This window comes from Lissotriton vulgaris, unplaced genomic scaffold, assembly GCF_964263255.1.
Source record: "Lissotriton vulgaris unplaced genomic scaffold, aLisVul1.2 SCAFFOLD_247, whole genome shotgun sequence".
NCBI lineage: Eukaryota > Metazoa > Chordata > Amphibia > Caudata > Salamandridae > Lissotriton > Lissotriton vulgaris.
Window position 1 is genome coordinate 1,926,243 of NW_028255597.1, and position 144,179 is coordinate 2,070,421.

At 45.4% G+C, this 144,179-nt stretch overlaps 1 protein-coding gene across 1 annotated transcript; it reads left to right on the plus strand.

Annotated features, from left to right (window-relative positions):
• Window positions 1-5,427: 5,427 nt before the first annotated feature.
• ACER2 (alkaline ceramidase 2) lies at window positions 5,428-107,882 on the plus strand. Its single transcript, XM_086951995.1, has 6 exons — window positions 5,428-6,084; window positions 39,554-39,668; window positions 44,237-44,378; window positions 78,131-78,268; window positions 87,984-88,121; window positions 102,979-107,882. The coding sequence occupies exons 1-6, from the start codon at window positions 5,977-5,979 to the stop codon at window positions 103,163-103,165; spliced, it is 828 nt and encodes a 275-aa protein (XP_086808121.1). The 5' UTR covers window positions 5,428-5,976; the 3' UTR covers window positions 103,166-107,882.
• Window positions 107,883-144,179: the final 36,297 nt, after the last annotated feature.

Genomic DNA, 144,179 nt, shown 5'->3' on the forward strand with positions numbered 1-144,179 from the left:
GCACCAGGGAGAATGGGGCCACGATTATAACGACCGGGGGGACTGGAATAACTATGGCAGGAGGGCACGTCAACCACCTTATAGGGATACATGGGCTGGAATACCAACTTCTAACAGTTATAGCTGCTTGGATATGGTCGACTGACCATTATCAGAGACTTGCATCACGACCTTTCCGCATAATAACAGTGCTTATACTAACAGCCCAGTCAAACATCCCAAGAGCAAGATATCTAACAAAACTCATTGCACATCAAAAATCAGACAACATGAACTAATAGTAACGACAAAACCTCAAATCATGATAAAACAGACTAAAGAACGTCAACGCGTTACTAAGGCCAGTATTGGACCAATAATTATGTCACAAATTGCCCCAAAAGTGCAGACATACGCACTAAACTTGAACCTGGATTCCCCCGTCATTCAAACAAACGAAGAAATCACTGCTCAGTCGAGGCCACCTGTCAATACCAGTAAAAATCATGACAGGAATATCTTATTCTGGAACGTGGCGGGACTAGCAACCAAATATTTAGAACAAAGTTTCCTAGATTTGGTTCACCTGAACGATATAATCTGTCTACAGGAGACATGGCTTAACGATCCAATCCACCTTGTGGGATACAGAACATACTTCTCCCAGGCAATAAAATCAAATTCAGGGAAAAGTAAAGGAGGCTTAACTACATATATCTCCAACCTTTGGCCGTGTCGCGAAATAACTCCTGTATTACTCCATCAGAACTATCAGATTATTAACATCAAAGGAATTAACCAAGAGGCTTATACCGTCATAAACTTCTATAACAACATGACCCCAATGGAGATGTCCAAGGCCTTAAATGAAATTTCTGATGAGACCAATGATCTAAAAATAAAACATGCCAGAGTCTCACATACAATAATCTGGGGAGGCGACTTTAATCTTCATATATGTAAAAAAAGTGACGCCTCTGTGGGATTACAGACGAATATGGAAATTCCCTACCTCATTTTTCCCACACCTCCGAAGGCACCAACATGCAGGCCATCATGTCTGAACTAGATATAGGGTTCGCAAACATGCTAAAAACGCCTATAACTCAATTTACCTCAACTTTTCACGGCAGAGGTTCTGAAACGTTAATAGACTTTATCCTGATATCCAGTAACAAAGCCACGCGCATAAAATCCTTTGAAGTGGATAACAATGCACTCAGCGACCACTCCCCACTTAGACTAACGTTTCTAGAACCAAATCTCCAAAAGAAAACAGAAAAAACAGAAAAGGCCTATCCCGGCTTGCTACATCAAGAAGCATTAGCACTGGACAGATTAAACGGATACACCCTTAAATGAGGTAAAGTAGATCAAGAACTTACCAGTGCGAAAATAATCAAAACATGTAGTAACGAAATTGACAAATGTTTAGACCCCTCCACAACACCAACAGAGATCATGAACAGCTATTACGTAATAGTGAATACTATAAGCAATGAATTAATCAGGCCCATCAAACAAAATAATACCTCAAGAAACGGCTGGTTTAACACAAAATGCACTAAAGCCCACTCCAACTTAAAGAAAGCTCTAACAAAAAAACTAAGAAACAGAGAAGAGGTAATCGAACTAAGGAAGTCTTACACACAGGCAATTAAACAAAGGAAAAAAGAGATACAAGCAAATCTCTGGATCCAACTCCTAAAAAGCAGTACCCTAAAAGACAGTGCAGCCTTCTGGGAAACAGTCAAAACCCCTTTTCTAACAGACAATAATGATGGCCCCTCCTTGGATGTAGCCATAAGCGCAGAAGACTGGGTACAACATTTCTCAAGGGTTTTCGGAGAGGTCGAATCTACAGACCCAACTTCCCTAGATCCTCTTCCGCCGGTGAAATACCCAATAGAGACACATTTTACAATCAACGAAACAATGAATGCCATAAAATCTGCCAAAATTGGCAAAGCACCAGGACCAGACTCCATTCCCATGGACCTTTATAAATTTCTACCAGATCTATGGTCTCCTCTTCTAACCAAAGTGTTAAATGCAGCAAAAGACACTGGCCTTCCTGACTCCTGGTCAACATCGATCCTGGTCCCTATTTTTAAAAAGGGCAATAGAGACAGTCCCACCTTCTACCGCCCCATCTCCCTCCTGGACTCGATTGGAAAGATGGTAGGGCGTATACTTCTTAACCGACTCCAGGAGTGGTCAAAAGAGCAAGGGGTACTCTCAGACCTTCAATACGGGTTCAGGGCAGGGCTGAGTACCGTGGATCAAGTCTTGAATTTAACACTACTCGCTGGAAAATATGTAACAGCAAAAAAGTCCTGCCTACATATGGTCTACGTCGATCTCACAGCAGCCTTCGACTGCGTGGAACATTCAAAGCTTTGGACAATAATGCTGCAAATGGGGATCGAACCATCCATAGTAGACATCTTCCGTGAGTTATACACCGGCGCCACGGGAAAGGTTAGATTTGGGGCAGCAGGACAATTAACCAACAGCTTTCCAATTCAGAAGGGGGTCAGACAAGGGTGTGTGCTAGCCCCCTTCCTATTCATGCTCTACACGAACGGTCTTGAGGCTGCAATGCTAAAGGGCGTTAAAGATCTTCCAGGAGCCGGTCGTCGGCAGATTCCAGCATTACTATATGCCGACGACGCGGTAATTCTGGCTCGAACACCAGTCCAGCTTCAGAGGGCTTTAAACAACTATTGCACCTTCATGACCAGCTTAAACCTAAAAGTAAACATAAGGAAAACTTATGTAATGCATGCCGGTAATAAAGGGAAAAAAGTGAAGAAAATCTACGTGGACATTTGCCCCTTGAAAGAGCCAACACATATCCTTATCTTGGCATCAGTATCGATGAGGCGTTCAACTGGAGAGATGCAATCAATTCCAGAAAGTTAGCCCTCATAAGAACAGTTGGTGCCTTAAAAGCATTTTCACTTCGTCTGGGAAAAAGACCCCCAAACGAGATGCTTAAGATATATAACGCAAAATGCATTAGTACAGCCACTTTTGGAGCAGGAGTCTGGGGTACAACGAATGTTGAACAACTACAAAAAGTTGAAAACGCCTTCCTAAAGTTTCTATTGGCCGTTCCAAAAAGCACAACTACATTCGGCTGTCACCTCGAACTTGGGGTACATTACATATCTGACATCATTAAGATCCAGCCTATTATGTTGTGGCGCAGAATATGGGCCACGGACGAGTGCCATCTCACAAGAACAATAATAGAGGACTGTATGAAACAAGAGCACATGAATAAAATAAAATGGTTGGTTTATGTAAAATCATTTTTTACAGACATCGGCTTCCCGAGATTCTTTGACGACCCACTGTCTGTAACAGACATAACAAAAAAAGAACTAAAAACACTCTGTCTGTCGCATCTATCTGAACTACGGATGCTGTGTGAAATAGGTAAGCCATCGGGTGATGAAATTTGGCAATGATTCTCTTGGTTCCTGCCGTGCTGTGTTGAAGGCGATGCGTTCATGATCCACATCTTCCTTTGCGTTAAAATGGGCGCATAGCGTCTCTTGGAGTCTTTCATAGGTCTCTGTGTCCTTTTCAGAAAATGTTCTGATTAAGCATCGGCCCTCATGACCCACCAGCTGGAGCAGTAATGTCAGACATTTTCCATCTCTTCGCTCACCGGTGCAGCATACAGAGAGAACACTCAGAACAGGGAGAGTGGGCGGTGTTACTCGAGGGCAGGGGGGAGTGGCTTGCGCACTGTTGCCTAATACTGTCTGTTTGGGCGGCCCAGACAGACAGTATTAACAACAGTGGGCAAGCCACTCCCCCCTGCCCTCGAGTAACATCGTCCACTCCCTACCAGGCACTTCTGCTTTCTCGCCGTGCGAGAAGACAGAAACAAATGGTAGTTATTACCGCAATAACTACCATTTGTTTCTGTCTTCTCGCACGGCGAGAAAGCAGGGGGGCGGCGCCCAATTGCCCCCATAGAGGAGCCACCGCTGGCATTCCCACAGTTGTGAGTTGCATGATTGTGGAGTTGAGGTGTGTGGTGTGTTCATTTGGTATTTGCCAACGAGCAGTGCATTTCCTTGGGTGCCATCCTGGTAGCACTGGTTGGTGATGGACTGTCGGAAGATGTAGGGATCATGCACACTGCCTGGGTGGTTGACGTCGATGTTGGTGGAGATTCCTCAGTGGTCCGCTATTGCCTGGACATTGATAGAATATGTGTGCTTTCTGTTGCGGTTATTGTGTGCAGTGGTGCCAGGGGGCACAAGTAGGACATGTGTGCAGTCAATTGGCCCATAACACTTGCCGGTAGCCAGCTGTGGCGTAGACGCCTTGCTTGGTCTCCGGTTGTTCCTGCGCAGTTTGGGGGAAGTATAGATAGTGTGGTACCAAGCTGATGGTGTCATCCATGACCGTTGTGAGGGACTTGTAATTTGGCTGGCTGTGTGACTCCTCCGACTCGGGCGGTTGTTGGTTAGAGGGTACCAGAGGCCAACACGTGCAGCACGGCCAGCAGCTTTGTCTGAGGTGGGATGTTGGTTGTCCACTGTGTTGGTACTGTCAACCTGTGGACATTGGTGGTCAGGATGCGGAGGATGGTTGGCCCTTTGAGCCTGTGGTGGGCAATGATATTCTCTGGTGTTGGGTCTATGAGGTTGGTGCGTTTTCTGAGGGTCGCTGTCTTTGTCTGCGCTGCCTCTGAGTTGGTTCGGGGGATGGGGTACTGGGGCAGTGACGGTGGGTGTTGTGGCCCTGTTGGGGCTCTCAGCTGCATGGTTAGTGGCTCCATGGCATCTGTTGTCCTTCATGGTTGGCTCTGGCCTCGGCTCCCTTTTCTGGTGCAGGCTGTCGTACGAATTTACACCAGGTAAGAGCAGGTTTTTAATTTCATGCTGCTAACGCGCCTTATTGCCTGGTTTGGGTTCTCATCGCCGATCTGGCTGGTCAATGAGAATGTTGCGGAGTGGGGTTGTTGTGACTTTTTGCACGGGAACGCCTACTCTGCATCTCATTAGCGATAGTTGCCAGGGTAATCTGTGGCGATGTTTTTTGCGGCTGCTATCACCGGTAAACTGGTGATATGGGCTGTTAGCACCAGCTTGTGAATGGGGAGATAACATTTTCGCGACTTTGGCTGCGGTAAAGTGCTGATAACTCGAGAATATGCCCCACAGTTGTTGAATGTCTCTCATAATTACACTGAAATTATGATAATGTCACACATAAGCAATCTGAAATCATGCCAGCTGTGCTATATATTCACATTCGCATGCTGGGGCGAAGGAGGAGGTGTATGGAAGCGGTGCGCAGGGAGAGCGGGAGCTTTGGGAGACCAGAGTCTCTAGCAGATGGAGGGAGCTATGTGTTTGGAGGAGGCGGCGATCATTCGCTGAAGGCGGAGCTGCTCTGAGGCTTAATACGGAGGGGAGGAGCTGGGGGAGTGGCCCGGGTTCTTAAGCAGGGTAAGGCGGGCACTATCGAGGACAGGATGTCCTGGCCCCCCAGACCCGGATTCGTGGACAAACGCCCCCCAGCTGTAAACCGTTCCCAGTGGTCATGTGAGGCGCTGTCCAGGAATGAGCGCGAGAGGTTACGGGTGGCATCCGGCCTCTTGTTGTGCTCCCACAATAGGCAGTGACGAAGAGGAGCCCGGGGCTCCATTTGGGAGCCACCCCTTTCTCCTCCACTGGACAGCCGCGGTTATAAACCGGGACACTGAACGCTGCCGGGGACAAAGCCTTCCACCCGAGGCCGTAGCATCACTCACTGACTGACTGCCTGCGAGCGATCAGTGGCAGCAGACACAACACTCACTGAAAGCAGCGTTCACAGACAGCAGCAAGAAAACCTAGCAGTCAGAACAACAGGTGGAGAATTGTACGTTCTATACGGGGTGCCTCTTTCATTGAAACAACATATCAGGAGAAGATTCCCGCACCTGTGCTCCTGATTCCTGGCACCACCATTGTCTGGCCAGGCAGCATGGGTGCCCATCACCTGTGGGACCACTTGCAGGCCGGCAGCTCGGATGTGGACTGGTGCGAGGGCAATTATAATATAGTACCTGCGATCGCCGAGTTCTACAACACGGTGAGTGAGTGTCCCTGGTCCACTAATGGGGCTATTTATGTGTCTGTGTGGACAAATCACGGGGGCGGAGGGGGGGGGGGGGGTTAATAGAGACTGCGCCGAGAAATGGAGACATGTCACACGCGGCAATATCAGTGCTATTGTATTTTCCCTCTGTGGCACTACGCAGCAATAATAAGTCATGTGCTCGTGTTGACATTTCCCTCTGCTGGAAGTGGCACGTCACTAGACCTTTTTACCAGACTCGCTCGTGCTTCTTCATGCTAACATTTTAATGGCTTACTGCTGTTTTGTAACCGTTTTATATTGGTCATCAGTTTTCTTTCTTTCCTTCTTTTTTTCTTTCTTTCTTTCGCTCCCATTTTCTACACTCTTCCACTTTCTCTCCTCTGTTTCTCCCTCTCTACTCTTTCTTCCTCTGTCCTCTGTCTTCTCTTTACTCTTTTCACTTTCTAACTCTTTCTTTCCCACCTTCCGTATGATGCTGATGCGCTGCAATACATCCACACCAGAGTGCACAGGGTCACGACCGGTGACCTCAGAGGGTTGTGCGCTGGGAAACAACCCAAGACGTTTACATTGTAGACTATTAGAGTGAGGGCTCGCGCAGGTTGAAGGTATCTTAACAACTATTTCTCTGTATTTTACTGCACATCTGATTATATGAAAGGAACATGTTAGGCAGGCCTCAACAGCTGATACATACACCTTCTTAGCACCCATAAAATGCCCACGTGCCAACAACCTACACGATTTCAGTCACATGTTGTTTAGAGCAAACCTACCTTTGTGGTGCAAATGTTCACTTGTGGCAAAAATATAACACATGTTTTATACAAACGTTTCCCCACAGTTGTGCGTGTTTTTGGAGCTACTTTCAGCCTTTCTAGTCGTAACACGGGGAGGGACAGGTGTTGCACTCGCACTGGCGATGCACTGACCTCAGCCCACAGGTCAGTGTTTGGAAATACCCTGCTGTGAGTGCTCGATGCCCACCCAGACCGAGTGCTGGCGGAAGTACAAACAATCTGCTAACTAAGCTTAAATGCAGCTGGACACACGCTGCAGGAAAGCCCTTTCCGAGAAAAATAGCCAGGCTGTGGAATTCTGTTCCTTAGCGTGTTCACAGCCTTAGTTCCATTATAGGCGCAAGACCCCACCCACACCACAGCATAATAGGCATGCATGAATAAATACACAACACAATTTTTTGTTTGGAGAAAATTTTGCTGCAGGTTTATTCCATACAAAAGTATGCAAATACGATGGGTTATTTTACGGGCGATCCAAGGCAGAGGCGCAACTAGAGCCAAATTTCGGGGGTGGCTAAGAAAAAATTTCAGGGGGGGGGCTGAACCTTTAATCAGTAGGCAGAGTGGAGCTGCAGGGGCTCTTAGAAGGGGTGAAACAACTGCAAGGCCTAATTAACATTCAAATGGTCCTTTAAAGACCTGTGAAACGTTCGGGTGCGGCTCTGTGTGTGCCCGGGATCTGTCTCATCCCGGGCTGCCACACACGACGGGGGGGGGGGGGGGGGGGGGGGGGGGGGGGGGCTGAAGCCGGGTGAGTCCAATGGGTGTTGCGCGTCTGATCCAAGGACAGGCAGCTGTACCAACCTATGCTGCCCTGCCTGATGAGCCAAGCACTGTGGAAAACCCAATCAGCGCTACCCTTATAGGAGTGATCCCCTTACTGGATCACGTGGCACAGTGATCTCCTATTACAACAAAGAGGATCTCAAAATGGAGGGGGGAGGCCTAAATACCCTCCCCATCCCCCGGCGCACCGGACATGACTTGTCTGGCGCGCCTTGTAAGGGGACTCCTCCTGGAGTCCCACAGTAGTGTGGGGGTGGAGAAAACACCCAAATGGAACTAAGGATGGCCGCCCGCTGAGGTGGCCCCTGTGGGGGCCGTGGGCAGCCCCAATCCATCACATTTCATTGAAAAAAAAATCTTAACGAAGACTCGAGGGGGACAAAACTTCATATTAGTGATTTTTCAAAATTAGGTAAATACATTTTTTAAAATTTTTTATTATTTCAAAATATTTTATTGAGAATAAATTTTTACATATACAAAAACAAAACAGTTGTCTTACTTTGTGCTGTTCTTACAATGTTGCGGCCTGGTAGGGGCCTGGAGAGAGAGAAGAAAAGAAAAGAGAAGAGAAAAAGGGGGGGGGTCACTGCTCCAGATAGGCGTCGAGGGCTTCCCACATGTGTTCTTTGGCAGTGTGGTTCGCCGTCTTTTGCTTGGCGGTGATGTTGTCTGCCCCCCGAGGAAGGTTACCCAGTTGAACCAGCGTTTGAAGGTGGCTTTGCTGGTGTCCTTCCAGTTACCCAAGATCGTTTTCACCGCAACCGTCAGGAGGAAAAATCGACCAGGTCTCGTACTTCTTTGGACTGAAGTTCTGTTGCTAGGAAAGGCAGTGGCTATCCCCGCTAGGCCTCTCTGTGTCTTGCTTCCCGTGACTGTGTCTATGACGTTATAGACCTTGTTCCAGGAAGGTTTTGACTCTGGGGCATTCGTATATCATGTGGGATAGATCTCCTGTTGCCTCCTGGCAATTCCAGCATGTGTTGCTCTCGCTAGCTCCCACTTTCCCTAGTTTCACTGGTGTCCAGTGCAGCCTGTGGAGTAACCAGTATTTGGTTTGTGCTAGCTTTGGCGTGATTTTGTTTTTGGACGCTGACGTCCATAGTCTGGCCCTCTCTTCCTCATTTAGCGATCTTTGTATGGTCTCCTCCCAAAAGGCCAGTGTCTTATTGTTGAGAGTTGTGGTGCGTGGTGTGATTAACTTGTAGATTTGCGCTGTTTGGTGGCCTATCTTGTTTAAGTTTTGTGCGTACTGTATGATGGGGGTTTAAGTTTCGAGAGGCTCGCTTTGGTGATTGCTGCTTTGATTTTTAGGAATTCATAGAACTCCTTGTCTGGTAGGGAGGTTGTCTGCTGTAGTGCCTTGTAGGTGAGTGGGTTGTTCCCCTGCTTCTAGTTGTGACGGCATTATGATGCCTCTGCTATACCATTCCTTGCTGTCTAGCGTTTTGCCCTTGTATGTGACTTTGGTATTGTGCCACAGTGACTCCCATTTGGTGCCTTTGATACTTACTGCCATTTCCTTGTCTACTCTCAGCAGCGCTGTCTTTGTGTTGCGGAGAATTGCGTTTTGGCCTCTGGGTGTTTGTGGGCCGTGAGTGCCATAATTGGGTCTGCTCCTCCTAGGATACCCCTTTCCAGGTCCAGCCATACCGGCATGTATTCTGGTGTGGGGGCTATCCAGTGTATTCCCTGTTTGGCAAGGCATGCCGTTTGGAAGGCCTTGTAGTTTGTGAGGTTCAGTCCGCCCTGTTCTTTTTTGAGTCTGAGTTTCGCTAAACTGATTCTTGGTTTTTTACCTCCCAAGAGGAACATGTTGATGGTTTTGTCTATGTGTTTGTGGAAGTCGGTTGTGAGGGTGAGAGGCAGCATGGAGAGCAGGTAGTTTAGCATGGGGGTGACCATCATCTTGATTGTCTCAATTCTTCCCCACCAGCTTATGAATTTGGGGCCCCACGTGTCTAGCTTGGACTTAATTTTTTTTAACATCACCTCCTTATTGTGGTCTAGCGTTGATCTTAGGTCCCTTCCGAAGAGGAGGCCTAGGTATTTCAGGGTTTTCGTTTGCCATGCCAAGCCGGACGTGCCCAGGACAGCTTTGGTGGTGTGGCAGTTCATAGGTAAAATGAGGTAAATACATTTAAAAAAGTGTGAAAATTAGAAAGAAAAAAATTGTATACACTAGGGTACAGATAGACGTATAGTGTATAGGGCATAGTTAGACAAAGGAAAGGTAGTAGAGGATAGATACTTGGACTGAGGTACACAGGATTTGCCGGAGCACAATAGTCTGTGTGTCATGGGTCCTAGTGTAAAGATGGAAATAGCCCCTGGCTGCTGTTTGAATTATAAAATGCAGTAGTAATCAGAGTTCTGTTGGCCCCTCTGGGCCGCGGTGCCACTGTACCTGCTGCACAAATGCACCCTCCGCCCCTGGGCAGAAGACGGGATAAAGAGAATAAAACATGAGAGAGGAGAGAGTAGACGACAGCTGAGGAGAGGGGTAGGGAGGGGGAGGTCCAATCCAAAAACAAAATAGAGCTGTGGAAACGGAGAGGAAGTAAGGAGTGTGGGGGCCTCTGTCAAAGGGAAATGACGGATCCATTTAGCCCTGGAAGGAAAGGCCAAATGCATCTTTTCAACTTGGAGGAGGTTCGCTGGGCTAGAATGGATTTAGCATCCTGGTAATGCGACTGATTGGGGGTTAATAAAAAAAAAAGTGGGTTAATGGAGACAGCTGAGCTTTCCCAGCTCAGCTCACGTGCCTTTACATGTGTTTTACTCCGGAATCATATCCAATCATTGACTGTCTTCTGTCCTCCTAAAAACGGAGACTTCTGTGTTGCGTCTTATTATACGATGCACGCGCCATAATGACTCTCACAAAAATGCAAACTACCTGGAGGGGCCTGCCTTTGCTCTGTCAGAAACAAAAAATAAGTTTAACGCTGTTAGTCTCGAAGATGCTGAATCATGAGTCGCTGAAATACATTTTGTCAAATACATTTCTGCCTGATATTCCATCTTTGGTGCTTTTAACGAATGCATTGCTCTGTAGTGGATGTATGTTACATCTGGCCTTTGTGTACCTGTCTGCTGGTTTATTATCTGTTCTTAGACCTCAGATACCTCTTTGTGATGCAGCGCTTCGAAGCCCTTAAGGCCTGGGCCTACAGTGGTCAAACTGGGGTTACAGGGCATTTTATTAATGCTTCAACATGAGAAATCTGCCCACTTCTGTGGTGCGAGTATATCTTCAGCAGGTGCATTAAGCCACTGAGGTATCTTTCCAGCTTGACGAGTCTTCCTTGAGATGGCTAAGGCATGACGCGACTTGCAACAGAAAGGGAGAGTAGAGAGGAAAGTATAACCTCGCCGCCATCACTCAAGACACAGTGCCCAATTTGATGCATCGCATAGCATATGGCGCCCCCATCTGGCGGCGCCGAAGAGGTTTAGTCAGGGCGCCCATTCTTGCTAGCAACTGATATTGTTTCACGTTTGCTGTTCTGGATCGAAAACTTTGGCACAGAGTCGGGCCCTTTGACGCTACAAACTCATTAGCGGCTTCTTTGTCTGCCAGATGCAAAGTGATCTCACGTTTAGACGTGTGCTCGTGGCAGCTGGTTACAAAGGAGCACCTTGAAGGCAGGCTGCCTGACAGGGCCTGAATTATTTAGCCGCCATAGACGTAAAACCTCTGAAAGGGCTCCATTCACCAGGCCCGGCCCGGTTTGTTTTTGGGAGCCGGCAGCTGGGTATACACAAAGGCCCTGCTCCTGGCAAATCAGCTCCACATTCTTCTGCAGGCCTTGTTGTTGTCTTTGGGAGCAGTCACGTGACGTTCGAGGACGAGCACTGCGCTCGTGGAAGTAACCTGCACGCGCCTTTCTGTCAACAGAGGGGGCTTTTATGCCGCAATGATCTAACAGCGTTGTCGTTGACCGTTTCTGTGGCACGCGCGAACGCGCACGCTCACCTGGAGCATGCTGATGAGTGTATAGTAATTTAGCCCCAGCTGTAATGGTCCCTGCTGGTATGAACTGTTTCTTCCATGTTTCCCTGGTGCTAATAGAATGTTTTATGATGTTTGTTAACCAGAACTTACTTCCTGTTCCCTTGTAAAGCGCTATGATGCCTTCAGTCTACTGTACAAATCAAAGCAAAAAAAATAAAAAATTCTGTAAGGATAAGTCACGGCATCGTTCTGTGCTTTACAGAAGACCTGCCTGCTTTGTGTCTGCGTTGTAAATACACAGAGTTCCAAGGAGTCATATATCCTATTTGGGAGAGAGGGTCGCAGCACAGACATACCACTGACCTCTTGATTTAGTGTGAATATGGAAGCTTTTTTACAACAAATGCAAATCTCAATATTTTATCTGGGCATTCCGCCTTACAAACTTAAACCTCAATATACAAAAACACACATGCCAATTCATTTGAAATGAAATTGTTTGCCAGCTCCCCTTTAGGCCAAGATAAATGTTGTTTCAGCCAAAATTGCCCTTTCTCTTTCTAAGGTATGACGCCGGTTGGTGACACAATCAAATTGGCCAGTTATCAAATGGGCCTGCCTTTCTGCCCTCTTGTATTTCCTTTCTCATCCTGTCCCTCACCACCTGCTTGTCTTCCTTGGCTGACATCAGGTTATATGCCTATCTCCTGTCCCGTGGACCCTCATACCGCAGTCTGAAACCCCAGTGGAAACCATCTGTCAATATCCCTGCATCCTCCTCCCGGTCGTAAAATCGCAAGCAAGAATCCAATCCGTCCAACTTAACCGGTGTACAAGTCTTGTGCTTCAGATCCCTGTCTGTTCCCCCTGGCCCCCTCTGTGGCCAAACAATTGCTGTGGCAGGTGTTGACCAGAGTCTCCTGGATATTGCTGCCAATGCACTGATGCTTGCACTTGCTGTCCTCCTACGGGCCCGAAGCAGTGTATGAGCGTATACTTCCCAGAGCTGAAACTTGCAATACTCCTGTTTGTGCAACCCTTTATTGTAGTCCCAACATGCTCCCCGTGTTCCACCCTGTCCCTGCATAGCTTTCCCCACCCCTCCCCAGGTGTGGCGTCCCTGAAAGGGGTGATATAAGATGGGTAGCCCACTGGCTGTGAAAATAGTTTTCCCGAATTTGGAGGGGCCCATGGTGTGTTGCCACAAGTCAGAGTCCATCTCCCCCACTTTGCCTCATAGTTCAGCGCCACACAGGCTCTGAACTCATCGTCTTGTGCCCAGGCATATCCCCCATATGTGATCTGTGCTTTACAAATGACATCCATGTATTTAAACATTGCTATGCAACTTTCGGGAAATTTCTTGCTATAAACACTGGTGTATATAAGAAATGACACCGTCCAGTTCTCGATTGTCAGAGGCATCTGTGGCCTATTGCAGAGCTCATACTCTTCCTCCTTCGACCCCCTCCCTGTGCAATAACTTGACCCTTTCCATATACTCCCCTTTCAAAATTTCCTCTTTCGTGGCCAGCATCAAGTATGCACCCATGGGTTTTGTCATTCCCATGTGTTGTAACTTCTTAATTTTGTATTATTTTCTCTCCAGCCCTTTAACTTTCTCACCTTTACTGCGACTTTGTTTTAGCGCTGTCCTCCTCTTCCCCCTTCCGGTACCAGTACTTTCACCCCTGTGCCTGCCCTGCGCCTCCTTGACCCTACTTTATACTTCCTCTATTCCCACCCCTATGTCTGTGACATACCTGCCCTTGTGTTTTCGTGCACCCTTTCCTCCTTTGTCCCCCTGTGCCCCCGCATCCACGCTTGTGGATACCATCACTGGGCTTGATATTGCTTCACTGTTCTTATTACCTGGTGTCAAGGTCCGTGCTTGTTCAAAAACGTGCCCCCTAGCCAGTTGACTCAGTTTCTCTGGTACCCTGCCTTGCTGTTCATCACCTGCTGCCTGTAACATACCAGACACAGAAACATTAACCAGCCCCATTCCTGTTTTCACCTTTATTCTACCAAAGCTCCTCTACCTCCTCAGGCGCGTTCTCATCCAGTGCATCGCCTTCCTCCAGGCTGTCCTCATTATAGTCCACCTGAGTATTTCCAGCAGCATCATCCACCCCAGCCCAACTAAGGCCTCGGTTTTCCCTCGTTGTGTTACCACTGACTTCTGCTGTGTCAGGACTTGAGGGTCGATGTCCTGGGGGGGCTGTAAAAAACCCTCCATACCACTCGGCCGATGTCGCCTGACCGAACCATTCTCCGCTGTAACCTGAGGCAGCTGAAACCTTCCTGCTGGTGGCCCCGATGAGGCCTGGTCCAGGCTGTTGCTTGGTCCCCCTAGGTCCGCCAGTGGACTGCACCGGGTCCTGCCGTCCCATCCCATTGGGGTGTACAAGTCGCACCAGACTCTCCCAAGTCTCCCATCCAGTTGCTTCTTGAAACCTGTAAAGAAGAGAAAAGGACTGATGTACTGACTCCCTGTGCCCACAGGACTCAGCACCATCTTTCATCTGGAGCTCACAACCATCTACTCTGCTCTGGTTCTTCACTTCCCATTGCGCACCCCTCATCGGACCACCTGCTGTCCCTGCTGACTCTCCCTTGGACACCTGTCTCCGCTGACCGCCCTCCTCCCTCCCTGCTGCCCACCCCCCCCCCCACATCCCTGACGGCCCACTCCAGCTCCCTCTCACAATGTTTAGACTCCCTCCACTGTCCCATGTGCTCCTGGACCCCCACCTCCGCCCACACTTGTCTGTAGTCCTTATCGCGACATTCCAAGAGCACTGCTACCAGTCCCTATGCTGTCCCCCGGGCCGCTTCGACCCCCCTGCCCTGTCTACCAGAGAATTGCTGTCCACTGCCTCTGACCCCTGATATGATATGCTGTTCTGGCAAGTCTCTCCAACCTGCCCCTCCCCCACAGTGCCCCTGCTGCCCACTGCCTACGCAGGCCCTGAGGGGCCCTATCCAGTCAACCCTGCTCCTCCAGCGAGGGGGCCTGCCCTGGTGCCCTCCCTCCCTCTCCTCAAAGGGGTTACTGCACCCCCTTTCATACTGGCATCATACTCAAGGTGCCCTCCATCAAACATGTCCCACCCCGCGTCGCCTTCTGGCTGCTTACTCTGTGCGGGTGGCTCCAAAATGGCTTCACGCTGACACATGCTTTGCCCCCGTGGTGCCATACATGCGCTGCACGCTCTGTTGGACTGCTGATAAGGCCACCTCATTGCCCTCTGTGGCCACAACCTTTTTTCTGGGCCCTCCTTCTTCCATCTCGGCTACACTCACCTGCAGCGTTTGCAGCTTGCTACCGGCGCTTTGGCCAACTGCTTTGCGTGCAGTCTTCTCGACCAAGCAGTTAGGTAAGAAGACTCTAGCTTGCGCAGAACTTACTTTTAGGGGTATAGGCCTTGCAACATCTTCTAAGTGAGCCTTGCACTGGTTCTCACAAAAAGAACAAATTTAATTCAGATTTAGTTGAAGGAGCTGTGATTTTTTCAAGGAGCATTCTGTCCCACTGCAACCTGAGTGATTGCCATTGGTTAGACAAAGTTTAAGCATTCCTTCCATCACATGACACCCTAAGTCAGAGGTCTTCAAACTTTTGTAGGTTGAGCCCCCCCCACCTCAATTTTTTTAGCTGTTGGGACCTCCCAACACCTGAAAGGAATTTCTGGAAACTGGTACACCACATAATTGACCGCCGCACGCATATCCTGGGCCATATCCAGCATATAATGTTCAACATAATAAGAGTGTTTAGTTAGGTGCAGGTTTGTGAGTGGGTGTGCTGAAATGACAGATTATTACATAGCTCAAACCACCATTTTCCTTGATAAATTGTGCGCAAACTGTTTTTACTAGGATGGTTTGTTTTACACATGACATTGATTGATAACACCACCAACATGAAGGTGACGGAAGTGCCTGTTTTTCGCCACAGACGGTCAACCTGTGGATGGATTTTTGCTACTGCCACCCTCAGGTTGTGCTCCACATCCAGGGGCAGATTTACAAGGAAGTGCCGCGGTGTGGCACTGCAAGCCCTTTGGCTGCGCCACGCTGCAGCACTTCCGAAGCACAGGGATGCAACGTATTTACAAGAATATGACGCATCTCTGTGCTTCCCCCTGCGCTGGCGCACAAACTGCAGCCACGCGCTGGCATAGGCATCCTTGCACCATGGTGCAAGGATGCCTGCGTCGTGGGGAGATTGTTTTTGTGCAGGAAGGGGCCGAACTTCGGGTGGGGGCTAACACTCCCAGCCAGGGCTGGCCCAAGCACTTGTTGCACACAGTGCAACAGTCTTTTTTTGGTACCCCATCCCACATTTCCTCCTTCTTCATGAATTCCCTCACTACCACTCACCAACGATGCACCTCAACTCTCTATTTTGTGATAGCGCTACTCATTGTTTACTCACACTCAGTTCTGTGATCTGCATGGTACACATTCTGTGGAGCAGGCACTTTAACCCTCTGTGCTGTTTGGGTGGCAGGAGTGCTCATGTGAGTGCACAGTGAGCCATGCAACAGTTTGCGAGTAGGGTAAGAGGAGTGACTGCAGGGTGAGCGAGGTGACCATATGAATTTGGGTGCAGATATAAGTGCAGAGTGGGACGAATGAACGTATGGTTAGAGGTGGGCTTATTTTAGTGAGATTGCAGATTAAGCAGTGAGGGGGACAGTTGAGTGAAATGTCACATGAGTGCAGGGCGAGTAGTGTGCTCCTGTGACTGCAGGGTGAGGTACAGGGTGAACAGTGCAAGTGCATTGTGAGTGCAGAGTTATCAGTGTGAGTGCAGGGTAAGTGCTTGAATGGTGTGAATGCATGGGGATCAGTGTGAGTGCAGGGTGAGTGTGAAAGTGAAAGTGAAGGGCGAGAATGAGAAGTGAGTTGTCTGAATGCAAGGTGCACTCCCAGACACTTGAAGTAACTCAGAATGTTAGTGAGGGCAGCGTAGGGTTTAAAATGTGTTAAACTATTTCTAATATGGCAGTAACCAGGGATCAGGGTGTAGGAAATAAATAATGTGGTGATCCTGCAACAAACTCCCAGTCTTGTGATTAGGGTTGCCAGCTCATTATTTTGATGTCCCAGGCGGTTTTACTGGATATCCATGTATCTGATGTTGAGAACACCAATGCTAACTAGCACTTTCAAAGCCCATAGGTCAGCTTTAAGTGCATGTGCTCACTGTTTAATATGGTTGGATGAAAACACATATGAAAACATCCAAATGCTTGTTACACACCATGCTGTGCCTAGCTCAGTATGCTGCTAATATGTTTTAAGCCACACCCTTAATTACACGTCAAGTCACTTGGCAAGACTTCTTACTCCTATCAGCCACACCCCTGTTAGAGACCATTCACCTTTTTCATCCCATTTGAGGGGAACTAAGATGCGCAGGGCGGAAGCAAAACAAAAACAGTAAATTATCAATTGCACTTAGAAGACCAAGCAAACAAACACATTCCCAATATTAATAAACACCAACGTGTTTCAACATAGCGCTCCATACCGCATGAGTGCCGTTTTCTAAGCGCTGTAACATCTGGTAATATTACCCAATGTATAACACTTAAGCCTGCATAAACATAAATTCTTATTGAGGAGAAATGGCCGTCTTCTTGCTTCTTTCTTGTGAAGAATGTGCACATCTGCGACGATGGAGTAAAAAATACAACAAATAATAATGCGCTTTTTCAGAACTTCCACTTGACAAACCTCCGGTCTCTTTCAAGGAAGATTATTAATCAGCTGAGTTATCTTGACATTTTAATTGATCCCAGGAACGCGCAGCAGGTGTTTTAAAAATGATGATATACTGGCAAAAAATGACGCCCCCACCTGTATTCAGTGCCCGGTACGGTGGCACCGATTGCACCGCCATAGAGCCGGCCCTGGTCTCCTCTACTAGAATATCGAAGGCAAAGGAACAGGCCTGTCTGTTCGTTTACCTTCGAATTTAGCAGAGGAGACTTCCTACCTCCTCACTGCAGCTGAAGCTGAATTAATTAACCCCCTCCTGGGACCGTGAACATAATAATAGCAGGGCACTTCGTGCCCTGTCGATTTTCCCTCCCTCGACTTGCCACAGGGAACAAAGGTCAAATTAGAGTGGAGTGGAGTGCGCGCCCCCCCTAGGATGGTGTCGCGCCCCCCCAGGGGGGAGCGACACACAGGTTGAAGAACTCTGCGGCCTAAGTAGACATCGGTATGCCCAGACATGCGTCTCCTACACACTGTGCCACTAGAACCAAGCTGCACCTATCTGATGAGCCCCAATCAGGGTGAACTGGTCTTGGATTGTTTGGGTTCCAGTTCAGAGAGGACCTGCTTGGTTCTGGTGCTCTTTCTATGTTGCTAATCGCAATGAATTGTAGACGGGAGATATGCTGTTTAGGTGGACCATTGTACATGGACATACCAAGTCCTGGTTTGATGGTAGTAATGACTATATCTCATTTCCCTTCTGGGAGGACAACAGCCATCAGATGGAGGTGCAGGAAGGTGTGAGGCATGCTGACGTCTAATCTGTTCTTGACATTCACTGTCACAGCTGAGTTCAGTGATCCTCACTTTCTGGAGCTTAAGACACATGTCCTTTGCCATACTGAAGACAATGGGTTGTAATGGGCTTGGCATTGGTTGGAGAATGAGTTGTAATGGGCTTGGCATTTATTGTATTGGTTGGAGAATGAGTTGTAATGGGCTTGGCATTGGTTGGAGAATGAGTTGTAATGGGCTTGGCATTTGTTGTATTGGTTGGAGAATGAGTTGTAATGGGCTTGGCATTGGTTGTATTGGTTGGAGAATGAGTTGTAATGGGCTTGGCATTTGTTGTATTGGTTGGAGAATGAGTTGTAATGGGCTTGGCATTGGTTGTATTGGTTGGAGAATGAGTTTTAATGGGCTTGGCATTGGTTGTATTGGTTGGAGAATGAGTTGTAATGGGCTTGGCATTGGTTGTATTGGTTGGAGAATGAGTTGTAATGGGCTTGGCATTAGTTGTATTGGTTGGAGAATGAGTTGTAATGGGCTTGGCATTGGTTGTATTGGTTGGAGAATGAGTTGTAATGGCCTTGGCATTTGTTGTATTGGTTGGAGAATGAGTTTTAATGGGCTTGGCATTGGTTGTATTGGTTAGAGAATGAGTTGTAATGGGCTTGGCATTGGTTGTATTGGTTGGAGAATGAGTTGTAATGGGCTTGGCATTGGTTGTATTGGTTGGAGAATGAGTTGTAATGGGCTTGGTATTGGTTGCATTGGTTGGAGAATAAGTTGTAATGGTCTAGGTATTGGTTGGACAGGCTGAGGTAGACTTCAGTATCATCAACAGAGAGTGGTTGATTGAGGAAGGAATGGCGTGTAGCTGTATATTAAAGAGGACAGATGGCCTAATTTAACCTTGAGGGGCTTAACATATCACCCGACATGTGTTAGGTAGAAATGGCCTGGCTTCATTAGATGTGTGATGTTTTCTTGGAAGGATGCAAACAATTGAATAGAGGAATATTGTAATTTGGCTCCCTCTGAGTGGCACGTATGTACTGTCATATGATCTAGCGTTTTAAAAAATTGCTCAGTTCAGATGCTAGCATTTGGCAAGCAACCTGTCATTTCATTTTGAAGATAGCCATACATCTCCGATTTTGAGTAGGGCTGCTTTTTTTGGGCTACAGTGATGTAAGTAGATGATGGGTCTCAAAATGAGTGTGTTTGAGCTACCTCGGTTTCTCTTAGATGTTTTTTAACTCTCGAGTTCTTTGATAGTTGATATTACAATAAAGTTCTTGTTTATGGGGTATGTTAGAGATTAAGGCTGAGTTCTGAAGAGCATGCTTATGAGTAAAAAGGGTGGGGATCACTGGCTGATCTGACTGGTTTGCTTTGATTAGTGGGTTTGGGTTATGCGGATTTTGAGGTTCCTGTAAATCGTGAAACAAATGTTTAGGATCATTTTGATGAAGAACTCACAAAGTTCCTTGCAGATTGCTAGGGATTATTTGACTGGACTGAGAGGTCATGGGCCTTTGGCAGTCAGTACAGTGACATTTCTAGGTAGAACATTTTGTTGTGGTGGTAAATGATCAAAAACAAAGTCAATTCTTTCAGTAATCCCTCCAGGATTTAATTTGCTCTAGTCAGCGCATACATCTGTGCATTATGCAACTTTTGTAGTTTCCCCAAAAATCAAAGAGGATCCTTCACACAGACCTGGTTCATTGAGTAAATTCTTCGAAATTCAGGTAGGAAAAGATTGACTTACCATGGAGGAAGTAGCTCTTCTGGGCAAACGTATTGACCTTCCTTGTGTCGAATGAAAATACAATGCTGGATTTTGGGTTAAGCGAGACTATCATAAGAGTTTTCAAACAAAATGATGTCGCCACGCTCTTTTTTAACATTTTCAAAAGTCTAAATATGTTGGATCATGCCCGGCAGCAGCTACTTACTCTACAGTCGGGTGCCATACAATACTCCCCACTGACGCCAACAGAATGGTACCTCTGGCTACCGCTATGCTGCGATAAAGGAGTGATACGCGCACTTGAGTAGGTAAACATCATTACAATAGGTGACATGTTTCACGACGGTGCAGTCAGAACGTGGTCAGACGTGGTGATGGGTGAGCAGCAGAGCACTCTACTCCCTAGATTCCAGTATCACAGGATGAGACAGGCACTGAAAGACATACTAGGGAATGACTTACCAGAACCGCCTGACGTCACAGCACTTACATACACCACATAAAGTCAGATACACCCGTTAAAATAGTCTCCCATATTACAAGTTCACACAAGATTTTAGGAAAAAGCAGTATACCAAAGCCAGACTAGATTGGCTAGTAGACTTGGGGGTGAGCTTGGATGAAGATAAATCGAAATACTGCTGTGAAAGCACAAAGCGAATCGCCTTAAAAGTAAGGCACAGACTAATTAATTTTAAGTTTCTTAACAGGGTTTATTACACTCCTGAGCGACTGCATAGATATGGGCTCTGGGAATCAGCTGAAAGTGATCGCTGTAGTGCGAGTTCAGTCGGGTTTTTACATTTAGCCTGGCTGTGTCCAGGAACTGCAGCCTGGCTGTGTCCAGGAACTGCACACATTTCTGGGAACTGATTTTTAAAGCGCTTCGTGACATCACCTCCACGACGCTGACCCCAGACCCTCAGTTAGCATTGTTAGGCTATTCCAAAAACTTTCCAAAAGCAGTGAGGCGCCTGGTGGATATGGGACTACTACTAGCCAGGCGTAGAGTAGCGATTGCCAGGGCCCGAGGTCCAGTTCCCACGATGACTTGCTGGTCCAAGGGTATGGTGTACTGTAGTACACAGACAGAAGTTTACAGTGGATTGCTTCCACCCCGGAGTCGGCCCAAACATTTCTGGGGGCTCTATCAAAGCTATATTGCCGCACAGACAGCAGATATCACTAATGCAGATCGCCTGGATACGAGTGCGACCCAGACACCAGATGAGGCACACAGTAATGGATCTATGGCAGAAAACCCCTGATAAGAATCCCATATCCTGTGCTGTCCACAGCAGTCACTGCATAACTTACATTACCAAATGGGCTTGAAATCTTTGTCAATCGGTTGTATGGTTTGAATATGGGCGCAGTGTCATCGCGGGACTGACTCATAGACCCAGTGTTAATGATGTGAAGGTTCTCTTTGTGATGCAAACTAGGATGATGTAATTCATGATGTCTTTAATTCCTATGCTAAAAGGAACGCATGTAACCTTTGTGATTTTGTTTATAAAAGATAATAAAATAAATAAATAAATATAAAGTCTAAATATGTTGAATAGCCCTTGCTGCATCGTGGCTCAGAACACCCACATATGTGCAAAAGTGCTTCTTCAAAGTGATTTGTCAGTGTTTCGTGGATGTTCTTTGATCTCTAGACTGCCTGACCCGTTCATATTCTGTTGAACCGGCCTGCCACCAGTAATATTCTTGCTTAGAATCTTATCTTTAGAATCCACTCCCTGCCTGTTAGATACGAACCCAAAAACTCAGTTAAAATATCAGAAAGTCGCTTCAGATTAAAAATGATGCATTGTAAGTGCCCAACAGCCTTCAAGACTGATCATTTTAAAGTTATCACAGCGCAGTATTAAAACAATCTTAGATTCTCTTTACAATTAATAAATGTAAAGAACACTCAAACATCAAACATGTTCAATACTTTCATAGAACGCAGTCTTTGTATTTTTGTTGTCTTCCCTACCACCTCATACCCCTGGTATGTTGCTGTCTTCCACTATTAAATTTAGGTATTTCTAGGTTTAAATCTCGTGCTACCAAAATATTACAGAAAGAATATCAACTATTAACATATTGTGAAGCAAAATATATATAGAAGTATATATTTACACTGCTTAGCTCCACATATGTACCTTACCTGTAAATATATCTTCAAGTTATGTAGATGTGGAATTTAGAATAGCAATTAGATACTTTCCAATGTATCACTTACCTTCACCATATTTTGGTTGCTGATATTTAGGCAATGATATTTTGGTAGCACAATATTGTTCTTGATATTCTGACGCATAACATTGCTCTACATAAGGTGTCAATCAATCAATCAATCAATGAGGGGTTTGTAATGTGTGGCTACTCACCGTGAGGGTCTCAAGGCACTGGGGAGGGGGGGCTGCTGATCTGTCTGGGTGCGGAGGTTCAGTCAAAGAGACTGATCTTGAGGTCCTTCCCAAACTAGGTCAATGACGGGATTGCCTGAGGCGGAGGGGTAGGGTGTTCCAGGTCTTGACCGCAAGGTAGGCAACGGATCTTCCTCCAGTTCTGGTCTTGTAGATCCGTGGGACGGAGGCTAGGGCGACATGGAAGGACCGGAGTTGTCTGGAGGGTGTGTGGAAAGCAAAGCGGTCATTCAGATATTCTGGTCCCACGTAGGGCAGGGCCTTGTAGGCATTGTGAGGAGCTTGAAGGTGATTCTCTTGTTGATAGGGAGCCGGCGGACTTGTCAGAGGTGTTGTCATGTTGCTACGTCGGGGGATGTTGAGGACCAGTCCGACTGTGGTGTTCTAGACTTTGTGTAGATTCCTGCTCTGTTTCTGGGTGACGCTGGCGTAGAGTGCGTTGCCGTAGTCCAGCCTACTGGTGAAGACTAGGTGGGTGACCGCCTTTCTGGATGCTGTGGGGAGCCATCTGAATGTCTTTTGAAGCAGTCAAAGCGTGTGGAAACAGGATGAGGATACTGCGTTGATTCGGCGGCTCATTGAGAGTGAGGAGTCAGAGTCAACTCAAAATCGAATGCAACCCATTGAAGATTGATTGCTAGGTTTCCAAGAAAAAGATCTTCTCTGTGGGATAGAACTGAGAAGTACAACTCTGTTACAATTCCAGTGGTTCTATTTGCAGACCTGCCAACATAAACAGTGCCATTGCGCGTCAACAGATATTAGCTCTCTTCAAATAGTCACCCATTTAGTAACCAGTATCACAGGGTGGAACACAAGGTGAGGTCGAAACCTCTGCACAGAAAGGGTTTCCAGCTCATGTTTGGAGGATCTGCGCAATCAATGTCCATTATGGGCTTTGAAATAAATCTAGATCATTGAAGGCAGACTGAGACGTTTTTGAGTTTGTTTTTTCCTTTTTACAGGGGGAGGTGTGAAAGTAGAGGGAGAGAGTAGAAGTGCCTCACAGGTCGTGCTCTGCACAAAGTTCAGCACTTTCCAAGACTAGCCCCTCCTAACATAGTTTATTTAAAAAAAAATGAAGTTGGCAGTTCAGTATTTTTGTGTTATTTGGCCCAATGCGGTCTGTCATGGAGTGAGGATGGTCATTTTAAGGTCTCCCATGCACATATGCTCCCGCAAGAGATATTTTTTATTAGTAGGGGATTGCTTAGTTAATTAGTTACATTAGTAATGGAGCATCAGCGAGGGCTGCCTACTAAGAGTCTTGTAGCGTATCTATTATACTGGCCCATAAGCACTGCCGCCCACGCAGTAGTCACCCCAGGGGCATAAGAAGCTGACATCTGATCAGAACCCACTGTCACTAAAACTGAGTGTCTTGGACACGACAGCAGGCCAGAAATCACTTGTGGTTAAGCTGCGGGGTCTTTTGTGCTCGTCAAGCTTGTGGTCGAGCAGTTATGTAGTCCATGGCAGGAATCTCAGGTGCTCGTCTCGTCTCATATAATGCATGGGGCGCAGCCATTTTGTGTTACACCCTTGACTCAGGTTGCAAGGGGATGTTGGCGGTCTTCAGTGGGCATGAAGAGACTGTGGCCTAGCAAAGGTAATAGAGGCGCTTATGAAAGCTACCAAATCCCCCACCCCCGACCTTGGTTGGGTAACAAAATCCATCAATAATCAGGGTTCGGTGGGGACCTCAGGCAGTGGTGCAACTGCACCTGCTGCATCATTGATAGCTACGCCCCTGTGGAAAGAGAAGCCGCTATGATAAAGTACCTTCTGCCAGGTGCTTTGGATCACACTTCCTGTGTGACCTGTACGCCTGGCATGTTTTCATGTGTGGCATTTAAAGGTTGGTGACATGCCACCCTCTTGCTCATTATAGTGACAACTGTCAATTAAATTAGGCAAAAATGGCAGATGATAGTCTCAGTGTTTTACTACATTCCGACGCTGTTAGTACGTGGCAAGAGCAGTAGCCTGGCAAGTGTGTCATGGGTCATGGTACAAGCAAGGAAAAGGCCCCATGACTGCTGTTGGGGTAGTAAAGCACAGCATTTATCAGGGTTCACTGGATCTTCAGGGCTCTGGGCCCCGGTGCCACTGCACCTGTTGCACCAATGTAGCTACACCCCTGGGAGAGAGTGTTTCACAATTGGGTTGCATTGTGGTCGTAACATTATTAAAGTACGCGAATATTTATTTATAAATGAAAGCTGTGAGCCCTGCCTGGTTTGAATGTTGTATTCTGCGCTCACCTTAGTTTGCTTCCACAGCTACGTATGCTAGGCGTGCCCGATTTCGAAAAATATGGGTATTACCGGTCCAGGGGGTTAGTGCAGGCGAGCACACAGCCCAGTGGGCATGGTTTGTATTCAGCCTTTCCGGTCACGCACTGCACTGTTAATATTCCTACATGGTTTAAATATGGGATTAAAAACCCTCGTGGTTTGCCCAGATGTATGTTGTGCACTTTGCTGGATTAATTTCAGTTGTAACCCTAGTAAATCCGAGGACGAAAGGCGCGTCACGAACATCTGCACGGGTTATGCGCAATCTGACGAGATTTATCTGTGAAGCTCTCACTTTTGCAGCCCAGCCGATTCAGCGTTTATCCTTCACAGTTTCACGGAAAATTCAGAACCATTGAGTTGGTTAGTGGTAACGACGTCCACCTCCTCGCCCCTGCTTTAATTAATTCCTCACAAATGAGCCAGACTCACTTTTCAAACGTCACCAATCCCGTTGACCAAGTCCATATAAAGCTCCTCCCCCTTACCACTTCCTGTTCTTGTAGACGGTCACGTGCGGAACAGCGACTCCATTAGTATATGATGCGTGCAACCGAGTTCAGGGTCAAAAGCACTCTGTATGGTGTAGCAGGGGGCCTCATGCTGAGAGCACCTTCGGAGGTGGGCAGGGACGGCTTTGGGGCGGTGAGGCCGCAAGGGGGCGGACTGGAGGGGGCACTGACCTGTGTGGCAGCGCTGTGTTTAGCAATAAATTATGAATTAAAGGCACCTGCTGCAGAGTTCCTGGTGCGCCCAGCTTTCAGGCAGCAATAAAAATGTCAAGAGGACGCTTACGGTTAATATTCCTGCTGGAGAGAGTTCGGAGTTTTGTCTAGAGGCAGTTTTAACTCGCCGTAAAGTAGCGCAGAGGGTTAATATGCCTGCTGCAAAGAACAGATCTGTATTTTGTGTAGATAACTGGGTGGATTAGTAAAGCACTTCATAACAAATAAAATGTATGTGAAAGGGGCACCATGGGGAGATGAGGGGCACTTTTGTCACTGGGTAGTGAGTTGATTTGAGGAGGAAGACATGGGGGGTGAGGGCCGCCAAAAATGATTGTTGCACCAGGCACCATCAAGGCTAAAGGCGGCCATGGATGTCAAGCAGCGCCAGAATCAGCAAGCCACAATGGTGTTGAGAGGGCGGAGCCTCATGCTTCTGGGTTTAGCGTAAAGCATAAAGTGCATATTTTTTTATCAACTTTGGCAAATTGGCAATTGAATTGAATTGGCAAAAGATCTAATTGGGTATTAGTGAGACCTGGAATCAGGTAGATCGCAGATTCTGCCAAACCAGGATTCTGATGGGAGGGAAGTTGCTGGTGGTTATTTTTCCAATTAGTCTGTACTGCGTCTGTTTTTTCCATATATATCATTTTATCTAGAGCTACCTTCTTTGTGGTGTCATTTGTGAGTCCTGCATGGAAGGAAAGAAGCTAGAGAAAAGAAAGTATGTATCTTCTTTCTCTTCTGAAGAGGATGGAGACATGCCGGAAAAAATACAAGTCCAGGCTTTCCAAGTCCATTTCGCCTGGTAGTCCTGCGTTACTGTCAGCTTCTCAGGAGCTAAATCTGATTCAGGGGGTAGTAGCTAAGGCTTTGCAGAAAAATCATCGGAGGACGAAAGAAAGTTGAAGATGATGAAGTCCAAATCTCAGGAGTAAAATTCCTCTAGTTCGGACTCTGAGACACCCAGCACTTTGCGAAGGGCAAATATGAGCAGAGAGAGGAGATACCTCAGTTGCTTGATCACATTCGAGAGAATTTGGACTTTGATCGCTTACCTACATCAGTCGAGTCTGATGGACTTCTCCTGCAATCTGATAAATCTCTTCAGATTGCAATGTCTATTCATGACAAGAGTTCGGTCCATCTACGGCCCCAGGTTTCTTCAAAAACACTTTTACATTTGAAGGGGCAGATGAGATCCTTCCTTATAATGTCAAAGCTGACTCTATTTTATCATCCTTGATTAGATGGACTGCAATCAATATGAAAGACTGTTAACCAGTTGATGCAGTTGGTGATTGCTAGACAGTGGTCTTAAGAAGTCGTTCGCAGCTAACAGTCGGGTTCTCAAACTCCTATGCTGTGTATGCTTCTCAGAACCTGGTGAGGGATTTTGAGTTCCTGTCAGTAGAAATTCAAGAAGGCACTGACTCTTCGGATCTCCTGGTGCAAATGGAGCAATAAGCTGAGTACTTACTGAACTGATATCTCGACAGATATTGTAAAATCAGCACAAGTGGTTTCTGAGGTAGCGGTGATGGCAGGGGGGAACCTATGGATGAGAGACTGGAAATCTGATTTCTCCGATAAGTCTTCCTTGCCAAAAATCCCATTTGATGGTCGCAGGTTGTTTGGGTATAAGGCTGACTCCTTAGTTATAAAGTCATTAAAGGACAGGAAGTATACCGTACCTTTATAAATTAGGGTTGTCTGGATCGTTCAGACCATGGGGCAGAGATCACCAGGAATGAAGGATTCCAAGACATCCGATTCTCAATGTACGGGGTTTCAGTTTAGAAAGTCCTCTAAGGCATCAGAGACAACTAATCAGTCAGGGGGTTTGAAACGTTAATTTTGATTATTACTGATACTTCCATGTCAAAGGTTGTAGGAGGGGAAAACATTAGATTTTTATAAGATTTGGAACAAGAACATCATAGACTGCTGAGTCTTGAATATCATCTAGACATGGTATTGTGGTATTGAATAACGTTTGGCTTCAAGTCTCAGGCATTATCCCTACTCCTATTCCCTTTTGGGGCGAGTACATGCTTTCCTGAAGAAAAAAACTATTGTCCAGGTTTCTCCAGACTTAATAGCAAGTGGGGTGTATTTTATTATTTTCATAGTACAGATTGCATCAGGAGACTACAGACCAGGGTTCGATCTAAAAGCAAAAGTCAACCTATGGAGAAGACTGTACACTTGAGGATGATCATACTACATAGGATTTCACTCATGATCTCCAAGGGAGACCTCCTAGCGGCCATAGATTTTCAGGATGCACGTCCCTATTCATGTGAATTACCAGGCATTCCTTCAGTTTTCAAAAGATCACCACTTTAAATTCAGAGTTTTGCCTTTTGGGTTAAAGTCAGCTCCACATGTGTTGGCCAAAGTCTTGGCAAAGGTTCTTTCTTCTATGGAGCATTTGGGGGACATTTTATTGAGTTACATTTTGAGCATTCAGATTTCAATTTTCCTTGTTTTTATATGCTTGGTATTCCTAATTTCTTTGTAAGGAATTAAAGCGAGGGGACGAGGAGATAGTGTTTCAAATACCAGTAATTTCATTACTCTGAATCCTTCCTTGCTTTAATCTAGTACTTTGCTCCCTCGCTCCTGTGTTTCAGGCCAACTGAATAGCCTGTAGGTTGTGTATAAACAAGAGGAGGGAAGTTGGGAGAGGTTATTTAACACACTTTGTGGATGGGATTGGTGGTGTCCGAGAGGCATGGCTGCCTCATTTTGTAATGAATGAAAGTGAGAAAAGACTCAGAGCAAGGTAACTACAATAAGTAATTGAGGCGGTCCCTCACAGTAGCACGTAAAAATAAAAACGCAAGACAAAATGTGTTTTTACTGGACAATGCGAAATACTCCAACTGAAAGCCCCTGTGGTAGAGTACTCCAGGGTATCCGACTTCCCAGTAAAGGACTCTACAGATGCAAATGAGATTTGCATGGCGGCAGTATTTATTATTTTTTTTTATTTCAAAAGTTTTTAAGTATTTATTCTTTTTGCCCGTGATCTTTGCCAGATTCAGAACGGAAGTCGACTCATGGCCCCTGCCTGCTCCCCGTGGAGCCGAAGGCAGCTATCTCGCTATATGCGTGAACGGACAAGCTCATATCTGCGTATTATCGACACCAGTGGAAGTTCTGTGAGAGAGTGGGGTTGCCACACCCTGGAAACGAAACTACTTTAAGGGACTTTAATATATTTTGAATTCGTAAAACGCAAGCCAGCAATTATGACCCACATCTTCTGCGAGTCTGGGCTTGATTCCTGGTTCCTTCCTGCTTGCTCATTCTCCTTTGGGTGAATTTAAAATACTGATTTAAAGGCCGCCGAAGGCCCCACTGTGAGACCACCGGAAGATGAGATACCCTAAAGCAGAGCAGTTACTTTAATTTCACATGGTGAACTTGAATGCCTTTTTATGGAGGGCAGGATGTCAGACTTGAAGATCTTTCAGTTCTTGACCTCTTTTCAGAGACCGGTGGCAGGGAAAGATATTGCTTTACTCAGGCACTCGTTTCTCAGGGGTATTCGAGTCTGGGGGCCTCTTCCAGCAGCCCCCGGCCAAAGTCTGGGCACGGGCATCGAGCATTGGGCAGCAGGCACTGCTTTCTAGCCTGCTTCAGCTGTAAGAGCTTCTGCCAGCTTTAGTTGCCACAGCTAGCTTGTTAGATAGCTCACTGGGTTAATGTACTCCCTGTCAAGATTTCTCTGTAGTCTGACAGTCTTTGTTTGCTTAAAAAAACGAGGGCTGCCTCAGCTTGTCATGCTTCTGTAGGTGGCAAACCAACCACCACAGAGTTGAGAATTAAAAACACGTGTGATTTAGAGAGGACCGCGTCAGTGAAAGCAAGCACTATTGAAAACACAAGTAATTATTAGTGATACAACACCTTTGACCTCATCAGCCATGAGTAACAATGATTCAGTCTGCGCCATCTCCTCCACACATTTTCAAATATGAATAACCTGTAGTATGTTTAAGGCTGTGTAAGAGACAATGATTAACATGGGTGTAGCTGAGCATTTCCTTAAAGAGGATCAACAAGTTTATTTTAATTCTGTGCCAGTCAAAGTAGACATGTTACCAACGCACCTTTAAAACAATGTGCCTTTAAAAAATAAAATAAAAGGCATTACTTTTCTTTCATACTTCTCCATATAGTCGAATGGTTTTCAGATAAATTCGTTTTAGCCTTTATTGAGCCAAGCTTATTGTATTTCTCAATCTTTCTTTCAAACAAACCACTTAATACCATGAGCATACCACATAGGTTTTTTTTGTTCTTGGTGCATTGGAAATGGGACTTGGAACTTACTCTATATCTCATCCACAATGTGCCTTTTAAGAACGTGTGTGCTAATTTTGGTTTGTGTGATTGATGTAAGATCCGGACTGGTGCTACATTGAGGTACATAGTAGGAGTAGCCTGGCGGCCTCCAGAGATGGCCTCAGGTGGTTACCACATTTCAGCAAATGTCCTCATAAAAGGTCTTATTGAGCGTGAAAAGGGAGAACCCATATGGCGAAATGTCATTTTGCCTGGTGCTTTGAAAATCAATGCAGCGGAGCAGAGTACAGCTAGTGCCTGCAGCATGAGGGGCACACAGAAACACAAGCATACAAAAAATTGAGTAGGTGCCATGTTGGAATGGGGCATCTATCTGATCTCAGACTCTATTAAACTAAGCCTAAGTCATACATAGCTTGAGCATTTTTGCACCATATGTGTAGCCAATGAAGAACGTTTGCTCAAGTGGCCAAAACATACGTTGTGGGTATAACTCCCCTTGATCCAGGAAGGCCTCGGAGGTCAATGTGAATACCATATTTACTCCATGTGAGAAATATTGCTTCTGAAAGACACAGGCCTATATCGATAAAAAAAAGTTCCTTCGTGTGATGCAAAAATGTTGCATTTCTCGCTGTGTATTTAAGGGAGTAACAGCCTGATTCATCAAGCTGATTTGCGCTCGCAAAGGGCCAGATTCTGAGAATCTGGCCCTTTGCGAGTGCGATTTTTGCATTTGGGATTCATCATCCCAAATGCAAAAATCGGTAATAGCGATTTCGCTATTTTGCGAGGAATTACATTTAAGGAATCTCTATTTGAGATTCCTTAAATGCAATTCATTTAAAAGCATTTTTTTAAGTTGCATGTTGCACACACACATGTCCTTTGGACATGTGTGTACGCAACACCTGTTTCAATTTGCATTTAAGGGGTGCTACAGGGTGTCCTTTGGACACCCCTGGCACCCTTTAAATCGGTATCTTATTTGCGATTAGCAAATGCTAATCGCAAATAAGGAATATGTAGGAATCGCATATTTTTCTGCGATTCCTACATGAATCCCGTTTTGCGAGCCTGTAATAGCGATTCCTTATGAATCGCTATTATAGACTCGCAAAACGGGTTGTTGATGAATCAGGCTGTAAATTGGTTGTGGCCTGCAATGGCAGTTCCAAGACGAACTGCACTTAACACCCAAACCACTTAATACGTAATGGCGAAGGAATATTAAAGAGCTGCAATAAATTATGACAAATAGGAAGTGATGGTGCTGCAGATAATTGGTCATCATAATAATATCGTTAGTCAATGAGAGGTTAGAGCGTTTCAACAGCTTATTTATATTCCATTTGGCATAGGCATAAGAGTTATGTGGAATTAAGCCACTGGAATGGACTGTACTGATGTTTTGAGACATGAGCGCCTTTAAAAATTGGCCTAAGAATTGGCAGTGTTTCTTTCTTTCTTTCTTTAGGTTATACACGTTAAACGTCAGGACCCAGGACACGAGGTGACACAGAGACACAGTAAGACAAACATAGAATAACAGCGAGACAAGCCAAGAACAAGTTATAAACATGATTGTTAGATCTTCAAAACGATGGTGCCATCTTTGTAGCCGAGGATTTGAGAAGACCAAATACAATACAGGGGGCTATTTGAAAGTTTTTTTTGCAGGTTATTTGAGTTTCCTTTTAAATTGAAGACGGAAGTGGCTTGTTAGATATGTCGTCTGTCATTCCAGGTCCATGGAGCTTTTCCAGAGTACGATTGCTTTAGGAGGGGAAGATGTTTGTCAATTTGAGGGTGTTCGGCATTTTGTCCTCCGTGTAAGCACCCACATGGGGCCACACCAGAGATTCTTTGTTTCCACCTGCCCATCAGTGGGATCCTGTCTCAGTTACTATATGTTATGTTAAAGGTTTTTATAGAGCGCACATACACCATAAGGTTTCATGGCGGTAATAGCCAAAGAAGACATCAAGAATTGAGCAAACATGATTTTACAGTATAGGTTCCAGGTTGGCTCCACTGCCTCCCAGTATATTAACCATATAGATGGTTGCAAAGCTTGTTTTGACATTGCCTTGAACATTCTTTGTCTGTTTTAGAAATGTATTGTTTTGTATTCCTTCATCTAGCTGTTCCTAGTCATATGTGGGATAGCATCAAAATGTCGCCGGAACAAGAACTTTGCTAAATAAGCTTGTTGGAATGTGAAGTTGTGCGAGCGCGTGGCTTCCACGTTCTGTGGTTCATGCACATTCAAGGCTTGCTTCACCCTTGGCTGATGTTTTATGCCTGATCCTTACAGATCAGAATTGTTACATTATTCATTTTGGGTGAGTTTCTCTGTGACAAGAGGTTTTAGAGCAAATGCGCCCTTTCCACTGAGTGCTACAGCAAGAGAAATGCGTATTGGAGTGATGGTTCTGTAGATATCGCTGAGATGCAAGTGTCAGAAGCCCATATACTGTCTGTCCTATCTTGACCCACTTGCTCTTTTTTTCTTAGCACTCCCTCCCACATCCGATATCCAGGGCATGAGGAAATCCTCATCCAAGAGATCTATGCTCTCTGCTGACTACGCTAGAAGCAAAAACAGAACTGCCATTTGCAAAGCCATTAGATCTGGCTTTGGCCTCCATCATTTTGGCTTTGAGAATTCTTGTTTGTTTTTGTCATTGTATTTGAATAAACTTTATTATGATTAAATTTGTTTGTTCGGGAGAACAATTACAAGTTAGAGCACAGTTGGTTGCTTTCTGCAAATATGTTCAGTTGATGTGTACTTCCCCCTACCAAACATCAGAATGTACGTCCAGCTGTTTTGGTTAAACTCCTCACAAAATTAGCACTATCACATTCCATCACAACCAAAAGGAAAGGAAGGAAAGCTTAAGACAACAGAACATATTCAGTGCAAAACAAAAACCATCCAACTTACAAACGTTCCCCGTTCCCCAACCCGTAGGAATTACCCCCTCGAAATTAGTGGCTACCAGTTCCTCCATGTCCTGTGGCACTGAGTCCCAAACCACACCAAGCTGCCAAAAGCATTAACGGGGTCAGTGGACAGGCTTCCAAGATATGCTCTTGCAAACTCCACCGAAGAAAGATAAACCGGTTTCCACTCTGTTCCACTCAGAGCTTTGGTGGGAATCCCATTGAGACAAATAGGCTCTTGGTCACCATCTCATCTTTCACCTTCAGTAATTCCTGATTTATGTGCAGAGTGTCAGGGTGTAAAAACAGCCGTTTTTGCCAAATTTCAAAGTCTTTTTGAGAACCACTGTGCAAATGATCCTCTCTTCCAAAGAGACAAGAGACAGCATCACTGTCCATCCGGGTGCATATCCGCTGATATATTGTCCCTACCTCTTTTTGGGGTGAGATGGCATGCAAGTTCCACAATTTAATGGCCTTGACCTACCGATAATTCCAACAGTTTCCTCAGTCCTTTGTCCATCTCTTCCAGTAGAGTGGGAGCGACGAGGGCCCCCCAGGTCCTCCAAAGGTGTGCATGTCGCCGAATGTTGCCCGTAAGACCCAGGTGAGCATCCAACTTGAAGATACTGTTGATTGCACAGTCCTTCAAAATTACTAAGTTCATGAACATGGAGTCGATCTCTGTCAGTCGCTACTCTGTCCTCATCCTGTTTGTCATTATTCTAGGCCTTGCTCCACATTTTCGCTCTTTCAGATAGTCCTTCTAACGTGCTGAACTGGTTCTGCTGCTGCCTCGATCTTTGTTGTTTTCCTTTCTAGATCTGTGTAAAGTGCAGAAATTGACATCAGTAAGGTTTTTTCACCTGGTGTTAGATCTATTTCTTCAGAAAAGCCCACCACTGTGATTTCTGTCTGATTTCCTGCTCTCTTTGTTCCAGAACATATATGTACTGCTTTTCTTTTTATCGCCCATGTTCTATCACTCAGTCTGCCTTTCACAGTGCCTTATGTCTTATTTCAGATCTCAAGGCGCCTCAACAGGGAATCTCCATACCTTCCACATTAGGGTCTCACCATACAAGGGCCCAGCAGATGGGGACAAACTCTTAGCCCCAGCAGGTACGCGCTGCTTGTAGGTGGTTGGAGCAGTGCGTCAGTGCGTCTCCAGTCCTACAAGGGTACAACCTATGTTCGTCAGCTCCCTCCACCAGCCAACTGCCCTCCTGTGGCCTTTAACCAACCCCCATAGTCCCGATTAAGCGGCAACACTTCCCAGATAGTCCGCCTTTCACCCTCTCAGCTTTTGTGAATCCTCCAATGTTTATTTATTTATTTATTTTTAGAGTTTTATATAGCGCGAACTTGAACCGATTAGGTTATCAGAGCGCTTTACATAGCACCAGTTCCGTTACATGTTATCAAAGCACTTTACATAGAATCAGTTACGTTACATAAGAAACACATTTCTTTTTGTTCTAGTGAATAGGGTTATCTCTTCACACGGGGGAACTTGAACCGATTAGGTTATCAGAGCGCTTTACATAGCACCAGTTCCGTTACATGTTATCAAAGCACTTTACATAGAATCAGTTACGTTACATAAGAAACACATTTCTTTATGTTCTAGTGTTATTGTGACACCTGCTCGCACCCCTATCGTGACAAGCGGCCAGGTAGGGCCGCACCTTTAGTAGTGTTGCGATCCGCACACCACTGCAGCTTTAAAATCTGGCTGTGGGAGGCAGTGGGGGGAGGGCACAGTGCGGCACTCGCTGTTACAGGCTACCAGTGGATTCCCAGTCGTGCCCACAGGAGCCAGCCTCCAGCCCAGTCTGAATATCGGTGAGCCTTGAGAGTCCCGGGAGCGGCAAGGGGACATCAACCAAAGTGGGCTTGCCATGGAGTATAAGAACTATTTGGAGAGCTTTATTGTTTGGGAAGGAGCCCGGTTGTCTACAATCTTAAAAACAAGCACTGGCGTTGCCAATAGGTCTCGCATTAGGAAAGTGTGAGCTATTGGTATTGTAAATGACAATTATTTTTTTAATATGTGTTGGCATTGGAAATATATAAATTAATAGCATTGTTATTTACAAAGCCAATAGCTTACACTTTCCTAATGCGAGTCCTATTGGCTATGGGAATGCTTGTTGTTAGCCAACAAGGACAGTGCTGTTGTGGTGCTGAGTGATGCTGTTATGGTCCCAGAGTGATGTGGTGGTGTCCCAGAGTGATGTGGTGGTGTCCCTGAGTAGTGTGGTGGTGTCCCTGAGTGATGTGGTGGTGTCCCTGATTGATTTTGTGGTGTACATCAGTGATGTGGTGGTGTCCCTGAGTGCTGTGTTGGTGTCCCTAAGGGCTGTGGTGGTGTCCCTGAGTGCCGTGTTGGTGTCCCTGAGGGCTGTGGTGGTGTCCCTGAGGGCTGTGGTGGTGTCCCTCAGTGCTGTGGTGGTGTCCCTGAGTGGTGTGGTGGTGTCCCTGAGTGGTGTGGTGGTGTCCCTGAGTGGTGTGGTGGTGTCCCTGAGTGATGATGTGGTGGTGTCCCTGAGTGATGTGGTGGTGTCCCTGAGTGGTGTGGTGATGTCCCTGAGTGATGTGGTGGTGTCCCTGAGTGGTGTGGTGATGTCCCTGAGTGGTGTGGTGGTGTTGCTGAGTGGTGTGATGGTGTCCCTGAGTGATGTGGTGGTGTCCCTTAATATTTAACACAGAAACTGTAGTAACACAGAAACTGTAGTAATGGCCCGGACTAGTGCTTTAATTACGATTTAATACTTGCTGTTTGACAGCTGAGTTTACTGGACTTAATATGTATTGTTAGTGTTGCTGGGGCTGTTATTAAATTGTTCCTTGTAATATTAGCAGAGATCCTATTAACAGCATGGGCATAGTTCACACTGACGATTTACATGTATGCATTAGTGGTGCTGCAGGCGCAGTGACACTAAGACGCATAGGGGCAAGTGGCCTGGCCAACAGTATTGTAAGTAAAGCTAATGTTTTAATTTACATCTTTTGTTGGTGATGTATTTTACGGCTTTTGACAGAGTTTCCTGGGTCCGTTCTCTTTGTAAAATATAGGTAAAGATGACATTTTTATTTATCTTGACGACTACAAAGTAATAGCATTTTCCGTGCATTTAAACGTATGCGAAGGGGGAGTTGTGTCTTTACCCCTTACTTCAGCAGTGACTTCTATTTTTTTCCCGGAGCTTAGCTTCCTGCTGTTAGTTGATTTGCATCTCACAGATGCTGCCAGGCAACAGATTACAATCTTTATGACGCAGCTTAAAGCACTAAAGTATCCTGTTCTTGTTTCGTTTCCAACTGGTGAAAACATGTGATGTTTCACTCTTGCAAGCCATGGAATTCCTTCTTTTGTTCTGCACACTTTCAGGCGGCCAGAATACCCGCCATAAACCTCACAATAACAACAGCCCCAATAAAAAAAAAGTTCAGTCGGGACGTCTGGCCTGGAGGCCTGCAGTGCTTAAACCCCCAATGACCCGCTGTCCACAACAAAATGAAACTGTTTATAACCGACCAGTTAATAAAAAAATACAGTATCCATGGACGGCGCGCCGCGACTCTCCTGCCGTTCCCCAAACCTATTTTCATTGCGTGGGTTTTGTCCAATCCCGTCCCAATGATTGCATGCCACCTTAAGTTTAGGACTCTCTCGAAGCAGCTGTATACGGCCTTTTTTGCCAGGATAATTCGATGTTAATGTATATTTTAACAACCTTATTTCGTTCCACCTTTTAAATTAATTTTTACGCACTTTGCAAACCCGAACACGTTGTGAGAAAGTGTCCCCTGCCCGTGAATAGGAGGTCAGGGCTGCATGGATCGGATACATTGCATTATTTACACCGCAGCTTGAGGAAAGGGCCCTTGCCTTAAAAATACTGTCACGGCTAGAAGCAAACTTTGTGCACAGTTTTAAGTGTATTTGGGGGCTTTTCTCTCTATTTGGTATATAAAGTTAGCAATCGCCCATTCCATCACGCTTTGCGTCTTCCTTAAGATTGGAAAAGTACCACTTTTTAACCCCCCATGTCCACTGTAAATGATTTAACCATAGAAATGGTGTACACTGCTCTAACTTGGCACTTAAAAATATGAATAAATAAAATTAAGAGATTGGTACGCTCTCGTGAATCGCATGTAATACTATCATACAACTATTTACACTCTGACATATAACAATAAAAGTTCATGGGACGTCCTGCAATTGACCGGCAGCCTTCTGGGGACACACATTTGCAGTCCGCCGTGTCTTTTAAGAACATGCGATATTTGGACTGGAGTTTAATTCAGAAATACTGTTTGGGATACAGGCTGGAACCGGCTAGTGCTGTTTCATCAGTGCACTCACTGAACCGTCCAGCATAGTGCCCTGAAGCTGTGCAGCGCCGGTTAATATTTAAGAGGAAATGCATAAGCAACAAACCTGATGGTCACGTCTCCTCGGAGCGCATTAAAAGCCTTGTGGCCAGCGCCATTCTATGGCCCGCAGCACGCAGGCTCTGTGGCACTTCGGGAATAGGCCCACTTCATACCTCGATGCCCCCTTGGATGGTTACCGAGGGCTCGAGCTCAACCCTATGTCTGGGGAAGCATAATGTGGGGGTGATGTGCCCTAAGTCAAGCAATGGGACATGTCTCAAAACGCGCATTCCTCAGCCTTTTTGTCTGCAAGCACGGAGGCCGGCCCAGCCTTTGTTTCTCGTGATTCAAAGCAATGTAAAGAAAATATACCATGGGTAGATTTGCGCTCACTTCAGTTCAAGATCCCCCAGAAGAAGGTCTGCTAGGAGCGAACCCTCGCAGCCTCTCCGTGGAGAGAGAGGGGAGGTGCTGGTGTGGGAGGGGGGAGGTGCTGGTGTGGGAGGGGGGAGGTGCTGGTGTGGGAGGGGGAGGCTGTGATTGCGTGGAAAGAGAGGGGAGGTGCTGGTGTGGGAGGGGGAGGTGCTGGTGTGGGAGGGGGAGGCTGTGATTGCGTGGAGAGAAAGGGGAGGTGCTGGTGTGGGAGGGGGGAGTTGCTGGTGTGGGAGGAGTGCTGCTAGGGGAGGAGAAGCCTGATGCCGGATGGGGGCGGGAGAGGCTGGGCTTGCATGCGATGCGCGTGCATGTACACGGGCACTGCATGAAAACCGCGGGGCTGAAAGCCCTTTGGTTTGAAGATGTTTTCGCCACATGAATTCTCGCTACGCTCGATGCGCTTGCGCGCATCGATAGGTCGCGAGACCTAAAAAACACATGGCTAAAAGCAACAATTTATTTTTGGCCCTCAGAAAGCACACCTTACCATAGTTGTCCATATCAGTAAAGGGAACTACTTTGTGTGTGGATGCGCTCCTTTTGAAAGAGCAGAATGCTACTTACTACTCACAGTGAAGTTAGCCAATGGCTGAAGTAGGCAGACCCATTGCCCCACGCTTTATGCTGTATGGCTCGGATGAAAAATGCAAAGGAGGCGATAACAGCCCGAAGGATGAGCTGGGACGCTCTTGGGCAGCCATGCGCTTTATAAATCAAATTTCATTCATTCATTCATTCATTTCATTCATTCGTTTCAGGGCTGGCTGAAAGCTCGGTCAAGTAAGTATATTAAACACTGAATTTTAGCAAAATCAAAAGGTCTTGGTTAACGCCAGACCTAACCAGGTCAGAAAAAGAGGAATGGTACTTAGGTTAGTACTAATCTCAAGAACTAGAATGAGGTGTCCGCATCCTTGGGCTCTTCCTACGATGAATGGAACTCTCCACTTCTTACCATTGATGCAACCAAAAGACAGTGGTGCCTCTGTCTCTACTCCTGACAGATGCCAGGGAGATGGAATGTCACCACTCACCACAATCCCCCTGGCCACACTTACTCCCCTCACTCATCCTATTGAAAGAAGAAATCAAGCAAAACGAGACGTACCTAGAGAGGCAAAGTACACTGGCCTCTTTGAAGGCTCTTGTCAATACAAGCAGTCGCTCCAGTCGCTCCTGATGCTCGGAATAGTGGTGTTACCACACATAGGTTTGACACATATTTCAAGTGCTACTCAAGCCATCTGAGTTTCAGCTACTACCAACAACATACGACTGACTGCGGATGTAATGTAATGTAATGTAATGTATGTGGTCTTGTAAAGCGCACTGCTGCCCTGAGGCGTCGCGCCGCTGTAGACCGCTGGGGAACCCGTCCTGGCTATCCCTGTGAGATGGTCCCTACTGGGTATCTCCAAGGTGAAACCAGGCATCCCCGGCGAATGTGGGGGGCCGTTGTAGAGATGAGGCAAACTAAAACCCAGAGTTGCCGAGTGTGATCCCTGGTTAGAGTAGGCACCGAGGCGAGAATTATCGAGTCCGCTGACCCTGGTCCACGACCCTGCCGCGTCGGGAATTGAACCCTGGTCCTGGGCTGTTCTCTGCTTTCGGGTCTGCCGCCTCTAACCAGTGAGCCACACCACTCAAGACCTCTTTGGCAAAAAGGGCATAAAAGGCTTGAGTGAGGACTGCAGGCCAATACCCTTTCCTGAACCTGGAGATCAGCTTCTCCTTTGAGAAAATAACAGGGTTGTATGATTTGAAATCATGATTCTGAACATATCATTTGGAGCTTAGTGCCACAGAGTCAAAATGGTGGTTAGACCCATCCCCCACAATGTTATGTCACATAGGATGCCCTGGGACAGATTTGTGCCCATGTGTTTGTAGGGATTTCTTTATGGTGCAAGAAAACTGTTTGTGAATTGACCCAAAAGTTAGACTGTTCTGTGCACGTAAGATAGTATAACATTTGTAACATGTTTCTTATTGGTGCATAAATTATTGCTTTAGTTGTACTGTAAATGTATACATTTTGTAGTTCACGCTGTCATGTTTTGCTTTATGTTGACACATTATTTTATTTTGTTTTTGTAGATCAGCAACATTTTATTTTTCATTTTGCCACCTCTATGCATGTATTTATTTCGTCAATATGCAACCTGCTTCAACAATGGAATATATATAATATGGACTCTGCTAGTAGTGGTTGGTAAGTTGAAGACTGTCATTTGTCTGTCATGTGAATGGTGACTTGGTGGTTTCCCTGATGTGAAAGGACATGAAGTCCCTTGTCTATTTCCTGAGCATTGTATTCTCACGTAGCTAACGTGTCTCTGACGTCTTGCATGTGCTAACGCTAAAGAACATGAAGCTAATGTCAAGTGATGTTGGCTGGCTTGCCCTTGACACTCTGCCAAGCACACTTTTGTGTTCTCACTTCCTCTTTGCAAGTTTCAGATCCAGTATGAAAAATGCCTTTTTAGATTATTTGGCCTGTGCTAGTAAATTCAAAAGTACACAGTGTTTGTTTCATTATCAGCATTGACGGCTTCGCGTGTTTCATTATCGCCATTCCTTGCGTCCCTTGTGTGTCTCTCCTCACATTTTATCACGGCTGTTTTCAAGTTCTTGGAAATGTGACAACACGTTTGTTTATTTTATGTTCTGCTCAAAAAAGGTCATGTCGACTGTTATATTGGGAAGTTGGCCCTGCTCAGCTGGAACAAACAGGAAAACACTGTTGTAAGGTTGCATTTACTACCAACGTTGAGTGTGGGGAGGGAACATGATTTACAAGAGGAGAAGCTTCCAGTGGGTCATGCTGCCTCTCACGTCCGACGTTAGTATATAACATATTACAATCTGCACATCTGGTTTCTGCTGTGCTGTCTTTCGCCGTGGTGTTCTCAAGGATTGACTTCTGCAACAGTCTCTATCTTAATCTTGCAGTAGGTCCCATGAAGAGGCTTCAGACTCTACAGAGTGCAGCTGCCGCTCCCTTTTCAAAATTCTAAAACTTGAATGTGCTAAAGGAGCCATCCGGAAACTCCACTGGCTACCTACCATTCAGACAACGGTGTAAGTTCAAGGCCCTTTGTTTGCCCTACAAATCACTGTATGGACTGGGGCCAGGTCGTTTTAACCCCTTCGATGCTCATGACGGATCGATTCCATCATGAGCATCGGTCGAGCTGTGCTCATTACGGAACCGTTCCGTCATGACCAAACCCATTTGCATGGGGGCCCAGCACCGGAGGGGAATCGTGGGAACATGGATGAGGTTAAGGAGAAGCTCACGTGGCATGTCCCAGGGAGGATTCTCCACTCCGGCTCTGCCAAGAACCTTAGTGTTTCCCCATTTAGAAAGACCACCTGGGCGGGAAAGAGCTTTTTCAGGGCCACTGCGGTGCTCTGGAATGGTCAACCACTGACACTCACTAAAATCTGCCTCCTCCTTACTTGCTTTCAGAAAAGTCTTGAAGACCTGGCTTTTTTCACAAGACTTGGAGGTACTCGATCCTCTGCAAGCAAGCTTTCTTCCTAACAGGCCTGGCCCTGTATCCGCTCCCTATAGCACCAAGTCGCCCTCGGGCATTAGTTCCGTGCTTAGTAAGTTACATTTAAATTCATGCCTATTACTCAAAAACGCAAAGATTTAATTGGAACCAGAGTACAGTCTCTTTGCAAAGGCCCATAGGTTGAGTAGTGAAGATCCAAGGACATAGAATACCCAGAAGAATCGGCTGTGGTATTGTAAGAACATGGTATCTGACCTTTGCACTGTAGTAACAAAGGGCTTGATTTAGAGATTAGAGTACGGTATTTACTCCGTCAGGTTAATAGTGTAAATTACTCTAATAATTGAAAGGAACTGCTATCACTGCTGTTCCTGTCAATAAGTTCAAAGTTTGAGTAACGGTTCTGTCAAACATGACAGCCGTCCCTCAAACTTTTAACTTGTTTTTGTTTCTTCAAACAAATAAATCCCAAAGCAGGATTTTGTTTTTGAGAAACACAAACTAATGACCCGCATACCACCAGAGCTGTCTCCCATGGCGTGGAGGTAATTTAAACGTTTTTACTGTCCCTTATCACCAGGTTTTCACGGCAGGAAAGGATTGCAAAAACTGACCATTCAACTCACCACTCCAAACAGGGTGAACAGTGGAATGGCCAAACCTCCAACGGCCATTACTGTGTGGGAAGAGTATGTCATCAACAGAGTTGGAGTAGGTTTTGTCACTGACATACTTAAGGTCTGCCCAACTGTAAATCAGGTGGTTTGAACCATCAGTTTGGCCTGGAAGATATTCCATCACTGCTGCTATGGAGTACTCTCTCTGCCCAAGTCTAAATCAACATCAACATATCTGAATCTGACATTCAGGGAGATGTGAAAGTCAGCACCGGAAAGCTGACCGCACTGCCCACTACTAAACCTAAGTTAAAAATGAAAGGTGCCTCCTAGGTCATAGGCCACTCATTTTGATCTGTTTCAACATTCTAATTTCCTACTTGTCTTTGACTACATTGTTAAACAACATCCTTGAAATCTCCCTCCGGGCTTTCTTTTCCTGCCCCGACAACCAGTCCTGTCTGGAGGTTATTTACGTCTGCCACGAGGCATCCTACGCCTTGCTTCAGAATCAGCCTTAAGGCTTTGTGTACCTTTGTCTCGGATACCTCACTGCAATGCCCTGCAGGACTCCGAGCAGCATCAAAACTCAGGCATTCCCACCTTTGCACTGGTTCATTGGATAACTAGAGCAATATTGGATTTGGCCAACTCCTGCAGCTGGGTCAGCGGTGGGTAAGGGAGGAAGTGAAAGCCGCATTCAGGGACACAACCCAGAGCCTCCTTACCGATCCAAAAGAGGGACGCCGCTAGGATTAGGCATACAGGAGCCAGGGTCCGAGTGTGTCGCCAAATCATCGGAAAAGATATAGAAGAGAAGGGCGGGATCCATATAAAAGGGACAGGTCCAGAAAACACTCTCACCAAAATAGGACCAATCCGGGCTATATTCCTCTTTCCCCTACCCCAATTACCAAGATGGTGAGAGATTGACAAGGTGCCATTACAATTGGGCTGAACTATGTAACCTGATTTGTGCCGCAAGTCAGGACTAGATCACAGTAGGCAGCACCAGCTTATCGATTAGCTCATTTTTCTTTCTCCAGGACTGTAAGGGGGGAACACTAGTGGGTCAGTGGTGAGCCTAGGGGGAAAAGAGAAGGATGATGACACGAGAAGCTACTGCAGCTTATCGATGAGTACCTTTCCCACCCTTTGTCAGAGATGTGTGGTTTATTGCAAATGTTCTATTAAGGAATTGATACTGGCATCCCCCATTTGAGCTGAGAAACGGGTTCTCCTAAGTACCGAAAGACATTGGGACAACCTAAAGCAATGTTGTGTAATGCCTGATATCACTGTATCATAAAGACGCGCCACATTGTAACTGAATCCTGAGCATACTTACTCATTAAGGACACCACACTAATATCATTAGCCACCTTTGTGAGAGCCACTTTATTTTAAAAGATGAAATTCTGAGTATTCCCTGCCCTGATTCAAACCTATGAACCGCAGGCTACTCTCCTTTTTTTGTAAGCAGTCGGGCCATCTTAACTATCTTCCTTCTGCAAATCCAGTTAGAATAGTTGGAAAGGGTTCATACTGGATCCAGCTACGGCTCATGGTCATTGAATATTGGACTATATAAGCCTAATGTACAAATAAAGTTATAGATTTTTTGAGGCATGGCGTATGTCTATGCATTGCAGACTGACTCCCTTATCCACAAACACCTTAGACATACATATGCCTTACCTTCAAATTTGGGAAGGTATACATGAAGGGTACACCCAGAACTTTGTATGCCATTTTCCCCTGGCCCTAAGTGGTTGGAATCTCACATTGTGTAAAATCCACATCTGTTTTTTATAAACAATCGCAAAGTTTTAAAGATTGTTGTTGATTCCTTTGAAAGTTGTTTAGTGGGAGATTTCTCCACGTGTAGTCTTCTTGGTCTATAGAAGACAGCTGTGTTTCACTTTTCCATTCTTTGTGCAACACATAGACCTGTGTCTTTTATGTTTAATTTAGCATTGCATTTAAGTATAGTTACAGCATTCGATTGTTGGTGGATATTGATAGAATAAGGATTGTGTTAGTTTACAAATCATTTGTGTTGCATTTTCCTAACCACAACCCCTTAAGGACATCCTCAATAACTCTTCTAGATGTCACCCACAAACACAATCTAAGGAATACTTTGCGAAACGTCTGCAAAGTCATGTAACAACTCAGCCAAGCAGAGCTGCTCCTATCTGTTGGACTCAGTAAAAACTTTGCTTTTATCATTTGGCCTCAGTAGCACTTGCATCTGCAAAAACATTTGTGGATCTGGGCCAGAGATTAAATGAGGGACATTCTACTAGTTAAATAAAAATAGCAACTGACACCAGCTACTAGTTCCAGGACACAGATATAAACTACTGTAATTGCCAAGATAGCACATTGGTAAATGCCCAAAAATACACTCCCAACAACTATTTTCAGAAGAAAGAAGTTTATCTGGTCAGACATGATTTCCACCAGGGATCCCCTATCCTGCTAACTGAAAGCAGATGGGTGGAGAGGCGGGTGGTGGGGTTTAGAAAGAGTATCTGTTGTGCAATGTGCTCCCATGCCCTTCATAACCTTGTGCTTGTATTGCTTAAGCCACGTCTGTGCACTTTTGTAACCTCTGCTTCTATTTTTGCTTGCTGTAGGAATTGGATCTGTTTACTTCCATGCCACCCTCAGTTTCCTTGGGCAGATGCTGGACGAGCTTTCCATTCTTTGGGTCCTGATGTGTGCTCTTGCTATGTGGTTCCCTAGGAGATATCTTCCAAGAATTTTCCGAAATGACAGGTAACCCGAAGCACTAAATTAAAGAAGAACTAAAATAGTAGGACGATCCAAAATAGTACACGCTTCCCTTGTGCTGTGATGTTAAAAATATGTGATATTTTTTAACGTATAAACTGTTAGCAGTTGTTAGCAACTAGTGGCCGAGGGCTAGCATTGTCTGAAGCTTACAGGAAGGCCAGTAACCATGGCTAGCTTTTCCCTACCTAGCAGGAAGTCAATAAGGGGGAATTTACAAAAAACACGTTTTTAATATATATTTATTGCAGAGTTTCACCCAAAAAATTGAGTAGAATTGCCACATTATGGATTCCACAGAAAATCTGAAGAAAATCTAAGCCATGGATCCTAGGAGGGTACTCAAGGAACCCAATGGAAGATGTCAATTCCTAACATCCTACTCTTATAGATTTTCCATTTAGGTCCTCATTTCTATTAGTGATGAGTGTAAAATTGAGTGCAAAGTTTTTACGACTCTGGAGACCCAAAGTGTTAACTTTCAAACATTTAATACGAAATTTCCTCCTTGGCCTTCTTGGGGGAAATTGCGTAGGTAAAGCAGAAACCAGTATTGGTTTCAAATATAGGTTTTACACTTTATTCCCCATGAATACTACAAAACTTGTAAACTGGCACAAAAACGGCCTAATACCAATGTGCGCAACCAGTATTTCACTGAGTGGAGCTGAGCCTAACTGTGTCTCTCTGAATCTGGCAATCTGTAGACAATGCTTATGCATGAGAGTAGTGTATAATTGTGCAGGTGCACATAAGACTTTATATCTTTTTTTGTGTAAAATTGGAAATAATTTCTTAACGAAAAAGTTCTTTGCCCTGCATCCTCAATATACATGAGGGTGATCCCTTCATTTCCCACCATTGAAGTACACTTATTCCAGCTTTTTGCCGAAGTAATTTCTGCATTCATCCAGGGTGTGCGTAGCCATGGACACTTTTGTGAAAACCCACAAAGTTACAAAGTGCATTTTGTAAGGGGGTGCATGACCACCCTTGCCCCCATAAACACTTGTTGACCGCATCTTCTCTCCCCTTATTCAAGCGCTCTTACACATACAAATCTGGATTTATTTTGCAGAAGTAAGCTTATTTGAGTTTGTAAAAATCAACAAATGTCCATTCAGTCAACCAGGATTTTACAACTGTGAATGAGAGCCCAATAATTTGCAGAGTCATGTGGCACTTGGGTGTGCATAAAGTTTAACATTTGCACTCATGTTTTTAATATGATTTGTACATTAAAGGAAGCCCAGTGGCACAGTGGTTATTTGAGATCTGGATTTTGGGAAACACATTGACTCTGGATATTGATGTGGATTGTTCTGAAAATTCAAGTTTTCCCGCCTGGTCAATGCTTCCTGATGACTTGTAGGGATGAAGAAGGGTCGGTCACACAGCAGCCTCCGTTTGATACGCACCTCACTCTGTCACAGCTCTCCCATTCGTTCAAAATTACAGGCTGAAAGCATGCATCCCTGTTTCCTTATAGGCCTGTCTACCCATGATGGGTGTATAGTACATAGATTGGAGTCTCCCACTATCTCTAAGGATATCATACATTAATTGCAGAAAGGACTAGGTTCAAGGCGGTGTCTACGTCCACTCATGCAACGTATTAAACCCTCCCCCACAAAACCTTAGCCCAGGTTAAGCATTGTCCTTAATACAAACCTCACAAGCTTGTTTACAAACCTCATCCTCCTAAGTCAGGGATCCCAAGAGGATGTTGCCTAACGTCTAGAGCGGTCGACTTCGAAGCTAGGGTACTGGGTTCGAATCGCACTAGGGACACTCAAAATCCAGTGTTTAACAAAATGCTTAACAAAATGAATGTGTCCATCTGTAACACAACTGGTGCTCATGTAAAGTGAGCACCCAAAAAAAGAGTTCCCTTTCTAGTATCACCCATCAAAACCCGCTACATGTTTTTCTAATGACTTGTGTCTAACAATCTTACTTTCTGCTGTACAATGCAGGTGGGAAGGAGAGTGTTGTAAATATTTTCTCTTGAACTGTGTGTAGGAAAGTGGATTAGTGCTGCGAATGTGCTGGGGTGGGTGGGATATTCTTCCATGCTGTGGAGGGGTGGTTTACTTTGCGTGCATACTGTGGTAAATGGATTTGGATGTAATCCTATGGTTTACAGATTAGACCCATATCTTCTGCAGTTGCTCAATTGATGGAGCTATTGAAACCAAGTTTTGGAGCAAATGTTTTCTTTCTGGACACACACCATTAGAGGCCCTCCTCTAGATTTATGTCCTTCCAAGTTCGTAGTTTAGCTACTTTTTTAACACTTTGACCTCTACCAGGGGTACTTTCACTGCCTGACGGCAGGCCATTGGTGTGGTTCTCCCCAGGAAACCAGGCAGTGTCTTCCACTATCATTGTCCAATATACAGCCAATATTGCTTTTTCTTTGTCAGTGCCAGCTTTGGCTCCTTCGAATGTCCTATGGTGAAGGGTCATTCTGCTGGGGGAGGCATGCCTAGATAAAAAAGAGCTTTGCTCGTGGAGAAGATTCTGGAGTTGTTTGTGTTGACAGAGCATAGAGGCCCAAAACTGTCTTCGGTCTTACTGAACAGTGCTTACCTTGTTGTGGTACACTATCAGAAGTGGCACCACCTGTTAGGCCATGAAGATGTAGCTGCATCTTGTTTGTAATTGGGAGGCCCATAACCTTTAGAGAACCGATCTGCCAGCTACTTGTTTGATGGCTCCACCGCCTTTGTTATAGATGGACTTAATAAATAACCTTGGTTCCTTTATATTGTTATAGAACGCATCAGTAACTTCCAGTAGCATTGTAATGTACAGCAGGTCTATTATATTCAATATTTCAAACAATTCAAACTTGATGTTTCACACAACCACTTTCAGACATTATTTTTTAACAGTGTAATATCAGGCAGCACAATCTATCAATTAAACAAAATTCTAATTGGTCTTCTGAACCTACATTGAGAAATGAAGTGGATATATGTAGGAAAGTGCGTACTGTTAACACTGTTTACGCTATCGAGAGAGTTTACTCGGTACCACACTGTTTGCCGACAGTGAAACTCTCATGAGAATTACACCACAGAGTATTGAAAAATATCTACTAAAACAGTGTACAGTCTATGCAAAACTTGTCCAGAGAGCGACTATTTACTTACAATAACCAAGGTCTGGAGGTGCTAAAGATCGTACTACCTTTAGCCTTCATCCTGTGGTGAAAATGTTATAGATAACCCATCTTCTGAAGCAAAACAAGCACATGTACATGGATTAGTACCTGATGCATAAAGTCTTCTATTGTAAGTAAAAATTGTCATGCAGAGACAATTCTGTCTAATAACTCAAGGCTGCTTACAATAATTAGTATCTTGTATGTAGAATCTTGGCCCTACTGGAAACTTTTTCTGCAGTAACAAAAAGTCTTGTGTGGAACATAATAAATACAAGTTGTCAACTGTCACTTGTACACAGAGTTTCTCTTCAATGCAAAGATTTTTAACGTGTTCGATACCCGATACACACCTATGGTGCATTAGGAGCACATGTGTTTTGTGAACACTTATATCAATGAGCTGGACAAAGTCTGTCCAATATTAGGTAGAAAAGTAATATGGTACTTACCCACCTCTACGCAAACTATAAAACAAACTAACACACTCATTGGATGATGTCATCAGTGATGTCCTCAATTATGTCCTTTGAGGTGTCATCGGTGATGCCATAAATGATGTCATAGAACATGTCATGAGTGATGTAATATGTGAGGTCATAAGCAGTACATGGCGGGGGCGCAAGTTATAGTTATGTCTGCTCACTATAACTGGTGAATTTCAGTGGTTTCCATTGCCCCGCCTCCCTGAACCTTATTATGCTCTGGAGACCTCATGGCCTTTTTTTATTAGAAAAGGTAGGAGTACCACGTCGCCACCCCCTCCTAAGAGCCCTTTTAGGCTCTCAGGACCCCATCCCCAAGGATCGCCTTTTTTAATTGAAGGGGAGGGAGGCCACCCTATCTTCGAGCTTTGTTAGGCCCTGGGGACCCCATGTCTAGGGCCATTAGTAAAAAATAAAAGGGGAAGGGGGTTGCGTGACCCACCTCCCTGAATCACCAGGCCCACACTGTTGGCGGTGGGTGCCCTGGTATACACCCAGGGCACCACCATACACTTGTTGGGGGATCCCCAGGGCCCCTGCGGCCCCAGCCGACTTCCTGCATGCAGCGGGAACAGGCATTGCTCCCACCCGGTGGGAGAAGCTAATAAATCTGCTCCCTCTGGGCGGGAGCATTATTTTGAGCTGTTTCCCTGCCCACATTAATGCGGAAAGGGAAGCAGATCAAAAGTCTGCTCCCAGTCACAGGGAGAAATTTTAAAGCTCCCTCCTGCTGGGAGCAGACTTTGTGTTTTCTCCCACTTGGTGGGAGATTCAAAATGCTCCTGTTGAGCGGAAGCAAACACAGGTTTCTCTGCCCGTGTTTTGGGGGCAGGGAAACCGCTATGTCTTGGGGGTGGGCTCCCCGGGACATAGCATGTTAGCCGGCCGGAGGTATTGGGTCCGCCCGAGTGTCCGCCCACCTGCAATTTAAGTGATTTTGGCCCCGGTGATGGCCTCCCCATGGCCTTTAGAAGCTCGCAGAGGGGGTCGTGTGGCCCCTTGACCTATTTTGAAATTTTGTGGCCTAGGTTGTGGGCTCTTGCAGGGGCCTGCTGCCCCCTCTCCTGTGTTATTGAAATCGTCTCCGGGGATGGGAGACCTGGAGGTAGATGTCCGGGGCCTTTAGAATCAATCGTTTTATTCAACAGTATAACAACTCAGAACACAGCTCAGCTGCCTACATCCGCAGGCCAGCAGAGCAAGATCCAAAAGCATTAGACACAGCGTTCGGGCCTACACCCCGGAGGGCGACCCCGTGAGGGAAAATGTAATGCAATGATGAGCAGCCCGTGCAAATGCAAAGCTACCGCTTTTAAGTATAAGAACAAGAACAAACAAAGTCAAAGAAAACCTCCCTTCCCCACCCCCTAACCTCTCCCCGCCACCCACCACCCACCTCCGCATCAGTCTCATCAACCCCCTTATACTCCCCACCACCCCTACGCCCCCCCTTAGTGCTGCTCAAACCACCTTGGCAGGTCCCCAAGGCTCCAAAGGAATAAGTTGAAGAATCTGCAAATACTTTGGGCATAGAAGATACAAGAATGGGCCCCACAATTCCGCGTATTCCGCCCCCTTTCCGTCCATACTCAGCGATAGCCGCTCCATAGACAAAAGATGCCACAGCCTTCCGACCCAGTCCCTCGTGTCAGGTGAGTTTTGGGAACCCCATTGCGCAAAAATGACTAGGCGCGCTGCCAGCAAGGCCAGAGCGATTTGTCTACCCCTCAGCAAGCGCAAGGGATATGATTTCACATGGGGAAGCCCTAAAGGCGCATGCTCAGGTGCTCGAGGGAACGTGATCTGAAAAGCATTGTCTAGGTCATCAAGGATCACCTTCCAATACCGCTCTAGCTTCGGACAGTGCCACAGAAGGTGTGTCAAGGTGCCCGGGGAACCACACCCCCTCCAATAGAGGCCCGAGTGTTTCCGATCCCAAGCTTTAATATGAGCTGGGGTATAATACTAATAAGTAACCGCCTTGTAGGCGGACTCTGTGCCTGCTACGTTGGCAGTGGTGTGGTGCGCGCGGTAGAAAGCCTGCTTCCACTCCTCACGCGACAGCGGGCGCCCTAGCTCCGTCACCCAGCGAACCTGCGCTTTTGTACGTGACGTTTTGGAATGCGCCATGATCATAGCATACAAGTCAGATATAAGCTTGCGATCATCTTTCTTGCAGACTACCCACCTTTCGAAAGCCATCAATGGACGGGACATAGACGCAATGATAGGGGCTGGAGTAACCCAATGCACTACGTGCGCATAAGGAAAAGCATCGGACTCCAAGAGAGAAAAATAGTGCCAACGAAGCAGGGGGAACGGAATTAGGCCATCAAGATCAAAGAGGGATCCCACTCTCTTACAACTTTCTTCCCTCCAGCGCTGGAAGATCGGGGACGCACAGCCCGGCGGGAAGTCCGGGTTATCTACAATGGGTGTCATAGGGGATGGGAAAGTAGTCCAGCCTTTACACTGCAACAATTGGTCCCACGCCTTCAGCGTCGGTGACGTCACCGGTGAGGAGTAAAGACCCCAAGCTCAGTGTTTTCGAGGGAGCCACAACTCGCGCCAAATGTTGCACCCCGCTACCGTCTGATCCATGAAATTCCAATGCTTACTGGACCAGGGCATATTCCACTCAAGGACGAACCGCAGGCAGGCCGCCTGCAAGTACGCCTTCAGCAAAGGGAAACCCATCCTACCACTGGACTTGGGAACCGTAATCAGAGATAGGGTAAGCCGTGGCCTTTTATGGTTCCATAAAAACTTATTAATAAGCCCTTGTAGCTTTTGGAGGGAACCCGAAGGAGGGCTCAAAGGGAGCATTTGAAAAAGGTACAAGATACGAAGGATCACTGTCATTTTAAATGCCGCCTGCCTTCCGATCCAGCCCAGGTTGAGACGGGATCAGTCTGACAGTGATTTGGCTGTCTGGTCCACTAACAGCTTGTAATTAAGGGAAGCCGTCCTTGCTATAGATGGGATAAGACAGATTCCCAGGTACGGAATATCGGAGTGAACCCACTGGTAGGCAAAGTCTTGCCGTAGATCCTGTACCTCAGCAGCAGGGACCGATACATTGAGTATCTGCGATTTGGAGAAGTTAACTTTAAATCCCGCTACCTTGCCAAATTCGAGAACTTCTGCCGATAGGTGCCGCAAGGAGAAATGAGGCTGCGTAAGCGAAAAAATCCTTCATCAGCATTCAAGCTGATTTTGTGTGTATCCGCACCAAACTGAATCAAGCTATACCTCCGTTGGACCGAACCCGCCGAGCAAAAGGCTCGATATAGAGCGCAAAAAGCAGCGGAGTCAAGGGGCACCCCTGCCGCGTCCCTCTGGTGATAGGAAAAAGGGTAGATATGCACCCATTCACCCGTACCGCCGCCTTCGGGGCCGCATATAGACAGCCGACCCATGGCACAAATTTATCCTCCAAGCCGAAGACCTTCAATACAGCAAACAAATATTTCCAATCAACACGGTCGAAGGCCTTCTCCGCATCTATAGATAAGAAAAGGGCCTGGGTGCGAGAACGATGGACTAGATCCGTAAGGTGTAAAAGTCTTTTAGTGTTATCTCCCCCCTGCAGCGTCGGAATAGAGCCCGCCTGGTCCGGGTCTATGATGCCGTCCATCAACGGGCTGAGTCACGCCGCTAAAATACTGGCAAAGAGCTTGACGTCAATGTTAAGGAGCAATATCGGGCGATACGATCCACACTCCGCAGGATCCTTCCTGGGCTTGAGGATAACTGTGATGGCAGCCTCCGACATGGAAGGGGTCACCTCCCCCACCTCCATATAGGAATTGAAAAGGCGTGTTAAAAAAGGAGCCAGCTCCACACAATACGTCTTGTAAAAGATGCCTACCCATAATCCCTAAGAGGGAGGGAAGCGCTAGCCCAACTATCTAGGACAGGAGCACTGGCAGAAGCGCAGGAAGCAAACAGCGGGCCCAACCTACGCCTAGCCACCCGGAGAACTGATGCGGAGCCCCAAAAAAAACCCCATTCCCAAAACCCACCCCGAACACCCCCACAAAAGAACTGAACCAAAGAAAAGAAGAAAGGTAGTAAAAGTCTTGTGAAGGGACCAATGTTCGTCTGAAGAATCACTCTGTAGGGAAAACATGGCGCCATCCTGGAACCTTACCCAACCCTAATACAGGGCACCACCACATCACAAGGACGTAAAGAAGAGCAGGAGACACAATCTCACCCCCCTCTGACACCCCTATGGAACCCAGCCTGTGCCAGGCAAGCAGCCTTCAAGGGACACTCTCCCTGTCGGTCACCAGCGCCACCGAGAAGACAGCCGCCTCCCTCTCCAAAAGGCTTGCAGAAAGGTCAGGCTTCCCCAGTGGGGGCGATCTTCCCACTCTCTGCCATTCCGTGGAGCGCCTGCGCCGCCGAGGAGGCGACCCGGTTAATCCAGCCTGAGCAACAGACTTCTCCAAACCCAGCGCCTCATAAGCTGCCTCCAGTGAGCGAATCTGCAAAAGTTTACCTTTGAATTTAAAGATTATGCAAAACGGGTGCCCCCACGAGTAGGGAATGCCCTGTTCCCGTAAGTATGTAGTAATAGGCTTGAAGCTGCGACGTTTGGTAAGAGTAGAGGCCGCCAGATCTTGAAAGAGAGCGGGCTGGTGCCCACGAAACTGCACCGTTTTCAGATCTCGCGATTTGCGAAGAATCCGCTCTTTTATCTGAAAGTCATGCACGCAAACCAGAATGTCCGGTGGAGGGGCCTTGGCACCCCTCGGTAAGCCAACGCGGTGCACACGGTCCAATTGAATGTCCAGCTCATCCCCCTCATCAAGGATTTGTCGGAACAACGCCGCCATGTATTCCCGCAAGCTGTCCCCTTCCCCCTTCCAGGGTACCGCTCGTATCCTGATGTTGTTCCTCCGTGAGCGGTTTTCCAGGTCTTCAGTGTGCGCCTGCAAATCCAGGTTTTGTTCTGTCAGGCGAAGAATGTCTTGCTGGAGCTGGTGGATCTCATCGGCAGTGCTCAGGTCATGCTCCTCCTGGGTCGCCACTCTCTCCTCATTGGCGTCGACGGCTCGCCGCATCTCTCGGACATCTGAGGAGAGCTGGGAACAGAGTTCCAAGATGTCCTCCTTGATGGCAGCAAAGAGCTCCAGCATAAAGGCCTTAGTCGCCGGCGCATCCACATCGTCAGGCTGCGCGGATCGGACATCAGACTGCAAGGCAGTCCGACCCGCCATCTTCTGTAGAGAGTCTTCCAGGGGTTTATCTTTCTTGCCCCTGGTAGCCGGCATAGCGGTGTCGCCGAGGGCCCAGTGCGGCACAAACAGACTCCAGCAGCACCTGCACCTCTCCGTTCAGACGCAGGCCAACGCTGGAAAACGCCGCCCGCCGATGCACGGGCCAATGGCGTGCCCTCCTCTATCCTGCAAGCTCCTCACCTAGGCAGCGCCGCAGGAGAGCAGTCCCCAGGACCACCAACTGCAGAGGTCCGCCATGGTACAGGGCCCCCATAGGCCGCCGCCTGCACACTTCTCCGCTGCCCAGGTCGCTGCGGCATTCCTCTATCCAGGGCACCCACGGGCTCCACAAAGGTCCTTACAGCTAGTAGAGACTGGACCCAGGACCCACAAGCTCCACAGAAGCCCCAACTCAGGCAGACAGTCACCAGGCCTCACCCCTCTCCTCCTCTCTGCCCACAAGCCCTATCACGGGCACCTCTGGGGGCCTCTCCGCACTCTCTGCCCGCGCCGTGCCCAAATCTCCAATGGGGCCCGCCGCGTACTTCCGTCCTCCACACGCGGGGGAAGGCCAAGCAGGGAAGCGCCGAAACAGAGAAGAGCCGCCCGCCGAAATGCGGGCCGATATGAGGCCCCACACCAGCCCCGGGCGACTGTGCCCGAAGCGCTCCTGCTAGCGGGGGGAAGGGCCCCATCGATGAGCCGCCCACCGATCCGCGGCCCGGAACAAAGCGCCGCAGAGCCCCAAATCAGCAGGCCCAACCAGGCAGCAGAAACTACCGCAGTGTGGCCCAGGGGGCAGCCAAGACCAGGAGTGGGGCGCACTCGCCACCAGTATCGAGGCCCACCGCTGAGAAGACCGCGTGGGCCACACGCCCTCCGCCGGATCGCGGACCGAGTTCCGGGCCTCCGGCCAGCCGCCCCCTCACTCCTCACCTCTGGGACCAGGCAGCCTCCGTCTAGGGCGCTCGACCGCCGCCACCGCAGCGTGAGCTCGTGTACCACACCAGCCTCCCCGGGCAGACCTCAGCGCCGTATAGAGACCGGCGCCGCTCCAGCACAGCAGCGGCTGCTCCACTCTTCCGCCGCCACAAACTCAGCACCACGCACAGCCCCCGTTACCAGGGGCGGCCGCCCACAGCATACAATGCGCCGCACCGCGGCGTACAGGCCTCCGCTCTTCGCACCAAGAGGCGCGCATGGTCCAGGGGACGTCAGGGGCGCGCCGCTCCAATCGGCAAAACACCCTCACCCAGCTCAAAAATAAGGGCACCGCCAGGACCGCGAGAGGGCACAGGTGCCCACCGTCAGCAGCTTGGATGGGCGGCAGGTAGGGCGATATACAACGCTAGATGTCATGTGGCGCCGGAGGGACTGGGAAGCACGTCCTATTCCGCGCCATCTTGGGCAGGGCGGCGCCATCTCGGCCACGCCCCTGCCCGGGACCTTCAATGGCTCAGGGAGGGGGACTGCAGGCCTCCTCACCTTTGTTCATGATTTTGGCCCTGGGGGTTGGAACGTCATGGCCTTTAATGGCTTTGCGAAGGGTGCCTCTTGGCACCCCTCTCGTTATTGAATTCGGCCTCGGTGGTGGGCTTCCCTGGGCTCATGATTGCTGACTGCTACCATTTTTTTGTTGTTTTTCTTCTGATTCCTGTAGGAATACCGTAAGATCACAGCATTTTCTTGCAGATTTTTTAATTAATTTTTTTAATCCCAGGAATCTTTTGGGCTGCGCCTCCCTCCTTTGTGGGGCCTAAGGGGTTAGGGTATGTAAAAAGATTGAGTACGCCCCCTGTTAGTTTGAAGTAATGTCTCATTCCAATGATTGAGTGTAATACAGTCTAATGAGTCTGAATAGTACTTCTTTTGTGGTTTTATTATTTTATTTTACATCACATGTTTCCATCGTAATTATCTCAATTTCACAGATTGATTGTTGTAGGAACAGCCGACACGTGTTGCACCCCCTGGTGGCCCATCGGCCTTTGGGCTTTCTCAAGGCTGCAAAGATAAGATGCAAGACATCAGTCCTGGATTTTAGTAGGACTCAAGTGTAACCACCACCAGGTACAGGGTGAATATGGACATCAGTCACATTAAGGATACAGTCCCAGCATCATGCTACCTGCATATCTGTATTAGGAATTACTCGCCAGTAGTATCAAGGGCAGGGTGTGCTAGTGAAAGAGAGGGCAAGCCAATATAGTTAGGTCTTGTTGTCACTTCAAAGCAGTAAATCATGAGCCTTCGAAGGAAACAGGCGTATGACCGGGATGCTGACTGTCATGCATTCGTTTGTGGTCAGTGTGTTCTTACTACATGCAGGGGACAAGGATTGACAGAAGTGAAGGCAAATTCGTTATAATCAGGCAATCGAAGGTATGGACAGAGTTAAATGTTGAACAATCCATGCATTGTTTCCACCATCGTCAGTGTAATTTACTTCCTGCAGGGGACTAATACTTATGGTATGTGTGCTTGTTTCCTAGTGTGTGATAATTATTAGTTGCCCAACCATGTACATAAATGAAATGCTAAAATTAACTTACAAACTTATATAAACTTTTATACAAACATGATTGAGACAAATTCCTCTTATATTATACATCAAAGTTGACAACGTTGCAACACGTATCTCTTGAAGGGTGTTAGACAGCAATAACAGTTAGCCGGAGGTATTATTCTTTTGAATAAGCACACAACATTATATTGCAGGCGGTCTAGGTGGAATTACCCAAAAATCTGCAGGAAGATATTATAATAATCAAAGGAATTTAGAAAAGCCTTTAATATAATGAGCTAGATCCCATCCGATAATGTTATGGTAAACTTCTAAGAATCCTCCCGTGCTAGTCAGATAGATAATACCCAGTAATGGATTTTTAACTAAAGCATTTATGGTCTGCTATTTGGGCAATATGTTAAACATTTTAAAGTGACGTTGCGGCGGACTGAGACAAATGGGATAGGAGCCCCCGTTTCTCATGTTTCAATGAATAAGTGTATGTATGTCCAAAATATGCTGGTAGTGCAATAGCAATCTCACTCTGGCAGTTAACATATTAAACGTCACCGCTGAGTAGCCATTAAAAACTAGTTAGGGTGTCTGGGATTCGAATTCATTGGCATCCTACAATAGTTATAAGTTTGTTAACCCCTCCCATGCTGATGACGAACCCCAGCCGTCACGCTCCGCAGTGCTCGTGTGCGGATGACGGCTGGGGTTCGTCACAGCCCCGCCCTGTTCTTTTGTTTACTGCACATCGGAAAAATCGCGACCGCATGGAAGGGGTTAATACTTGTTACAATCTTAACGTTAGCTATACTACTCACGGAGTTTGGCTCCTTTTTCAGTTTTACTTCCTGGGTCAAATCCCTCGAATCCATGCATGCCGGTGGTATGTGGTGTTTTATATGGACCCCATAGTTATATGCTAGAAAAAGGACATTGGGACTGGTCCTTTGTCAAGGCTGTATAAGATCTGAGCGCCATTTTGGAATGGCTTCTAGTTAAAGTGAACTGCTTGTATAGCATTGTGTTATTCTACATGCAGATTGCAATTTTACATATTCTATGCTGGTTATTAGACCACTATCAAGATTGATAAAAGAATGCTTGTCAATTGAAGTTGATGTAGATCACACTACTGGCATGTAGTGCCTTCATTCTTTCATTTCTCAATGGAAGGGGATGCAGCCATTTTCAAATGGAATAGGCTGGTCATTTATAATACCCGATCAGATAGATACTATTTCTATGTAGGGAGTAATGGTATTCTCAAGGGAGAGAGACCTTGGACTTTACAACTGTAACATTGCAACTTAAGGGGTCAGGGTATCCCTTCCCTGCCCTATTATATTACTTTTTATTTTTTTACTTCTGACAATGGGAATAAGTCCCCGAGCCCTGTAATGGCTGGCTGCCTGCAACATTTTTCTGATGTTGCTGGTTGCTAATTAGAAAGCTTGCTCTAGTGGGAGTCTTACTCCCCTGGCAGCGAGACAGGCCAAGGGAAATGAATCTCCCTGTGCCAATCAGAACGCTCTATTTTTAAATTGGCGCTCCCGCTAGAGTCTCTTAAGTCTCTCGCGGACCCAACCATTCAGATATACAATTATATTTTAACCTTAATTTCTCAAAAACTACTGAACTGATTTACACCAAATCACAAAAAGCATAATCTGTGGACCAAGGCTTCCTGCCAAATTTGGTATAATTCTGTTAAGCAGTTTTTGCTGTAGCCGTCTTAAAGAAGTCTAAGGAAAATGCATGGGGATTTTGCTCTTTGGAACCCTCCTTTATTCTTAGTCCGTACTTGATGGATCACCCCGAAACGTCCCATGCACAAACTAGTCAAAAAGTAGCACCTTTTAGGAAAGTTTCCTGGAGTTTCGTCAAACAGTGCCAAAGTTAGTAGCAGCACAAAAAAATTTTTTCCTAAGGAATAGGTGATCTAACTATAACTACCCAGTGGCGACTGCCACTTGGTAATACATATATATATATATATATATTTTTTTTAGGTTTCGCCTGAGCCAGCACATGCGATGCTCTGGCAAGACATTTAGTATGCGTGGTTTTGAAAGTGTGATCCCATGCATTTGATGGACTAGCACTTGGGTTCACGCGTGCATGCATCTGCCAGCTTTCACCGTCCGAGGCACCATCTGGTTCACTTTCGCATTCCACTTTCGCGAGAGCGCGCACTCCCGGTCGCGGCCGCATGTCTGGTTTCAGATCAGAATTAGAGAGCCAACTTTGAGAAGGTGGGGGAGGGAAGGTTTGGGGTCACGTCTTTTCCTTTGCGTTGATAATCAGCTTCACATTAGAGATTCAACATTCAAACTCTAATATCTTTCCTTTGTCTCAGTTAGCATAGTTTTAGGGGGTCACTTGCAGTGTTTTATTTAACTGAAAGTGCCAAGCTGCAAAATGAAGGATGGATCTTAAGAAAAGAAAAAGCTGAAGAAAAAAAACAGCCCAAGATTGTTGATTTGGGATAGTTTCTGAATTTATAAATGCTGGTTCCAGGACGTAAATTCCGAAATGTATCTCTTACTTTTTTGTTAATACTATTTTCTTAGCAAAGTTCATTTACTTGCATCGCCTAGCACTCATTTGCGGCTTCACTTCATGTAAGGTGGTGCGGAAGACCACAACATATTTTTGTGTTTGATTTGGACGAAGCTTGAGATGTAGCTCCCACATGCTGACAGAGGACTGTGGAGCGTGGAGCGTGTACTGCAGTTTTCTCGCCCAGATCTCTTTGTAACTGTACAGCTTCTCAACGCCAAAGGAGCCGAAACGTAGTGCTGGTCCGCAGGAACTGTGCCAGATAGATGTTTGGAGTGAAACATTTTAGCAATTTCAAGGTGCTGCCTTCCAAAGAAAACATGTGCATGGGCCACGTCCTGATCTCAGTCTGTTTATTAGGAAATGGAAATTCAGAAATTAGAAGTCAGATTTTGTTCATCGTAAGTGGGGTAGTCTGCTGTGAATCTGACTGTATGCACAACATTTTAGTCATGTTCATCTTAGATCCTCAGATCTGTGTTACCACTTGCTAACAATATTTGCTGTATTTGCTACTCCTGTTCTTTAACCAAGGACAGTAATGATTCTTGCTGGGATCCTAACCAGGCCATTGCTTTCTCTACTGCCATTGTGGTACATGACAAATGCCTTCCTAGGATTTCACTGTGAAAACATCTGGTCTTGACCACCAGGTACCAACAAGCCAGCCCCAGGGACGAGCAAAGCACAAGCACCAATCAGTTGAAACAAAGCATTTACCAAACTGCTCTTTTCTTATGATGTCACACCAAGACCTGAATCTGTTCTGGACATTAAATATTGTCACGCATCTTGTGTTTAACAAAAGTTATATATATCCAATGTGCAGAACTCTCACAAAAGAACCTTTCCCTTACGTTACCTCATATTGATGTGTCTGGATATAGTGCAGCATTTACCACTGGCAACAGCCCTTTGGCACTATTTGCAGCTTAAAGCCTAGAGATGAGTTGTACCAAAATGGACCTTAAGCTCCATACCTAGCTAAGTTTTATGACAATAATTTAATTGTGCTCAATAATCCTGAGATTGTTTGTCTCTGTGCCTTGTAGGTTCCTATGCGGTCATACATTTTTAATTTGTTCACTATGTGCTTTCTTAACTATGTGCCATTGTACAGAAAAAAGCATTTTAAGACTCCCTTCCAAAGGAGGCATTTTCTCCTCTCTGCTAATTCTAAAACAAGCATTGGCATAGCCAATAGGTCTTGCCTGTGGGACCTTATAAGTATTTAGTTATGCAGCACAATATCCTTGGTGCAACAACAATAACTGTTGCATGGTTTAACACTTCTAAGGTCCCAAAGGCGAGACCTATTGCCTTTGCCAACTCTCCCGTTCCTCCTCCATGTACGATTAAAACACCCATGAAATTATCTCTGTCTTTATCAACCGTTCCAAGGCTATTGTTTCCCACATTTGCCAGAACCATGTGTGCCATCTGTTTCCAATGTTTAATAGTTGCCATTTGTGCTATAAGTAGTAGTAATTAAGTTAATCTCCAGTTGTCCAGCATTCAACCTTCCCACCGCAAAGGGCGCATGCGCAAAATCGTCACATCCGTGTCGGGTTGTATGGGAAGACCTATTCTCTCTTTTATGTCCGCCAAGACTTCCTTCCAATTTTATGTATTTTGGGTCATTTCCACCAGGCATGTAAGGATGTGGCCACCTCTTCACCATTCCTTCTAACAACTGTTTGTGGTAGTATGGGTCAACATCCTATAAAGTTTTTCTGCTCTTAGGTACCGGCTCGTAATATCTTTTAGGGACGATTCTATATGACACATGAAGAGGGTATATTTATACATGTCCCTCCATATTGTTTTCCATCTCTTAGCAGTTAGTTCACGTTGTAAGGCATTAGATCACCTTTTCCTGTAAGCACAGGAGGGTGGCACTAAGGAGAAAAGTAAGAATCTATATAGGACTGTGATACATCCTTTGGTGTCAACAAAAGGAGGAACCTTAAAGGGCAATATTTAACGGGGTCCAGTGTACAGGCCCTGGCAAAGACTCAAAACAAAAAGAGGTACATAGTTCCCCAAGGCAAAAGGGATGTTAAAAGGACCAAGCAAGGGAAGAAAAAAAGGTGGAAAAAGGGGAAATTCCCCTTTCGTTCCGAAAGGGGAATTTCCCCTTTTTCCACCTTTTTTCCTTCCCTTGCTTGGTCCTTTTAACATCCCTTTTGCCTTGGGGAACTGTGTACCTCTTTTTGTTTTGATACATCCTTTGGTGCCATGGTATGTAGTTAATAATTTTTTCGCGTATGTGAGTAGCTGGTATGAACTCAGGTTTGTCCAGAAAATGTGTTAAATTAGATGGGAAGGTCTTAATATTGTGTCTTAAAGCAACAGTGCCTCAAACTTCAAGTAATGTGCTTGTGATCGGCCTACTATGCACATTTGAGGTCTATGTTTCTGGTGACCAAATTATGTCCCATAGAGCTGTCCCTACAACTGCCCTCTTCCTGTTGAACCAGTGTTTGTCAGACTCCTTTTTAGACCACTCCTCTACTTTTATCAATTGTTCAGCCCTGTAATACCTCCTAACATTTGGAAAACCCAGGCCACTTATACCTCTTGCTGTTAGCAATCCCTTTTTTTAGCTACCCTCAACGCTTTGCTTTGCCAGACAAACTTAACCAGAGGCCTCTCAAGTTCTTCTAATGTGGATGTATCGATGCAAGGCCGGAATGCCTGGAAGATGTATAGAAGTCTGAAAATTAAGTTAATTTTTACTGCTGCAATGCAGCCTAACCAAGAAATGTACTGCTGTCCCCATTTGTCTCGACATGTTTTATTCTCTTTTCATAAGGAAGGTATGTTGACCTTGTACCATCGTGATAGAGAGTAAGATTCACTCCCTATATGAATATTTTTTAAATCTAAACCATGAAACCTAGAAATGTTTACAGGCGTTAAAGGATAATTGTTACCCATATGAGTGAGAGAGATGGACAAGTCAGATTCTAAAATCAGTTGTCAAATAACACATCTTCATTAGCTTTCCGCTTTAAGAGGACAACCCCATCTGACCAGTTTGAGACTACACATAAAAGATCTGATGGCGATCACAAAATTCGTCTAGGTTGATCAAGTTGAAATAATAAATAAATTGTCCAGAATTGTGGGTTTGAAAGTATTAAAACTCATTAGCCACTTTCAAGGAGTTGCTTTAAGGTCTTCTCAATGGTTCAGCGTGTCTGCGGAAGATAAAGCATCACCCGTTTCTGAATATGCATTATAGAATACCACCCTGGAGAGCCAACGACCATCGCAACACATGCGTCACATCGCATGCGTTTACGTCGCATGCCGTCACAACGCACGCGACGTTACGACGCGTGCTTTCACTACGCACGACGTTACATTGCGGGCGCCATTCCATCGCGGGCGATTTTAGAACGCAGGCGCCGGGGCACGGGCGGCGGGAGACAACGCTGGAACCACGACGAGAGACAGGTAAGGACAACGCTGTACTCGTAATGTTTTAGGGTTTAGGGTAGTTGGTGGGGAGTGTAGTGGAGGGGATTGTTTTAGGGTTTAGGGTAGTTTATGGGGAGAGTAGTGGAGAGGAGGGTAGTGTTTTAGGCTTTAGGGTTAGGGCTTATGGTTAAGAGCCGTATATGGTAGTGTTTTAGGATTTAGGGTTAGGGCTTAGGGTTAAGAGTCGTATATGGTAGTGTTTTAGGCTTTAGGGTTAGGGATTAGGGTTAAGAGTTGAATATGGGAGTGTTTTAGGCTTTAGGGTTTAGGGTTATTAGTAGTATATGGTAGTGTTTTAGGCTTTAGAGTTAGGGCTTAGGGTTAGGAGTCATATATGGTAGTGTTTTAGGCTTTAGGGTAAGAGCTTAGGGTTAGGAGTCATATATTGTAGTGTTTTAGGCTTTAGGGTAAGAGCTTAGGGTTAATGCTCGTGTATAGTACTGTTTTGCCTTTACTGTTTACGCCTTAGGATTGAGGGAAGTGTCAGGGCGTTGTACTGTGTTTGGGGGGACCGATAGGGAGAATTTTGCGGTGTGAATAATGTGTGGTCTTTGTGTGCGTTGTAAAGGTCTTTTGCATGCATGTGAGGGCGGAGTGCGATGTAATGGTTTGCGAGGTGAATGCATGCGATGTAACAGTGCGTGCGATGTGAGGAATGCGATGTAATCGTGTGTGTTGTTTGTTTGCGTTGCATCATCATACATCCCCCTGGAGGCCTATTTGAGTATGCAAATGGAACAGACTCAATCATACCCAAATATAATAAAATGAGAGACATTTCTTTGGGAGTTCATGTTTTAAGCTGTATACAATACTGACAAACAGCTCACTTACCAGAGGATATTTACACTGTTTAAAAAAGATTACAAATTTATATCTACTTTGAAATTAAGACATGCCTAAAAATATATGGCAATGTCCCTTTTCTTCATGTTATCACACTTTAGAGTCACTTTGCTCCTGTTTATTTAGTTTCAACTTTCTTGCAATACATTTCAGTTAAACACGTCATCAGAGTAACACTACTGCCTGGATTTGCCCTTCTGTCAGATGGGCTCAGTCTTCTTAGTTTGTGGAGGTAGTGACTTGTTCTTTTCTCACGAACACCAATGAGGTAGAGCCACGTTTCATTCTCATGCATCAAGGCAGGAGATGTGGCAGCCTAGCGGGTAGAGCCGCCGACCTTGAAACTGGGCAACTAGGTTCAAATTCCAGCCTTGGCTCAAAGTCTTACCTAACTTAACCTGCCTGTCCTAAAAAAAGGTCCCTCTGGGGATGAGTGTCGCGCTCTACAAATACCTTAAATATTAATAAATAAATATTTCAAAACATGCACCTGGCTTATTAGGAAGCAAAATTACATAAAGAGAAATGCCACAATAAAAACACTTTCTCAGCCCATTTAGATTAACCTATTAAACTCGACTGTTTACAAAGGTCTACAGCGAGGCACAGTTTTACCACATTTGTGTGCAAATCGTATTAACCTGTATACACAATGTAAGGACTTTTCTAAACTAGTGGATTTAAACTGTGCTTACTTTTGGCTTAGTGGGCTTATCAGGGTGTCGTAAAATCCTCTTCCTTTCCAATGTCTTCTGAGCTCTTTCCATACATTCGCTGCGGGTGTTTCCTTAATGCCTTTGTTGCTCAAGCTGTGTGATAAAAAAACATTCTCACTCACTCATTATTTGGAAAGTGTTTTTCTAGTCTTACAACAAGTAGCAGTTTTGTACGTATTACGCATGCTTACGTTAACGTGCAGTGCACGCAGAAGCTCTGTGGCACACTGAATGCTCATGCTGAGTATTCGCGAACGTTTCGACCATTGCCTGTCATATTCAATGATGTTTGCACTTCTTGGCTATTGAATATTTCTGATGGTGTTTTTAACATCACTGGGTGTTCAATATGTTTGAGAAAGGGGCTTATGGGGCAAGGCAGCCTCTAAGTGTCAGGAGCTTTACAAACCCCCGGGCTTGTTCAGTGCAGCGGCCCGGACGAAGTCTGGATTCCAATTATTGTATTGTATTGTATTGTAATTGCATTTATATAGCGCTTACTACCCCTGACGAGGCGTCAGCGCGCTTTTTCGGTGGGTAGCACACTACTCCGGGACCCATAGAGGATTAGTGTTGAATTAGTATAGTGAAACATGCAAGTACATTTTAAGTGGTGGATAGGTTAGTCAGTTATTTGGATATGGAATGATAGCAGAAGGATAGAGGAGGACAAAGGTTTGTATTTATTTATCGCTTGTTGACGCACGCTATTCAGGAAGCCTATAAAGGATTAGTGGTGAATTAATATGGTGAAATATGAGGTAATTTCAGTGGTGGATATTAGTCTGTTACTTGGAGTGAGAAGGATAGCGGAGGCATAAAAGGGGAAGAAAGATTAGCATTCATATATTTATTTATTTATTTTCTTATATAGCGCAGGATTCGACCCCAAGGGGGAATCTCCGCGCTTGCGCATAGGTGCAGATGCTGGACTGGTAATTGAGATGTAGAACTACCAGTGAACTATGAGGTCGAATAAAGATAGGTTTTAAGGCCCTTCCTAAAGGATTGAAAATTTAAATTAGTTTTTAAGGCAAGTGGAAGTGAATTCCAGAGAATGGGGCCTTTGTAGGAGGGCACGTCCTCCCTGTCTTGCTCTCCTAATCCTGGGGACCTGAAGCAGTTGCTGGTTGCTTGAGCGCAGAGAGCGTCCAGGATTATAAGGGATGAACTTGTCTATTAGGTATTTAGGGCCTGTGCCAAAGAGGCATTTGTGGATGGTACAACAAATTTTGTATTTAACCCGCTGCCGAACAGGCAGCCAAAGAAGGCTATCCAGAAGTGGGCGGGAAGGGGTTCTAGGCTGGGCATTGAGTACCAGTCTTGCTGCGGTGTTCTGGACCACTTTCAGACGATTAAGTTGTTCCTCATTGGCCGAGATGAACAGGCCATTGCAGTAGTCCAATCTACTGATCACCAACGTCTGGACCAAAGTCTTGCGATGATAGTCAGGCAAGAGTGGAAAAACACGTTGCAGAAGTCCGATGGTGTGGAAACATAGACCAGCAACTTGATTGGCATGCTCTTTAAGCACCAGTGCCTGATCCAGACGTACTCCGAGGTTTTTAACGGTCTGTTTTGGACTTGGCACTGGCCCGAGATCTAGAGGCCACCATTCTGGGGACCACAAAAGCGGGGCCTTTCCGAATAACATCACCTCTGTTTTGCCTACATTGCATTGAAGGCAGTTTGCAGCCATCCAGTTAGAAACCGCCCTCATACCATCCCCAAAAGATTTCCTTATTGCTGGAGTAAGGGACTGGAAAGGGAACAGGAGCTGGGTGTCGTCAGCGTAAGACACCGGGGTGAGCCCATATTCTCTCACAATGCCAGCCAAGGGTGCCACATACACATTAAATAGTGTAGGGCTTAGACATGAGCCTTGTGGCACTACCTTGGTGAGCACTTGTTACCCCTGATGGGTGTTAAAGCGCTTTTCTGGCGAGTAGCACACCACTCCGGAACCCATAAAGGATTAGTGTTGAAAATTAGTATAGTATAAATATGAAGTACTTTGAGTAGTAGATATGTTATTCAGTTATTTGGGCAGTATATTAGTATAGTTGAATATGGAATTTGAGAAGTGAACATTTTAGTCCGTTCATGTTGATTGAAAAGGATAGTGGAGGGATAAAAGAGTAAATCATTATGTTTTTTTTTAGGTCTTAGCAGTAGGAAGAGGCTTTTGGATGAGTAAAAACAAGTTTTGGTGGGGAAGAGTCAGAGGGGAGAGTTTAGAAAGGTTTGCCCTAGGGGATCGGTGTAGTAAAAAGAGGTGTCAGATAATGCAAGAAGGGGTAGAGCAGGAGAGAGTCTAGAAAGGGCCACCATGGCGATCATAGTAGTGGTATGGGGTTTGGGATAAACAAGAGAGTGGATGTGGAGGATATATTGATAGATGTATAGGATGAGAGATAGGGTAGTGCATTGGAAGGAGCAGTAGAAAGAAGTTTGAGATGAGTCAGAAGGTTGGGCGAAGTATAGGCTGAGAAATAGGCTAGTGCATTGGAAATGCTAAATTAGAAGAAAGTGATAAATATATAGATCCATAAGTACATTGAAAGTATATAGATACATAAAGGAAGTAAGTATATTTAGATTAACTATATTGATAGAGACACAGGATGAGAAATAGGGTAGTGCAATGGATATGCTTTTTCAGGAGAAAAGTAACAGACACACAGGTCCAAGCACATGGGAGGCACACAGATGCACCATGGAAGCATGTACATGTAGACCAAAGATGATTTTTATTTATTTATTAATAATATTATTATTATTTTTTTTTCTTTTCTCTTAACAACATAATTATTTTACATGTTTTACAAAGTAATACACAAAGACAGGTACACATCAATAGTGAAAACAAATGCCTATATACAGAGGGACACGCTGCAAACCTCCGCCTCCGCACGGTGCCCATGTGGGAAAGAGTCAAATCCCGAGTACTCTTCTGAAGACAAGGTGGTTGTCGGTGGATCCCATGTTGGGGGGTGAAGAGTTCCATAGCCCGGCCGCCCGAACAGAGGACGTGCCACCCATAGCCCCCCTCTCGCATGGTGGGATTCCCAGGCGAGATGCCCCTCCAGAGCGGAGGCTCCCCTGCTGAACGCGTTTGGCGATTCCACTCCCGATGAAGCGCGGTCCCACTCCATGCACCACCCATGGGTAATACAAAGCAGCCTGAACGTGGATCTCTAGGCAACCGGCAACCAATGCAGGGCCTTCAAGGCAGGGGAGATGTGGTCCTGCGGCTCGACATGCAAGAGTAGCCTGGCAGCCGAGTTCCAAATCCGTTGCAGTCCTTTCATGGTCGTCAAAGGTGATCCGTGGTAGAGGCCATTGGCGCAATCGAGCCTGGACAGAACAAGGGTTTATTATAGCAATACATTTAGCAAACAAAGGTATACTGATAAATCCTTAAAAAATACAGAGTGGCTGCAATGAGTTTCTGTTTGTGTACATAAATTATGTATATTGCGATTATGCAACTCAGTGGTACACACCTCCAAACGATTAAGGATCAAGCCTGCACATCAGGGTGGAGATGTGTGAGCTGCAGATGTGTTAAATAGTTGCACTGTTTCGTTTTTTTGTTTTTGTTTAGTTGGACTAACCTGTCCTTCTAAAATTAGGAACCATTATGTAACTCTGACGAACAACCCAGTCAGAGGTGAGCTGAGAGGTGCCATTTTTATTTTTTGTAAGATCTTTTTGTTGTAAACAAGGCAAGCGATAGGCAGATAAGCATTTCATCACATGCATTACAGGGGAGGTACCATTTTGCACACTGAAAGGGGATACTTTGTGCATATGCTAATAAGAACATATTTGCACTGCGCATATTTTGTGCAAGAAACATTTTTTAATTAGCCTTCACGTACAAGTCGTGTAATTGTGCAAGTTAACATTTGCACATGCAAGTTAACATTTGCATCAAGTGCATATGCCCCCTTTCAATCTGCTTGGTGAACCAGGCCGTTTATTCTTCTTATTCTTATTATTATATACACAACTGTGTTCATAAGGCAACCTCGAGAGCTAAGCCTTTCACCCATTCAGACTTGTATTTTATGTTCAAACACTACAGTTTTAGGAAAAAAGGGTGTTTCCTCATTTTTTTCCAAAATCATGTCTCAGTGAGTTTACACCGGACTTAGTTGCCGACTTGAAAACATAATAATCAGCTTTTTTGCCTTTATTTCCTAGTTGCATATTGCACATGCTGCAGTTTGTTTCACTGTGTGGGAAGTTGGAAGGTCTGGTCATGCGGCCCTCCGGAAGTATCCACAGGCGCCTTAGAGAGAGGGTGGTGTGGATTTGGAGACTGGTTCAAGCTGCCTTCTGCTATAACAAATGACCTTTGCATCAGGTTTCCGAGCAGTGTTTTTAAAAGAACTTAATCTACAACATTTTGTGCTGTGGGTCACAGTGTGTCATTTTTATTTTTAGTTCTGGATTGTCAGCTCTACTGTGAGCTTACCTTTTGTTAATAATTATTAAACATGTAACTACTGTGCAATAGCGCATCCCAAAGGCATATTTCTCTCTTATACTCTTACTTTTGTTTGTTTGGTGAATATTGATGACTCCTTTTGGGGTGCCCTTGCATTGTAATACAGCTTAAAAGTAATCTGAATGAACATGAATTCATTTATTTACCTCATAGATGCATTGCACACAGAAAGCAATCCATTTGTGTTTTGTTTGTTTCACTGAAGCAGGCTGTCCTCATCTTTGCCGTTAGGGCTCAAATGCATGCCAGACCTGTTGGTTTCCATGCTTGTTCACTTTCAGATGAGCTCTTTACTTATTGGTTGCCAAATGAGGCTGAAAGGTTGAAATCTAAGCTCACACCTGGCCTTTGTGGAGAAACCTAATTTCTCTGTGAGTTCTAAAGAACAAATGACCATTAACGTAATCTCGGGTCTTGGTTTTATGCAACATACCTCTTTCTTAGAACACATGAATAACGTAGTACATGAGTCACGGTTGTAACGCGCATGGGCTAGTTTGTCAATCAATCAGAACATTTGTAAAGCGCGCTACTCAGGGTCTTAAGGCGCTGGGGGGCTGAGGGGTGCTGCTGACTGCTGCTACTGCTCGAATAGCCAGGTCTTTTCTGTAGTCTAGCCTGCTGCTGACAATGGCCTGGGTGACCGTTCTTCTTGTGTTCGGTGGGGATCCACCTGTAGATTTTGCAGAGCATGCGGAGGGTGTTGAAGCAGGAGGGCGAGACGGCGTTAACTTGCTTGGTCATGGCGAGTGTAGAGTGAAGGATGAACCCTAGGTTGCGTGCGTGGTCGGTGGGTGTTGGTGCTGCTCCATGTGCGTCATGGGAACAGTCCAGCCCGAACTGCCAAGCCATGCCTTCCCTGGACCTTGGTTACGGTCCAGGAAAGGCATGGCTTGGCATTTCGGGCTGGACTGCTCCCATGAGGCACAGAGTCAGACTGATTTGCATATGGCCATGTCTGAACTGGGGTGGCAGAGTGAGCTAAAGAATGGTTATGGATTAAACCCAGATCAGTTGACTGGGAGTGAGTGTTTGATTTGCTCAAACGCTCCATCCATCATCCTCTTTTGTATCACTTTGTTCGCCCTAAGTTGGCAGGGTATGTTCAGACGTGACTCACTTGCTCACTTTGCCACTGGATTCAAGATAGCCTGGCTGATGAGGATTTTGAATCTGAAACGGGTCCCAGGATGCTTGTTTCCGGTCCAGGGAAGGCATGGCTTGGCAGTTCGGGCTGGACTGTTCCCATGAGGCACAGGGTCAGACTGATTTGCATATGGCCATGTCTGAACTGGGGTGGCAGAGTGAGCTAAAGAATGGTGATGGATTAAACCCAGATCAGTTGACTGGGGGTGAGTGTTTGATTTGCTCAAACGCTCCGTCCATCATCCCCTTTTGTATCGCTTTGTTCGCCCTAAATTGGCAGGGTATGCTCAGACGTGAGTCCCTTTCTCACTTTGCCACTGGAGTCAAGATAGCCTGGCTGATGAGGATTATGAATCCGAAACCGGTCCCAGGATGCTTGTTTCCGGTCCAGGGAAGGCAGGGCTTGGCATTTCGGGCTGGACTGTTCCCATGAGGCACAGGGTCCGACTGATTTGCATATGGCCATGTCTGGACTGGGGTGGCAGAGTGAGCTAAAGAATGGTGATGGATTAAACCCAGATCAGTTGACTGGGGGTGAGTGTTTGATTTGCTCAAACACTCCGTCCATCATCTCCTTTTGTATCGCTTTGTTCGCCCTAAGTTGGCAGGGCATGCTCATATGTGAGTCCCTTGCTCACTTTGCCACTGGATTCAAGATAGCCTGGCTGATGAGGTTTATGAATCCGAAACCGGTCCCAGGATGCTTGTTTCCGGTCCAGGGAAGACATGGCTTGGCAGTTCGGGCTGGACTGTTCCCATGAGGCACAGGGTCAGACTGATTTGCATATGGCCATGACTGAACTGGGGTGGCAGAGTGAGCTAAATAATGGTGATGGATTAAACCCAGATCAGTTGACTGGGGGTGAGTGTTTGATTTGCTCAAACGCTCTGTCCATCATCCCCTTTTGTATCGCTTTGCTTGCCCTAAGTTGGCAGGGTATGCTCAGACGTGAGTCCCTTACTCACTTTGCCACTGGAATCAAGATAGCCTGGCTGATGAGGATTATGAATCCGAAACCGGTCTCAGGATGCTTGTTTCCGGCCCAGGGAAGGCATGGCTTGGCAGTTCGGGCTGGACTGATCCCGTGAGGCACAGGGTCAGACTGATTTGCATATGGCCATGTCTGAACTGGGGTGGCAGAGTGAGCTAAAGAATGGTGATGGATTAAACCCAGATCAGTTGACTGGGGGTGAGTGTTTGATTTGCTCAAACGCTCCGTCCATCATCCCCTTTTGTATCGCTTTGTTCGCCCTAAGTTGGCAGGGTATGCTCAGACGTGAGTCCCTTGCTCTCTTTGCCACTGTATTCAAGATAGCCTGGCTGATGAGGATTATGAATCCGAAACCGGTCCCAGGATGCTTGTTTCCGGTTCAGGGAAGGCATGGATTGGCAGTTCGGGCTGGACTGTTCCCATGAGGCACAGGGTCAGACTGATTTGCATATGGCCATGTCTGAACTGGGGTGGCTGAGTGAGCTAAAGAATGGTGATGGATTAAACCCAGATCAGTTTACTGGGGGTGAGTGTTTGATTTGCTCAAGCGCTCCATCCATCATCCTCTTTTGTATTGCTTTGTTCACCCTAAGTTGGCAGGGTATGCTCAGACGTGAGTCCCTTGCTCAATTTGCCACTGGATTCAAGATAGCCTGGCTGATGAGGATTAGGAATCCGAAACTGGTCCCAGGGTGCTTGTTTCCGGTCCAGGGAAGGCATGGCTTGGCAGTTCGGGCTGGACTGTTCCCATGAGGCACAGGGTCAGACTGATTTGCATATAGCCATGTCTGAATTGGGGTGGCAGAGTGAGCTAAAGAATGGTGATGGATTAAACCCAGATCAGTTGACTGGGGGTGAGTGTTTGATTTGCTCAAACGCTCCGTCCATCATCCCCTTTTGTATCGTTTTGTACTCCTCGAGGTAGCAGGTCAGTTGTTTGTTGACGGTCTTCTCAATGACCTTCGCCGGGAACGGGAGCAGGGAGATGGGTCGGAAGTTCATGAGGTCCTCTGGGTGAGCTTTGGTTTTTTTGAGTAAGGCGTTGATCTCGGCGTGCTTTCAGCTCTCCGGGAAGGTCGCGGTCTTGAAGGAGATGTTGATGGCCTTGCAGAGATGGGGTTATGTTATTGGGGTTGCTTAGATAGCGCACGGCTACTCCAGGGAGTGTCCCGGCGCTTTCTGACGCGAAACTGAGATAGGAGATGGAAAAAAACAGAGACATAACAAGTTACTGATTGTAAAGCCAAGTTTTCAAGGCCTTTCTAAAGGCAAGCAGATTAGAGGTACGGCGAAGATCAACAGGCAGGGAGTTCCATAGTTTAGGGGCAAGATGTTTAAAGGAACGTCCACCTATCCTGACCCTCCTAATGGGAGGAACCGTTGCCAGGCCAAGACATTCAGATCGGAGAGATCTGGTGGGTTTATAGAAAAGAAGCCGTTTCTGAATGTACGAGGCCCCAACCAAATGGAGTGCCTTGTGGGCTAATGTAAGAGCCTTGAAAGTAATCCGCTTCTTCGCAGGAAGCCAATGAAGGGAAGAAAGCAGCTCTGATGCCCGAGCTTGCTGAGGTAGGCCAAAAATAGCCCTTGCCGCGGAGTTTTGAACTACCTGAAGTTTATGCAGGAGGTAATCCGGTAAACCCAGGTAGAGGACATTTGAGTAGTCAATCCTGGAACAGATCAAAGCCTGTACCGTCAGCTTCCTGTGGACTAAAGGGAGCAGCGGAAGAAATTTTCACAGCATTTTTAACAGACCAAAACAGGTGCTGGTGAGACCTGTGATCTGTGTTTTCAGTGAAAGGGTGTTGTCGATTTTGATCCCCAGATTTTTAGCAACCATAGAGGAAGAGGAAGGGGGTGACATGTACACCGGCCACCATTCCTGCCAAGGTGGATCTGCTTGACAGCCGAAGAAGAGCACCTCAGATTTATCAGGGTTGCATTTGAGGCTGCTTCGCTGAAACCAGTCGAAGACAGCCCCCAGGCAAGCACGGATGCTCTCCCCATCAAACTCCATGCCCTTCTTGCAGGGGAAGAGAAGCTGGGTGTCGTCAGCGTATGATATGATCTGGGCACCCATGGACTCCGCAAGTACCGCCAGTGGAGTCATGAAGATGTTAAAAAGGGTCGGGCTCAGCACCGACCCTTGTGGGACTCCAACATCCATAGGCGGCACCTCCGCGGAGTACGGCGGGGCCCAGACCACTTGTCGACGACCCGCTAGGTAGGATCTCAACCAGCTCAACACCGTCCCTCGGAGACCAATCTCGTGAAGTCTTCTCAAGAGGGCCTCATGCGGGACGGTGTCGAAGGCCGCCGACAGATCCAACATCACCAGCATAGCTCTTCCCCCTGCGTCGAGAACTTCCTTAATGGCTTCGTTTACTTCCAAGAGAGCGGTCTCGGTGCTCAAATTGGAGCGGAAGCCAGATTGGGTGGAGTGGAGTAACCCCTGATCTTTCAAGAAGGAAGAAAGCACAGAGTGGACGTGCTTCTCGACGATCTTAGCCAAACTGGGCAGGAGAGATATGGGCCTATAGTTCGCGTGTATCTCTGGATCAAGGCCTGTTTTTTAGAAGGGGAACAACCATTGCCTTCTTCCAGGCTGGCGGAACATTGCCGCTAGACAAGGATAAGTTCAAGACAGGGTAGATCAAGGAATTTAGAATCTTAGCATTCCTAGCTAGAAAACTCGCCGGACAGGGGTCAAGCGGAGAGCCTGATTTCATTCTGAGTAGGAGATCCAGAGAAGTAGATTCCGATAAAGGTGGAAACTCCGATAAAATGGGGCAAGTATCAGATGGAAAAGACAACAGATTGGAATCAATCATAGATACAATGGGGGCAGCTGGAGGAAAGGATTCTTGGATAAGTTTGATTTTCATATTAAAAAAGATGGCCAGCTCCTTTACCCAAGGTTCAGAAAACTTATGCTGGACTGAACTCGATTTGGGAGAAACAAACTCTTTGACAATGGTAAAAATTTCTTTACAGGAGTTTGACGCAGCTTCAATTCTGTTGGCGAAATAGTTCTTTTTGGCCTCTAGGATAGCCGCATGATAAGATTTGATAGATAATTTGTAAGCGGACTTAGCTTCCTGATCGTACTGTTTCCGCCAGAGTCTTTCGGCTAACTTACAGTTACGCCTAGCAAGAGCAAGTGATTTAGAGAACCAAGGGGCCGAGCTACGCTTGATGGATGAACGAGGCGTAGAAAGAGGAGCAAGATCATCAAGCCTATCCGTCAGCCATTTCTGGAAAGTTTCAAGGTCCCTCTCCAGATGGCCGGATAGGGTACAGGGGTGTTCTTGATACGCTTGAACAAGACTCTCATGAGTAATTTTATGAAAGGGTCTACTGGGGTGCCTAAGTTGGTCAGAATTAATACAAGAAATGTTGCTTCTACCTTGAATAAGAAAACTGATCAAGGAGTGGTCAGACCATAAAACAGGAGTGGGACGGGACATAGTGAGGGGAATGGTGGAGAACACTTGGTCAAGAGTGTGACCCTTATCATGAGTTGCACTAGAGATGTAAGGAGTTAGACCAAGGGGAACAGTAATGTCCGTGATTTTAATAGCTTCACTGTCCGACTCGACATCATGTGAATGTTAAAATCCCCAAGCATTATGCAGTGTTCCACCTTCAGGCAAAGAGTAGTAATAGCTGATTGAAGCTCATCGAAGAAGGAACCACGCAGACCAGGAGGTCTATAAACTAGGAGCCCTGAGAATGATTGGTGCGGGGAAAGTGTAATAGAGAAGGCGAGGGATTCGCAACCAGAAATCGGCAAGGAAGGAATAATTGCACAGGCGAAAGATCTTTGAACTACAAGAGCCACACCCCCACCTTTACCCAGTGCCCTATCCTGTCTATAGACTATATAGTCGGGAGGAATGGCTGCCGCAATATCAGGGTTAGAAGACTCATTGAGCCAAGTTTCTGTAAGCATAAGACAAAGTGGTTTCTCAGCGGTCAGTAGCTCAAAAATGTCCAGAGCGTGCCTATGCAATGAGCGGGTATTTAACAGTAAGCACTTAAAATTATTTACGGGGAGTAAGTGGGGTCCCTCAGAAACCCGGTATATGTTAGGGTACCATCCACAACCAGGACAGCGACATTTACCTTTATAACGGCCTGGAAAAACAGACCGACAGGACGCAGTATTTGGGTTATAAGATAATAAATCCGTTGTAGAGTAAGTGAGCCTATGGCCAGAGTCTGCCGCCGCGCCGTCCGCTGCCGTGTCGCGGACGGGCAGGACTATGGCACAACTCCGGCGCAGATCCGGCGCGCCCGCTGCTCGCGTCCGCTGCGCGGAGACATCCCTGTCCGTTTTTATGACGCTGCCAATTGCGTCACGAACCACAACCCGACCCAAGATGGCCGCCAAAACCGGTGCTCTGCTCTCGGCGTCAACACTCGGCCGAGAGCAGGTCTGGCGCAAGAGGGGAGGGGGTGAAAAGGGGTCTGAAGCGCTACTGAGCGCAGGGGGTCACAACACACCAGTACTGCTCAGGTGTAGCCAAAGTGCAGAGTACACAATTCGATTTTTAAAAACAGTTAAAAATAAAGTGGAAAGGCAAGAGACCTCCCGGCTTCCGCCTCAGGAGGGGGAAAAGTGCGTTTAGAGTCAGAAAGAGAAAGAAGGGTTTGATGGTGGCACTGGCTTTGTTGAAGATGTGGTGTGGGCAAGGGTCTGACGGCGAGCCAGAGTGGATGGAGTCCTCATTGTTTATGTTATTCCAGGTGAGCAGGGGATCGTGTGGATGTGGCTATGAGGTCGGGGGTCTCGATGGCTGTCTGGACGGTTACGCTGTTGAAGCTCTGTCGTGGACGTCTGCGATCTTGCGATGGAAGAAAGTGGCAAGGGTTGCGCACAGGTCTTCCGAAGGTGGGATGTCGTTGGAGTTGGGTTTGGTGAGTTCCTTCACGGTGTTGAAGGGCTCTTTGCTGTTGTGTGCGTTGCTGTCTAGGCTGTCTTTGAAGGAGGTCAATTTTAGCGGCTCTGATGAGGTGGTGGTGTCTGCGGATGGCGTCCTTGTGGGCTGTGAGGTTGTCCGGTGTCTGTTCTTGGTGCCATTTCTTCTCTAGTTTTCAGCAGGTTTGCTAGGAGGCCCGGAGGTCCGCGGTGAACCAGCTGGCTTTCTTTCTGTTTGGTGTGTCTGTTGGAGAGTTTCTTGATCGGGCGAGAGAGAGTGTTGGCGCAGTCGTTGATCCATTGTCTGAGGTTGCGGGCGGCGGTGGCGGTGTCGGGGTCAGTGAGGTCAGCGGGCGGGCTTCGGGCGAGGGTGGTGTTCAGCTGGTCTTCTGTGACTGCAATAATTTTTTATTAATAAACTGCATGATTACTTAAAATCTTTACAGTATAAAAGTGAAAAAAAGAATAAAAAGCTTTATGAACGTCCCGACTCCCCCACTCTCAAGTCCCATCCAAACATAAAAGTGAGAGTCACTTTAAGTTAAAATACTAACATATTAGTCCTGATTAGCTGTCCTAAACATGGTTCTTTTAAAAGGAGTGATGAATAGATTGTACAAGTGTTTCTGTGTTTTTGTTCCAGCAGAAGCAGGGGATCTGTTGAGAGCGGTGGTGCGTTTCCGGAAGGTGAAGTGGATGCAGCGGTCGTCGGTCCAGTGGAGTTCGGTGGTGTGGCTGAAGGAGACGTGGGAGCTTGCGAATAAGATGGGGTCAAGCGTGTGGCCGGCAGAGTGGGTGGGTGTTGTGACGAGCTGTCTGAGTCTGAGGTTGGCGAGGTTTCAATTAAGGTGGTCGAGTTGGTGTTGTTGTTGTTCTCGAGGTGGAAGTTCAGGTCCCGAGGAGGATTTAGTCTGTGGAGGCAAGGGCGTGCATACTGACCAAGATGGCGATGGAGTCGCTGAACTGTGGCCGGGGTCCGGGGGTTCTGTAGACGAGGGTTCCTCTGAGGGTGGTGTTGGGATCAGTGTGAATCTGGAAGTGCAGGTGTTCGGCGGTGCTGAGGGTGTCATCTGTGCTGGTCGAGACTCTCAGAGTGTTCTTGTGGATGATGGCGATTCCTCCTCCTGTTCCGTTGGTGCGGTCCCTGCGGGTGATCTTGTAGCCGTCCGGGATGGCTATGACGATGTCTGGTGCCGAGGAGGGGTTCATCCAGGTCTCCGTCAGGAAGGCGACGTCTGGGGAGGTGGAGTGGAGTAGGTCCCAGAGTTCGATGGCGTGCTTGCGGGCGGAGCGGGTGTTAAGTAGGGTGCATCTGAGGTGGTTGCGTCCTTTCTTGGCAGGTTGATTGGCGGGTCTGATGCTGGTGAAGCTGCAGTTCCGGCAGGAGAAGGGACCTTGGGTGCGCTTCGAGGCGGCCCAGAAGCAGGTGTGCGATCATCCGGTGTTGAGTGCGTGGAGGGTGATGGCATCGTAGTGGTGACGGGCGTAGTGGCATTTGCGGGGGCCAGGGGTTGTGGTGCTGGGCGCGGTCCAGGTGCAGACGGGCGCAGATGGTTTGTATTGCCGTATGCATGATAACAACTCTCGCCCATTAATCTGCATTTGTTTAGACCTTGTGTCCAGCCCTGCACTGTTCCACATACCAAAAATTAAATTCACAAGACATCGAATAATTTTGACTGACTGAATAAACACTGTTGAGAATGAATGACTAGACTCAAATATGCACAACCTTGGAGCGATTTCTTGGATTTGCGACTGACTAACCCAAATGGAAAAGCTGGGAGTTAAGCCACTTATGAAAGATATTTGGGATGGTGGCTTAAAGGGAGTAGGACTTCCAGATTTTAGCAGCTTGGTCTTCGCACCCCCTCTTTGGGGTATGTTGGAAGGGGAAATGGACAAAAGACATCAAGAAACAAATACGTAGGGAGATGGCAGACGTGCATTGCACAAATCTGCATGAAAGGTAACAAGGAGTTCAAGCTGTATTGACATTAGAAGGTCTAGTATTCTATTTAAAGCAAATTCCACCAGGTGGATAAAGTTTCTCGCCTAAAAGATGTGGCACCCACTGTTACCACCACAGGCCAGCATCACACGAGCATTTATTGGCCTTTGGAGTCTTTAAAGGGTTAAGTTGTAGTTATCATTTGCAAGCGCTATCATTGTTTTTTATGAAGCAGGGTGTTTTTTTTAGGCTTTTTTACATTGTTCTATTACTAAAGTCTCAAACCATTGTCCTGTGTGACAGTATGCTGATTGAATACAATGAGATCGCCGTAGGCTTACAAAAGAGTAAGGTTTTTGGGTAATCAAGATCTGCTTTTCCACAAGACGTATTCCTTAACCCATAATAATTGTGAATTAAAGAATAATTGCTGAATGGAGAAGCTTCAGTGAATTGCACCAATTAATGTTGTCTTTGATGTTGCTAGGCCATTAGACATAGAGTTCAATGTTCAGTTATTTAGTAGACACTACCGACCCCATTTGCAAAGGTATAGGGGAAGAGGTCCAAAATGTGCTCCAGTTCGGGTACTTTTGTGGAATTTTCGAAAAATTCCAAGAGTAATTCTGGAAATGTATGCAAGTCTTAGATTTCAAGGAATACTCATTTGTGTAATATTTCTACGTGCTGATTTATACACAGTTTTAGAATTCTGCAAACCCAGATGCATCATAAATATGAATTTTCAGATTTAACTATGACTTTATTTTTCCAAGGGAAATAGGTAGTCGAAAAGTGTTGTGCACATTTTCTTGACCTCAATATTGTGACATATAACCTTAGGCGAGGGCATGTCTGCCTGCACCATCACCTCATGGTGAAAGCTTCAGTGTGCAACCAAATGCTGTGCTGCCTGGGTCTGGCCTGGAGTAGGGAGCTTCATTGAACTGGAGATATAGGGGTCCAGGGGATCAATGCACTCCCCCCTTGTAAGCAGCTAACCCCCTCAATGTAAAAAGGGCTTTTATAGGTATATAAGAGCATCTTATGTATAACAGGTAAATTGATTTTGATGTGTAGGTAAATTCTCTGTAACATAACTCTACTTTTCATCGTTCTCATTACATTTTTGATGGTGCTTCAATTCTTTGTAACATAACTCTACTTTTCATCGTTCTCATTACATTTTTGATGGTGCTTTCAGGTCTCGGTTTAAAGTTGCGGTGGCCGTTCTCTCTGGAATCACAACAGTTCTCGCCTTCATTAAACCAGCATTAAACCACATAACTCTCATGACACTGGGTGTGCCCTGCACAGTCTTACTCATCACAGAGTTGAAAAGGTAAGTTTCAGACCAATGTTATAAAAATGTCTTTAGAAATAGGACCCAGGTTTTAAATTTGATCTAATTTTGATTTGTGACCATTGTAATTTGCAAGGGTGTGGTTTGGGCTGTTTTGGGCACCAGGGTGCTGTTTCTTTTTTTTTTTTTAATGGAGCTGTTGTTTTGGTAGCTCAGGTGTAGGCTTGAGAATAACTCGCTGACCTGACTTTCACTCATTGCATCAGAAGCGTATCCGGTATTAGAACATTGGAATGTTGGGAGCTCCATTGAAAACAATGTAGTGATCAGGCTTCAAATGGCCGGTAGAAGCCCAGGGCTCCACCATTCCAATGTTTGTTGACAGCTGTTGCTGTGAACAAAAGGCCTTGAGGAGTCTGAGGGGATTTCAATCCCCTTGGAATCCGTGAGGCCTTTGTTTTACAAATTAGAACTTTCTGCCCTCTAAGGGTGGAATGTTCCAATAGCCTCAGAGCCCTCCATAGCTGGCTCTACTGGCCATTAAAGGCCCGCTCCCTTGTTAAAGGCCCTTGCTTTCAGTTTGGGCTTTTAAGGCTGTAGCAGACCTTTAATGGCCAGAAGGCTATATTGGCTGTTGGTTATTGTATTCTTGCCTTTGAGTAGTTTAGAATGCTTAAAGTGCCTTAAATCAAAAGTGAGTCTGTACGTTCTCTAATAAAAATTACAGCCTCAACAGACTTTCAAGATTGGGATGGTTTGCCCGGTTACAAAAATAGTGAGTTATGTGTGTTGTGAAATTGTGTTATATGAAACCAACATCCTTGTGATGGGGAGTGGCACTTGGCAGAGACAGGGACCCGAGCTGAATTTGAATTCCATTAGGTGGGATGGAGCAGGATAAGTGACCAGAGCTTCTCCTCTGGGATCCCAGAGTCACCGCTTGTGTTATTACCCTGATTACATACGTGCTACAAGATATAGTTATCCTGGAGGAGTTATCAACAAAGTAACTTAATCGCCTTAAAAATTTGCAAGCTCCTAATATAATTTTTTCTTTTTGCATAACAAGATTGATTTTCCACTCACTTGGTTTCATCATCATAATTTATTGCAATTGTTATGATACCAAAGCATTATCAGATATAAATTGCAGCATTTATATAGACAATGACCGTGTACAATACCATTTTAAGATTTGTTTGCTCGAAAAATAACATTATAATTCAGCCCCATTTTCGGGGTCACCTACAACCAAAAAAACCCAACAAATTTCAGATTTGGGAACGTGATAGCTGAAAACACCCTCTGCGCTGTATTCCAAGTCCATTACCTGCGGAGGAATGTCCTATGGTATTTATTTAATGATAGAGTGTGCTCTACTCCTTTCCTCTACCAAGGTGTTATGCAAGTACTGGCAGCAGAAAAAGCATGCCCAACTCTGTCACTTGACCGCATCGCTGCGGCGGCTTTTCCCACTGTGTGCGGCGTTTTTAAAAATACCGCGTTACATGACTAGCTCAGCTCGTCATCAGCATCGAAGTGGTTAAGATACACCTGAAAAGCAGCGATAAAGCCTGGTCTCATCAAAACTTTAAGCAACATTTTTACAAATGTTTTTAAAAATGCTTCACTAAGGTGAAACCAAGGTACTATTACTAGCCTATGCAAGACATAGACCAGCCATTTCAATGCTAGCTTGACCGTGGAGTTGTTGTTACCAATTCTTTAAAATATACATGGAGAATGTTTTTTCTGCCCACCACACGTTTTAACTCTCTCACCTCATGCTATTGGCGGCTTTTTGTATCATTCTGCCTGGTAAGGAGGGCTTGCACTGGAATGCAAGAAGAACTATTTTACACTTTAAGGCCCAGATGTATCAAAGGGCTTTGCCCATTCTGTGCCTACGTGAAAATGTGTTCGTATATAAGGCCCTAAAAGCCCAAAAGGTCATCATCCATTAAAATAGTTATCTGGTATAAGTATTATATGCAAAAAGCAATCGCATCTTTTCTTTTTTTCACTGCAGCAAGGTTTTAAAAATGTTTAGCTAGGCCAAAACCAGAAAAGCCTATTGGCTTTATTTATTTAACATTTTACTTAAAATAGCTGAAAATAGCAATGCAATACAACAACAAAAACTCAGCGATGCAGTACAAAAATTGCACTCATATTGGATAGCAGCACTTATAGTTCAGCGTACCCTTTAACGTAATAGGGACAAACTCCTCAGATCTCACAGCCGACAATCTGTGGAGAGTTATGCGTACCTTGGACCCAGGGTGCACAGTAGAATGTCAGCCAAAGACACAGTAAGCATTCATATATCTTCTGATGCACATAATATTAACCTGGGGATGCATTCAACCATGTGGTGCTATACCAGAGACAGTCACAAATGGAGCATACGCATCATTCATTAGGGCACCTGGCCCCACTCCATCCGGATTGCTAGTCCTGCTATCCGCATAATTTCCTAGTAAATATGTCTTCAAAGACTACCAAATGTATCTAGGCCCAGAGCAATGACTGAGTAATCTGTGTATAATTCCACCTGTTTATTGCAGCTGACCAGGTCCTTTCTGCTCTAATATGGAGGCCCTTCACCAAGGCTATCTCCTTAAATGTCTTTTATGATGACACACCGTCCTTTTTATGGATTAGAAAGGCAACCTTGGGGTCTGGCAGTTCCATGCCCTCCACCATGGTTGAGAGCGCAGCCATGACTACCTTCCAGGATAGTTGCAATGTATTACAGGACTGGCTTACCACATCTGGCACAGATATCCTCCTCCCTCAGCCCAAACCGACATAGACGCATTGGAGGATAGTAAGCACGATGTAGGAACTGATAGTGAACAATCCAAAGCCGACTTACTGGAGGTGAACAATCCAGTGCCGGAACAACCATAATTCCATTTATCTTCGAAATCCCCTGTCCCAACTCCTTTTCCCAACCCAGCTTTGCCCTGTGGGACACCACAGGAGCTCCCCCTTGGGAAGAATGTCAAAGTGTGGTGGTTTTAGCATCCTATAGCTTATCAAGGGTGGTAAAGGCCGAGGGCTCCTCATGCAATCCTGGGATAACCAGCCCGCACGTGCTCCGAATCCGATAATATGTGAAGAGCTCCAAGTGGACCCCTCTTTACTTCTAGTGGGATCATAACCTCCATATTTCAAGATTACGTTGCTCACAACCCAAATTCTCATCTCCATCGAACCCTGCAGGGACCGCCCCTGGAGCAGGCAATAAGAGGAGTATAGCCGTGCCACATTTCAAGACCTTAGGTCTAGATTCTCTCCCTTGCACACACACTCTGTCCTTCTCTTTCTCTCTCTTTTAAACATTCTCAAATCGTGCATCAAACCTGGGATTTATGCAAGTGTCAGATAAACATCTTTAAATCTGCTTCTGTTTACTGAGGATTGAGGAATACTGCATTATGCGCAGTAGAGCCCACTGGTCTTTGTTATGCGTGACGTGTATGGATGGTTGATAATGCTTGGAAACAGGAACATCAGCCGTCCCAACCTCCTCTGGCTTATTAGGGCCACAAGGGTAATACTTTGTTTCTCTATTTCTCGCGCAGCTTTCCAGAAAAGAATATACATTTGAGAAATAATTGGTTAAATAGTAGGAGAGATATAACTGAAAATGTGATTATCCTAAGATTTAAGACTCTTCCCCATTCACCCATGACTTTCCAGGACCCACAAATGTAATTTGTTAATTTCCTCTACTCAGTTTTAATTATGTTACTGTCTGAATGGATTGGAGGCATACCTCCACACAGATGTGATTTAAAACCTCAAATGCCCCATTTTCTAATTCTTCTAATCTTCAATTTTAATTATTTTTCTTGAAGCTTAGTGCATGAACGAATTCACCAATGCCAGTATTTTCCCATTGTTCAAGTTACTGTGCAAGTAATTAAGAATACATAAATTAGCATTTTAAGACTGGTGTACGGAACCTCTGCTTTGACTGTGTGAAATAGAGCAGTCTGTGTCGAACTCTGCATGTAACGTGCCTGCCACACCAAAGTTCTTTTCATTTCAGTGCCCTGCTTGACAAATAATGTGATTTGACCCAGGGCATTCTGTTCTTGTTCACATTGTTAGCTGTTTAGCCAGTTGGCAATGATAGATTAATTCACCAAATAAACTCCCGCTTGGGTTGGATTGTAAGTGAGCTTTGTAGCGAGCCTGCTACACAAAGAACAGCATTGCTTTAAAAAGAAGATATACACCCCATAAGGCAGTGGTTCTTCATTTATGGGCTGGGGTCCCACTAAGCCTACTTAGGGGGGTTCGCTTTCAAAATAAGATATACACACGCTAAGGCAGAGATTCTTCATTTATGATCCGGGGTCCCACAAAACCTACTTAGGGGGTTTGCTTTCAAAATAAGGTATACACCCCTAAGACATCAATTGAGAGCTTCCTAGACCCTCCCATTGGGTTGGTAACTTGGACTACCTGATTCAGGAGGATCCCAAAATTTGCGGTTAAACTGCAGTTATTCCCTCGGGGACTTGGGTTGCTAAAACCAGCCAAAATCTTCAGAATACACCGTGGGGAGAGTGGGGAATATCTAGTCTATTCAGACCCTGAATTACTGATTTCACAGTAACTCTCTATTCCTCAGTGGAACTTCAGGGTTTCGCTTTTAAATCTTTGGTAATTTTGCACCCCTTGAAGTAATGGTACTCCCTGTATTATGCGGAATCCAACCTATAGCACTGGGCCACTCATTCTGATGGCCTAAGTCTACTGATTTCCTGTAATTGGCAGTCATGTGTGCTCTCCGTTACAACCACTCTTGCTAAATGGCAAATGTTTTTGCTTTGTTCTTGTGACTCCTCCGTTTGCATGGTTGATGGCCTGACCATGGGACAGTTGCACTCGTCTCTCAGAGCACTGACTAACGGAATGTCAGAACCCTCGAAGATTTCCAGAATGACCATCAAAAATGCAAATACGATCCACTCAAACTCAATGGACCTGCTTCACATAGGTAACTTACAGTTTTGAATACGTTTACACTTTTGATTACGTTTACTACTTTTTGGTAGTCACAAACTTCGCTGCAGGTATGGTCCAATGGGCGGGAGGAAGGGGGGTGCCGAGCTCCACGGGCCACCATGTGTCGTTCCATGACGAGATGTTGTTCTCAAAGATGAGAACTTCCATCTTGTCCATGTTGAATTTAAGATATGTGTCCTTCGTACAGTCCACGGCGTTCATCATGCATCTGTGAAAGTTAACTTTTGTGGTCAAGGGGGTGTTCCGACAGTTAGAGGATGAGCTGTGTGCCATTGGCTTAGGAGATGATGTTGAGTCCAAGTGAACTGACGGTGTTGGCTATGGGGGGTGAATGGGGTGTCATGTAGGTTTTGGGGCTAGTTGGGCTGAGGGATGATCCTTGGAGGATTCCGCATATTGTCTCCTTGGGCTCTGAGGTGAACAGTGGAAGTCTTATCCATTGGGTTCTGATGTGAGGTACAAGGCGATCCATTTGAGGGTGTTTCCTTGGAGGCCGATGTGGTGAGTCTGTTGCTCAGGATGTGGTGGGAGATGGTATCAAATGCGGCAGACAGGTCCAGGAGGATGAGGGCTGCTCTTCCACCACGGCCCAGAAGAGCTCTGATGTTGATGACTACGATCAGGGCTGCGTCAGTGCTGCATTGGATAGTTCTAAATCTGGATTGGGCCGAGTCCAGGAGTTTGTGCTCTTCTAAGTGTTGGGTGAGTTGCTCGTTTATTGTTCACTTGAGGCCTTGTTCACTCAATTACTTTTGCTGGTTAGGGGAGCAGAGAGATGGTACTGTTGTTCTTTAGATCGGCTGGGTCGGCAGATGGTTTCTTCAGGAGGAGCCTCACTTCAGCTTGTTTCCAGTCCTCAGGAAAGGAGGCTGTGGTAATGGAGTTGTTCAGAACCTTCCTGAGCTCAACGCAGATTGTCCTGCTTCCGAGTTTGAAGACATACTGGGGGCATAGGTCCAGAGTGCACGGAGTACATAATGGAAAAGTTATTTTGCGTGGTGAGGAGGTCCCAGTGAGTTAGAGGATTTTTGGGGTTTGTGTTCGTGGGTGTGAGCTGGTTGATGCTGTCAACGGTGGAGGGTTGTGTCTGAAGTTCTTGTAGCTGGCCAAGATCTTGACATGGAAGAAGTCAGCGAGGCTGTCGTACAGTTCCAGGGAGGTATTGATGTTGCTCTCTGTGGCGATGGGTGGTGAACTTCTTCATGATAGTGAGGAGTTCTTTGCTGTGGTTATTGCTCCTTATGATACGGTCTGCTAGGGCATTCTTCCTAGTTTCTTTCAGCAGTCTGCAGTACTGGTTGAGAGCGGTCCTGAAGGCAGTTCAGTCTTCAATTTGTTTTACTGAGGTGCCACTTCCTTTCAAGTTGTCAGCAGTTGCATTTGGTGGAATGCAGTGCCTTGGTGAACTAGCTTGCTATTTTGCTTGGTTCTTTGAGCTTGGCTGTCTTGGTGGGGGCGACTGCGTTGGTGCATTCTGTGATCCACCGGGAGAAGTTATTTGCTACTTGTTCTGGTTCGTGTGTAGAGTCTGGGAGGTGGGAGCGGAGAGCGTTGCTCCACTTGTCTTCTGACACTTTTTTCCAGTCTGTTCGCATGGATCTGAAGGGTGCAGTGCAAGAGTAGGTGGGTCCTGAGATGGTGGAGTGTACACTGTGATGGTCAGTCCAGGTGAGTTGTGTAGTGTGGTTTTACCTGACTCTGTCGCTTGAGGTGAAGATGGGGTCCAGCGTGTGTCCAGCTATGTGGGTGGGGTTGGTGATGAGCTGCTAGAAGTTGATCATGCTCTTCAGTAGGCTGGTGGAATTCTTAGAGTCGTCAAGGTGGAAGTTGTGGTCCCCTAGGAAGATGTAGTGCTTGGATTTGATTGCGAGCGGGCGATAAGTTCTGGGATGTGTTGCAGAACCTGGGGTATGGTCCTGGTGGTCTGTAGGCGAGGGTGCCTCTGGTGGTGCTTTTTCCATCTGTGTGGATTTGGAAGATGTGTTCCATTACCAGTATCAGGTTGTCAGGGGATGTCGTGCAGCAGATGGTGTTCCTGTAGTTCATGGCAATACCCTTTCCATGTTTGTTGGTTGAGTTCCGGTGTGTTATCTTGTAGCCTTCGGGAGTGGTGATGGCGATGTCTGGTGCACAGGCGGGATTTAATCAGGTTTCTGTGAGGAAGATGACGTCCAGGGTGTAGGACGAGATGGTGTCCCAGATTTCCGTGGCATGTTTGCTGAGTAAACGTGCATTGAGTGAGATGCCCAGGAGATGTAGTGGTGGTTCCGGTCAAGGTTACGGATGCTGCAGTATTTGCAGTGTCTCTGCTGATGTTGGTTGCTATGGTGCTGAAGGTGGAGCGTCAGTGTTGGCAGGAGAACAGTCCTCTGGTGGTGCGTGGGGATGTGCGACAGGTGAGTCTAGGGTCCAGCGCTATGATGTAATAGGTGGTGTATCTTCTTGGGGTGGGAGAGCCAGGGGTTGTGGCGCTGGGTGCGTTCCAGACGTGGATGAGTGCAGATGGGCTTGCCTTTGGCGTGCCAGTGGCGTGCCTGCTGCGCAGCAGCCTCCATTAGTAGTCCTGGGAGGTGGGAGGTGGTAGCAGGGAGTGGGAGGGCGAGGAGTGGGAAAAAGGCGGGAGGGGGCAGTGACTACCAGCGAGCCAAACACTAAGTTGACCGAAACCAAAGGAAATAAATGAACTGAACCAAAACAATACAAAAGGAAGCAAAAAACTGAACAAAACCAAAAGAAGTTAGTAAGCAGAAGAAATCACTGCATAATTACCCAAATTACCAGTTTCCAATTACCAAATTTGAGTTACAGATGTCGCTAGGCAATCCGGTGTAGGGCAAGCCCTGGCAATGGGCCTCTCTTCAGGGTGGCCCTCGCTTCTGTGTGGTGCCGTTGATGGTCGAGGAGGCTCTCGAGCGCAGAGCAGTCTGTGAGACACTTACATTTGCGTCTTTCAACGCAAGTGTTCATTTGTTGCTGGCAGTGTGTCTAAGTGATCAAGCTGGGGCAAAGTCAAATGGCGGCTGCCGCTCAATGACCTACTGCCCCTGTATTCTTTGCATTGAGAGAACCTGCTTACCGAGTTTACTCTTCATCCATGAGGGCGGAAATTATGCAATCAGACTGTTCGATTTGCAGGATGGGAGACTTTCACGATTGCAATTTCAAAATAACTTTGAAATTCCACAGTAATCTCTCCAAAACTCAGGCATGGGGTGGTCAAAGTGCCCACCCGGTGGGAGCAGGAGAGCGGGTAGTGGTGAATGGAGGATACGGAGAGAGACAGAGCTCAGCAGGGGAAGAGTCCAATTCGAAGCTTTGCAGAGAGAGGGTAAGATTTGTGAAAGAGAGAGCATAGAAAGGGTTCGGGAGATAGGTTTAGCTTGGCTGGGGTGGGCAGCATGACAGTTGGGGATTGAGAGCAGCATGGACGAGGGATGGCAGCTAGCACCGTGGGAAGAAGGGGGTGGGGGTTCAGAGAGCACAGGAGATGACAGAGAGAGAGGGCAGTGGGGGGAGGAAGGGTGCATTTATACATTTTAGATAGGGAGCGCATTTGTAGGGCAGAAATAAGTGACATACCAGGAGCAAGGCACCTGAAGCTGGGCGACAGTTGTGGTCAGAGTGACCAGTGCTACCCAGCTGATACCAAAAACATTGTGCATGATTTACAAAGCCACCAAAGGAAACAAGTAACAACATAAACTTCCAAAAAGGCAGCTTGCCATCAACCATTGACAGGCAGAATTAACACATCTGCTGTAGCTGTCGTTGACAACCTTCTGTGAGGCATTAACACCAGCGTTTCTGCTTTGTTGCTCTCACACAATCCCTTTGATTTATTTGACACCCTGGACAAGAGGATCCCCTTTCCTTGCCTATAGGGCAGGATACCTGATCCAGCCTATCGCATGGCTCGACTGCCCAGGACATCTGAAACCACTTGATGTTTAGCTTCCAAGGTTGTTTGCTGAGTGCTGAGGTACCATATTTATGCAGGTCGTATTTAGCTGTATATGTGGCACTCTTCAGGGTCGGACTGTCCTTCAGGGCAATCAGGGAGTGCCCGATAGGCTGGTCTGACAGATCAGAGTGTGGCTGTATTTCGGCTTTTTTCGGCCTGTTGCATAGCCCAGGAAGACAGCTTTCACGTTGATTTTGCGATAACAAACATTGCCTGTATCAACCTCATATCCATGCACTCTTCCACACCCTGCAAAAAACACGTATGCAGCTCGTCTTTACAAGTAGACAACTGGCTTGATTTGCAAATGTGGGCCACACTTTTAGGTATCTGATTTGCTAGTGGGTGCCACTTTTATTTTGGTGCCTGGGCCTATTTATTGTCCCAGTCCGACCCTGGGCACCCCTGGAACTGCTGTGACCACCACAGCCAGGTTATTCATACCAAATATGTCACCTAAGTTTGCTGTAAATGTTTTTGTGATGCAACGGGTGTGATAGGTTTGACCATGAGGTCGATACCACCAGCTGTTACATCCCAGCAAACCTCAGGCCATACAAGATCTTGTCATGACAAGACAAACTCAGGCTTCCATCTCCCCCACAAATAACAGAGTCCATTTTGGATTTATGTATACCTGATTGTGCATTGTTTTTTTATGTTATGGAATGACATGTAACGGTATGTTGATAATTCTTCTACAGACAATAAAAACTGAATATTCCTAACACTGTTTTAATGTTTCAGGTGTGAAAACATCCGCGTGTACAAGCTAGGCCTGCTGGCAGGGTTTTGGTGGACGCTAGCCCTGCTCTGTTGGATCAGCGATCAATTGTTCTGTGAAATCTGTTCTTCATTCAACTTTCCCTATTTACACTGTGTATGGTGAGTTGCCATCTTCTTATGATCATAAAATACACTTTTAAAGATGGGCAGCTGCACTGCCCAGTGCGATGTGCTTCCGCGTGGTTACGAGTCAGGCCTACACTGGCAGCCAGGAAAGCCCCTCCTCCCACGAGGCACAAATATAGACTGTTTCATTATTAATGACCATCTGATCACAGCTGTTTGTTGTCAAGGTGTGTCTGGGTGCCTAGGCCCGTGGGAGGGAAATGTGATACTGCCTTTGGAAAGCTTTGTTCCTTAGGAAAATACTAATGAATACCCCTTTAACAATTGCTCAAATATTTTTTCATAATACTTCTTTCCCCATCCTGGGAATATTTTGAATTACTAATATTGCGAGATGGGTGGACTTCAGGGATGCAAATTGGTTTGTAGTGTGTTGTTGCAAAAGTGATCTTTCAGTTTTGCCACAGTAGCACATTCCTAAAGGTGTGATGCAATTTACACATGCGGTAGAAAGAGCACCTTTTTGCTGTAACATATCCATTGTCCAATTTTTTTTTTTATAGCGCGAACTTGTCCTGAATCGCGTGTCAGAGCGCTTTACATAGCACCAGTTTCGTTACATGAGGAGCCACATTCATTTTTGTTAGGCACAGGGAGATTAAGTGATTTTCCCAGAATCACAGGATGTTCAGCGTCATTGCCGAGACTCGAACCCAGCTCCCCCAGATCCGAGGTTGACCCCCCTAGCCGTTAGGCCAACTTCTCTCTCCTATTTTAAGAGTAAACTCGGGATCATTTTTTATTTTTTGTATGCTCTGTGGCATGCACACATTTCAGTCTTTGTTCCATGATGTGCCCCATCTTTGGATGATATGCATTTGACGTATACGTAAACCAGTTTTAACTAGAAATGGGTAGATTGGCTAAAACATTAGACATATGGACGGAAAGGGAGAGGAACTTTGAAAATATGTATAAATTAGGGGTTTGCAAAATTTATTTAATTTCCTTTTGCGTATTCCCTTGAAAGTTTGGGAATTACATGCAATTATGCGACCCGCAAAACTAGCATTTTGCACAATGTTTTGTGCAAAATGTTTTCCTGTGTAGATTTTGGACACGAGCGAACACAGGAACGCATTTTGCACTAAAACATTTTGGTAAATCTCATGACATGAACAGCTGCCACTCACATTCTGTTTATTTATGTTGTTCCAGTAATAGGATTTTTCTCCAAACAAAATTTACTGAATGTGGCGTAACGGTGTCATTTCCTGCCCTTTTTCTAACACGAAATGCCAGAAGGCAAGATTGCGCTGGCGTAACAGAAATTTCACGTTTACTTAGTAGAAATGCATGCTCTGCAAGTATTTGCCCACATGTTTAGCCTATATAGGTGACCTATGTGACCAATAAGTAATATTTCACATACAACAACAACATTGCACATCTTCTTTGTCATCCATGCTTGTCTACCATGATCACTGTCAGTCACCCTGAATGCCCTCCCTACCTAATCAATCTTCCTCTTGCACAACATCTTCATCCTCTCCCATTAGATCCGTTTGTTTTTGGAGTTCCAATGCCTATTCGTTAATTGAATTTGTTTCGCAGTATTCATGCACGTTACCACAGATCTCATCTTTCAGATGGAGACTGTAACTATTGTTGCATGCTTTTCATATCATAGCACTAGTAGTATCTGTAAAAAATAAGCATTTTAGACGCATATGGGACATAGTTAGATCTTCACCAGATGCATAGATGTCATTGACATATCTAAGTGAGGTATAGGACTCTTCTATGCATTGTTAAAAAACATAAGACACTTTTCTCAGGAATAGCAGGCAAAAAGGACAGGCGTCGAAGACATTACTGTATGTAGGTATCCCCCTAGACGGTCTAAGCAATACATAGATATGTCATGCAGAGGCCTAACAAGTGAATTGTCAAACAAACAAAGCTAAATGCAAAAGATCTTGATTTATTGTATATTTTTTTTAAAACAGAAACATTTACATTAAAAAAAGGCAAGATTAAAAATCTTTGTATCTCAAAATGCAGACATTACTAACAGAAGAGTCTATGAAGGCTGATACATACCGTTATTTGCCAGAGAACCCCAGAATCCATTGAGTCGGATGTATACGTGTTGCTAGAGAGAAAATTGCATTTGTATTTCCTGAAAACTAGTCCAGGACAGAGGCTGGCTGTTCCACGGCTTGCGTTTTATTCCACGTTCGAACGATTGCTCATCCAAAACTATGCGTCTACCAAAAATACATTGTGCCCACCAGGCATTGTGTACTGTAGCAGATGGTGATCTCAAGAGGTGCTAGGTGCCACTAGAAATAATTGGCATTAACATGATTCTGCAATGAAAAATGTTGCCTATCAGGCTTACGGTGCCTTTATTATACCTAAAGAACCATTGCGACCTGAATGTTATTTCCTTAAATAGGAGTCCTTGAAATCCTTTCCCTATGGGGAATTATGCCATCAGATTATGCTGCCGCTAAAGATATGGAAAAGACAGCCTCAGTAGAAATAATATTTTTTAAAATATCTTTATTGTTTTTTGTAATAAACGGCTATTCCTTCGTAAACACGCTTCCATAGATAACGGAGCAACTGTTCCCTTCGTGACTTATTTTATTCACTGATACCACCTTTGAGCAGTGGAGACACACTGTATTGTTATGATCCACAACCCTTCCCATTAATTAACACCTGAATCGTTTTAGTTATAAATCTTGTAGTTCCGTTTTTAGTCACTCATAAAGAGGAATTCTCGAGGTGGCATATGGTTCCGAAATCAATATCATATATGTATAACCAGTACACCCCCTTTATCAGCAGCAGAATATTTCCGTCTATTGATCAGCCAATCCGGACCTCTGAGAGGTGTTCGATCATCCTTGTGGATAGGGCCTTCAAGATGCCAATACCAGCCATAATGCAAAACACTTTACCTGGGAACTGCAGTTCTTTTTATGTCTGCCAAATTCTCACCCAACAAGCTTAACCAAGGCGTGCCTTGCAAGTTCCAACCCTGAAATGCTGTACTGTGACTTACCACCTGGTTCCAGTCACACCTAATTTTTTTACACGCCCACCGGATGTGCCAGAAACTTTCAGTGTCATTCCTGCATCGAGGACATGGAGACACATTACTTGTTTTCACAGTAATGGCTGCTGAGGGGCAGCAGTGGTGGGACGGGTAGGGAAGGATTAAACGAAAAAAAACAGAAACATCAAAAAAAATATTACGCTTATCTTATCGACGTCCGCCTCTCCTTGGTCCTTCTTGCCACGACACAGGAACAGGAAGCACCCAGGCTTCCAGACTCTTCTAGCCAAATAACGACACTGCTCATAGCAGCGTCGTGATTGGTCTGATCACTGTGGTTCGACACTCAGATGGGAACAGGGAGCCTGTGCATATTCCTCACCAGGCTGTGCAATAAAGCCTGGTGGGGTTATGCAAAGTGCGCATGACTGCCCTGGCCAAGACGGCCAGCCAACCGGAGATCTGCTTGGGAAAAATAAAATGATAATAACCCTGTGTTAGTATCATAAAATTTTTCTTGTGGGGTGACGTTCCTCCGCCTTAGCGGAGGAGCTGCCCTGTGTTTTCATCTTATGCAAAATAAATTGTGCTACCATGCTTCTGGTCATTCCTTGTCTGAAAGTAGTACTCCAGAATTGCTCCCCAATTTAGCCTTATTTTAATTGCTACAGAACTCAATGGGAACGTGCTTCGTATAAGGCTAAAATGCGTTCACCTCCATCGCCTAATAATTTTGTAGCCATATTCATCATCATCATCATCAGTCTTTATTTAGATTGTAAAACCATAAAAGACATACATTCAGGTGGATAAACAAATACAATCTATAGTTACATATATATATTACTGATAGTAAAAGCACATAAAACCAAATCAGCACAATAAATTACCTAAAAAAGCATTAAACCATTAATTTGCAGCACTGATGACTGTAGTGAGCATCATTAAAAATATTAAGTAAAATCTTGGCCCGTTACAATTTCATTAAGAATACGGGAAGAATAAAACCAGGTAAAAAGATTAGGATGATAAGCCCTTGATTTTGTTACCCCGTATCACCCACACCCAACTCCAGAATTTTGCCACAGCAATCACAATGGGTTAATGTGTACAAGTCTGTAGGATCCTTAGAGCAGCTACAGAATCTCTTGTTCCTAGGTTGGAACAAATAGGTTTAAGCCATTTCAACCTCGGTTGCTTGTAGGCTGGACATACAAACAGGATATGGGCAATTGATTCTGGCTGGCCTAAACACAGCGGGCATAAGTCGGACTTTGGTTTGAGCCATTTCCCAGAGTCATATTAATATAGTACTCTTTGAGAAGGCCAGATAACTACCTTCTGTCTTTATGCGGCCTAGTAGCCAGCCCAGCAAAATCCTGCGAATTACCCCTGGGCATGCGAAGCTCCTGGGCCGATGCTTAAATACATATTCAACAGGCCGGTAGCTTTGTAAAAGCCAATTGGTCTGGCTTATAACTGAAAATCCAAGTCGGACTTATCAGCTTTGCCAATACTTTTTTCAAAGCTTCCAACCAAAAAGGTCATAACAATATGGCCTCCAGGAGGGCTGCAAAAGTACTATTGTTTGCTACTGCTAATTATTGGGCTATGTTGCTTTATTTGGATGATTTTTTGAGACCACATTCGATAAGTGTGTACCCGTTGTTTGATCACATCACCTTTGGTTTCATCCACAATTTGATTCTGCATGAGGTCCGCCTGTCCTCCATAAAAGAACAGTTCCCAGTTCGGATTGTTTCTGACACCGAGGCCCAGCCTATCGTCACCTCACATGTTGCAGTGAAGCCATGTTCTATAGCGATCCCACCTTTCTCGTATGGTTATTCCACTTTGGAGACAGTCATGTGGATGGCAGCTTTTGTTACCCTGTATTGGCAGCCCGTTCCCTTATACTAGAAGTCCCTGCATTACGAACACTCACCATGTCAGCCAGTTCCTCTGAGTACAGTTTGTGTTATTTCTTTTTTTACACTTATACCCATCACAAATGCCTACGGGCTACTTCCAGTTATGGGACCAGGTTAATTTACACTAAGGCTCAGATTTGCTAATACATTGCACCAGGTTTGCATTCATTTCGTAACGCAAACCTGACACAGTGTATGATTGGAGTTACTATCCAACGCAAATCAGTACTTGCGTTGAATGGTATCCCAAAGCAGAGAAAAGTTGTGCTATGCGCTAGTTTTCATTACTTTGCCTTAAGGGTGCGTTCCATCAGTGTTGCACGGGCGTTCTTCATCCACCCATGGGTTTTGATGCAAATCCCTATCTACAAACCATCACAGACAGGGATTTGCACCAATATCTACATCTCCTTGGAGCAAAAATGTTTTCATTTCTCCTTGTTTTCCTGATTTGTACAGCACTCATACAAAGCAGGAGAAGTGTTAAAGGATAGCTTTTCTACTGGAAGGGTCCACTTCCAGTACAAAAACTACCCTTTACAGAACACACACACCATTTTACTATAGTGCAAGGATGTGTGCATTGGCCCATGGCAGCCAAAAGTGCACCAGCGCAGGGAATGAGGAAAGCAGGCCTAGATTTACTAAAAAAATAACGTATATCTACTAAGATGTGGACCTGAGTTTGCACTAGGCTGCAACTCTATAAAAGCCTTTGGAGTCCACTTAACAGAGAGCAATTCTACCTATTTGGCTGTTTTAAGAGGCCTGGTTTTGGGTCCATGATTGCGATAGGTGCTCTCGAACGCTATCCCCAACATATAGTAAAAATCTACTGGTTATGCTGGGAGGATTTCAGCACAATGAGAGCAATCACTGACACGTTTCTATTCTATATCCGTCCCACTCCCTGGCTGAAATACTTTCATTATAAATAGTGTGTCCCTATATTAAGCTATCAACATTGTTTTGCTTGTGGAAGATGTAATTACAACAGCTGGGTGTGAAGTTGGCACCAGACCACAGCTAATTAAAACTTTAAATATATTCTTGTAATTGTAATTGCTATTAAATTTGTCATGTGACCCCTGAGGAGTAGTCGAAGCGCTTTTTGGCGATTAGTATGTGAGAGAACACTCCATATAAACACTGAGGAGCCTGTTAATATACATTTCAAATTTATTATGCTGATTACATTTGTAGTATTATTGTGCCAGTATGTCTACATCCAAATTGCTTCACACTTAATTCTCATTCTCGGAATTACTGCAACAGCTATGTTGTCATCAGTATCACAAGGCCATATGCTGCCAGCTGATCTTACCTGTCTTACTAGTGTCCTGGTTTTTTGCATGTTTTTATTTCTGAAGTGCTATGGGATAATGAACCATGAACCCGCCTACCACACCCTTAGGGCAGGGCTTTACCATTAAACTTGTGTTTTCCAGTGAGCACAGCCTAATCGCAGTAACCCATCGGGGGGCTGCTCACTGTAAATCTTGTGTATGACTACAAAATATTTGGGGTATAATACAACTCACACCACTTTACCAGCTCTTTCAGAAGCTCTAATTCCTAAGCTGCAAACTGGGCCAAGCAGGCAGCCATGTTTAAATTCCAACTCAATAAAGGGATTCATTACAAACTGTGTGATCTTCACAGCTTCCCAGTGTAGTACCAACGGGCAGTGCATTGCATCGCTCCCTGGAATATGCATCTTCCTTCAGTGGAAGGGTTTTTTACGTTCCCCCAGGCATTAGCCTTAATGTGTCAGGGCTCAACGAGCTTCTACGGTGACCATGAACAGATATTCTCTTTGTGCCCTGGGTTCTGATGCTTCTCACTCTTTGTGTCAAAGAGCTAGTTGCGAGAAAAAACTGCATCGGTTACTTTACTGTCACAGATATTTAAAAAGAACTCCGTTTTCTTTATCTTTTAAGCATGTTTGAAACTCACCACTAATTAAAGTTACAGTGGAAACAAATTGTGAATCCCACAAGTCATGGGGGAGGCTCTCTTTTCAAGTTCTCTGGATTCTGGAAGACAGATCACTTCACTTACTGAGCTGATTACTATTCCAGTGTCTCTCACGCCCTTCTTCCCAATACTCCAAGACAAAGTGCTGAAGATGTATTCGTGATGGACCGGACACCTTTTTGATTTTGCCTGCAGTGTCACGCCAAGTACACACACACGGACCAACATCATGTGTGCAATCTTTGCCTTGCGCCTTATCTTTGTGAGGCTGATTGGGATGCCTGTTCGCCTTTCCAATCTATAAAGATTCTCCAGGATCTAAGGGCACATCAGCTGAAAATGTCTCATCACACTGAAGACGACACACACAACATTTTCGGAGAAGAGCATGCCTAGAAAGAGCATTCTGCAGAGGAGGAAGAGAACCCTTTCTCAGTTGAGGACATTTCTGGCTTCGTCGTGGAGGAGAAATTAGAGTTCACCCTGCTACCTGAGCAGCGCGTGAGTACTATTGACCCTGCCCCTGTTTCTCCACCAAAAAGACCTCCAAACCTTCGCCCTTTCCATTATTAGAGGTCGGGGACTGCCATGTGGCTATTGTCTGATCCGAAAAGACATCTTGAATGCACAACCCTCAGGTTCAGCCCCGAAAACCTCCACCAAGGTTAAATCCTTGGTATTGATCTCCTTGGATTTGGCACTTGTCGGTCTCTTCCCACTATTTTGAACTGACCCGGCAACTGACTGCTTCTGCCTCGGTGCTTGCCAAAAAACATTCCTTTGCTTCAAAATGATGGTTTCCAAAACCAACCGAATCTACATCCTCAAAGCAGTCTTCAGTTCTGAAACCATCTGAGACAAAAACTTCGAAACATTCCAGTTTCGAAGTCTCCTGTTGAGTCTACCCTCAAAACCATGGATATTAGTCAAAGGAAGATCAAGATGCAATACAGAACTGGCATAATAATGGCCTCTCCTCCACCAAAAAGGCAATTGACTTTTAAAGAATTTTTAGACACTCCTGTGCCTCTAAAAAAAAGGACACAGGACACTGCTACAAGCCCTACTCCACCACCTCCCCCACCATCACCACCTTCACCATCCCCTTCTTCCTCTCGTTCATCTCCACATCATGAACCTATAGATGATACACGTCCATGCTCATCTAGATCAACTACTTTGGTATGGAAGACCTATTAGGAAACCCAGACCCATGGGACATTGATGATACTAATTTCATAACACCTGATGATCCGGATCTATATTCCGCTAGAGCCTCCACTCCTGAGGATGCTAGTGCCTACCAACAGGTTATTGCTAGGACAGCTACCTACCATGGTGTTCAGTTACATAACGAATCATTGGAAGATGATTTCCTCTCAACACACAAGGACACACAGTTTATACCTATGCTTTCTGGTATGTTGCGGTATGCTGATGATATTTTCAAGGAGGCTATCCATTCCAGGGTTATTACACTACGGATAGATACAAAATATAAACCAGCCCCATCGGACGCTCTGTTTATACGAAGTCAGGTACCACCAGACTCTATAGTTGTTACCACTGTAAGTAAAAGAGCTATTAGTCAAGCAACTGGAGATATGCCATCCTCTGAAAAAGAGAGCAAGCAAATTAACGCAGCAAGGAAATGGGTTGAAGCTGAAGCAGCTAACCACTGGCATATTGCCAATTCCCAGGCACTTCTAGCTTGCTGCGATAGGGCTCACTGGGATGAGATGGAAGAGTTGTTACAACATCTCCCTGAGGAGCAACGTAAAAAGGGGCAACAAATTGTGGCATTGGGTCAGGCCTTCACAATAACTCCATCAGATGTGCCTTTGATGCATCCGATACAGCAGCAAGAGCAATACACACTAATGTCCTTCTCAGCAGACATGCTTGGCCCAGGTACTCTGACTCTAAGCCAGAAGTACAGCAAGCAGTTCCTAACATGCTCTTTGACAAGGAACATCCTTTTGGCACTCAGGTTGATATCACCCTGGACGAAATGAAAAAAAGATGCAGACACTGCTAAAGCCATGAGTGATTTGCAAACAAATATATCTAGAGGCTCTTTTTGTCACTTAGGTTACAGGGGTGGATATAAATCCTCAAACACTAATGCCTCCAATTCCCAACAGAAGCAGGGCCAATCCACCTACTCCAAAGGTTTTTCAGGGGCTCCTTTAGAGTGGGTTACAATAAAGGCAGAGGCAGGGGGGTATCCACTGTGGCACATTCTCCACTGCTAAAACAGTGACTGCTTAACCCTTCTCCCCTGACCACACACCACCTGTCAGGGTAAGACTTCAGTTTTTCCATCCAGTCTGGGAATCCATCACCACAGACCAATGGGTACTAGCCATCATCAAACATGTTTATTGTCTAGAGCGTTTTACCACACCGCCCAACATCCAACCTCACACTCACAGGTTAACACACGATCACCTAACACTTCTGAAGCAAGAAGTGCAAGCCCTTCTCCTCAAAGGGCCCATAGAAACAGTCTCTCTTCAACAACAGGGAATAGGAGTTTACCCGCTATACTTTCTCATTCCAAAAATGGATGGGTCATTAATACCAGTCTTGGATCTCAGACCACTCAATGGCTACATCCTCGGGGAACATTTTCACATGGTCTCTCTACAGGATGCCATTCTCCTTCTTCAACAGGGGACTTTATGGCCACACTGGACCTAAAGGGCGCTTACTTTTACATACCCATACACCTTGCTCATCACAAATACCGCAGGTTTGTTATAGCAGAGAAACACTACCAATTCAAAGTTCTTCTGTTAGGAGTCACTGCTGTGCCTTGTGTTTTCACAAAGTGCTTCTCAGTAGTGGCAGCACACTTGAGACGACAAAATATTCACGCATTCCCATACCAAGAGGACTGGCGAATCAAAGCCAGCACCCATCAACAATGTGAATAACCCATTTAGTTGACAGTAGATATACTCCACAGCTTGGGGTTCACCATCAGTGTCCCCAATTCTCATCTTAAAACCTCTTCAGAATCAACCATACTTAGAAGCAACGCTCAACACACAGTTGGGGTTAGCCTATCTCAGTCCAGCTCGGATACAACATTTTCAAACAATTCTACCTCACTTCACAGTTTGGACTGTCATACGTCTACTGGTAATGATGGCGTCTTGCCTTGCCATCGTTCCACATGCAAGACTACACATGTGCCCACTGCAAGTGTCTCTCTCACCAGTGGTCTCAAGCACAGCAAGATCTAATGTTGATAGACTGCCACACTCACGATCTCTGCAGTGGAGGAATTGTAACAACCTGTTGAAGGGGCGACCTTTCTTGGACCCAGTGCCTCATATCATTCTAATCACAGATGCATCAGAAACAGGCTGGGATGCACACCTACAAGGCCTAACAACACAAAATCTCTGTGATGCCAAACAACAATCCCTTCACATTTACTACTTGGAACTTCAGGCAGTCTTCCTAGCATTGAAAGCTTTCCTTCCTCCTCTATCACAAAAAGTTGTCCTAGTCTGGATGGGCAATATGACAGCCATGTACTACCTACAAGAATAATGGGGGGGCACAGTTATCTCAGCTGTCACACCTTGCTCAGACCATATTTCTTCACCATTGCATTAATCCCATGGAGGAATATTTGCCTGGAAAGGACAACATTCTTGCGGACTTGCTTAGCAGGACACACCAGCAAAGCCACTAATGGAAACTCAATATAAAAGTTCTCCATCCATAATTTTACAAGTTGGGGTTCCCTCAGATAGACTTATTCACCACAGCCGAAAACGCAAAATGCTAAAACCTCCCCTCTAGGTTCTGACACCACGATCCAAGGGCAACGCACTGTGGATGAGTTGGCCAGGGATACTTGCCTACTCTTTTCCACCTCTTCCTCTCATTCCATTTCTCGTTTGGAAACTCGGGCTTACATCACTGCACATGATCCTTGTAGCTCCCACCTGGGCACGTCAATCCTGTTTCACAACCCTATTAGATGTTTCAGTAGTCCCACACGAAAAGCTCTGCAACAGTTTGGACTTCTCACTCAGGATCATGGACAAATCAGACACCCAGATCTCAGGATGCTCAACCAGCGATCTGGCACCTGAGGTCTTAAAATTTGGTTACCTGAATTTACCAACAGACTTTATGGAATTTTCTAAACAAGCATGCAGTCCCACAACTAGAGCTTGTTATGCTGAAAAATGAAATTGTTCTGTTTACTAATGCCAACTTACACAAATAAATCCCAGCAAAGCCACAGTACAGGACATTATTTTTCATTTGCTACATTTACAAAAATCCAATTTAGCATAAACTTCCATTAGGTTGCATCTTTCTGCCATAGCTGCCTGTCTCCAAAATACACATCATCTATCCCTCTTCAGGATTCCAGTCCTCAAGGCATTCATCGAAGGACTGAAACAAGTAATTCCACTTCGTGTACCTCTAGCACTCTCTTGGGAATTAAATATTGTATTTACTAGGCTCATGGGCCTTCCTTTGGAGCCTTTGCAGTCATGCTCCCTTCAACTTCTGTCATGGAAAGGGGCATTTTTAGTTGCTATTACCTAACTCAGGTGTGTTGGTGAGCTCCAGGCATTAAGTTACCTTAGAAGTACCTTTCTTTCAAATGCATAAAGACAAACTGGTTGTTTGTCCAAATCCTAAAGTAGTCTTACAGTTTCATCTCAATCAATTTATTGAGCTTCCTGTTATTTGCTTAACCCAAATGTTGTTACAGAAAGAGGTGTTCATGCTCTAGATGTAAAAGGAGGGCTCATGTTCTACATAGATAGAGCTAAAACTTTCAGAAAAATGAAACAACTGTTTGTAGCCTTTTCTCCACCTCACAAAGGCAACCCTATATCCAAATCAGGCATAGCTAGGTGGATAGTAAAATGCATTCAAACTTCTTACATAAAAGACAAAAGGCCATTAATTTGTCACTGTACTTGTATTTATATAGCGCTTACTACACCCAACGCAATGTTAGATCGCTTTTCGGCTAGTAGCTCGCCACTCCGGAGACCAAAAATGATTAGTGCTGGATTAGTAAAGGGAAATATGAGTTAATTTGTGCAGTGGACATGCCGGTCTGTTAAATGAATAAGATATTAGTGGCATGGAAGAGGGAAGAGTCTAGAAAGTGTTATTTGGGACATCATAGTAGTGAGATGAGATTTGGGATAAGTAAACTGAGGGATACACAAGGGAATGTAACTCCCAGAGCATATTACACTTGTAAAAAAAGAGCCCTTATAGCCTTTTTGGGAAGCATCCCAATAACTGATATTTGTAATGCAGTTACATGTTGTACACCACACACATTAATTAAACACTACTTGGTGAATGTTTTAGCAAGCCATCATGCTAATGTTGGTCAGGCAGTGCTACATACCCCTTATCAAGCTACTGCAACTCCCACATGTTAGCCACCACTTCTAAAGAGGCACAGCTTTACAGTCTATACAGAGCATATGTAACCACAGCCACACATACCATCAAACAGATTATGTTACTTACCCTGTAAGCATCTGTTCGTGGCATGTAGTGCTGTAGGTTCACATGCGCCCTCCTCGTTAGCTTGTGGCCATTGCAGTTATATTTTTACACATCTCTCTGATACATTCATGTAAGCATGGATGTCTCTTTTGTTACACGTTCTGTACGTCCTTTTTCATCCTCCTGCGGGAGAACAATCTAACAAATGAGTCGATGCCAATGCGCAGAATTACCAAGAGGAGGAGTCATTCTACCTCCTGACTCGAAAAAAATCTTCAAAGAAAAAAACACACTTACAACTCTGAACCCAACACTAGATGGCAGGAGTATACAGGGCATGTGAACCTACCGCACTACTTGCCATTAACCAATGCTTACAGTGTAAGTAGCAATCCTTACTACATACAGTAAAGACATCACCCTATTCCACCTAACTTCTAATGAGGGTCTAGCGTGCGCAGGGGGGACATGTTAAAAATAATGAATAAAAAAACTTGCCTATCACCGCTGGCCGCCTCCAGCGTCGCATCGCTCCTGCTGGCCTCTTCCTGGTCCCAGCAGCCCCTGGGACAGATTCCCACCCTCTTCTGTGCTGCAGGATTGGCCTGAGCGGGAGCAGGATAGATGCTCCGAAGTCTGTGGGGTTTCTCCAGCTGAATGCTGCCGGCTGGAGAATCCTAAGTGTGCATGTGTGTTTTGGTGCTCCTGAGACGGCCGGCCAAACACATATGCGTACTTAGGGAGTGCACAAACACTCCTCCTCATGCCTCCCAAGCACGCCCCTCCATGCACAAGCTGGCTCGGAGCCGACAAATGAAAAATGAAACGATGCTAGAGCATCGTTTTATTTTTTGTTTGCTGGCTCTGCGCCAGGCAGCGCTACACTGCTCCACCATTGCGGAGAAGCCGCCACTGCATAAGCAACTATTTGCATCCACCCACACTTGACTTCCATCCTCCACTGATGCTTAATACCTCTGTATAAAGGATGCACAGTATGTGAATCTATAGGGGATGTATTCTGCAAAGGAAATGGGTTACTTACTTGTAACAACATGGTTTGTAGCTTGAAACTCTATATTCACATGTGACCCTCCTACGTCCCTGTGGTCTTACGCTTGATGTCACAGTGCGTCATCTCGATTCTGCCTCTGAGCTATAGCCAGAAGAAAAAGGTTTTCGAATTTTACAAAGTTTCCGAACCCAAGCCTAGATAGAGGAATAAAGCCCAGCATGTGACTCTGGGGAAACTTCAATCATCAAAATTGTTGTTTCTATGAAGTAATCCATTTCTTTGGTACACAGCTGTCAGACTTTGGCTTGTTACTATTTGACTTAGATAAAAGACTGTAGGAGGGTAAAGACAGAATAATTTCATGTAACAAGTGGATGTTGAAGGCCAAGTAAAAGGTTAGATGTTCAGTGATATTGATGGTAGTAAATGCATTGTGATAGACTTAATAAGCTTATTACCACAGCTTCGGCGTTTAGACAGCAAACATCCACACCACCAGCTGATTTTTCAGGAATGATGAAACATAAAGGCATAGATTATTTGACGCAACTGGAAAGCTTTTAGCACTGGGCAAAATGCCAGTAAAATCCCTTATTAACAATCGAAACTATGGCTGATACAACGTTATTCCACATAACTAGTAGCACCTGTTGCTTTCCACACTAACAGACTGCAAAATTGTTGAGGCAGATGTATCAAAATATTATTTAACGTCCTCAAGGAAAATGCATATCTAAAAAAAACCTGTTCCAGATCAACAAATTTCACAACAATCTGCAGTAAATCAGCCTACCTACCTGATAACTCCTAATCCCCACACATATTAGCCATTTTTCAGTTTGATTTCAGGGACACGGTTCAGTTTGTGAAGACAGACCTTCTCCATCATTGGCTTTGTTGTTTTTTAATACAATCTTTTGCAAAAAATGAGTGTAAACGCAGAGTGCCATCAAAGGGCACGCTGGATTTCTCTTGATTGCGCCTTGATAATATATATTCCTTGATGGGGACAGTCAAGCACAAGACAGTAGACATTTCTCCAGTAGGATGTTAAAACCTCATGGTCAATCTTTCCTGTCCTCTCAGGGAACTCAGTGTCCCAAGTAGGTGGTTACTTACAGGACCTAATATGTTATGGTTACATGAGTCAGTGTGGTGAGGGATTTTTACTATTCTGACCAGTGGACATATGTTTTCATTCCTAAAATCTGTAAGCTTCCGTATTAAGGCGGTGTACCATGTGAAGCATGACCACTGCCAAAGTTGTCCCATCCATGCTATACATGTATATATGACAGTACTCTTGAAAGTGCTAATGTACTTGAAGGATGGAAAGAGAACTCGTCACTAATGTCTCTCTTTTGACCTTTTGTTCTTTTACTTTAGGCATCTCTTCATTTGCCTCGCTGCTTACCTTGGCGTTGTCTGCTTCGCCTATTTTGACGCTGCCTCTGAGATCCCGGAACAAGGTCCTGTCATCAAGTTCTGGCCCAGTGAGAAGTGGGCTTTCATTGGCGTGCCTTACGTCACCCTCCTGTGCGCCAATGAGAAATCAGCACTAAAGATGGCCTGAAGCACCCCTTTGCATCCAGTGCGTCTTCATCTGGTTTATCGTTCAATGCAGAACTCTTTACTGGGATCCTAATTTTTCAGACTATTACAAATTACTGTTGATAGAAATTCTAAGTCCAAAGAAGCAGTGCTTCTTTCTGTACGTTTTGGTAACCAGCTAAATAGATTATTTGTATTCACATACAAACTTTGTTTCGGAGGACAACCAAGTGCTCTACTCAAAACTTTTTTAAACTTTGATTTTATATGTAGCATGCCATGCAGACGGTTGCTAATGTGTACCTGGGACACTTTGTCTTATGTAAGACAAAACTCAATTATCGTTGGCTGGTGTCGTCAAGCTCCTTTGCACAGTAGGTCTGCAGGTCTAGGCCCCGTGCGCAGAGGGTGCAGGCTTCACTCTCTGAGCCGAGGAACATTTGGTGTCAGTGATTGGGAACTCCTGGCTTACTTATTTATGTATTTATTTCAATTTAGGTACAGCTTAGTGCGATAGATTTATTTGTCCTTTCCCTGATGTTTTTGATGGAGCTCCCGGCGAGTTCTTTGAGTGCAAACCTTTTTTGTGAATTCACTAAACTGCCACACCGTTGTTGTGACACCGGGATTGCAAGTGCAGTGGTGCCACTATGTACATTCTAGAAGCACATACATTCCTTCTACCAACAGCTAAGTTGGCCTGGTCAACAAGTGATAAGAGTCACTACTGTTGCAATGCACAACCTGCGATTGGATTCAAAACTCTGAACCGTCACACAACATGATGACACATCAACTAATGCAGCAACATCCACTCTGCAATGCTGGAAATTAAGTGTAGGGTCACTGATATAATGCATAAAATATTTGCCCTGTGTTTGAGAATTGTTGCAGTTTCTACGTCTTGTTTCTTAGACCATGGTATGAGGGCAAGCAGGTGTGGTAGGCAAGTGGGGTGGTTACAGAATGTTGTGAGCATGGAGGGCCTGATTCGCAAACTGCAATTTGTAGTATGTGTTGTAGTACTATAGTAGTTCTACAAGACGTACTATAAAGTGCTACTCACAAACTGCACTTTTGCAACTTACAATTTTGTAGTCACTTACAATTTTGTAGTCACTAACAATTTTGTTGGAAGTCTCTACCTCCATTATTTTCTGTGGGAACGTTTTGCAGTACCAGTAGTTGGCCATGTGTAGTGCTGGACTTAACTACAAAGGTGCAAGTTACTACTAAAGTGAAAGAAACGTGCAGTTTGCAAATACCGAAAAGTAGCAAGCTTACTCAAAATTGTAAACTTACCCAAAAGTGTAAATTACCTTTGTGAATCAGGCCCATAATCTCTATTTTCCTTAAGAAATAATTGTATGTTTCAAAACCAATGTACCAAATAGTGTTTGCAAAAAAATATAAGTAGTTAGAAATAGAGCTGGAAAGCTTAATTCCTCCTTGTTAAATCACCAACATGCGGTTTACTCTTGTCTTTTTAACAGTGCTGTGTTTTTTCAAAATATATCAAAAACCGTGACAACCCTTATTTACTTTAATCTTGCCTCACCTAGTGCAGGTTGGGTTTTCAGATCCAGAGTGCAAGCTGTTGCAAGATTTATTTATACGGTCACAGTAGCAGAGCTATCATTATTCTATTTATAGGAATCTTTTTTTGCATTTTAGTGTGAGTATAGAATTAGTGTTTTATTTATTTCTTACTCCAATGAAGAAGCTTCAGTGTGTTGTAAACCATTTTAGTTCAGACAGGGTAATACCAACAAATGGGCTAACCATTACAAGGAATCATACATGGCCCACACATGAGTCTTTCATTTGAAGGCTAGAAATGTCTGCTACCAAAATTTCATTGATTTAAGTTTCTGAGAGGAGTAACATATATTTTTGATATAATTGGGGAGAATTTTGTAACATGGAACTGGCCACAAGGGGCAGCATAGTACTTTAAATAGTAATAGGGGTACAAGATGAGTGGGTGGTCGCAGTGCGCATGTGTCAATTTTTACATAGCTTTAGGAATAGATAATTACAGTAGCAACTCGGGAGTAGAAGGGAAGTTTCTTGCAGAAAATCGCTTTATTTAGCTGTTAATGTATATTGGATTCTGCATTATTTACATCCGGTCATCTATAGCTGCTGTTCACACCACCACATGTCTCAAATGTACGTATGTATATGGGATTTCTATAGTGCAAACCTAGACAAAAGGCAGCGGAGCGTTGTACATGGCCAAAGACGGGCAAAAAGTCAGTGAGTAAGAGGAGAGGTTGTAAATGTTTAATGGAATGAAAGTGATAGTTGGGAACTGGGTGAGTTTAGTAACACGTTTATTATTTTTTATTTTTCTCCACATTAGCTTACCTAGAAAGAGCTGAAAATGAGAAATGTGTTGCTTTAGTTATGTGCAGCTATGACAGTAGCTGTCAATAGAATTTTATGTAGCAGAGTGGATTGTAAGAGGGACATAGAAGAAATCTGCATTGCGGTTTAGGCGAATTCCAGATCTTAACATGGACGTCTCCAGAACATTTGGGACGATTGAGAGGTATAGTCTCAGGGATTTTTAATCAAAAGCACATTCAGTGTCTTGAAGGAATTGAGCAGTGGCCTTGATAATGATATCAAGACTTTCACTGAGGTAATAACAGCAGCATTTCAATTGAATGACTTGAGGTGGTGTAGCAACGGATGGGGTCATGCATCTCTACAAAGGACAGGCTGTGCTTGTACAGAACAACCACATAGAATACCACGACAACGCAATAAACAGGCCTTGTGACCACGGATATATTGTAGGTTATATACAGGGTCACTGGAATTATTCATCCATGGAGGATCAGATAATAATGTGACCAAATTATGCAGCAGGATCAACCAGATTATGGTGTGGGAGAAGGAGGCAAATTATGAGGCATCCTGCATCACAAGCTGTGGCAGTATTATTTTGCTATTTTGTTTATTTAACACACATTGATACTGCCTGAGAAAACATTTTAGCTGACTCCCTGAATACAGTAATCAGCAGGTGTAAGGTGACTAGTTAAACTTTGCAAAGGGACAGCCTCTGCCTGGCACCATGGGTGGTCCTTTTTTTTAGTAACATTTGATCTGTTTGAGTTAGAATCAATGATCTTTTTTGTTTTGCAATCTGCAAATTATGCAGCAGATTGTAGGTTATGAGGAAAGAGCGGTAAGTTCAATATTATGCAGAAAACGTTGCAGCCGCATGATCACATAATTCTGGAGACCCTGAGAACTTGTGATGGCTACCATGTGCACAAATGACAAATAACCAACAAGGCATTCCTTACAAGGCTTCCTATAGTTTGGGCCCATATAAAGTATTCACTGGTTCACACAATAAGTTGGCGGGAGTCATGGTTCGATACAACGGTGATGTTGCCAAATGAGTCTTAGCCCCACATTCAGCTACACACTGCTGGTGTATTGCAAGGGTTGTCCCTTACTATTCTGATTCTTGATCCCTTTGTTTGACCAACAAAGTGAGTATAGACAAATTACTGTACATTCATTTTAAGGAGCACACTGCTGATTTTTACCTGGGATAGTTCTCCATTTTTTCCAATGCTTAATGCTTTTATTCTGCTAGCATCCACCATGGACATACAGGTACAGACATTGGTGCTTTGTGATTTTATGCTAAAATGAACCATGCACAACAACAAACTCAGCAACACATTATTTCACTTGTGAATGATCCTTCTAATGTCAGTACTTTCAAAATCTATCAAAACCCCTTTAGTCATATGGATCAGTAACTGCAAATCCGTGGTTAAAAGTTCATCTGAAGAAGGGGCACACGTTCTATCAAAGCTATGTAATATGTTACCTTAGTACTGATTTTATCGTTCAAGTGAAAGTCGTCATTACCAACACCATACAGAATTCTTGCTTAAATTGACTGGGCAACCATCAGCCATTTTGATGCACTTGTTTATCATGTTGATAACTAAAGTTGGAGGTTAAACTGTGGTTAAATCTTTATGCACTAAGGACAGAATAACTGCCTGAGGGGGGAAACGAGGTAGGCACTTCCAATGTACAAGGTTCAGTATTATGCACTTTTAATAGACTAAAATCCAAACATTTAAAGAGACATGCTCAAACAGTCGTACAGTGTTCGACCACAGTATTGAAGTTTAAATATTGCCCTGCAGTTATGCAGACTGCACAGTATTGACTACCAACATATTTCTAGGTCACTGGATATGAAGTTATAAATAGTAAATTTACATTGCCCAATATATACTTACCCTGATAATATGCTGGAGCTGATATTGGCGAGACTGTATATGTGAACATCGACATGCATGACCTTGATATTGTAACGCACAATCCCTGTATAAAGTCCAAAGCCAAGAAAGGTGAACTTTGGTACAATATGACAGTCAATGACCTAATTTTAATGTTTGATTTATTCATTCAGTATAATCATTCATCAGTGTTTATCTTTTTGGTTGCTGCCAATTGAAGTATCGGCAAGTTGCTTGTTGCCTCATTAGAATGCAAAAGACACTGAATATTTTGTTGTACCATGTGGATTTTGTAGTCACAATATACAATAGAACACTTTTTCTGTGTGGTTACATAACTGTCACAAATCTCAGCGGGTACATGGACACCTTTGTGTGCACACCTTAATATTGTATTATGTGCAATGCCTTGATACTGCTTAATTTAAAGTAATACAATAAATGTGTTTGCAGTAACTTTTTGCATTTGTATTAATTTAAAAGTACAAACAAAATAAGATGGAGAAAGCTATTTTTGAGCACAAATGCAGACATTACATCTCTTCTGTCACACAGTTTGATGGCTGAAAAGAACTAGACTGCACAAACAATAGGCCTGATTTTTACTGCCTATTGTGGACATCTGCCCTTAACACAAACATATCTACAACCTACTTCTCCTTGAAATTTACCACTATTGGAGCTGCTGTTGACAACCTGCTTGCGACCAAAGCCATAACTCCTACACAACTGCCTCTGGTTGTTATAAGTCATTTAATGAAAGGGAGAGACTGGTCACTGATGGTTCAATGAAAAAAGAAAACAAGAAAGAGCTCACCTTCCCTCGCTTAATGTCTCTAGCACGTATAGGTGATTTTGACGACAAATGGTGAATCAGCGGTACGTGACTTGCAATAGTTGCTGAAGTGGATATTACTTGGGAGCTGGGGACTTGATGGATACAATGATGTTAGACCTGGTGGTGTGAGAGATGATGGTATTCCTGGCATTAGTGAGAAGTTTAGAGAAACATTTGAATGGAGTTGATCTCAAGTAGGTTCAAAGCATCAGTGACTTTTTTAAGTTACAAAATTCTTGGCTATCGTCGGTTTCACCTGCAAAATCCAATCTTAAAGGAAAATAATGATTCGAATCAATTTGATTGATAGAAATATAACATAAATGCATCATGGTAGAATTGTTCTTTTTCACTTTCTTTAATGACTATGGACCTGATTTAGTTGTATGCGGATGGGATACTCTGTCACAAACATGAGGGATATGCCATTCGCCATATTACAAGTGTCATAGAATACAATGCATTTGTAATAAGGCAGGCTGGATATTCATCACATTATGATGGAGTATTCCATCTGCTTAAGACCTAAATCAGGCTCTTTGTTGCTACACACGAGTGGGTGAGAGTGAAATTAGAAGTCACTGATCTTAATAGTGGTCGCTAGGCATCTTTTTGTCAGGTCTGGACAACAGTAAGTCAGTCAGTCAAAACCTCTTTATTCGGCTAAAACTAGTCATAAAAGTCAATATTTACAAATTCACTAATATGTACAGATGTAAAAACAAGAGTTCTTAAAAATTCATATTCAAATTCATACAGATCTGTTAAAAACAATATATGCGAGACAATCTTGTATTTAAATAGATACAATAGAAATGTCTGCTGGCAGCATAAAAGAAACACTTGCATTCAAACAGATTCTCCATATCCCTTTCTCGTGCTCCTTGAGCATCTTATACAGCTGAGTATGGCATGACATACCCCAGGGCAATCTAACTGCAGTAACTAGGCAAAAGCTTGCTTATATTGTCTGATGTTTAGTTCTAGAAATGTGGAACTAAACATTTCCGATGAGAATCCCAAGTTACCTTACACGCCAGGTAGCCAGGTAGGCAGTCCACTATATCCCACAGTTTGAGCGATGTATATGTCAAAGGCACAGGAAAGGTCAATAAAGGATATATGAATGATTGATCCAAAATGTTATTTAAATGGATTATTGAACGACATTTTAATTTGTACATTCACAAAATACATTACAAAATAAATCCCGCAATTTGACAATTTACATTTCACATAAAATTGCAATCTCCCTTACAAAAAACACTCAAACTAACACATTCATAGCAGCAGACACCCACAATCATACTTCTCCCACTCCCTCAATTTTTGCAGTTTTTTGTATTCAACATAGACATATTTGTTGAAACCAATAACACGACCTATGGTACTTAAATAGCATGATTATTATAAACAGCCAGAGAAATTTAAATAATTTTAAAAAACTCAATAGGTCGCAACTAGCAGGTCGACGCGTTTCGAACACCCCCAACTGAATGGTGTTCTCCTCAGGAACAACAAGCTTACTCTTTTTTTTAATAGATCAGCCGATCTAATTGTCTACTGTTAATTAAATCTCAGCTTTATAGTCACACGAGCTTCCATATATCTCAAGGCCACTTGTTCTGTGTATCTTTTGACTTGTGAGGAATTCGCTGCAGGAGATTTTGACACCACCCCGGCCCCTTCCCGGCAGTGGAATGAATCACTGCAACGCGCGCTGCAAAACACAAGAAGCGGCGGAAAGCGTCTGTTAAGTTCCGCGTCTTGGGCGACACTCGTGCCGTCTAAACATTTTTAAGCAAAACCATGACGTACCTTGATTTCGGGGTGGTCAAGATGTAAATTGAGGCATTGCTCGACCGTTCCAAACCCCGAGTGAAATCCAAACTGCGCATTGGATAGAATCTTGTTCTCCTTAGCCAAATCCTCAAGCCATTGCAGTATAACCCTGCGTAAGATATTAACAGTACTGTCCAGTAAAGAAATCGGGCAATAGCAACTTCAAAGATTCCTGGTCCCCTATTTAAAGAATGGAACACCAATTGCCTTGAGGGAGACAAGGGGCTGGCTATAGCAGCTCTTATGACGTTTGTTATCCGGAGGTCCCAGAGTGCTATATTTTCTTAAATAAGTACACAGGGACTCCATTCTGTCTAGCTGCTCTTCTTGAGGGGTGAGGGGAGCTGGTGTTCGGGTGCGGGAGCTCTTATTAATTGCACAAATAATGTCCTTGACGGCAATGGATTCACTTAAAAAACAGGCAGCATCTACATCAAAATGTGCCTCTTCAATAATGGCTTTTACTAAGCCTCTGCGAGGTGGAGCAAACATCTTGGTAAAGTGCTCTACCTATGCATGTGAAGCTATAGGAGACTCCGCCTGTGGCCTTTCGTAATTTGTAAAGAAAGGGAGATTAACAACTTTCCAAAAGATTGCACGATCTATTAGATGCTCCATGGCGTCCAGGTCTCCCAAGGTTTAGCGCTAAGCTCGACTTTCTTTATTTTTCAATGTAGGCCCATCTCGCACTAGCAATTTCTGTCTTGGGATGTGGATGTTTCTTTAAAGCAAGTGTAAGATGTTTGTATGCATCAGTACAGGCATGGTTAAACCATCCATGCAGTGATTTGCAATTGGATGGTTTGTGGGCAACCAACATAGAGGAGACAGAGCAACATAATCAATTAAAGGCTTCAATAATGGCCCCGGGGTCTTCTCCTTATCTGGCGGCCACGGCAAGATCATGCTAATTCTCCCCCAATACTGCGTTCATAAATTGAGCTTTGTTGACCTCCCACTTACTGCTGATCCCTTTATTCTGTGTATGTTCAATTTCTCCATTTACAACAATGGTTCAGCTATCAACAAAAGTGAGGTTTAAATGTATAATGAGGGTATTGTGGTCACTAACACAGTTGGCAATCACTTTAAACTCTGTTAACAATGTGGGAAGATTCCTGCGATAGTAACATGAAGTCAATATTGCTGCAATTAACAGATCCCTTAAAGGTAGGAGGTAAGATTGAGCATTGCATCTTATAAGCGTGGGCAAACACTTAGGGCCCGATTCACAGAACTAACTTAAGACAAAATCCTAAACTTACTACCATTTTCGTATTCACAGAAGGCACTTACTCATTTTGGTATTCACAGAAGACACTTACTCATTTTGGTATTCACAGAACTTAGGAGTCCTAACTTTAGGACTCCTAAATACCTTCTGTGAATACCGAAAGTCCTAAAATTAGGATTTTTCACAATTTAGTTGTAGTAAAGTTAGGACTCCTAACTTTAGGACTCCTAAATTCCTTCTGTGAATACCGAAAGTCCTAAAATTAGGATTTCTCTCAATTTAGTAGTAGTAAATTTAGGACTCTTAACTTTAGGACTCCTAAATACCTTCTGTGAATACCAAGGGCCAGATGTAGGAGCCCCAATACCGGTCGCTAACGGCCGAATTCGGCCGTTACCGACCGGTATTAGGGGTCCAGATGTAGGGGGCCTATATTTTACCGATTGTGTAAAGTTACCGAATCGGTAAATTTACAGAATCGGTAAAATACCGAATCGGTATATTTACCGATTCTGAAAAAACCATATGTAGGTGGCACTCCTAAGAGTGCCACAGGCCCTTAAAAACCGGTATTTTACCACCCAATCCTATTGGGTGGTAAAATACCGAATTCAGGTGTGCATGCACATCTGTGCATGCACACCTGTGCACTGTGACACACAGACATGCCCTTAGGGCATGTCTGTGTGCCACATTGCACACAAGTCCAGAATTGGGGTGCTAGAGGGTGTCAAAGTGACACCCCCTGCACCCTTGCAGGATTCGGTATTTACCGATTCTGTAAATTCCGAATCTGTATTTCACATTGATTCCTATGGGCTTCAAGGCCCATAGGAATCAATGGGAAATACAGAATCGGTATTTACAGAATCTGTAAATACCGACTCTTACAGATTCGGTAATTTTTTACCTACATCTGCCTCCTTCCAATTTACCGACTTTTAAATACCGAATCGGTATGACTCGGTATTTAAAAGTCGGTAAATCGGATTTACCTACATCTGGCCCCAAAAGTCTTAAAATTATGATTTTTCTCAATTTAGTAGTAGTAAAGTTAGGATTCCTAACGTTAGGACTCCTAAATACCTTCTGTGAATACCAAAAGTCTTAAAATTATGATTTTTCTCAATTTAGTAGTAGTAAAGTTAGGATTCCTAACGTTAGGACTCCTAAATGCCTTCTGTGAATACCGAAAGTCTTAAAATTAGGATTTTTCTCAGAAAAATTCTAATTTTAAGACTTTTGGTATTCATCAAAAACAGGACTATTTATTAGTTTCCAGAACTGGGTACTATTTTTTAGGGTACTGGCTTCACTTAACTCTTCCCAAGCCATCTCCTTGAGCTCCGTTTTCCGTGATTTAATTGCGTTTTTATAGCTCCTCCTGGCTTTGGTAATGCTGATAACGTCCCTTACAGGGGCCTTCAGGGCCTCCATTAGGGCATTATGTGCAGTAATGCACATTTGGTCAAACCAATTTTTAAACTTCTTTGGCCTTGGTTGGCCCCGCCGAGTCAAGTTGACCGCTATTTGATTAGTAATACGGTCAAAGGCACCTAAGATTTCTATAGATTCAGCACCCAAATTAGTACAAAGGCTAAAATCTTCATGGTTGCTATTATACAGGCTACCAAGAAAATCATCAGGGGCAATTACATCCCATCTCAACCTTCGACTCTGACAATTAGTAACTATGTTAGAATTTAATATAGGAGCCAGAGGTGAGTCATACTTTAGGGCCTCTATTTTAATGTCCATGCTTAGGGGGTTATGGTCACTCATACCAACCTGTCTAACTCCAAATGAGCCAATACGGTCCATTAAAGGGCATGACAATAATATATAGTCAATAACACTGTCATGGCCTTGACCTGTATAGGTTGGGATCGGGTTTAAAACATCCGTTTGCTCCGGACAGAACAAATAGTGAGCGGCTAAAAGACTGTCTAAGTGCAACCCACTTCTCGTATGCTCAAAATGCATAGGACCATGCGGGGCAGACTCATACTCCATGCTTTGCATGCAATTTAAGTGACAAACATGAACATTAAAATCTCCAAGGATTATAAGGTGGTAAGGGGCATCATTTTTAGTTTCAAAATCGTCCAAAAAAAGAGGACAGTGCTTTCAAATGGTCTAATTTGTCTGCCCTAGTAAAGGAATTGTAAAAGTTCACCACTAATAATGCTGGGAGGCTATTTTTGCCCTTCAGCCTAACAGCTAAGATATGTGGAGAATTTGTCACAACTAGCTCAGGGCTATATAATAATTTTAAGCTAAATAGTAACAAAAGACCCCCCCTCGGTCTCCCCATTGGTGATGGTTCAGCAAACTTATTAAAGGTAAGATAGCCGTCTAAGTAGTAGGTATCTTTAACCTCCCATGTTTCCTGTAACGCAATGATGTGACTTGTAGATAAAAAACTTTCCCAATTTTTATCCCCTCTTAAAGACCGCAACCCAGCAATGTTCCATGAGAGGATCTCTACCTTATTCATGGTTATGACCTGACCTATTATTTCTTCCCCCATGGTCAGTGTAGTAGCTAAATTTGGTTGGGTCGGCTCGAGAATAGATTCTACCTCAAAATCAGCTATAATGGGCGTCAGAAAATCAAATGTCTGGCCTGAGGCCTTGTGCCGAGAATTGCAAGTTGATATCTGCACTCGATAGAAACCGTGGGCCATCTTTGCACAGTATGTTTCTTCAATGTAGTTTCTAATGATGGCTCCTATTGCTTTCATTTAGTTTGCATATGTTTGTGTTGTATGTTTTGTGTTTCTATGTAAACTGTAAGAATGTGCTTTTTCCACAAGCATGAATGATTATCTTTTACCTTACCGGTTGTGTTAGATTGTATTCTGCAGGGTATCCTGTTGCCAACTATGTTTCTTGGTTGTGTACGCAAGGGTACAGCAGTACTAATATTTTCTCTTGTCTCGGTGTTGGTATGTATGAGGAGTGTGTCATTGTCTTTGTTAGAGCATCACTGTTCCAACTGTACGATTTTAGTGCTTTGTTTGACCCGTGAGAGTGCTAGTAGGCCTGTATAGTAGGTGGTAATAGGTTCTTTGTGAACAACGTGTGTCTATTGGTTCGTCCTTTTGTGGGTGGTAGAGTTGAATTCCTGGGCCCAATAATCATGTGCCATCCTTTCCTTCATTTCAACATATTGATGGACCCTGTTTGTGTTTCTACAAGGTGAAAGGCTGCCTTCTAGCTCCTCCTGGCAAATCTGTGATGTCTGGTGTTGGCCCCTTTTGGGGGGCTACAGTACAGACAGAGGCAACTGGGCTTCTGCCATAGTGGCTGAGGGCATTTGTTACAGTGGTCCGTCTCTGCAAACTGGGCAAATGAAACACTTTCTGCATCTGACTCTCAGGGTAGAGATGGCGGTAGTGTGGGGAACAATAGATTAGCCAACCAACAGACACTATGTAATTTTCAGCTCAGTGCTTAACTTTTGAGGTACCGAAAAGTACTTTAATCATGCAGCAAAGCCAAATACTACACAATGTGAAATGCAGGGTTGTAACCAATTGCATCTACCGGTGAACCAATACACCCTCCCTTCCCCCTAGCACTTCTTCCTGCTCTGGTGAAGTTTCTGCCTCTAATGTTCACAACGCTATATGGAGTAGGCCATGATTAAGCACAGGTGTAGATAAGCCAAAGCAGTTCCGCTCGTTAGTGGAGCAACTTGGTTGAATATCTTTTTAAACCCTAGGGTAAAAGGTCTTAAGTGGTGCAGCGGTCTTGCCCATGCATCTCATTCTATGTCCCATTAAATTGGCTAAGTCCCATGTTTATCAACTCTTGGTTGGGTTGCAGCACAGGCTGTATGGCGCACTCAAGGCTGCTCCCCCTCTTGTCCTTTGTTTGTGGATGCTGCAGTGGCATAGTGGTTCTGCCATGGTGAGTTTAGTCCCCAGGCAGTTGAGGTGGTAAGCCATTCTCAAAAAAGAAGGGATCCCCTTATGGCCACTTTCTCTTTGTGAATGTTAAAAACAATTGTTGAGGTTAGGCAGAGGTCCAGGGAACCACTTCCAAGTTTCAAACAAACGTAAATAAATGTAATCTTTTTTTTACGCAGAGTACCGTTTCCTTTAATGAAAATATGCTAACTTAAAAAAGGTTTACTTAATTCAAAATCCAGCACAGACATGGTGATCTGCTGACTGTAGCAGGCCACCATCCCTGTGATGGACACCACTTGGAATGAGTCTCAAATTGCTAACTACCTCATTAATGTTCATGAGGCAGGTTGGATTATGATCCACTCTTGATCAGAGGTTTACAAACTGACCTATTACTGCATAGGTCGGTTTGTAAAATTCGATATTGGACACAAATTAGAATTATTTTATTTAACCACAGTTTAGTATGTCAGTCCACTAGTTCTTAATAGTACTATGTGAAATTTAGTAATATGGTCAGGTATTTCTCTAAGTTGAGCCAGAGTGTGTGTACTATTGTTTTTTGCCTGGCTATTTTAAGCATCCATGAAAGTGGTCCGGCACCCTTCCTCCCCATTCAAAAAAGGCCTAGCACCAGGGAATAGGGCCCCCAGGGCTGAAATCAGCCCAGGATAGAGGAGCCATATGGCCCCCTCTTCTAATAAATAACAAAGACAGACCGGCAAGCCACCAGAAGCCTCTCCCCCTTTCACCACCACTCTGCAAATGCATCACCCGGTGGTCAACTGGTTGGGGAATGAAATCCCCTTGGCTGCAGAGGGTCTTTAGGGGCCACCAACCCCTACTGTTACCTCCAGTAAATCCCACACAGGAGGCCTACATCTTCCTCACTGTGAGGAAGGAGCTCAGGGATGTTTTCAAAGAGATGGAAAGTATCTTGATTGAGATACTAAAATCCCATTTGTGAGTGTTTTAGTGTAGTGAGAGTGCAGCACAACAGAAACAAGGGGGAACCATAATAGTGAGTTTAAAACTGCCTAATGGATGCAAAAACTATTTTTATTGACTTGCTCTCACCGGCAGAACTAAAAAAGCAGTGCAATGAGTAGTATAGATTTAAAACTACTCAGGGTTCAGGTCGACATGTTTCAGCCATCCGATCAATATTTTGTATCATTGGCTTTTTTCAGGACCAAAAAGAAGATGATTATACTAATTCTGCTGCTACATATACTATAGTGAGTAAAATATAAAGATTTATACAACACCAGTAATCCTGTACGTTGATATCAGGTATTACTGGGAATATCCTCAATAGTAGTTTGTTCTGTACCGTAACAGGGTACTGACAGACAGAGCGAGCCCCCTTCCCTGAGCTGTCGCCAGGTAGATGTGTGGTAATTTATCCTACTATTGAGGATATTCCCAGTAATACCTGATATCAACGTACAGGATTACTTGTGCACCTTCCCACGACTAACCGTGTAATTTAAAAGGGGACCACGTGCCCCTGTGCCCCAGGGACCACCACCTCCCCGGGGGCAAATCTTTAGTAGATACTGGGAGGGGTGGCCACATGGTCCACCTCCCTAGCTGATTTCGGCTCTGGGAAACCCATTCCCCATGGCCTGGCCATACTTCAATACGGGAGGGGGCTGTTTTGCCCCTGTTCTCGGGCCGTTTTAAGTCCACATCCCCATGGCCAGACCTTAATTAAATGGGGGAGGGATACTATGTGGTCCCTCCCCCCAAATTGATTTTGGACCCGGGGAACCCATCCACCAGAGCCTGTCCATGTGACCTGGGTGCCTCCAGGGCACTACGTGTGCAATGGAACCATGGGGGAACCTCAAGACCCCATTGGTCCCAGCCGGCTCCCCGCCTCCTGCAGGAGCCGGCATTGCTCTGACAGACAGGGGGCTGCTAAAAGGCAGCTCCCTGTCTATCAGAGCAATGTTTTTAATCAGTTTCCTTGTACGCATATTTGTGTGCAGGGAAGCAGATTAAATTTCTGTTGAAAAGTTGTTTGCTTTTGCTTGGTGGGAGCAAAAACAAACATCTACCTCCCGAGGGTGGGCACCTCAGGAGGTAGCAGGAGCCAACCCAGGGGGTGGCAGTCCCCAGAGCCATCCATGGATCTACAAGGGGGCCACACAACTCCGTCCATTGCAGTATTTAGCCCTGGGGAGGTAGTGGTCCCCTGGGCCAGGTGTCCGCGACTGACCTCCGAAATTATTTTTTTTAGGAGGTGGCAGTCCCGGGGGCTCAGAGTGAGCCTTGTGGACCCCTTATTTTCAATAAATTGCACTGGGGAGGTAGGCATCCCCGGGGATTCAGGGGGCTGCATGGGCCCTCTGCATTAATTTTATGTTTAACCCAGGGAGGTGGCAGTCCAAGGGGCGTGGGTAGGCCCAGCTGCATAGGGGGGCCTTGCACCCCCAAATTTATTTGGGATTTGCCCTAGGGAGATGGTGGTCCCCAGGGTGCGGGGTATGGCATTGGCACACCTGCATACATTAAAAGCAGAGGTGGTCGTCCCCGGGGCTTTCATAAGCCCGAGAAGGAAGACCCCATACACGCTCCTCCTTTTTGTAACTACTCATGCACCCGGGACCTGGCCCATCCGGGGGCTATACATTACAGAAGCACGGGATCTTGCACTTCATTTAAAAAAAAAAAATGGGGCAGGAAGCGTAGATCCAGAGCAATTCCTGCCCAAAAATTTGATAAATTGCTATTTGTTCCAGGCGGGTTCCCTTTGGGACTCCCTCCAAGAGGCCTAGTGGGTCGGGAAATTCCTACCCTGCCCCCTTTTCTTTTTTTTAACAATATTTTTGTGGAATTTGGCTGAAGTTGAGTCCCAAGATGTCTGCCAATACTTCCTGGTTGAAGTGTTCGTAGTCAATCATATTTTAGCACTGGGACTGTTGGATCCTCAGATGATCCACTGCCCTAGATACACAAATTTGGATTTTGGTTAATTCTCTAAAACTACTGAATGGATTTACACCAAATCAGAAAAAGGCCCTTCTCTGGACCAATATCTACCTTTCTGCCAAATTTGGTATTATTCCGTTCAGCTGTTTGGGCTGTAGCTGTGTCTAAAACCCCTATGGGAAATGCATGAGGAAACTCATTTTGGGACCCCTTTTTCTCAGCCTCTGCTCAATGCATCACCCTTAAACTTTCAAGACAGCAGCTGAAGTGAGTGACAAACTAGTTTTGAAACTATCGTGAGAATTTGTCAAACTGCAACAAAGTTATTGGCAAAACATACTGGAGACCTGCAGTATTACAGTAATATATGTGAGCAAGGGCGGATGCCCGAAACGCGTCAGATTTTGTTGGACTGAAGCTTTAAATAAATCTTGTGCCTTTATCTACTTTTTGGATTCGTGTGGTTTTCCTGGGCCGACTAAATGCGGAGCCTTTGAAAGACTGCTGTTGCTGTATATATATATATATATATATATATATATATATATATATATATATATATAAATTGAGCCATTGTAGTTACTTGAGTTAACTATAATTTGCACCCCTGCAATGCAATGCTTATGACCTCACATATTACATCTCTCATGACATGGTCCGTGACATCTCAAATGTCATCACTGATGACATCAGTAATGACATCACCCAGTGACTGTGAGTGTTTTTAAAACGTTTATGAGTGTTAAATATATATACCTAAGTGTATTGGGGAATCAGTGGGTGTATGAGTGCCTGTATGAATGGCTGAGTGGGTGTGTGACTGACTGTATAAGTGAGTGATTAGGTGTCTCAGTGAATGTATGGGTGGGTGACTGGTTGTGTGAATGTGTGTATCTGTCAGTTGATGTCTAAGTGGATTTATGAGTGTGTTGTGGTTACATAAATGGCTTTATGGGTGGTTGGTAGTCTGACTAACTCTATGGTTGTCTTGGTGTCAGTGTGTGGGTGAGGAGTTGTGTGACTGGCTGTTTGGGTGAGTCAGTCGTTGTATGGGGTAGTGAGTACATGTGTGAGAAGCTGTACGGGTGAGTGAGTGTCTGCATGGCTGTGTCATTGATTGAAGGCTTTTGTCACTATGGGTGAGTAACCGGGTATGTGAAAGGCAGTATAGGTGAGTGACTCAGTATATGAGTGACTGTATGCATGAGTGAGTAAATGTGAGAGCAGCTATATGGATGAGTGCTTGCTTCTGTCAGTGACTGTATAGGTGAGTGACTTTGTGTTATTGTTTATATGAGTAGGTGGGTGCGTGTGTGTAACTGGGCAAGTAAGTGGCTGTGTGATTGACTGTATGGGTGAGTGTCTAGAAGTGTGAGTAGTTCTATGGCTACACATTCAGTGTGTAAGTGCATGTATGGGTGTATGAGGAGTGGATATGTCAATTTTGTGTATTAGTGAGTTGGTGTATGAGTGGCAGTATGGGTGAGCGAGTGGATGTGTGTGTAGATCTATGAATCAGTGAGTGTGTGTGTAAGTACTGGTATGGCTCTGTGAATGGGTTTGTGAATTATTGTGTGGGAGTGGCAGTGGGTGTATAAAAGATTCTATAGGGGTGTGAGTGAGTGCGTCAGACATGCGTGATGCCATTTGAGAGGTCATCAGTGATGTCACTGACCATGTCATGAGTAATGTAAAATGTGAGGTCATAAGCAGTGCATTGTGGAGGCGCAAGTTATAGTTAACTCAGGTAACTATAACGGATGAATTTCTCTGGTTTTGTGGTAAAATCTGGCCCTAACTATAATGTTCCTTAAACCTTTGTTTTTTTTAGTTACTTTCTAAGATTCTTTAAATTCTATTTGCTAACAAAAGAAAGCTTTGCCATCTTGAGAGATGTTGGAGGAAAACAAAAGATTGTATAGATCGGGAACAGTATAAAACATCTTTGAATTTATATAAAAAGCTTATTGTGTTAGCTAAAGGGGAATATTATGAAACCCGCATAAATAATGCAGACAATATCCAGAAAGAAACTTTTAAAATCCTAAAAGAACAAAGTAAGAAAGATGAAAAATCAGAAATAATTATAGATTGTAACACCTTCCAAAATTACTTTCTTGAGAAAGTGGCAACTATTCTGTCTGATATTAAGAAGGATACCTCTAGTGGTCCCCCTGCACCACAGGTCTCTCAAGCCCCTCCAAAGTCCATCATCTCTAGGTTTCCAGGTATAGACCCTACAACCCTTGGCCAGCTTATAAGTAGAACCAAGTCAGGTTCCCCTGCAGACCCATGCCCCCCCAGAGTTTTTTGTCTGGTGCTTCCTATTGTAGAGGATCATATCATCTCCCTCTTAAACAATTCGTTAGACACTGGCCTTTTACCAGCTAGTTTTAAAGAAGCACAAGCCAAGCTCCTGATAAAAAAGCCGGGGGCTGACCCAGCTATTCTGAAAAACTACAGGCCAATATCCCAGCTGCCTTTCTTGTCAAAGATCCTGTAACAACATGTGCTAAAGTCCCTGTCTTCATTCCTGGAGTCACACTATCTACTCTAGGAACGTCAAGCGGGGTTCCGCGCACATCACAGCACCGAGTTAGTAATGCTTGCGGTGCTGGATGAGCTTAGAGGTATGGCTGACAGTAAGAAACCAAGTGCCCTGATACTTTTAGCTTTATCAGCGGCATTTGATACTGTCAGCCATGCCCTGCTTCTGGACAGACTGGCCGCATCTGGGATAAAGGATTTAGCACATCAATGGCTAAAATCCTTTCTTTCGGGGAGGACCCAGAGGATCCAATTAGGGGATTGTGTATCTGTGGTGGGTGTTCTCGAGTGCGGAGTCCCCCAGGGCTCTGCATTCTCCCCACTCTTGTTCAATCTCTATTTACAACCTCTGATAGATTCCCTGGCAAGCATGGGCTGCAGAATTTTTAATTACGCCGATGATACTCAGTTGTTACTGAGTATTGACAACACAGCATTTGCACAGACCCAGGCCCAGAATATACTTAGATATACGATTAGCTGGATGACGGCAAATCTGCAGAAAATAAATCCCGAAAAAACTGAGGTTTTAGTGGTTTCAACTGCGGCCTCGCCCTGGAGTGATCTGTTTTGGCCCCAAGAACTTGGCCCCACCCCGAAACCGTGTTCCAATGTAAAAAGCCTTGGTATTAAGATCGACCATGAGCTGACAATGGCTAGCCAGATATCTTCTGTTGTTGGGACCTGTACTAACCTAATCAGGCAGCTACGCAAGCTAGTTCCCCTACTTTCCCTAAATATGCTCCGGACCATTGTCTCTGCGACAATAATTTCAAGGATAGATTATGGGAACGCGCTCTATCTAGGTTTGCCAACAATTCTGATCAATCGCTTGCAGGTAACTTTGAACGATGAAGCGCGACTGATCTTCAGATTACCTAGACAGACCCATGCCTCCCCATTACTGCGCAGGTTACATTGGCTCCCCATAAAGCAAAGTGTAGAATTTAAAAGTTTATGTGTTGCCCATAACTAAATCTATGGGCATGCGCCAGCCTATATAAAAGAACGGCTTGGGGACTATAATCCTAATCGAGCTCTGAGGTCTTCTAACTCCCAATTGTTGTCTTGTCCGCGTTTTAAAATAGCAACCAAGGGAGGGAGATCTTTCTCTGTCCAGGTCCCACAGATGTGGAACAAATTACCGGAGTCTCTCCGCAAAGAAGTAAATCTTCTTCATTTTAGGAAGTTATTGAAAACACTCTTGTTTAGGGAAGCTTTTTGTTCCATTTGAGTAATGTTGTTATATCTGTACCTTCTGGTTACCTACTCAGTTGTTGTTACTGCTTCTGTCATGAGCGCCTAGAGACCTGACGGTGATTTGGCGCTATACAAACCTCAGATAACAATAACAGATAACAACAACTATAATGTGCTTGTAACCTTTCTTTCTTTCTGTGAATTTCTAAGGTTTTTTAAATGCTAATTCCTACCTGTAACGTCCCTGTAACCTTTGTTTTATTTTAGTGAATTTCAATGTTTTTTAACTAACAATCACGTTTGCAGAGTGGCGGAGAAATGGTGCTGGGCTTCCGGTCAGCTCTCAGGAATTCTGCTGTGCAGTACATAGAGGAGGTACATGGAGGGCCCTCTGGAGCCAAGGGTACTTTATTCCCCAACTAGTAATGCACCGGGAGGCACGTTTGCACAGTGGTGGAGAAAGGGGCATGGCCTCTGACCACCTTTCAGCAGTCCCACTGTTTGGGACTTACTGGAGGTAACAGGAGGTCTTGTTGGCCCCTAAGGACCTGCAGCAGCCAAGGGGACTTCATCCCACACTCAGCAGTGCCCCAGAAGGTGCCTTTGTAGAATGGTGGAGAGAGGGGGCAAGGCCTGGGCGATTTGCTGGCTGTTTTTATTTCCTATTGTTTTTAGGAAGGGGCTGCATGGCTCCTATCCTTCGACCATTTTTGGTCCCCGGGACCTCATCCCCCGCGGCCTGGCCCATTTTTAATAAACCTCATTATAAAGGGAGAGCGCCACCAAGCCCCCTTCCCAGGGACTATTTCGGCCCCAGTGAACCCATTCCACGTGGCAAGGCCTTTTCCTTCTTACATTTTTTTTTAAATAAAGGAAGGGGGAGGCCACATGGCCCCCCTTTCCTGGGTCAATTTTGGCCCCTTGGAACCCATCCCCGGGTCCTGTTCTGTATTTAAATTATATTTTTTAATATTGGAGGGGGCAGCGCAGCCACTCTCCTGAGGACAATATCGGCCCCAGGGGACCCCATCTCCCTGGGCCAGGCCTTAATCATTTATTTTTAAAAAATGGGTAGGGGGGCCTGCGCGGCACCTCTACCCAGGCCAATTTTGCCCCGGGAGCCAATCCCCCAGGACATGGCCTCTTGTTGGGGACCGCAGGGGAGAGCCTCAAGGCCCTTCCGGTCCCTGCCGGCTCTCCACCTCCTGCGGGAGCTGGCATTGCTTTTGGACAGAGGTTGAAAGTTTCAGGGTGGTTTGTCAAGCAGTGGCTGTGAAAAAGGGAAGAATCCCAAAACACGTTTTCTCCATGTTAATTTCCATCGGAAACTTTAGACACAGCTACAGCCCGAACTGCTGAACATAATTACACCAAATTTGGCAAAAAAGGTAGTTTTTGGTTCAAAAAGCACTCTTTTTGTGAAATGGGGTAAATCCGTTCAGTGTTTCCTGAGAAATTTTAATATTTCTCAGATATACAACTGTGGCAGCAGTGGATCCACGAACCCTCCCAATTTCGAGCCTGTGATCTGATTAGCTGCCAATACTTCAAAGTTAAAGATAAATGTTCCCTTTAGCTAAGACTTACAGAAAATAGGTCACATTCAGTATGCAACCACATTCATACTCCAAGCAAAAATCCATTCACTAAGAATGCGTAAAGGACTTATAAACAACCAAATAAAATGTAGAAAAATATTTTAATCAATATACAACTGTACAGATTTTGAATCCACAATGATAATTCATAAAACAATTAAAAACACATAGATTCCTAAATGCGATTATTCATATGTCTAAAAAGGAGAATTCATGAAGACAATCAACTTTGTCTTACAAATGTTGATTTGGATACAATATTGACAGCACAGAGCATGGGTATAAATTCCCTGTCTACCATTGATTACTGACTTATCCAAATTTAAAACCAGAAAAACACTAGGCGTTGACGCGTTTCAGTGGCACATTCACAATAGGACCACCGTCATCAGGACATAAATATTTTCTCCTTTATATGGAACTTATTTCAACCATAAATCACACCTATTGTAAAGTAAAATGGAAAAAATACATATCACTTCAATGAAATTCAATTTAAACATTTTATAAAACATCACAGTTTAATCAAAATACTTCAAACCAGGAAGTGTTGGCAGCCATCTTGTGACCCTGTTGAACCGAGTCACAAGAAAAAAGGTTACAAAATATTAAAAAACAAGAAAAGGGGCAACGTAGAAACACCCTGACCACCTAGGCCTGCTCAGGGGTTCCCACAGGGACCCTTAGAGCCCAAAATGCTTTTTTCAAAAAAGTTTTCTGCGGGATTCATGGTGGATTCTCAAATCTGAGAGAAAATTTAAAAAAAAGAAGAGCGGACTCCCGCTCATTGTTTCCTTTAGGCCCCCAAGTGGTCCATTTGGCCCCCCCCACAGCCCCGGGGACCACTACCTTCCCGGGGCTCAGTATGTGAAATGCAAGGGGGCCACGTGCCCCCCTGCAGCCCCGGAGACCGCCACATCCCTGGGGCTATGATGATAATAATGCGTGGGGGATCCTTCCCCCCACACGCATCCCCGGGGATCACCACCTCTCGGGCTGTGTTTAAAAATAACTCCAGCCCCCCGACACAGCCCGGGGAAAACCACCTCCCCAGAGTTTGTTTCCAAATGGGAGGGGGGCTGCAAAGCCCCCATCCTGGGGCCGTAAATGGCCCTGCGAACCGCCACCATCCGGGGCCGGCTGCAGCTATGTCCCAGGGGGCCCACCCCCGCAATGCTCTGCTTATGACCTCAGATATTACATCACTCATGACATGGTTAGTGACGTCACTGATGACATCACGGATGAAATCTCAAATGACATTACTCATGACATCAGTGATGACATCAGACATAGCATCTCTGATGCACCCACTCACACCACTGTAGAATCTTTTATACACCCAGTGCCATTCCCACACAGCCATTTAGAAACACATTCACAGACCCATACCAGTACTTACACACCCACTGTCTGATTCATAGATCTAAACACCCATACTGCCACCCATACACCCACTCACTCACTAATACAGCCATTTGACATATCCACTCACACACCAATACAGGGACTCACACATTGAGTGAGTCACCCATAGAACTGCTCACACACATACACACTCACCCATACAGTCAACCACACAGGTATGTACTCACCCACACAGTTAGATACACACCCACGTACACATACAAATAGTAACACATACTCACTTACCTACACAGTCTCTGACAGAAGCATGCACTCATCCATATAGCCACTCATATTCACTAAATTATGCATTCAGTCACTCAAATACCCTGTCACTCACCTATACTGCCTTTCACATGCCCAGTTACTCACACATAGTTACACATGCACCCAATCACTGACTCAGCCATACAGACACTCACTCACCCATACAACTTTTCACTCACACACTTAGTATCCCATACAGCCATTGACTCACCCACTCACTCATCCATACAGGCAGTCACACACCTCCTCACCCACATGCACTGACACCCAGACAACAATAGAGGTAATCAGACAACCATCAATCACCCATATAGCCATTCATGTACCCATTAACACACTCATACACCCACTTAGACATCAACTGACAGACAGATACATACATTCGCACAACCAGTCACTCACCTATATGGTCACTGAGACACCTAATCACTCACTTATACAGTCAGTCACGCACCAACTGAGTTATCCATACAGTCACTCATACACCCACTGATTCACCACTACACATTGGTATATATATTTAACACACTCTAAAGTTTTTAAAAACACTCACAGTCACTGGATGATGTCATCCCTGATTTCATGGGTGAAGTAATTTGACATGTCATCAGTGATGTCACTGACCATGTCATAAGTGATGTAATATGCGAGGTCATAAGTAGTGCATTGCAGGGGCGTGAGTTATAGTTAAATCAGCTAACTATAACAGCTGAATTTCTCTGGTTTTGTCTGAGTGAAATCTGACCCCAAGTATAATGCCTTGTAACCTTTGGTTTTTTCAGTGAGTGTATATATATATATATATAATGTATATCTCCAACAAAGCAGGTAAGTTGCCCAGCCTCAACACATTCGGCTCGACTCTTTCAAACATTACGTTCTTTTTCAAGAGCCTGACGAAAGACATCACACACGGCATGTAAAGCACCATTTAATTAATTACCAGTCCCGCTACAATGGGCGTGTCTTCTTGCCGGTTGGGCAGAGAGAACTCTGGTACTTGTAGTGCCTCCTCCAATTTGTTCAAAATGCCGCTTGAATGCCCCCAATAAGGTCTCATATATCCACAGTGGGTTGGCGTGACACAAACCTCGAGTGTGCCTCCAATTACATGCTCACCAGCAGGACCTCCAATTCAAATGTCATCCGGAAATACGGAGAGCAAAGAACCGCGCTCAGCAGCGGGCCGTTCTCGCAACCAGGCACGGCCGCTAAACAAATCCAACAAAGTTGCCCAAGATTGAGAGAAGCCCCACTGGAGGTGAGCTTCCAATTCTGGGGGATGGTGCAAAAGCAGGTAAGTTGCCCAGCCTCAACTCATTCAGCTTGACGCGTTTCAATCATTAAGTTATATCTATAAATGCTGCGTATCTGACGTATCTGCAGCACTGAGCAGCATTGCTGTCAAGCTCAAGAGGCCAGCAAAATAAGGTTTTTGGGCAGAGGCTACAAAATTAATGCCATAGACAATGCTATCAGAAAAGCCAATTCAATTGCGAGAAAAGAAGCCCTAATTCACAAGAAAAGTCAGATAGCAAACTCCGGTGAATTAAAACAGCCCACCAGATTAATCTGGACATATAACAGACAGCATAGGGCCTTACGCAAAATTGTTAACAAGCATTGGAGTCTTGTGCGTAATGATCCAGTTATCGGTGAGCTTATGGCATCTAAACCGGCAATAGCTTTCAGAAAGGCACCTTCTATGAGCAAGGCTCTTGTAAAATCTAGCCCTGAGGTGGTTGCTTCTAGTACTTGGTTGCAGACCAGCTAGGGCTTCAGAAAATGTGCCAGCTGCAAAGCTTGCAAGCATGAGGTCAGCAAGACTGAGTTTGTTACACCATTCTCGGACATCCCTCGAACCATTGACAAACAATTAACTTGCAAGACTGAATACGCGGTTTATGTGCTGGAGTGTCCGTGTGGCCTGCAATACGTTGGGAGTACCAAGTTGCAGGTCCACAAACGGATACTCTAGCACATCAGGGCCATCAACACCAATGATGCCGCGTATCCAGTCGCACATCATTTCAAAGATAAGCATGACAATAAAAGTGAGCTATTGCAATACTTTGTGATAGAGGAGGGGTGGCAATAGGGAGGCTATTCTGCGAGCCTTAGAAACCAGGTATATTGTGGAATTAGATAGTAAGACCCCCTCTGGCCTCAACGCGACCGAAGATTTTCACACATGCCTTTAGTTTACTGCCCTGAGATCCACTTCATTTCTGAGATTTTGATTAAAGCTACAATAATAGGCAGTTGCCTTCCCAGTGGCCTGAGTACCATTCTGTCCTGGGTTATCATATGATTTGTGGTCTCCCCTCCGATTTGTTCTATCCTGGTTCCGTTCTTGAAGTCACATGTATATATCTGCATTATAAATGTTTTTAACTTCACTCTTCATTCACGCTCACACTTTTGCACAATTTTGCACATGATTGGTAAGGCACAAAAACTATACAATGGGGTTTGGTTTGAACAATTGGCCCACTTGGGCAGGCAATTTTTTGCACATGGCGTCATTTTGCCCAATAATATCAGAAGTGAAATAAATTAAACTGATCTGAAGAAATGAGAATTGTCAATATGAATTTAATGGTTGTTTGACATTTTAGCAATAGGATGTTTTTCAACTTTTATCTACTTTTATGTATAGACATACAGATGGCTATTTTCTCAATGGGTAGAGCGTCATTTATTTAGTTCTGTATTGACTGATATTCTGACTAAATGAATGAAGATCAATTCATGAACATGACAGTCATTTGCGTATTTGTACTATTATATTTGCACTAGTATGAAAATTGCTGCTATATAAAAAATTGCTGGTATTTGCACAATTATATTTGCACTAGTATAAAAATTGCTGCTATATAAAAAGTTGCTGCTATATTGTTAAAATGAATTTACTCGTGTTTATATTGATTTTAGACAGGGCATTCTAGCTTTCTTTAATCAAATGCGGTGCATTTCATTTTTTAAGATTCATGGCATGTTCCAGTCTTTTAACATGTCTTTACAACGACCAGTCTGTCATCACTGCCCATTGTTCTGTGTTTCATTTTTTTTTTTTGTGAAATATATTTTTATTGCAGGAATCAGCAAACTGTTACATATATGACCAGCATCATAAATCCAATAAAATCAATTAACTGCATCCCACCTACCCCCCGCAGCATGTTTCCAAATACAATCATTCAGCCCACAGTCCAAAGGTCGGGCGACAAAATCCAGTGGGGGCTCAGCAGGAGAGCAAAGCTGGTCCGGATGATCCACTGTCCGTCATCTGCTTTTCTAAACAAGCCCACAAAACCCAAAAGAAAGTCCCACCCACAAAACACTAAATTACAAAAAAATCCCTCCCCAACCCAACCCCGCCATCAGTGTATGGTAGCAGCCGCAGTAGGATTCATGAGAGGACCCAAGAGGAGCGTATCAGAAACAGAAAACGCAATTGCCTATCGGGACTCGGGGCGCGCTGCATTCTCGCTATCAGAGTCGCTGGGGGCGCAATAGTCCCTGAGGGCCTGCACTAGTGTCTCCCATTCTAGCGCTGCCTCCTGTGCTTTTTCATTACGCTGTCTCCCAGCTAGTTGGTATCTCAGCGTGCTTTCTCCCGCCGCCCACTTCAAGAGTTCGCTGTGCCACCTGCTCCCAGTCGGACCAGCTCGTGCCTTCCAGTTCCTGGTCACCTCTCGTTTGGCCAAAAGAAGCCCCAAATCAATAAATTTACTGGAAATTTTGTTTTTGGGGGTATGTGGAAACCAATGCAAAAGTCCCACCGCCGCATCGACCGATAGGGGTCTCCCCGTCACCTCCGTCAGGGTCCTCCCTACTTCCACCCAGTAAGAGGACAAACCCGGGCAGGCCCACAACATATGGAGGAGGTCTGCCTCCGGCGCCGGGCATCTGGGGCAGGTTGCCGAGCCCGTGGCGAAGTACTGTTGGATTTTCGCCGGGGTCAGGTATGCCCGATGGAGTATATAATAGTGGACCAACTGAAAACGGGCGTGGCGCGTCCCCTTCCAAGCTCGTCGCACGAGTTGAGACCAGGTCGCTTCCGGGATCTCCTTGCCTATGTCTGCCTCCCAACGGGCCCTCAGGGTCGTAAGGGGGGTCAGCCCTTCATTGATCAATCTACCGTAGAGGCAGGTGACCGCCTTCACCGTGCCCGCAGACATCATGACGTATTGGCACACCGGAGACGTAGGAGGTTCCTCCTGTCCGCTTTTCCAGTGCGCCTGGATCGCTCGGACCAGGGCCGAGTGCAACAGGAAGTCTCCACGGGGAATCTCGAAGCGGTCAATGAGCTCCTGAAAGGGCAAGAGTACCCCAGCCTCATAAAGATCCCCCACCAACTGCAACCCCGCGTCCTCCCAGTCCGCCAATCGTGACCAATCACCGCCATGGGGCAAGGCCGTCAACATCCCCAATGGTATTTCAGGCGCATACGGTATTCGCAATTGGCCCCGGGCGTGGGCCCGGTTCCAACACAGGCGAATGGTCTTCTCCTCCAGCGTCAGGTCTTGCAAGGTCAAACGTTGGCGTAGAGCTATGAAGGATAGGACATGCTTGGCCATCCCTATACCTCTCCTGTCCTCCGGGCCTCGGAATTCCCTGGCAATCTCCTGGGTGAGGGTCTGGAGCTGCGCCGCCAGATAGTATTTCTCAAAATCCGGCACCGCGAGCCCACCCTCGGCTTTCGGCCTCATCAGGGTTTTAAGGGCCACTCTTCGGCGGCCCGAGCCCCAGAGGAATCCGACTATCATCGACCGTAGGAGCCTAAATGTGGCTGGCGGGACCCAAACCGGTAGCGCCCGGAAATAATACAGCAGCCGGGGAAGAGCCACCATTTTGAGGAGAGCGACCCGTCCCGCCAACGAAAGCGGTAGCGTAGCCCAGAAGTCCATATTACCCCGTAGGGCTCGACTACACCTGGTAATGTTCCCGTCCAGGAGGTCAGATGGGTCATGATAGATATACACTCCCAGGTACCTGAAGCAGTCAGGCTCCCATCTAAGCTCTCTATTGAGGACTGGACTAGGGGTGCCACTGTGAACCGGGAAAAGGCATGTCTTAGCCCAATTCACCCGTAGGCCCGAGACCTCCCCAAACGCCGTGAGCGCCGTCTCAGCTCCATGTAGGGCCTCGACTGGGTCCTCAAGGAAGAGCAACAGGTCGTCGGCATATAACGAAATGTGGTGCGGGCCCGAAGGTGTCCAGAAGCCATTGTAATGAGCCCCCGATCGGAGTAGCAGTGCGAGAGGCTCCACCGCCAGCGCGAAGAGAAGTGGGGATAACGAGCAGCCCTGTCTCGTGCCTCTTTCTACCGGGTACTGCGAGGAAATTAACGGACCCGCCCGAACCCTGGCCGATACGGAGGTATATAAGACCGCGGTCCACCTGATGAAACCCTCGCCGAGGCCGAACCGCCGCAAAACAGCGTGCAGGTAGTCCCATTCCAGGCTATCAAACGCCTTCTCTAAGTCCACCGATAGGACCACCGGGCACGGAGCATCCACAAGCGGTTCACCCAGCAAGCGGAACAACCTACGGATGTTCATTGTCGTGTTGCGCTTGGGGATGAACCCAGCCTGGTCCTCATGTACCAGGGAGCTCATGTGGCCCAGCAGTCTCGAGGCTAAGATGCTGCTCAGAATCTTATAATCGACCGTCAGCATCGATAAGGGACGGTAGGACGCCGGATCGGTCGAGTCCCGCCCCGGCTTGAGGAGGGGAACCACCAGGGCCTCGCGCATCGAGCCGGGTAGTCGGCCAAGCCTCTTCGCCTCTCTATATACGATCACCAGTCTCGGAGCTAGGAGGTCGGCATAGGCCGCGTAAAATTCCACAGGAAGACCGTCTAGACCCGGGGTCTTATTCCGCGCCATCTTTTTAATGGCGCTGCGGATCTCCCCCAGTTCAATATCGGACCCCAGGGCTTTCGCCACGTCAGGCTCCACCGTTGGGAGCAACAGGGGCCTCAGATAGTCCTCGAGAAGGTCAGGGTTTTTGGCAGCACGACTGCGATATAACTGATCATAGTAGTGCCGGTAGAGCCTAAGATCTCCGGTTGAGTGTGCACCATGGTCCCGTCCGCCATGCGCATGGACGTCGTTAGTGAGGTCTGGCGCGTAGGGTTAGCCAGCCATGCCAGCAATGCGCTCGATCTATCCCCTTCTGCGAGGGACCGAACCGTATAGGCCTTGTAGTCGAAGCAGCGCAGCCGCTCGACCTCTGCCGTGCGTCCCTGGAGTTCAGGGTGCCCGGGGCGGCGGAGTTCCAACTCACGAAGCCTCCGATCAGCCACGTCCAAGTCATCGAGGATAACCCGCCTCATACCTACCTTCTTGGTGATGCAATAACCCCTCACCACCACCTTAAAAGCGTCCCACTCCAGCGCTCTCGAGCTCGCAGAGCCCCCGTTGGACGCGAAATACTCCTCGATCTTATCACCTAAGTCCGCTCTGAATACAGTGTCCTCAAGGATCTCAGGGCGTAACTTCCAGGTGGGCACCGCCGGCGCCCCCGGAAACCAGCGAAGGGCCAGCAGGAGGGGGTTATGGTCCGAGATGGTCCTAGTCAAGTATTCGGAACGGATCGCCGCTGAAACCAGTTCAGTCGAGCCAAGAAACCCGTCCAACCTAACGTGCAACTCGTGTAGGCCCGAAAAGTAGGAGTAGTCCCTAGCGTCGGGGTGTTGCGCTCTCCAAATATCCGTCAGACCCCAACGTGTCTGCCAGTCCCTACGACCTTTAGCCACACGGCGGACCGGAGAATCAGGGAGGGGCGGGTGCGAGCGATCGGTCTCCACATCCACTACCGAATTGAAGTCCCCACCGAGCAGGAGGGGCCCCGTGAAAAAGTGGGCCAACGAGCCCGACAACCTAGAAAGGAAGGCAACCTGGTCCATGTTAGGTGCGTATACACAGCAAACGTTCAGGTCCCTCCCCCCCAGAGTGCCCGAGATGGCCACATAGCGCCCCTCTGGATCTACTACTGAGTTTGTGACCTGGAAGGGAACCCCAGCCCTAATCCAGATTAGCGCCCCCCTGGCGTACGCGGAGTACGACGTGAAGAAGACCTGCCCCCTCCACCTACGCTGTAGCGCCGCCCCTTCCGCCTTGTTCAGATGGGTCTCCTGCAGCAGCACCATTTGTATCCCCCTACGCACTAAATAAGCGTGGACTTTGTGCCGCCTAGACATGGTATGAAGCCCCCGCACGTTCCAAGTAATACACTTCACATTAGCAACGTCAGCCATTGTCTCATACTGTCCGTGCAAAGTCTCCCCATCTGGGTCCCAACAAAGAGCGAACAACAATCACCCCAGCACTGATGGCGGGCATTTCCCCCAACCAAACCTCAACAACTCTTATGTTAACCAAACCCCTGCCCACCCTCCCCAGAACAGGACCCAAATAACTCCATCTAGTTCCCATCCAAACCATGCCCTCAGAAAACCCTTCGTCCCCAACTAATCCTACGGTCGCCACCGTAGGAAGGCCTTAAGGGCCAGGTGCGGGCTGGGTGGTGGCAGTGGGCCCTCGATGCCCTGGCTACCAGGACTAAAACAAGCCCAAAACAGTAACAGTAACGGAAACCCTCAGGGCAAAGGCAAGGCACCCCACCCCCCGCTTCTTCGGAGATCATGCTGAACCATCGGCTCCCGCCACCCCCGCTCCGGGCCCCCACCCAAAAGGATGCAGCTCACCCCGTCAACCCTGTCCATCAAGAAGGTCCTCAACCGATTTCGGCGTGATCACCGGTGTGCTGATGCTATCTGTCACCGAGTTCTCCGAGTCCGTCGATGCCCCCTCGTCACCAGGGTTCTCTTCTTCCGCAATGGTATCATCTCGTGAACCAGACAGTGCAGACAACACCTCCAGTACTCCTTTCCGCTCCGTCGATGTCTCCGCAGTAGAAGGGCCGCCCGACCGGCCCCGGCGACTCCGCACCCTCGTAGATCGCCGTCGCTGTCCCGGCTCCGCCGTTGGCTGAGAGGCGGAGGCGAAACCATCTTTCCCAGCTCCATAGAGTTCAAGCCAGTTACAGGCATCCTCCGGGGTATCAAAAAATTGAGTCTTGTCATCGACAATGACGCGGAGCTTTGCAGGAAATAGGAGCGAGTATTGGATACCCTCGCTCCGGAGCTCGCGCTTGACCGCCAAGAATGAAAACCGTCTGCGTTGGGTTTCATAGGTGTAGTCCGGGAAGATGTTCACCTGGCTGTTCTCCACCTTGAAGGGGTCATTATGTCTAGCGGCATTGAGGATGAGGTCCCTGTCGCGAAAATGCAGGAGGCGCGCCACCACTGGACGCGGTGCACGGCCCTGTTGCGGTGGCCTTGCTGGGACTCTATGAGCTCGTTCAAGGGTGTAGAAAGAGGATAGGCCCTCCGGGGCCACCGTGTCTCGGAGCCAGGCTTCCAAGTAGGCCACCATGTCGCCATCTTCGATCTTCTCCGGCAGGCCTACCACTCGGATGTTGTTGCGCCTGTTACGGCCTTCCGCCTCCTCCGCTCGCTGCTCCAGGGCAGAAATCCGGGTTAGGGCATCTTTCATTGTCGCGGCCAAGGTTCGCTGCGCCGGCTCCAAGGTTTTCACCGAGCCTTCCACTTCTTTGACCCTGTCCGACAGCTTGCCGTGATCCGCCCTGAGGAGGCCCAGGCTCGTCGCCACCTGGGCAATGTCCTGCTGAAGGGCCGAGCGTGTGGTCGCAATCGCCTCCAGGACGCGATCAAACTGTTGCTGCAGCGGCGCGCCACCAGCACTTCCCGGGTTTCCGTGGCCCTCCTTGTCCGGGGTCTCCGAGTCAGAGGCGGCCGGGGTAGTCCCCTTAGCCCCCCTCGGCTTCCCCATGTCGCGGGAAGCGCACAGTGTGGACTCAGATGAAGGTGCCACCGAGTGCGGGCGCCGGCTATAACTCTCCCGAATGCTGGCCCTCGGGGTGGGGGCCGGTGATCCTCTTCTCCAGGGCCAGGCGGATCTCCACAGTTTCGGCTCGCGCCACCACCGTGTCGTCTGAGAGCGCTGGGGAGGAGGCGGAGACACTCGGCGCCAGGCCGGGCAGGCCCGTCTGGTTGACGAGGATCCGGAGCGAGGGCCACCCACACCACCAGAGACTTTGTGGCGCCAGGGGGTTGTGCTTCCCATGGGATCGGGTCGATCGGGGGATGCAGCCAAGCGCCGCGTCGGGGGTCGGCACCACCGTCAGGACCTCCAGGCGTCCGTGTGCCGGGGTTCACTATGGTAGGGGCTTCCGACCGTCCAGGCGCAATCACCAATATCAGAGTCTCAGCAGGGCAAAGTCCAGCTCCTCACTCTCCAGGAAGACAAAAGAGCGGAGGGCACGCTGTGATCAGCGATGTTCTTCCAGGCTAATGGTCCCGTCCAAGGGGACAAAGAGGTCCGGGCGCCATGTTGGGTCGCTCTCCTCGGGACCACAAACTTCGAGTTTCGGGCGAATCACCACCCGTCCAGGCTGTGCCAGGTGTCTCAGTAGGGTCCAGTCGGGCCGAACGACGATATGCGGGGGCTAGGGTGCCCCGCGGCCTCCGATTAACAGGATAATCCCGGGCTCAGTCCCGGAGCCGAGCTCTCAGGCGACCATCGCCATCGGCGCCCAAGCCACGCCCCTGTTCTGTGTTTCATGATATCCAATCATGTGCGTTATTTTCTATGCACTTGCACTTTAAAAGATGTTTCGTTCCTCAATGGCGTCATGTGATCAAGGCCTCTGGGCAGGCTGAAACGTCATGCTGGCAGGGTGCGCTTTTGTGTAAATAAACACTGAAATTGCTCACCTGCATTCCTGGGTCGACTCTCGTTTCTTGTCTTCGAAATACTCCTTGCACTGGGGGCTCGGTGATTTGGATTGAGTCTGCGGCATATATATATTACCTACTGGCGGTCGCCAGTAGGTATATATAGTTAGGATTTTTTTGAATAGGGATTTCTGAAAATTCGATGTTGAATAACTTTGGCGTTGATGGACGGAATTGGCTGAAATTTTCAGGAAAATGGCACATTTTGTTTCTGAGCGTCCCCTGAAAGTCTGGGGGGGTTTCATCAAGCGGGGGCCGAGAAAAAAGGGGGGTCCCAAAACGTGTTTTTAACGTTGAGTTTTCCATAGGGCGGTTGGACTCACTTTTAGCCCGAACGGCTGAATGGATTTCCACCAAACTTGGCAAAATTGTAGGGACTGGTACCCCGATGTGCCTTTGCTATGTCTCAAGATATATGCTCCAGTGGTTTTTCTGGAAATTAACTTTGAAAAATATATATTGGACTACATTGGGCTATATATATGTTAGAGCCCAAATGTAGCCAAATGTAGCCCAATGTAGCCCAATGTAGCCCAAAGATGGACACCAGAGACAAGAAAAAACCAAATTTAGCCCAAATATCAGCCAGATGTAGCCCAACTATAGCCCAATGACAGAATGTCCCAGAGTGTCCTAAAGAACAACAAGAGCGCTAACAGTCTTACTTATGAGAAAAGTATGGCACACCTGAAGTCATCTTGATTGGAATAAAGTGTTAACACTTAAAACATTTAATTTGCAAAGGAACAAAATGAGGGGGTTCATTCTGCCATAGAAATTATGATTATTGCTGAAGAAAGAAAAATGAGGGCACATTTTGAATGACTTCTCAAATCCTCTTATATTTTATTTAAAAAATTCTGATATGCAGTCTCCCAAGATGGCCACCAGAGACAAAAGAGCCCAAATGTAGCCCAAATATCAGCCAGATGTAGCCCAACTTTAGCCCAATGACAGAATGTCCCAGAGTGTTGTAAAGAACAACTAGAACGCTAACAGTCTTACTTATGACAAAAGTATGGCACATCTGAAGTCATCTTGATTGGAATAAAGTGGTAACACTTAATACATTTAATTTGAAAAGGAACAAAATGAGGGGTTTCATTTTGCCATAGAAATTATATATATATATATATATATATATATGACTGAAGATCCTTTGCCAGAAAAGATCGGAGGCCACACAAGGGGAACCTGAAGCAGAAGTTTCCTTTATTTAAGTTACAGCGGCGGCGGATGCATTTCGGCTGTATTAGCCTTCCTCAGCGCCCAACGCTACAAAGGACTCCTCCCAAATGTTCTCCTCCTGAGTTAATGTCTGCATGCGCCTGGGTCCCCTCCCCCTAACGCTGTCGGCTCACCAATGATCGGTTCGTGTTGATTGTTACGAACCACATGTCCCAGCAGGCACTGTGTCGTCGTTGCAGAGATGGTGGTGTGGGGGAGTTTAGGAATACCAGAGGGTCGGTGCACGTTTTTCAGGTGAGTGGGTGGGTAAAAACTGCCTCGGGTCCCCTTGTACTGCAGCGCCAGTCCTTGCAGGTAAGTTCATGAGCAGGGGAAGTCACAATAACGACAGCACGCCCCCGTCGAGATAAATAACTCTGTTCTCTCACCAACGCCTGCACCTCCTGGCGGACTTCAGGAATACCGATACCTCGGTCAAGAAAACTGCTGTGGGCAGTAAGCTGCTAGCAATTCCAGAGTCACTTGATGCTGCAGGGCCTTCCGTGCTGCGCAGCCAGAAAGCGCAGAACACATGACTGAAGATCCTTTGCCAGAAAAGATCGGAGGCCACACAAGGGGAACCTGAAGCAGAAGTTTCCTTTATTTAAGTTACAGCGGCGGCGGATGCATTTCGGCTGTATTAGCCTTCCTCAGCGCCCAACGCTACAAAGGACTCCTCCCAAATGTTCTCCTCCTGAGTTAATGTCTGCATGCACCTGGGTCCCCTCCCCCTCACGCTGTCGGCTCACCAATGATCGGTTCGTGTTGATTGTTACGAACCACATGTCCCAGCAGGCACTGTGTCGTCGTTGCAGAGATGGTGGTGTGGGGGAGTTTAGGAATACCAGAGGGTCGGTGCACGTTTTTCAGGTGAGTGGGTGGGTAAAAACTGCCTCGGGTCCCCTTGTACTGCAGCGCCAGTCCTTGCAGGTAAGTTCATGAGCAGGGGAAGTCACAATAACGACAGCACGCCCCCGTCGAGATAAAATACCTCTGTTCTCTCACCAACGCCTGCACCTCCTGGCGGACTTCAGGAATACCGATACCTCGGTCAAGAAAACTGCTGTGGGCAGTAAGCTGCTAGCAATTCCAGAGTCACTTGATGCTGCAGGGCCTTCCGTGCTGCGCAGCCAGCAAGCGCAGAACACATGACTGAAGATCCTTTGCCAGAAAAGATCGGAGGCCACACAAGGGGAACCTGAAGCAGAAGTTTCCTTTATTTAAGTTACAGCGGCGGCGGATGCATTTCGGCTGTATTAGCCTTCTTCAGCGCCAGGGGTTTCGTCAAGCGGGGGCCGAGAAAAAAGGGGGTCCCAAAAAGTGTTTTTAACATTGAGTTTTCCATAGGGCGGTTGGACTCACTTTTAGCCCGCACGGCTGAATGGATTTCCACTAAACTTGGCAAAATTGTAGGGACTGGTACCCCGATGTGCCTTTGCTATGTCTCAAGATATATGCTCCAGTGGTTTTTCCAAAAATTAACTTTGAAAAATATATATTGGGCTACATTGGGCTATATATATGTTAGAGCCCAAATGTAGCCAAATGTAGCCCAATGTAGCCCAATGTAGCCCAAAGATGGCCACCAGAGACAAGAAAAAACCAAATGTAGCCCAAATATCAGCCAGATGTAGCCCAACTATAGCCCAATGACAGAATGTCCCAGAGTGTCCTGAAGAACAACTAGAGCGCTAACAGTCTTACTTATGACAAAAGTATGGCACACCTGAAGTCATCTTGATTGGAATAAAGTGTTAACACTTAAAACATTTAATTTGCAAAGGAACAAAATGAGGGGGTTCATTCTGCCATAGAAATTATGATTATTGCTGAAGAAAGAAAAATTAGGGCACATTTTGAATGACTTCTCAAATCCTCTTATATTTCATTGAAAAAATTCTGATATGCAGTCTCCCAAGATGGCCACCAGAGACAAAAGAGCCCAAATGTAGCCCAAATATCAGCCAGATGTAGCCCAACTATAGCCCAATGACAGAATGTCCCAGAGTGTTCTAAAGAACAACTAGAACGCTAACAGTCTTACTTATGACAAAAGTATGGCACACCTGAAGTCATCTTGATTGGAATAAAGTGGTAACACTTAATACATTTAATTTGAAAAGGAACAAAATGAGGGGTTTCATTTTGCCATAGAAATGATATATATATATATATATATATCTATATATATATATATATATATATATATATATATATATATATATATATATATATATATATATTCACTGAAAAAAACATAGGTTATAGACCATATATAGTTAGGAATTAGCATTTACAAAACCTTGAAAATTCACTGAAAAAACCATAGGTTATAGACCATATATAGTTAGGAATTAGCATTTACAAAACCTTATTTTACTCACACAAAACCATTGAAATTCGCATATATAGTTAGTTGCACTAACTATATATCGCGCACCCGCAATCCACTGCTGATGATGTCACATATTACATCATTCATGACATGGTCAGTGACATCACTGATGACATCACTGATGACATCTCAAATGACATCACTGATGACATCACTGATGACAACATCCAGTGACTGTATGTTTCTGTAAAGTTAAAATATGTCTTACATATTGAAGAATGAATGGATGTATAAGTGTCTGGATGAATTATTTAGTAGGTGCATGACTGACTGTATGAGTGAGTGATTAAATGTGTCTCACTGAGTGCATGGGTTAGTGACTAAACTGTCTTAATTTGTGCATCATTATGTCTGTTGTTCTGTAAACTGCTGCATGTGTTGATCAGTAGCTATATGAGTAACTATATGGGTTATTGATTGGTTGCCCAAGTATTTGTATGGGAGACTGAGTGTGTGTGTGGGTGGCTGGGAGGTGTATGACTCTGTGCATAGATGTGTGAGCAGTTGATTCGCTAGATGTATGGGTTCAAAAGTGCATGTGGAAACAGCTGTATGGGCGGTTGACTGTGTGCATGAGTGTATTGGTGAGTGAATGGATATCTCAGTGCTACATGTCAAAGTAAGTACATATGTAAAACACAGTACATGTGAGAGTTGACATATATAAATAACTGTGCATAAGAGCCAGTGAATGTGTGAGTGGCTGTATGGATCCTTGTGAACTTATATCAGGGATTGTATAAGAGAGTAAATATGTGTTAGTATATGTTTGAATAAGTAAGGTGTGTATAACTGTATAGTTGAGGAAATGGAAGTGTGATTGATTCTTTGCATGACTGACTAGGTGTGTGAGTAACTCCATGGATGAGTGACAGTCTGTGAGTGTCTGTTTACACTGATTGTATCTAAGGTTATATTAGAGTCTGAAGAGGTTCATCGTATTATCACATGAATGATATCATCAGTGATGTGATCAGTAATGTCAAATGAGATGTCATCAGTGATGTCATCAGTGATGTCATTTGAGATGTCATCAGTGATGTCATTTGAGATGTCATCGGTGATGTCATCAGTGATGTCATTTGAGATGTCATCAGTGATGTCACTGACCATGTCATGAATGATGTAATATGTGACATCATCAGCAGTGGATTGCGGGTGCGCGATATATAGTTAGTGCAACTAACTATATATGCGAATTTCAATGGTTTTGTGTGAGTAAAATAAGATTTTGTAAATGCTAATTCCTAACTATATATGGTCTATAACCTATAGTTTTTTCAGTGAATATATATATATAGCGCGATCAGGTCAGAGGTGATTGTGGCAGGAGAATGGAGGTTTTCCATATATATATATATCGGAACGCAGGAAGAAAACCGGCAGTGGCGAGGTTATTGTAACCTCGTTGTGGGCTGCAGGCACTGTCCTCGTCGCCCCTGCTTAATGGACACTTGCAATTCGAGGCTGAGGCGTACTAGGGGAGCAGAGGAGGCTCAGTTGTGGACAAGCACACTGCTAAACGGAGCATCACATTTTGTTTTGTTTACACGGAAACACTTTGCTCCACTCCCGCACTCACGCGCAAGGATATTTACTTTCTTCTATCCCCCCAGCACCAATTTCCTTGGTCCACTTACACGGGACTCTGGGACCTGTAGTTTTCCCTACCATGCGGGATGCTACACAGGTGTGCTGACATCAACGCAATTGGGGGAGGTGCGGACTCGATACATCGAGTTCAAAAGAGAGGCGGAACTTGCAGCTCAGTGACATTTTCCAGTGGAGGCTATGGGCGCTGAAGAAGGCACAACACCAGCCAGAAATGCATCCGCCATTATCCGCAATAAAAGCCTCCAAAAGTTTCCCCTGGGTCTCTGCTTTCTCTTTTCCAGGAAGGAGTTCACGCCGCACATACCTACGCGTCAGCCTGAGACGCCATCGCAGAGATCCCGCCTCACCTGGGTTTGGACGTCACAGGCTTGTGCTGTTTTCAGCTCTACGATGTACCAGAGTAATTTGGATGGTCCTCTACCCGCCTCGGAACGCAGGAAGAAAACCGGCAGTGGCGAGGTTATTGTAACCTCGTTGTGGGCTGCAGGCACTGTCCTCGTCGCCCCTGCTTAATGGACACTTGCAATTCGAGGCTGAGGCGTACTAGGGGAGCAGAGGAGGCTCAGTTGTGGACAAGCACACTGCTAAACGGAGCATCACATTTTGTTTTGTTTACACGGAAACACTTTGCTCCACTCCCGCACTCACGCACAAGGATATTTACTTTCTTCTATCCCCCCAGCACCAATTTCCTTGGTCCACTTACACGGGACTCTGGGACCTGTAGTTTTCCCTACCATGCGGGATGCTACACAGGTGTGCTGACATCAACGCAATTGGGGGAGGTGCGGACTCGATACATCGAGTTCAAAAGAGAGGCGGAACTTGCAGCTCAGTGACATTTTCCAGTGGAGGCTATGGGCGCTGAAGAAGGCACAACACCAGCCAGAAATGCATCCGCCATTATCCGCAATAAAAGCCTCCAAAAGTTTCCCCTGGGTCTCTGCTTTCTCTTTTCCAGGAAGGAGTTCACGCCGCATATATATATATATATATATATATATATATATATATATATATATATATATATATATATATATATATATATATATATATATATATATATATATATATATATATATATATATATATATATATATATATATATATATATATATATATGTATATATATATATATATATATATATACATATATATTTATATATATCGTGGAATCCTGAAAGACTAGCACATACGCCTCAATCGCGCATTGACCAGAAAGCAGGACACGGACCCAAATTCCTTCCTTAAGATGTTTTATTCGCCCAAAGTCAGAGACGCGTTTTGCGGCTCCCGCCGCCTGTTCACTCAACAATGAATGACCAACGGAAGGCATTTTTAAAATGATAGTGCACAATTCAATTCCCTCATGTGACATATACCTCAATGGATATAGAAGACATACTATTACATATCGTATCGCTAATGCATAAATTTTTTGTCCATTTTATATATACGTGCAAATACGCAAATGTGCAAATACTCAGTGAAGTCAAAATAATATCAGAATAAATATCGGTAAAATACCCTATCTGACATTAAATATACAAGATATAAAACCCCGTTCCTGTGCAAAAAATAGCATCTGCAAGTACAGAGAAAATTGAATTTAAGTTATCTCTGGGTAAAGCATTATCGTATGCCTGAGACATCATGTACTTCGGAATTCATATCCTAACTGTGCAAATATTCGCATAGAAAGTTTGATAATATACAATACAGGTAAAATACCATTAATTATTATTGAGCTTGACTTCAACTGTGTGTGCAAATTCGCAAAAAATCATATATATATATATATTGCACACACTCACACACACATGCATAGTCATACAATACACTTACCTTTCTACTTACATTTTGCGTGGTAATGGCATGCGTTGTAAGGACAGGTCATGATAAAAAAATAAACTGTGTGGTAAAGCCATACATGTGTTGTTACGCTTTCGTTGTAATGGCATGCGTGGTTCCGACCGCTTTGTAAATGCTGTTTCCCGGTTTGGGGTTATATTTCTGTTGCAGTATGCTGTTGCTGAAGGGCAAGTAGAGGAAGGCAAAACTGTGGACTTGATTAGGCGAAAGCTGGGATTGTAAGGGGAGTAAAGTACAAAGGAGGCAGGATGTGGGGCAAGGAAGAGGGCCTGGTCCAAGGGTGGAAAGGCTCAGCAATAATATTGTAGATTCATGAGACAGGAGCACAAGGTCTCATGGCATGGTTAAAGGTTGTGTGTAGTTTCAGAAGTGTTATGGGGGCTGGGATGTTGGGGCAGGAGTTACACAAGTGAGGTGGGATGGGTTTGAGTTTAATTTTAGTTCATTCAGCTAGTAGTTCGGGCTTAGGGTGACCAGACGTCCTGGATTTGCCAGGAAGGTCTCGGGTTTTTCAGCAGCTGTCCCAGCAGATTTCAGGAAATTTTGCTCATGGCCCGGGTTTTAGAGAGGGTCGACTGAAAACGGCAGAAGGTGCTTTTCATGTTTTACAAAGCAGGGATAGTTAGAAGTTGTTTCAAGAAAGCAATTTAATTAACTGGCAAACTACTGGGTTTAAAAATGTATGTCCTAACTGCCTGTTCTGTAATTCTCTTCGGAGGAGCGCTGTCAGTCTGTGCACTCGCTTGAAGTAACATTGTAATCCCTCTTCTATTTTTGTGAAATGTCCCGTTTTTTGTTGGCTTTAAAATTCTGGCCACCCTGTTTGTACGGCTCAGCCAAAGTGCGAAGAACTCTGCTTGCATAAAGCAAGTAGCCTTTTGTACTGAAGCAAACGGAGTAGTGTGATCAATTCCTCCCAAACACTGTGCGTGCTACAGTGATTTTGTAGACGGAGAAAATCATTTAAATAAGTTCATAAATCACACACATTGCAGCAGTAAATGTACAGTAGTAATACAGTAATGAAATTAAAGCCCTTCTCTAAGAGCTCATGACGTGCCAATGCTGGGAAGAACAGAGCATGTGTTAGTGGAGAGTGTTATTGAGCCCAAACTGTTATCAGACAAAGGTAATATACAGGCAGGCTCCGCGATTTTTGAGGAGGCGTTTTTCTGAAAAGACAGCATGGCCTTGGTGCTCCTGCTCTATTGTAAAACCCTGAATTTCGACGAAAGAAAGAAAGAAAGAAAAGAAAGAAAGAAAGAAAGAAAGAAAGAAAGAAAGAAAGAAAGAAAGAAAGAAAAGAAAAGAAAAGAAAGGAAAGAAAGAAAGAAAGAAAGAAAGAAAGAAAGAAAGAAAGAAAGAAAGAAAGAAAGAAAGAAAGAAAGAAAGAAAGAAAGAAAGAAAGAAAGAAAGAAAGAAAGAAAGAAAGAAAGAAAGAAAGAAAACAAAACATTACAGGAGCAAGGGCTACGTTTCCCTTCCAAATCACTAGGTGGCAGCATTGCATTATTATCAGCCAAGAAAGAAGTCTGCTTGCACAATTTTTCTGATGTTGGTTTAAAAGAAATGGACAATTTTCTTTAAAGGTCACAGAAAGTTAAATGTGTATGGGAGTCCCTGAGGAAGCATTAGAGTGCCGATTTGCGTACATTTTGTTCCAGGTTTATTTTGGCTGTAAACAACACTAATAGCACTGGCTGCTCTTCACTGCCTAATGTGATTTACAATGTGACTCTGTGGCACTGGTCAATTAGTGGTAAATGCCAAGCATTGCACCGAGTGAATTTGTCTGCAGGGTGTCTGTAATAATATACTAACGAATTACCCTGGTTTGAATCATGCCGACTGGAAATATAATTGCTCAAGTCTAAAAACTGGGGAAATAAACTTAATAGGCTTTAAGAGCCCAGGCGGTCCAAATTTGTCCACTTCTGATTCTCTGCTGTGGCACTAATACAAAGGGCCTCATTTATGAGGCGGCATCAGAAGGTTACTTTCTTGACGTTCCAGTGGCGCAATGTTGCCCA

Bases quoted from the DNA above. Each gene is read 5' to 3' on its own strand.
- ACER2 (XM_086951995.1), top strand. From the start codon at position 5,977: ATGGGTGCCCATCACCTGTGGGACCACTTGCAGGCCGGCAGCTCGGAT. The intron at 6,085-39,553 runs GTGAGTGAGTGT...TTGTTTTTGTAG, and splicing joins TCGCCGAGTTCTACAACACG to ATCAGCAACATTTTATTTTT. The intron at 78,269-87,983 runs GTAAGTTTCAGA...TTAATGTTTCAG, and splicing joins CTCATCACAGAGTTGAAAAG to GTGTGAAAACATCCGCGTGT.